Source organism: Cryptomeria japonica, chromosome 6 (assembly GCF_030272615.1).
Source record: "Cryptomeria japonica chromosome 6, Sugi_1.0, whole genome shotgun sequence".
NCBI classification, from domain to species: Eukaryota; Viridiplantae; Streptophyta; class Pinopsida; order Cupressales; family Cupressaceae; genus Cryptomeria; species Cryptomeria japonica.
In genome coordinates this window covers 374,832,476-374,976,654 of record NC_081410.1, presented here as the reverse complement: position 1 = coordinate 374,976,654, position 144,179 = coordinate 374,832,476, and the positions used below count along the sequence as shown (strand labels likewise).

At 37.7% G+C, this 144,179-nt stretch overlaps 1 protein-coding gene across 2 annotated transcripts; it reads right to left on the bottom strand.

Annotated features, from left to right (window-relative positions):
• Positions 1–45,646: 45,646 nt before the first annotated feature.
• LOC131072214 (zinc finger CCCH domain-containing protein ZFN-like) lies at positions 45,647–114,288 on the bottom strand. 2 transcript variants are annotated; one of them, XM_058008307.2, is made up of 7 exons: positions 113,585–114,288; positions 112,894–113,048; positions 112,239–112,292; positions 108,326–108,442; positions 107,814–108,125; positions 46,527–46,868; positions 45,647–46,310 (listed from the first exon to the last, which is right to left on the bottom strand). In XM_058008307.2, the coding sequence occupies exons 1-7, from the start codon at positions 113,700–113,702 to the stop codon at positions 45,969–45,971; spliced, it is 1,440 nt and encodes a 479-aa protein (XP_057864290.1). In that variant the 5' UTR covers positions 113,703–114,288; the 3' UTR covers positions 45,647–45,968. The 2 variants fall into 2 exon arrangements, with proteins under 2 accessions (XP_057864290.1, XP_057864291.1); XM_058008308.1 differs by having other exon boundaries at positions 112,894–113,034; positions 113,585–113,722.
• Positions 114,289–144,179: the final 29,891 nt, after the last annotated feature.

Here is a 144,179-nt window from a genome sequence, read left to right as displayed (position 1 = left end):
CACAGTGGTTTTTCCCTATTTGGGTTTCCACATTAAATCTGGTGTTATGAGTGTTGTTATGATTATGTGCTCTTAAGGTTGCATGTTTTACTATTTTGATTACATATATCTATTTAAGCTATCGAGGTTGAATCTATTGAATATATTGAAGATTAAGTTTGTATGACTCACACCCCCCCTCTCATCTTGTTAGCTTGGCATCTGTACTTAACAATTAGTATCAGAACTATCAGCCAAAGCCACAAACATATCTTGAGGTTATATGAACCATTGAAGGAAAACCAAACTTTCTAGGGGATCTTTTGAACCGTTTTCACTCAAGCCCTAAAAAACCAGTTTTAGGAGGCCTAATTAGGCTAATTCCTTGTAGCCCTTTTCTAGGCAAAATGTTGAAATTGGTAGGAAAGCTAAAGTTGAAAACCTCAAATGAACCCTAAATGCATTCAAAACATAAAATAAGACACCTCCACACCTCTTCTTCATCTCACAATGGTAGGAGGTCAATTTGACAACTTGAAGCCAAGAAGCCATAATTGAGCACATGGGAAGCATTGTGAATTGGTAGGGTTCCTAGCCAAAACACTTGAAGCAAACACCTTGGAAAGGTAAAGAGTCAAGCCCTAGAAGAGACTGAGAAGGACTTGGAGGTCTAGAGAGCAACTAGGCCTGGTGAGTTGGTGGAATTGAGAAACACCAACTAGGTGAAGTGTTAAGAAAACTAGGTGAACCCCATCATTCACCGATGTCTCGAAGAATTTGTTGAAGGTTTTCACTGAGAGCTAAAAAAAGATATTTATATTTAAACATGGAAGTGGGATCATCATCTATTCCTATTTTGGTTGCAAACCCGACTGTAGTAGAGGTCAAGGACCACCCCAGGCCAATTTCCAAGTGGTATCCACATGTGGCTACCTTGGAAGATTCAGTTGCAGCAATTTCTTCTATTCCGGAAGGAGTTGTCTATGTAGAAGATGTTAGGGAATATATTCACTATCACATTGAGGGCATGGGAACTTCTGAGATTAAGGGCATGTATATGAGTGAGATGATGTGAGAATCTGGAAAGATCAAACCGGCATACAAGCATATTGAAGACTTAGGGTTTACCGATATTCTAGATATTTTAGAATTTGAAGATGAGATAATGATAAGTTTTGAGCAGAGTACATGGGGAATTTATATGGTTAGACAGACCTTACAAGATCACCAAGGAAGTCATCCAGTCAATCAACAGTTTACCATCGATTGGGCAACATCCAAACAAGAAAGTTTCAAATGATTTTGTGAACAAGATCACCAGGGCGACATCTGACAGAAGATCTATGAGAGTGAGCACTATTACCGGCATGAACATCAAATTTGGTAGCATGATCATCGAGTATAAGGTAACTCAGTCAAACCGACTGAATTCTATTTCTAGTTCTTTCATTTTAGCTGCATACAAAATGATGAGAGAGAATGTGAAACTGGATCTATGTGGTTGGATGTTAGATGAGTTGTTAATAAACCTAGGGAAGATTAAGGGAGAAAAGAAGGGTAACTTCTCGTATGGCAACTTGATAGTTTGCTTGATGTTATTTTTCATGAATGATACACTCAATTTTGGTAAAAGGCAATGGGAATTTAACATCACGGTAGGGAGACAATTGAAACAGTCAATTGATGCTTTAGGAAGTCAAAGAGATGCTAAAGTTTGGAGATATTTCAAGGCATTTCAGAAATCTATGAGGTCTAGGGTAAGGGTACCTGAGAAAAATATTCAACCGACATATGCTTCACGGTGAAGAAGGATGAAACATTTATGGAAGCAGTTAAGCCACGAAACATTTGGATTGAGGAAATGGACTATGAGGTGGATGCACCGATTCTTGATGCCTATGTAAAAATGTTGATTGATGCACCTATTGATGAGGCAGAGAAGCCCTGTGGTACTGCACAATAGAAAACACATGAGGTTGAAACACAGTTCAATTGGAAGAAGAGAGAGAAGTAGGAAGGAAAGGCTCACAAATTTTTTGAGGTCTCACGGGACATCAAAGCATTAATTGATGTTGTCCCAGAGAAAGGCAGAAAGAGGAATAATCTTGAAGTACACATTGATCCTGTTACTATAGTTTCTGAATCTGAGGATGACACACCATTGGCATTTAAGAGGGTTGTAAGGAAGAAAATAGAGGAAACAAAGGTTGAAGCTACAAAGCAACCGGTTAGGAAGGTTACACTCAAAATATCAGCAAAGAAGCAAGCACCAAAGGTAACCACTTCAGTTGCATCTAGTACTGCAAAGAGGAAGAAGAAGAATGACACTTATACTACTATTCAATCTGATGAAATTGAAAAGACACTTGAGGTGGCAAATAGAAAAGTCTTTAATAGAAAACATAGAATAACTAGTCTGATGCTAGGAAGGGTAAATGAAATAATAAAGGAGACTCAAAAAGAATGGGTTAAATTCCTTGGAGAGTGTTGAGCATTGAATTTAAATTAATGGAATTTCATGGTTTCAGTTGAAGCTACAGAATTTTTCTTAAAATATATATATATATATATATATATATATATATATCAAGCATGCCCTTGAGAATTTTGATAGAACCCTTGGCATTTCCATCGACATCAGAATCCAAAAAATTATCATGTAAACCAAGGCCATCAGATATACATACTAATCCCTCATCAAAAAGTCCAGTCTGACCGAAATGGTACACCTGTCGTATTGAAGAAAACCTATTTGTATTTCATCGACAAAAGGATTTATCGAACAAGTTGGGGCCTCGATGAATTCTAAAAGGGACTCATAGAAAACACTATTTTCATCAATAGGTGACATGTCGAGGAAACCATAGGAAGTTTTCATCGATAAGACTTTTTCGAGAAAATGAAGATGTCGAAGAGGTATGAAAGTTATTGGCCGACGGTCACAGTTTCATCGAAAGACAAAAGGTCGATAAAACATGGGAAACTTTCATCGATAACATGCCATCGGTGAAAGTGAAGAGTCGAGGGAGGATATTATTCTTTTGCCGACATAAAATATTTCATTGACAACCCATGCAGGTAATAAGGAACCATTATCGACATACGATAAAACAGTTGTAAAACAAGGCGATGAAAACAAGGTTTTCAATGAGTCGATGGAGGATTACATCGACATAAATACATGAGGTAGAGCCTTTTGATGAAAATGAAGAGATCGATGAAGCCACAAAGCTCCTTAACGATAATGTTTGTTTCATCGAAACAAAAGAGACTTCGATGAAATATCACATTTCGAGGGAAGATAAAGTGAAGCCAACAAAGTACATAACTCCATCGAAAAATGGTGCGGCCATAAAATTTATGAGCATCGATGGATAATATGAAGTACTTCTATACAAATGATTACTTTCTACCGCGAGAATCAATACAAACCTGGATAAAGTCACCTCATCATAAATTCAAATAAATGCCTTTGGGATCATTATGCAACTGGTAATGGTAACTGATAAATTCACCATGAATGTTCGATAAATTGACAAGAAGGGAAACACTTCTGAGCAGCACTTGAAGAATTCACAGTGAGTCTCGGAGAGCCAAGACTCTTCAAAATTGAATTCACAAGTAGAGTTCAAGTAAGTTTTTCCATTCTTTGAGCTCTGTAGTTATAATGGAGGGATCATCTTCTAAAAAGAATAGGGCTAGGAAAGCTAAAGAGACTCATCCCGTAGAGGACAAACCTAAGAGGCAGAAAAAGGAAGGGCACTCTCTTGCCCAAGGTTTAATTAACCAATGTCTGGCGTCAAGCCTTAGGTCTAAGAAAATTTTAACAGATGAGGAAGGTTTGGAGGATAGATTTGAAGGCCTAGGAGATACATGGATAGAGATAAGGGGTCGTGATCTGTTTATATTTGGGTATATACGAAGGAGTGCACCTGAGCCTGTGAACAACTTGTGGAAGTTGAATTTGGGGAAATTGGCAGTGGCTAATGTCTTTCTGAATGTTGAACTCATGAAATCCTTAGCCATTAACTATGACCCCAAAACCAAAACCATATATGACTATATGGGGAAACCAATACTATCAATTACCGAGGAGATTATTGACACAGTGTTTGATTTGGATTGGGGATTCGAGGAACAGATTGATACTAAGAAAATGGCACAGGAATACTTCAACATAGAGGAACTCTATAAGAGATCGAGACTTCCCATCCGCAAGCCTAAAGTTGCAGGGTCGCTAGTGCCATTGGGCAAAGAAGACAAAGTTCCTTATGATGTTAACTCTTGCCATCCATACTTCAAATATACATACTATTGTGTTGCTTAGGTTCTAGGAATAGAGGCTCATCCTTTGATGGATATAGAATCCATGGTTATTTGTGCGGACCTGCAGTCTAGGGATCTTGGGTTATTTGATTTTGCTTCTTTTCTTTCTAGAGTCATTAATCACGGTTTGGAGAAACTAAAAGGAGATGTAATAAATGTACATTTCAATTATTATTCTATTCTTATGCATGTGTTGCTTTATGTTGGACAAGACAAAGGGTTGTGGCTAGATGAGTTATGTATCAAAGCATATGATAAGGTTGGGATGAGAAAACTCGTGCAACTGTGGATATCCTCATGGGACCAGAGATACAGCAATAACCAGTACTGGGATTTTGAGGAGTATTTTGTTAAAACTTTGTACAAGTTGTAGGATATCCATGCGACCATGCCCTATCTCCTGAGATTCAAAGGTTTTTGAGGCCAAAGGAATATGGTGAAGACACCTTGATTGAGCACAAATGGGGGGACTGGAATTGTTTTCTAAATTACACTCAAATAAGAGTGTATGGGTTTGAAGGGAAACCCTACCTTTTACCCATCATGGTGCCTAACAGAGTGGCATGTCTAAAGATCATCAGACAAATGTTGATAGCAAGTTCCCAACGGTTAACTGACTAGGGAAAACAATCAATTGTGCCTCTGTTATTGGTGTTCTCGAATTTCATTGTTAAAAGCTCTATGAGTTATGGGTTGCTACAGAAAAAATTGAATTATTATAAAATGGTTGAAGGTGGCCCTAGGCCAAATTTTGGCCCTGAGGGTTACATGAGAGAAGCAAGGACATAACAAAAAATTGTGAGCAGGTGATCATAGGCCGCTCACGCCAGATGACTTCGTAAGAAATTTGGACAAAGAAACGGCCATTGCTAAAATGGCATAGTATGATAAAGTCTCCAAAGCCTACACATGGAAACTACGCAGAGGGAAAATTAGTGATGATGCCCTATAGGGGATAGATGACCCCTTGGTTAGAGAATATAAACTCATGGAACATGAACATGAGATCTTAGAAGGTGTCCTTGCATTTGTCTTTAGGGATAGAGTGCAGCAAATTAGGGATACTGAGCCCTTGATTCAAATGTCTCCCCAATCCACTTCTGATTTCATCCCAATTGATTCGCCCAGAGAGGACTATTTTCCTGGCTTTGAAAGTGATGTGCAATTGGACTTAATGGCAGGACAATACAATGTCCAGGAAATTGGAGACATAAGGCTATTAGAGCATGAAGATTTTATAGCTGATAATGATTTTATTTCTTCCAAGGAATTTAATACATTTTTATGCCAACATAAAGGAATACAAATTAGGGACATCATGAAAGAGAAGACAGAAGAAAAAAAGGTACAGATATTGCAAGAAGAAGTGGACCAGTCCATGAGGGAAATGACACCTAAAAAAGGGAGACAACTACTTAATAATGCAGGAGTGTTGATCTACTCTGGATGGGATATGAGATCTGCATTTTTATTTGATAATTTTCTCAGGAAATAGGATCCGACTAAGCAAATCATGCCTGATGAGGTTGAAAAAATCTTTATGGGTTCAGGATATGATCTAGACCAAAAGGCTCTCATGTTGTGGGCCTTGTATCTGAAGGACAAGAGACCCATACTTGTCAATACAGATCAAGATTTTGGTCATTTGATGATTCAACAAGCTGGAAAGATTGATCCCAGGATCACTGCCAAAATGAATTTGGATGTAGCAAAACTGAATCAGGATCAGACAGATTTCTTGGTCAGGGAGAATAACACTTACAAAGGTTTGTATGAGAAGGCCACTGAAGAAATCTAGAAACTACAAGAACAATTGCTACAATGAGCTCCTAGTGTTGGGAATGATGAATTGGACACAATGCTTCAGACTGACCGAAAAGTCATAGATGCTTTAATAGATGCTATTTATTGGAAAACAAGAAGTGAAAAGCTTACAAAACAAGTAGAAAATGCCAAAATGAAAATCAACAAACTTGCTAATGACATTATAGAACACAGATTCAAAGCCATGATGGTACACATAAGCCATTATTGGAGGGCATATACAGGTACTGTAAAATCCTTAGAGGAGCATGAAAGGTTGAAAGGAAGGTTGCAGGATGTAATGAACAACCACAAATCCATGTCTCTAGAAGAGAAAACTCAAGGAGATCAATATCTAGAAGAACATGATAGATATGTCGATGCACTTAATAAGGATCTCCAGGCATTGGATGAAGATGGCATTGCAAAAATACCAGCAATCTATAAAGAAGGAGAAGCGATGGCATTACAGTAGTGGCAAAATGAGTTTGCCTGTGTTAAAGGAAAAGTTGTTGCTCAAATCAGCCAGGATGAAGACATGGCACCATGTATAAATCGAGCAGTATTCGATTTATTTTCACTGGAGATCGAATTGAAGGTGAGGAGAACCACTACTAGATGTTACAAGAGTGATAACTACATAAATCGCCTTGGAATGCTCAATTTGTTTATCTTTCACTTTGTTAAGAAAACACAATCTAATGTTAGTGTCAAGGAGACATGACCCTTTGTAGGATGGACTTTACTCTCCTATATGTATGAGGAGTTTTTTATAAGAAGAGGGATGATAAAAAAAGATATTATAGATTCTGGCATGATACTGTACCTTTTTGAAAACTATAAATACAATCGGTTGTTTTCTTTTGCATATGTGTTGTGAGTTATTTCATTTTCTATAGGCAGTTGTTTATGATATTATCTCTGAGAAGATAAGGTTACTTGTATTCTTGCAGTGAAGTTTATGATCTTATTTGATAAATCTGAATCAAAAGATCTACTAGTGAATTGTAATTGTTCCTCGTAGCTCTTTCTTGAATGGTCCCTTAAGGTTAGGGTTAAACGCATTTAGGCTATCTATAACATAAACATCTGACGGATCTCTTTTAAGAAACAATAATTGATAGATTTACCAAAGGGGTAAGTTTAAGAATTGTCTCATAAACCATACATTAAGTCCTAGAAGAATATAAGACTTTGTAGCCCAAATAATAGGGAAGACACTAGTCATTTACAAATCACAATCTTTTAATTACCTTTACATTAAAGCAATAAGACTACTTGAATAGGATACATAAAACCAATTAGCAATAGTATACATACTTATAAATTTCAAGTACAAATATCGAATAGCTTTCACAACAACAATCTTGAACTCATCTAAAAACCACCCATCCTAGGAACCTATGTCATTCTGAGGTAGGGAAGAATTTAGACCAAGATATTCAATCTACTATAAAAAGCATTAGTCATAAAAAGACACTAATGATTAGGTATACCCGCCTAGGTCTTGCAGAACCTAAAGTGAGGGAGTTAGTAACCAAATAGGTTCACTCTATAAGTTGGCCAAGTCAAATTGGAGGGTTTGATAATAGAAGTTGGCATTTCCTTAGAACATATCCAATCTATTGATTTGAGATCCAACAGAGAGAACAGAGGATTGTTTACTTCACCAGAAACCAAGACAGACATTGTAGACACCTCGGTTGAAGGAAAAGGAAAGGGGATTATGTGTACTCCACCCTCAATTCTGAAAAATATTAAGATAGTGGAAATTAAGCCCCCGATAAACACAGATGTACAGACAAATATTGAGATATCGGTTAATACAGAGAGTGAACAAGTTAATGTTGTACAAGATACTAATATTGAGGATAAAAATCCTCTGGATCAAATGTACAGGTTGAGGTTAAAGTTCCTACAGAGAAATCGGCAATTACATAGACTGCACCAAGTGACGAAGCCACCGGTGCAATTGAGGAAGCTATAAAGGATAAATCTTTAGAAGAGAAGAAAGGGGAATCCGAAAGGGAACCGGTAGTTGGTCCATCATTGTTGTCAATTGACACCTCATAGGTCAAAAAGAAAAACATATTAGAGATGAGTCCTACTAAACTCATGATGATGGCAGCACAAAAAATAATGGAGGGATTTACAGACAAAGGGATTATTGATCAGTCAATAATTGTTTTACATAGACTAGTCTCAGAGTGCAAGATTTAAAATGAAGTGAGCCCATCCGACAAGCTTAATATTATTACTAAGCATATTTCAAAGGATTTTCAATGCTTACAGCAAATTTCAAATCGGCAAGCATTGGAGAGGTTTACTCAGGCTAAGAGAGTTACATTTGATCAGATAATTGAATCTAAGAAGAAGAAGAAGATTGCTAATAGAAAACTCCTTAAATAAATGTACAAATATTTATAGGGTATGTTATAACACTAATATGCTTACATCTAATGTGAATAAGAGGATAAAAGAACTTCAGGAGAAAATTATAAATATAGCTAATTCTTTTGACGGACTAATTTCATTGACTACATCAATTGATGGTCAAATTTTGATTTTGGAAAACCAAATTTCTATTCTTGAGAAGGAAAGAGACAAAATTATAAGAAGAGCCATAAGTCTGAGAGGCTTGGTGAGTCCCCAGTTGGATTCACTCAGTGTACATAAGAAAGAGTGTATGGATATGGTGGGAAAGCCCACACCGGCAGAGGTAAATGAGAAAGAGTTATTTGCACATATACTAAATGGACTTGTATCCATTTCTGGCATTTTCAAAACATGTTGGGATACTTATCTTGAGCTATTGGAGAAGGCTTATCCGGAAATTTTGAAATTTTCTAAGCTCTGATAAGATATTTTGGGATATTCATTGTACAGTTTTTTGAATCTTTGACACTCTTTTCAGAATTTTTGGCATTGATGTCAAAGGGGGAGTGATATAGATGTGAAAAAGAATAGAAAGAGTTGTATACAGTAGGGGGAGTTATGGAGTTATGGAGATATAAAGATATGCAGATGTGGAGTATTTTGCATTAATGATATTCAGCTCAGGAGGAGTAGGCAGGATGAAACCGACAAATGAAACCTTGACCATTTTTCACATGAGTGTTGCCATCAATGCCAAAGGGGGAGATTGTTGGCAATTGACACTCAATTGGTTGGTTTCACTATGTTTTCATTGAAGGCAACATGGTATTGTGTTCCAGCTTCATGTTTTGGTTCATTTGTGTACCAGCAAGCACTTCACAGACACTACACCGACACCAGTAGGACAGAAGGATTTCTTTGGTTACCAATGCAGGCCGACATGGTTTAGTAAAAGGTTATCGGTATTGGAGGTTGACATCTCTTGGATCTGGCATTGGCAATTGGTTTTAATATTTATGCATTTATGTTATCTGGCCGACATGTAATTTGATATTGTATATATCTTTGTAAGCCAACATAAGGCATGATAATTTGTATAGGGTATATAGGTCAGTTGGATTAGATCATTTTTATATACATGGACATGAAATAGGAGATTATGGATATGTGAATGTAATGTGATGTGAAATATATCAAAGAGATTATGTATGTGAGGAAATTCATATAAGGGTTATTCCGGTAAAGGGTTTAGGGTTTCAGACTGAAACAGACAGAGCTTAAACCAGAACTGTATTATGGTATAGAAGATGTTATCTTAGCAATTCAATACTTCTCTGGATTGTAGTCTAGATTTATATGTAGTGAGTGAGGCTCCTTTTGTGATTGAGCAATGTGCTCTCGGCTGTAAGCCTTCCTACAACTGCAGGCCCTTCATATTTTGTAATATCTCTTCATATGGCCAGTGGATTGATATTGTGGGTCACAAATCCCACCATGGTTTTTCCTCTTTGAGGTTTTCCACATATAATTATGTGTGTTATGGTTCTCATTTATGTGATTGGCTTAATGGTTGATGCACTTCTTTCAATTATGTATGTACTGGTATAGCGGTTGGTGTATGCATGTTTTGATAAGGCTAAAATTAATCATTCTGGTATAACACTAATTCACCCCCCCTCTCAGTGTTATTGGATTCCAACAAAGAAAGGACTTTGTACTTTCTTATAGTGGCAATTATATAATACGAATTTTTCATTTCTTCTCTCAATTAAGTCGTATTATCAAGGATACTTCAGTTAAATTCAATTTATTGATCTTTTCATTTCATTAGTAGTAAAGGTAGAAGAAGCAATTTTTAATTTGTCTATTTCAAATGTTCATGTCATTTTTCCTAAGTGTATATATATGGGATAAGAAATGTAATGATAATAACTACAAATTTTTTTATGATGCATTTGTGATTGTGGGGGATGATGTAGAGGAAGGACTTTCACAAAGACATCAACATACAATGACAATGGAGATTGTACTACATCCCTTAAGTGCTCTTAGATTCACTCATTAGACCCCTCAACATGAACATCTCTTAAGGGCTTGAACCAGCATTATTAGATCATTATGGCCATCATGATAGTGATCTTTGGACTTCTAGGATCTTGGCCAAATCCTAAGTGATGGATCTCAACAACACCCAACCTACTAAAGTTGATGGTTTCTAGTTCTTTGTTTTTACCAACTAGGGATAACAACATTGATGTCCAAAGGCCAAATGAAAACATAAATGGCTTAACTTGATTGTTCCTGAATTGAGGGATCTTTCACAACATCTAGGATTCATTCTCTTAATCCTTTGATACCTAAACTTCTCACCAAGACCTTCTTTTGTGGACAAAGTCACTGGTTGACAAAACTATCATAATTGGTCCTTTTAGTACAGGCATGCATAACTTTCAACAAAGATCTTGTTAGGGTCTAAAGCAACTTGTTATTGGTCTGTAGGACCTTCCCACATCCTCTTTTATCACTAACTTGTGATGAGTAGAACCAACACCATATGTTTTCACATTAAAATTTCTTCCTTGTTGTCCCTCGATCTAATACATCTAAATATCAGACCTACTGGTGAACCACAACCTGTGCAAAAAAATAATAATGACTTTCAACTTTGTACTATGACACATGGAAATATGATAGGTCTCTCCACCAATTTTTTAGCATTTCCCACCAGTGGAGGACTTAGTTATTCATTTTTTAAGCCCACCGGTTACTGTAGGTAGGGTTCCGACTAGTCAAAAGAAAATTTGCAATAACTTCTCTGATACTTAATGGATTTGGGTGAAACAAAAACCCAAATAAAGTAGATTCACATTAATTTTATTTTTCAATTGGTCTCAAGTCACAATGTTACAAATGCAGTCCGTACCAGATTGTTTTGCAGATTGAAACGTGAGAAAATGTATAAAAGTTGTTTGTATATTGAACACAAAAATAAAATATCAAATCTTCAAGCCTTAGGTCCTGTTTACAAGGTATATTTATGCCATACCAATTAGTTTTTCACCCCCAACTGACCTACAACTACCCTTTAACAGCATTTTAAAAATTTGTCATTACAAATGAAAAGTTCTCATGACAACATTGACAACAATGACAACTTTTTAGCAACTTTTACATCTTGCACTCAAATTGCACCAAAACATCAACAATGGTCCTAGATGACCTCCAAAGGTCCCCAATGACCTTATTTACATCAAATAAACCAAAACAAGGAAAAAAATCAACAATTGAATATAAGGTGTATGAGAGGGTGCCCCTACACCATGGGATTATACCTTGTTCATAGTGTACGGATGCCCTCAGGTTCCCCATTTGTTACCAGTATTTGTATCAGACAAAATTGCATTCCTAGAATTTATATGGAAAATGATGTGGTTAGAAAAGGAGATCATGGAGAAAAGAAAGAAGGGAAAATCCTTGCCCCATTCCATCAAATGTGCAAGGTTTTCCATTGGATCTAATGTCTTTGAACAGTTCCAAAATGATATATTTATGACTGTTACTTTTAATTAATGGGTACGTCTTCTCATTTATGGGTGGGTAATTTGGATAGTTACCTTGTAATGGTGTGAAACTTGTTTGCTTCTCCACATTTTGTATATAGAAGTTAAGGATGGATCCTATTTGTGTTGTGAGGGTTGTTTCATACTAACCTCCCAAATTAATTTGCACCCAAAAATTTTGTGTGAGTTCTATTACAAGTGCGGTTGTCATTGCACCAAAAGATTGACCTGTTAATGTCTAATATAGCCACTAGACTTATAGAATCCATAGGATGTGGTTAAGCCATGTCACAAACCTGAGCACTACGTTGCACAACACAAGGAGACCAAGGGCACGCACCTTGCAATAATACCCCCCAGCACAAGCAAGGGGTTTGAACATGTGACCAAGCTCTGATACCACTTGTTCCAAGTGTGGTTGTCGTTGCACCAAAAGATCAACCTGTTAATGTCCGATACAACCACTAGAATTATAGAATCCACAAGAGGTGGTTAAGCCATGTCACAAACCTAAGCGTTGTGTTGCACAAGACAAGGAGACCAAGGGCGCACACCTTGCAACAAGTTCCATGTCACACCATTATTGATCACATTGGATTTGTCAAGACATGTGAATGAATTTATCATAAATTTTCTAGGAAGATATAAAAATTAACATCAAATAGGTTATTGTAGAATGTGAAATTAATTAGTATAACAAATATGAAATGCTTTCCACCTCAAGATATCTTCAACCATTACCCATTACCATATGAGAGTGAATGGAAATTTTAATTTAATTCATTAAGTGGCTTCCAAAGTATGATGAGAAATTTTTTGAGGTGTTAGATCACCTCTCCAAATATATTCATTTTTGTGCCTAAGACCACCCCTATACTTCATCCATTATTTCCCAAACCTTCATAAACTAGATGTTTCACCTCAATATAATTTGTACTTTCATTTTCAATGATTGTGATTCAATTTTCATTTGTCACATACAAAAAAAAATTATAGCACCATGGCACCCAACTTAAATGAGCTTTTTATATCATCCTAAAACTATGGACAAACAAAGTGATTATAGACTTGTTTGCACTACCTAGTTTTTTATCACCTTCAGTATTGGACTAAATGGTAACTACTGATAAAATGGCAGTATAATACCACTTATTGCATAACAACCATGATACCACAACATAAATAAGTGTATGGTCAATCTTGACCATATTTCCACATATACATACTTGGTAGTTGAAAGGTATAGACAATGGATTTCACCATTCACATTGTTGATGCCATTCTTTACACCCTCAAGGAGATCCAAACATAGAAAATAACTATGTGAAATAATAGTTGGATCGACGCTACTCAAGATGAACTTTCATCATGTTTGATATGGTCCATCTTTGCCTATATCTCTCAAAAATAATTATATTTGAAGGTGAAGGTCAATAATAAATAAACATCCAAGTTTTATGAGCTCATAGAAGAACTATTCAATTAGGTCTTCAAGTTGGAGTTTTGTCCCTTCTCCAAGCTTACCTAGTTTCATGTTTCTTCTTTGAAGAAGGCTCTTAGCAAAGAAATGCACACCCATTATACAATAGTTGAACTCAATAGAGAAGAGGCAAGCAATCATTGTTTTAGACTCCATTGTTATGTGAGGAAGGCTCCAGTCATACCTAAAATTCAATTCTTCTTACAACTTAAATCCTTGAAATTCATTTTATTTTTAATAATGTTCTAGTAGAAGTTAGATTACATTTTAGTATGAACTAGTGCATTTAGGATACATCATGTAAGTGTCAAAAGTAAAGGTTTTGTTACATCGGGTGTGTAAAATTATGGCCATGGATGAAGATCATAGAAGTACTACTGAGAGAGAGGGGGTGAATCAGTAGTCCAAAAAAAATCTTAATCCATTTTAATAACTCAAAACTTTTATCAAGTTTTACTTTGAAAATTGAAAGACTTGAAAGATGCAACAATAGAAACTGAAAAGAAGCTACAGCAAGAGCAAGTACCAATTCAATTTTTTTGTGGTATCAACCACACAATACAATATAGAAGATCTACTTTAGTATAGTTTCATATTACAAATAATAACATTTCAAAAGATCTACTTCAAAATAGATGCTATATGAAAATAGTAAATTTCTAACTTGCAAGTTTCTGTATTTTTAGAAAGCATTCAACAGATAATGACTCTTTGTAATAAAAATTCCATGTATATATTTGTTTGGCATTGTTCCCAATCAAAACATAGCCTTTGTGTTTCTTCTCCCTGTGATTGAACTTGGACCCTTTGCATCATTCTTACATTGATGGAGAAGTTTGGCTATTCATTGCTCTCGTGATATTCCACAAAAATAAATGGTTGAAATGTTCACTCAAAATATCAATAAGGATATTGGATATGAACTAAGGAAAGCTTGTCTATCTACTTTCAAAGATCTTATTAAGAAAGGCCTAGCAGTTGAGAAAGTTCTTAGTGAGAAAGGTACCATTTAAAGAAAACAAAGATGATTCCAATTAGAGAAACTTCATTTCATTTATGAAAATAAAATATGTGATATGATTTTGATATGATTCCAAGATATTATATTGGTATGATTTTACTGTTGATTTAATCTTGTTTCCAGATGCACCAATATTGAATAATGCCACATAACATCAATGCCACGAGTATTGAAAGTGGAAAGTATGATGTATTGAAAATCTTCATATCTATTGAAAGAGACATAAAAGAAGAAAGATAACGAAGCATATAATGGATATGCACATTTTGATCAATATTGAAGCAAAAATTACATCACCTTCAACAAACGTATACATCATCAAACCAAACAACTTGCATGCAACTGAGTTACAACTGACATTATTCCCAAGCTAGAGGCGAGATGTATTTATTTATTCTCTAGTTACCCCAAATAAAGAATAGCAGTCCTCGTATGCAACGAGTTATACATGGACTAAAAATTGATGTTCATACATCATAATGCGAAGAAGCATCTCTACAAAGAAGCAATAAACAGCCTCGTCTTATACTTGTCATGTTAGCCATCGATGGTCTTGATATGTGTTATCATAAACTTCAAAACAAGAAATCCCCATGAAAAGAATTGTACTAAACAACACGTGTACTTATTTTTTTACAAAAGAGGCATCAAGCACCCTCTAGGTACTAACGATATACACGGAGATTGGGAAATATCAGTTGGATGTTCCATCTTTACAATCGAGTGCAGTGAAGATTTATAACTCACAATGTTGGGAGTCATCCTATCTGCGTTGTTTTGATTGCACCACACCCACTTGCAAATATGATATCCTCTTTCATGTTGTGATCATACTAAGAATGGAAGAAAAAACCCAACACCAACATCTCCTACACCTCTTGCACCTATTCTGTCAGTTGCCTTCACTGAAATGCTAGCCACCATTCCACTAAACGACTGGTAAACAACCCCAACAAAAATAAAAACAAAAAGGATTCAATACTTGAAAAATGAAGCTAATATAATTACATCAATGACAGGTATAGATTACACTGAATTTTCATCAAAAGTAACATGGGCCAATTTGGGAGGTTTTGTACCGACCTTAGTATAATGTTTGCAGCCATTTTTTGTGGAAAAAGTTAGAACCAATAATGTTTGTTTGGGGTGCCAAACTGAGATGAGAACTTCTTTCATTTTTAAGGTCCCCACCTGTATGAAATGTTACCTTCTCATCAAGCACCTGAAAGAATTGCATAAACAACATACAAACAATGCACGGTGTATTTCTCACACATTCCATACGAAAAGCACAATGTGCATCTCACACAAGAATGCAAGAGTATAAAGATATTCAACAATGCAAGAACATGGTGATATTTGAACAATAAAACAAGAGTACAATAATACTTAAACAGATAATACACTGATATCCAACAATATGTGAAATAAATGTTCACATTTGTAACCAAAGTAATCTGACATACTAACTAAAACAAATTGTTCAACTGAAGTAAGAAAATGGTGTCTAGAAATGTCCAAGCAAGCAATAAAATAGTGTACAAAAATGTTAAATCAAGCATTAAAACAACGCTACACAATAAAATGCCATATTCATCATCTCCTTTGTTGTCTAGTTTGTGCAACAGAGGATTTGCCTTCCTAGAATCTACTTATTTTCCTAGGTTTATTATGTAACTCAGCAGGTGTGATCCCAAGGGATAGAAGCCTCACACGTGACTGCCTTGCAACAGGAGGCTACTTCACGGGCACTTTCTTCATCTTCACATAGTGCAAGTCATCATCTTGCAAGAATCCATAGACAATATAGATGAGTAGCGCCAATACAATTGGAACTTGTGCAATAAATATGTTGGTGCAATGGATATAAAGGAAAGTATGAGACATACCACAGGCGATTTCGTGTGTTATTGACCAGGAGGCGTTGATCCTACAACAATCCACAAAAAAAATAGATGAGAGGCGTTGATACAATAAGAACTTGGGCAATAAATATGTTGGTATGGTATATATAAAGAAAATTTTGAGACATACCACGGGCTACTTCACAGGCGATTTCCTCGTGTTGGTTATTGAGAGGCGTTGATCCTGCAACAATCCACAGACAAAATAGATGAGAGGCACTGATACAATAAGAAATTGGGCAATAAATATGCTGGTATAGTGGATATAAAGGAAAGTATGAGACATACAATAGGCTACTTCACAGGCAATTTTGTGATGTTGGTTATCAGGAGGTGTTCATCCTACACGAAACCATAGACAAAACAAACGAGTTGTGTCATTACAATAACATCTTCCACAATAAATATATTGGTACATTGGATATAAAGGAAAGTATGAGACATACCACAGGTTGCTTCATAGGAAATTTCATGGTGTTGGTAATCAAGAGGTGTTCATCTTGCAAGAAACCATAAACAAAACAAATGAGTTGTGCCATTGCAATAACATATTGTGCTATAAATATGTTGGTATAGTGGATATAAAGGAAATTATGAGACATACCACACGCAGCTTCACAGGCGATTTCTTTGTGGTGGCGATCAGAAGGGGTTCATCCATTGCATCGACGATGGGGAGGTGTAAATTCTGCAAGAAATCACAGACAATACAGATGAGTTACGTCATTATAATAGGAACTTTCCCAATGCATATGTTGATACATGAGATGTAAAGGAAATTGTGACACCAACCTCTTGAAAGTAACATTGGTCATCATTAATTTGTGTCAGAGAAGCAGGTCGGGCCAAGTCTGAGATGTTCCATATCTCAAATTAATCCAACAAATCAATCAAGACATCTAAGAATGGATGTTGATAAGGCAACTTGACATCTGTGTCAAGCACCTCGACAATATGGACTTTCACAATACCTGGTGGGAGTAGAATATTGTGGCAAACTGCACCACTTCCCATAGCAGCCACTTTTCCTTTTCCAACCAGCACTCCCTTCAATCGAAGGTCAACATGATCCTCGACGGCATAAGTATTGTCTTCATCATGTTCACTATTCTCATCCAGAGCACAAGGCTCAGACGCACTATGTACTTCTTCGGAAGCGCTCTATTACAAAGTTAGGAATGTTCTTAGCTACGGTGGATAACCTAATCTTGGGGATATTGTGATTGATGACAATCAGGATTTTGTTGTTGCCAATGATGACACAAAACAATGGTTGTATATGTACAAAAGGAGATTGAAGAGGTTAGCCTTGCGTATGAAAGGCTCAAAGCAATTAATCATCAAAGGATCAAAGACATAGATCCATAATCATCAAAGACAATAACAAAAAGTTGGGAAAAGACAGAGGCCAGTAGTGCATATGTAAAAACATTGCCCATACAAAAGTAAAACTTAAGGCATACAAGTTGGCCAACGACATAGGATAGTAATTACATATAAAGATTGCCCATACATACACAAAACTAAATTCACACATGCATTTCAAATGACACCTAAACATTCGAGTTTCATTGGACTCATAGTTAACAGAATTACTTGAGAGTTGAGAATATGGGCTTTCAAAGGTGACATGGACATTAGTTACAAACTAACTCGTTCAACCAAAACTCATAAACAATAATAACTAAAAAGATCCATCTTACAATATGAATGTTAAAAATGAAATGCAAGAAAATAGCTTGTCCTTTTTCTTCTCCCTTTTTTCTACCTTATGCTACTTATCACCTCCCAGTTGATTAGCACCATGCTCATGTGAGCAAGCAACTGCTTCAGATGCATCCTGTCAAATGGGAGCATGAATGAAAGCTATCAATTTATTGTCCATATGAGATATGAATGTAATGCAAGAATATACCTTTTACTTTTTCTTCTTCCTTCGTTCCTCCTTTTGTTTCTTATGACCTCCCGATTGAACAACATCATGCTCATTTGAGCAAGGTGCTTCAAATGCAGCCTATCAAATGGGAGCATGAATGTAAGATATAAATTGATTAGGCATATTGGATATGGATGTAATGCAAGAATATACCTTCTCCTTTTTCTTCTTCCTTTTTTCCTCCTTATGTTACTTATCACCTCCCCATTAAACAGCACCATGCACATGCAAGCAAGGTACTGCTTCAGATGCAGCCTATCAAATGGGAGCATGAGTGTAAGCTATGAATTGATTAGCCATGTGAGATATGAATGAAATTCAAAAATATACCTTGTCCTTTTTCATCTTCCTTTTTTCCTCATGTTGGTTATCACCTTCTGATTGAACCACATCATGCTCATGTGAGCAAGGTACTGCTTCAAATGTAGCCTATCAAAAGGAAGCATAAATGTAAGCTATCAATTGATTATCCATGCAAGATATGAATGATATGAAATAATGTACCTTTAGTTTTTTTTCTTCCTTTTTTCCTCCTGATGTCAATTGTCACCTCTCGATTGAACAACACCATGCTCACGGGAACAAGGTACTTCTTTAGGAGCAGATTGTCAAAATACGAGCATGAATGTAAGCTATCAATTGATTAACCATATGAGATATGAATGTAATGCAAAAATTTACCATCTCTTTTTTCTTCTTCCTACCCTCCTCTCTACGCTACTCATCACCACCGAATTCAACGGTGCCATTCTCATGCTAACTAGGGACTGCTTCAGAAGCAACCTATCACAATATGAGCATGAGAAGTTAGTTATGAATTTCATATAAATTTAGCTACCAATGTTATAAAATAAAATAAATTCACCTTCACTGTTTTCATCTTCCTTCACTCCAAAATAGGCTCCACATTTTCCTCATGTAGTTTTCTAGGGTCACAACGGGCTTTGCCTCCAAATTCCCTAGGTTCAAGTTGAATTAGAGTACAAATTCATTCAGCAGTATGTATGCAGATCGAAATACTAAATATAACCCAAAAAGAAAAAAGAACAAAAAACAAAAACAAAAGCAGTCAACGGTGTGTATGCAACTTACCAAAGGTTTCAATTTTTTCAATCGCAACAACCTCAATATCCTCTGTCTTCTCACCTCCTAATTTTTTTCGAAGTTGTACTCGTGCATGGTTTCTCTTATTTCTTTCCTTCCTACCTTTGGCAAGTCCTTGTGGTCACACCATGGGCCAAGAAAACCCACTCAAATACATGTTGTCGTTGTGCTTTTACCTGCACTCTCATCTAGTATTCGGTATTGGTGGCCCTCCTTTCAACATACAGTTTAAGTTTCTCAGGCAGATGAGATCGCCTAGGATGAACTTGCTAGTCTTAGAATGTTTGCACTTATGAGGTTGAATCTGATTATGCTTGAACATTCTATGCACGTTATAAGCCTGGAGATCCCAAAATCTCAACTCTCCCACCTCGCCGCAACTACCATGCTCATAATAATACAATAGCCTTCTACCTAGGCGTTCATTTTTATATTTTATCAAGCCATGCTCCCACATTTGCACATTAAAAAGTCACATTTCATGAGCTAATAAAAGCTCACATTCCATGGAATAGCTATTATGTTGAAATCAATGGACAACATGATTACAATACAACCAATACCTATCCTCAAGCATCCTCTTCCATTTTATCAGCATTGCAACTAACAAATGGACCCTTAGAAGACACATATTCATCTTCAGTACAAGCCTCACTAACCTTGTATTCGTTGGAAGAAGAAGACAGATATTGAGCCTCCAAGACCCATCATACGAGTGGTAGCTTCTCTTTTACCATAGAAGTCTGTGTGAGAAAAAAGGACAAGTGTGAATGTTAGTGGTAACCAAATAAGTTGAGACAACATGTATAAGCGTAACATAAAAATATATATATTCTACCTCTCAATTCCACAAATCGCTCAAACAATAAATTAAAGGCACTCCCCAATTAACAGCAAAGCGTTCTACAATTGAATCAGCAACCTAGGAAAAAAACAAGTGTTAGTGATAGATTAAATTTGAAATTAAACACAAATGCCACAACAAACATTTATTTTCATCTATATTCAAAAATATTGAAAACAATGTTATGGTGCAGAAGACATGCCCAAGTAGACAAAGAATTAACATATTCAACAATACTAAGGCAATTTAACTTCAAACTCAAACTACCACTAACAACAATAGTATATATCAACCAACATTATCTATCAATTTGTCATTCTACTAGAATTGTGTAGAAGAGGATTTCACAAACAGTTACACCCCAAAAATAAACCCAACACTCTCAAAAATGAACAATTTAAAACAAAACAAAAGCCATCCCTTTCACGACCCAAAATTCCAAAAAAATACCATGCATTTTGTTTTGTGTGGAGAATAACCCCTCGTTGCACGAGCTATTCTCCACATAAAATAGCACACCTCCTCAAACTTGCAGCGCATCAAACGCTCTGCATTTTGCTCAAAATTAGATATGGAGACTTTGAAGTTAACAGATGTTGCTTTCACAAAAGTTTTGTAAACTCTACTATCGAAAATGAGCCAAAAATGCCCCTTTCACAACCCCAAAACCTAAAAAAATTCCATCTGCAACTAAAATTACAAAATAAATAAGTTGGGGTTTCTTACTCACTCTTTTTAACAGTTGAAATCTTAGCTATCCATCATCTAATCCAAGCTCCCTCTTTCACGCAATCACAAAAACCCTTGTTTTGTCGCTCCTCAAACTTGCAGCTCATCAAATCCTCTGTGTTTTCCTAAAAATGCACCCTGCATAGTATACGAAACGTTATGTTTTTCACATAGTTGTTGGAAAAAAATAGCTTCCCACTGTCAGTGCCTTTTATGGAAGTGAGGACACTTTCCCCTCCCAGGAATTTTCCCACACACTATGGTTGGAATCGATGGTTGTCATCATAATTTTTCTGACATTGGTGGATGCCATCACAACTTTCTCGGTGGATGCGTCTTCACTTTCCTCCTTTGTATTGGCAAGAGTATTGTGCCACACAAGAGCCTACATATGTGTGTAGATGCACGTGTTTGGAACGGGCATGTTATTTTTTGTGGAAAACAAAAACGGGACACAAAAAAGCATGCACGTATAATTTTCATACATCACCATACATACGTGGTTGTATATGTTAGCGGGCTTCATGAGGTGATGGTATACATTGGCGAGTTCCATGAGCTGACTTGGACGAACGCTTGCCACTGTGAAATGTTAGGAACACCACCAACATTTTTCTAATGCCAACACCATCAAACCTTATCGACTCTACCTAATATATCAATTCTTGACAATTGTACATTTACATCACAACAATGACTTTCCTTACATTTCACCGCAACAAGCACATGTCCAAGTCAGCTAGCGGAGCCCACCAACGTATATCATTGCCTAGAAAATCTTGCTAACATCTACAACCACGTATCTATCTTTGGTTATTCTCAAGACAAAAAATCACTTTTTGTCCATTGTGTGTATATATACACGTAATGGACAAGATTGAGTTTTTGTTTGGAGAATAGATGCTTCCATTTTGAACGCATTTTGACATTAACAATGGACATCATTTGATTGGTAGTTTGAGTGTGACTATTTTGACCATATTTTGACATCAAGGAAGCGACATGCATTCAAAACAGTCACACTCAAACTACCAATCAATTCCTCTCCATTCTCAATGTGAAAATACGTTCAAAATGGTCGCATCCAGCAAATATGGTAAAAATATTTTATGGCCATTACACCTTGATTCCCCACTTACCACCCATCTCTACAGAATCTGCAAAAGATTGTGAAGACTATCTAAAGAATTTACAAAAATATTGCACTTCCTATCCAAAAACGTAAGCCTCCCTCGACAAATCACCGACAGTAGGATATAGCTTCGGAATCCACGAGCAAGTGGAAATGTTGCAAAATGACAACGCATCATTTTTTTCTCCCTCCGCTTTCGGTTGCGCCTTTTGTTCACCACCTTCATGGATTCCAAAATTATTATTTGTAATTTCAAAATTACATATCGCCCAAGGACCCTGCTCGAGAGTCTATTTTAAACGATATCATCGACCGCAATCAATGTCAAAATGCATTCAAAACAATCACATTTACACTACCAATCAATTCATGTGCATTGTTAATGTCAAAATGCGTTCAAAATAGTCACATTAAAATTCAGAAGCAGTTATCCTCCACTAAAAATAGCATATCATACAAAACATGTGCATCACCATTCATACATGGCTTAAAACATGGCTTCTGCAATGTAGGTAACATTGATAGTTAATGGAAGCGACTATTCTACAAAGAAAAATTCAATTTGTGTCCATTTTGTGTGTGTGTATACATGCATACTACTAACATTATTTAGAAGTCATTCGTAGGAGGCATTTTGATTGAGTGGCATCCTTTCCTTTTTGATTATCCAGCTATGCTCCCCATACAAAATATGCGAGCCAAGTGTCGTCTCGATGTTTCTTCTAAACACTCGCTTTTCTCATTCGGAGTTCGGGGAAGCATGGAGTTGCCGCGTTGCTCAGGTTTTTATGACATGGCACTCTTATCGGCCCACCGTCCATTGCATAAATGTAAAGACACTCGGTATCTCCGCATTGCGCAATTAGATGATCTTTTTGTGCCCATTTTTGGGTTCTCCCCCAAGCTATCACGTGTCCTCCATGATAGTGCATAAATCAGGGCGCGATTTGGATAGATATTTTCTTGTTGGGCAGGTGCAGGGGTCGCCATGACATAGTGGAAATAAAAACTTCAGGGGTGATTTTGTTGGGTATGATCTCGTGGCATGCCACGATAGGTTTTTTGGTCAGAGGCGGTTGTTGGAAGGTTGTTGATGTTGCAAGTTGTTAGTTAAGTTGGAGGCTCTATTTATGCTTATGTTTTCCTCGTTTAGAGGGTTCATACTTTTAGAGAGTTTTTCTAAAACTTTGGCTCATTAAGAAGCCTTTATGTTAATGAAGTTTGGTGAATGGTAATTGTATCAGATTGTGCCTATGGCCTTTGTGATAATTTTATTTGAACCTTTATATATTAACTTTTGTGTTGTTTTCTAGTCTATTAACTTCTGTGATATTCACTGTGAGACTTTGTGCATTAAACTATGTCATGAAACTTGTTTTCTGTTAGATGAATGGTTAAATGTCATTTTATGTTAAATGAGATCTTGTTGAATTACTCTCTCAAATGGTTTTGGGCATGTAGATTGTTGAATGAGCTTTAAAATTGCATATCTCTGAGTTTTATATGCTATTAATATTGTTCTCTGGCGTATCGCCTAGGTAACGTAGACCATTTAGTTTAAAAGTTTCCTCTTTCCCCTTTTCTGCCTCAAATATATGAAGAGTCAGCTTCTCAAACCCGGAGGTCATTCGGTGAGTTTCATGCAATCGGTCCCCCATCACTGAATTTCCCATAAGACTGTTCAAGTTTAAGGTAAAATTAAGAGTCAATAGTTATTTTTCTGACACGCTCAGTGGGACCCGAATTTTGAATAAGTTCAAGCTAGTGTATGAGCCATAGACTTGTTACTAGGAGCCAGACAGCTTTGAATCCCAATTTTCTTATTCCACCCCTGGTAAACGTCCATCAACCTGTCGCCTCCTCTTCCGAGAACCCGCCTATTTTCACTGCAATTGCTCCTATCATAATAATGGCTCAAATTCCACCTAGAAATTTTGTGACATGAAATAATGGAAGTCCTCTCATTCTGCCAGTCTTACGTATAGTATGGGGCCCAATCCCCTTTGCCACTTTGAAATTTGTTCCTAAATTCACTAGAGAATGTCCCAAAACTCCTGGGGAGCACATGCAAGATATAGCCAATGTCTACATGGTCCATAGTATAACTAAACAAAATGTAGCTTTCAGACTACTTGTAGCATCTTTCAAAGGGAGAGCTCTAGACTGGTATAGGTCCCTTTCTCCAAACTCTATAGGCGATTGGGATCAACTGGGAGACCACTTTTTTCAGAGGTTCTCTGACAAAGCTGACAGGTCATCCTTGATGCATCAATTGATTACAATAAAGAGAGCCCCTCAGGAAGCAGTAACAAAGTTCAATTTAAGGTTTCAGAGGACTTGGCATAGGATATCGTTATCCACTCATCCCCCTGCTGACATGGCGTTTGTTTTCTATGTAAAGGCCTTCAACTCCGACATATCAGTGATGATTCAATCTCTAGGAGGCAATACTCTCCCTCAAGAATTTGCCTTAACAGTCTCCGTAGAAAATAATTTGATTGATGTTGGGAAGCTATTGCCACGACCACTCATGCCTGTCTTTCCAGAGATATCGAATCAGCCAAATGGTTAGATAGTCTCGGAGCCAGCAGCTCCTAGCTTGTCCACTTCCCAATCCATGTACGCATATCCCAGCTCCCAACAAGAAAGTCTGCTTCCCCCCTCATCCTTGGCTATAGAGGTCAGCACTATGAAAAATTTATTGAGATCTTTCTCGAATGAAATAGTCAATCTGAAAAGGGCCCAAATCCTACCAGCTAGACCCCCTTTCCAAAAGAATTATTAAGGGAATATGCCTGCTTATTAGCAAAACCAATATGCAAATAGTTGGACTTCCCCAAATCAGCCAAATGGCCAGATAGTTCCCGTACCCGACCCTTTACAGACTGTCTACCCTAACACTGGTAAAGAGTTGACAGTGGGACAAAATAATCTAGCGGATGATACCAATTCTTGGTGTTTTCTAAGTAACAATGCACATGCCCCAAGGAATTGTCCAAGAGGCAATTTACAACAAAAGGTTGAGGATCAACATAACCAAGGCATGGCGTCAGATGATTTGGCATACACGACCCCTGGCATGGACAACGCATCTTTCATTGCACAAATGCAAGGCATGTCAATGGAATAGGAAACTGAGATAGCCCCAGACCATGCGCTATTCTCTTGGATGGAAGAAGAATATATCGCGTTGACCAATGGTGTAGCCTCATCGAGCTTAGGGGTTCCTCAAGTGCAATCAGATTACAACCTCTGGTCTAAGAGGCGCTTCACGGGAGAGAATGTAGGTACGCAAGGGAGGTTCTCTGCGGATAAAGTTCCTGAACAACCTGCAGACGCTATTACATATCCAAGGAATTTATTCCCTATAAGGCGAGAGAGAGATAAAGGCGTCGGTCCCATCAATATTAGACATGGTAGAGAAGTTGAGGAAAGCCTCAGCTAACATCTCTTTATGGGATCTCCTCAGTATCCCAGAGCAAAGGAATCGTTTGAAAGAATTTTTTTCGAAGGTGAATAAACCTCCTGGTGGGAGTGCTACTACTTCTCCGTAGGTCAGTGAAAAAAGATTTCAACCTCCCATAGATAAATCACACTCTCCGACAGTGTTGACGAATGAGGTCGTACCTCCGAAATCTCAAGAAGAGGGTAAGCCTAAGCCCAATCCTTTCTATTTGACCCTCATAGTAGGGGATAAACTTTTACATAACTCTATGATAGACTCTAGTGCCAGTACCACCGTCATGCCTAAGCAAATTGTTGAGGTGTTGAATATCAAGTAGGAACCTTTGAATCGAGGTGTTATGCAACTCGATGGGAATAAGGTTCAAATTGTTGGTCTTATCAAGAATCTTTTGCTAGCATTGTTCGCGTGTTCTAGTGTCATGGTGTCTCAAGAGGTGGTAATTATCGACATTCTAGGGACTTCACTGCCAAGATAGGAGGTTACTTGTCTTTAGACTAGTCTCATCTTATCCTTCGTACTCAGCGGGGTACCAAACTCAAAATCCTTTCAGAGCCCCTTCATACCGAACATGTAGCGAATTAGGCCATGCTCAATTTCGAGCCCACTCATACCTCTATCTCCAATAAAGAGAGAAGGATCATAGAATTCATTGAAGATGAAGAGATAACGGGAGATATCCCACTAGAACAAGAGGTCTTTCTTGAGGAATTCATTGATTATGATCCATATTCTAATTATCATGCCACAAGTCTTGGTACCTACTGCATTTTTTATGAAGGTTAGGTTATTTCAAAACTAGTTAAAGACCCCTTAACCCAAGAAGATTTGTCCTATATGCTCTGGACCTTGCACTTTGATGGCGTAAGATGCAAAGTAGGCTCAGGCACTGGGATTTGCCTTACTTCACCTTCAGGCGAACAGTTTCTGAAGTCTTTTCGCTTGCAGTTTGCTTGTCCCAATAATGAAGCAGAATATGAAAGGTTGATTCAAGGTTTGATCTTGGCAAAAAGGTTGGGTATAAAGTAGTTGAAAGTTTTGGGTGACTCCAAACTGATAGTACATCAGGTTTGAGGGATCTCCAGTGCCAAACACGTCTGTATGAGATCCTACCGCCATAGAACGTGGGATCTAATCGAAAGCTTTGATGCTTTCAACATCCAAAAGATTCCTCGAAAGACAAATGCATTTGTTGACCGAATGGCCACTATTGGATCACATTTCGACCCTGTTGTGGACTTTCTTGTCAATCCCCAGGCGATCAGTGTGATCATTCGACCAGCTATTCCTGATAATGATACCCACTGGCAAGTTTTTAAAAGCGATGAGAAAACCACTTTGTTCATCCAAAACTCCAGAGAGTTCGCTGACCAATTGCAACCTAAAGTGAAGGAAGCTTACGAGGATCAAATCATTCAACTAAAATCCAATAAGCTCCCGAATGGATTGATCACTCTAGAAAATTTGTTTGATTGTGATGATGCTAGGAATGACAAATGAAATCTAATGGCTGATAAGGGTGATTATATTGAGATGTCATTAGGAAATGGGAGAATACTCAACGTCAGGAAGGAGGTTCCCCCAGAAGATAGAGAGAGATTAGCCCGATACTGTGATGAGTATATGGGCTTGCTAGCATGGTCTTATGAATATTTGAAAGGCTACAATTCTAGCATCATTTAGCACATTGTTGAGCTTGATGATTGTGCCAAGCTGGTCCGACAAAAGAAGAGACCTAACAATCCCAAGATCGAGTCCCTCATGGCATAGGAATTGAGAAAGTTGATAGAATCCAAAATCATCTATCCCATCAAGCACAGTACGTGGGTGTCTAATTTGGTGCCAGTCGAGAAGAAAAATGGAGATATCCCACTTTGTGTAGACTTCCGAGATCTAAACCAAGCATCTCTAAAGGACCATTATCCATTTCCACCAATGGAACAGTTGTTGAGAACAGTGGTGGGGTCAGAGATGTTCTCAATGTTGGATGGTTTCTCAGGCTATAACCAAGTGTTGGTGAAGCCGGAAGATTGGCATAAGACAACCTTTACAACCAAATGGGGAACATTTGCTTACCAGAAGATGCCCTTTGGGTTCTCAAATGTCGGTGCCACTTTTCAGAGAGCAATGGATCTGGATTTCAAAGAGCTCATTAACCAAATTATCCTCATATACTTGGATGACTTGACCATATTTTCAAAACACAAAGAAGACCACTTTGATCATCTTGAACTAGTTTTCCAGAAGTGCTTAGAATTTGGCATCTCATTAAACCCAAAGAAATTCATCTTTGGGGTTCTGCAAGGGAAATTTCTAGGGGCACATGGTGTCAAAGGAATGAGTCTCCATCGACCATGATCAAGTGAAAGAGATAAAGGAGCTTCCTCTTCCCGTCAACAAAAAGGGAATTTAGTCTTTCCTAGGTAAGGTTAACTTTGTTAGCCGCTTTATCTCAGACTTTGTTGGGATGGTAAGGCCCATCACGCTAATGCTTAAAAAATAAATGCATTTTAAGTGGACTCTCGAAGCTAAAGAGGCTTTTGAGAAGATCAAAGATGTCTTTTCTTCAGCTCCCGTGCTCTCCAACCCAGATATGTCGAAAGGCTTTATAATGTATGTTTTCTCGAGTGATTTTAGTATTGTTGTGATTCTCAACCAAAATGATGTAGATAAAAGAAGTTAACACCCCATAGCTTTCCATTCAAAAACTCTAAAGGAATATGAGGCCAAGTACAATTTTGTAGAAAAGCAAGCCTTAGCCATTGTCAAAGGGCTTAAAAAGTTTAAGCATTTTATTGCCTATAATAAAACTACCATATATGTTTCTCACCCCTCAGTCAGGGAGTATATAATGAAAGGTGACACTAAAGAAAAGAGGGCGAACTGGATTACTAAAATCCTGGAATATGACATTGATGTCAGGCCCACTAAGGTGATCCGCGGCAAAATATTGTGTGAGTATATAGCCCAGGAGTCTGAGCCTCGAGAAGTTGAGGTTGACAAAGAGGAAGTTGTAATGTTTACCTACAATTCATCTGAGGCATGTTGGCTGGAAGATCGAAAACATTTTATGAGAACTGGTGTTTTTCTGGAAGGTCTCCCTCTTGAAAAGAGGAGATTCTACATGATGCAAAATAGTGGTTTTTGTTTAGTCAAGGGGGTGTTATTTAAAATAAATTTTGATGGAGTTTTACTCTGTTGTGTGGACCAAGCCTAAGCCAGTAGAATTCTAAATGAATTCCATCATGGTCTATCTGGAGGCCACTATACAGCGCAGACCACCATCATTAAGATCACTTGCACTGGGTATTTTTGGCCTTCCATGTTTAAAAATGTGCACACTCTGGTAAGAGAGTGCAAAGAATGTGAGTACTACAATGGTAGGACTAGAAAAGCGGCCATGCCACTCAGGCCTATAATGGTAGAAGAGCCCTTCGCTCAGTGGGGCCTTGATTTCATCAGGATGATCAACCCCCCAAGTTCAACCGGACACAAGTGGATCTTGACTACGACTGACTACTTCACCAGATGGTCTGAGGTTGTCCCCCTGAAAAATTCATTGGAAGCTGAGATATTAATGCTTCTAGAAGACTTGGTCTGCCTAAGACCATAATCTTGGATAATGCACGAGCATTTGTAGGCTCCCAATTCGCTCTTGATAGAGGAATCTACCTGAAGACCTCCTCAAACTATTACCCTCAGGGGAATGGTCTGGTTGATTCTACTAACAAGAACCTCATTAAGGTCATCAAGAGGATGGGCTCTGAGCATAAAAGGGAGTGGCATCGCCACTTAAAGAGTGTATTGTGAGCAAATTGTATAACACCCAAGTAGGTCCTTAAAAATTCCCTATATAAGCTGGTCTACGGTAAGGACGCATTGTTCCTCATGTCTTTGGAGATCCCCGCCTTACAATTGCTCAAATCTATCGAGGTGGCAGAAAATGTTCCCATGGAAGTAAGATTGGTGGAAATTATGGAGCTAGAAGAAGCAAAGGAAGCCGCATTTTCGTCCCTTCGAAACCATCAGCAAACCATCAAAAGGTGGTTTGATAAGAAGAAAAATTTTGACCCAAGTTTCAAACAAGGTGACCTCGTTTTGAAGTACAATGAGAGGGTAGCCAAGCCAGGTCAGCATGCCAAATTTGATGGTTTTTGGGAGGGACCCTTTCGCATTATAAATTGAAAAAGTTTCAATGCCTTCGATCTCAAAGATATGCAGGGAGTTTCCCTTGGAATTTCGGTTAACGGGTTCCACCTCAAGCCTTTCCATTAGTGGATTTTTCTTCCTTTTGTGTACATAATGTAAATATGTTTCCCCGTGTGCTTTAGTTATTTATTTATTTTTCCTCATGCATTCCCAAAGCGAAGTGAAAATCTCAAGATACACCATAATTAAGTAAAAAAGAAAATCATTATATTATAAGTATTTTTTACAATTCGTCGGTAGGCCTCTGGCCCATTTTTCACAAAAAGAAGCAAGACGAATTTTTCAAGGAACATGCTGCCATTTCCTCAAGGATCCTCTTCGTCTTCATCATCCTCCATCTGAAAAATCAGAGTCGTCGATGTCGTCTACAACATCTTCCCCCTCTGACCACTCATGTTCAGAAACGTCAGTCGACTCCTGAGTAATGGACACGAGAACCAAATTGGGCTGGATGTGCGGCAACAGGACCCATGGGAATATATAATCCCTGAAGTCGGTGTACCATTCAGTGCCCTCCTGAGCAGGAACTATCAGGTGAATCCGGAGGACAAACTCTATAGCGAGCTCAGCTCAAAAGCGATGAGAGGACAGGGACATTGTTCTCAGACCATCGACAAGCGGGTGCCAGGTCACCTCCTCACCAGAGGTGACGAAACATCTCAAATCCAATGCTACACGTAGGCCTCTGAAAGGGATGTGGTATGCCACGACATCTTCTAAACCACCCAGATAATCTCGGGAGAAGAGCGCTTTAGTGAACTCCGAGGTCAGAAGCCCAATCATCCCATAATCTAGCAGTGAGGCCACGAAACGCGAATAGATGTTTGTGTTTAAATGGTATCGATCCACGTCATCTATGAAGTCCTCACCGAGCACCCATTTGATGGCAGCGATGATCAAGGGATTCTTCCGTCTTGTCATCCTTTGTAGCCTTCGGTCTGAGATATTTTTTAGGAAAGCGACTTGAGCCTTACTACTGACGAGCCTAACGGGGGTATCCATTTCCTCAAGAAGCTCTGTCATTGAAGATGATAGTGTGTAAAGGAATGTCTGAAAAAGACATATTTATAACGAATTCTCACTCCAAGTGACAATTGATGAAAAGGACCAATGCTCCTGATTTCCAACGCATCTGTCATTCCTCATCAATTCGCACAAGTAAGCGAAGTCGAATTCAGAGTTGGCAAATGTTTTGCCTAGTTCCTCAAAGAAAGAGGCGATGTCCTCATGCCACTCATATGTAGTGGTACATCATGTTTAAACCATAATCTTTGCAGGACTGTCTTAGCTTGTGCGAGCATTGTTGGTTGTTGATATTCTTCATTAAGGGGGATATCCATCCGGACAAGCAAATCGCCTCAAATGGCTCTGATTAATGGCGGACTGAATAAGTTTTCTCTTGGAAAACGTAGGTGGCGGCGCTCATTCTCCTCAATATTAATTTCGACTGGCAAATGAATTGGCATACGTGCAAATGGGCGTTCGTCATTAAACACCTTCTTTCACAGAGATCTAGGCATGTAGTGCATTAAAGGAGAAAGATCACCAAACATCCATTTTATTGCTCATTCGCAACCCAAAGCACCCAAAAAAGTTTTGAAGAGTTGAGAGAGAAAGGGTATCTTGCAGAAAATGGAAGCAACAGTAACTCCCTCTAGTTTTGATCAAGAAAGGTTGTGGGTGGGGACGTCTTTGGTAAACTCTCCTATTCTTCTCACGCCATTCTGCCCAAGCCAGAATATCGGAGGACTAAGGCCAAATCTAAGTCATCTACCCGTAACACCTCTGCAGTGATAGACTCTCTTGAGAGTGTGGTTGAGCCTAAGCTGCATAAGCAGCCCAAGAGCCTCAGAGAGGTTGCATGCACCAGGATGATTCATCACAGAGCGAAGCCGCAATCTACGGCAGTGACTTTTTGAAATAGTGGTGCCCCTCAATTTGTGGTTCCCATGGTTTCGCATTGTCCAAAGTTTATGGCTGCATGCGCCAACCAATTTGACCCCATATCTTGTTCAGTTAGCGGCTCCTTCCTGAGAATGATAATATCCCTAGAGGCCATAAGGGACATGATGTGTTGTCCCATTTTCGAAGGGACGGAGGTGTTCTCCGAAGCTGTCATGGAGGAATGTTGGAACACCAGGAGAGATGTTGTCTCATTCTATCACGATGCCCTCAATCAAAGTTCGTCAGCTAGACTCCCCTTGTCTTATAGTGACTTGAGACAAGATAACCTCAAGGATATTTCGTCCACTCTTGCATGGTTATACGATCATGACAATGATTGAGAAATCACTACTGCAATGATGGGCTTCCTATTCAAATGTTGTAAGCAGAAGGGGTCTTTCCATTTTGACTTCTCTGTCCTCATGGCCAGAGAAATGGTCAAGCAGCAAACAGAGTTTCAGCAATTTCAGCATTTCAGATTCGCCTCAGTCCTTGTTCACCTGTTTCTGCATCAAAATGAGGGTTTCTTTAGCCAATACATGTGATTGGCTATCTCTGATGAGTCAGACAACAAGATGTCAGTGTCGGCCTGGACACCCATTATGTTGGCTTCTTATGATGCCTATCAATTTTCTCAACTTTTTCTGACTCCTGTCCTTAGAGACCTCAGTTCAATCCCCGATGAACCACTTGCCCATTTCTCTCAAGTTCAAATGAATTGGATGTGCAATGAGTGCCCTCCTTCTGACTGGTTCTTAAGGAGTGATTTTTCTTTTATCCGAGTGCATGGTTTCTCGGAGGAGCCCTTCCACCTACCTACCTATGTCACCAAAAGGACCCTCACCCTCGAAATTGCACGACAGTTGGTGAGAATCAAAAGGGAAATAGGAGCAGGGAAGCATGACATTTCCATTTCGAAGGATCACAAAGCTATCGGCCCCATCACTCTTGTATGGAGAAACATTGCAGAAAACATTTTGACATCTAAGCTGGTGAAACTCGGCTTAGTAGTGATTGATGACACATGGAGTTATGACCTAGATGGGCTTCTTTCTAGAAGAAAGAATGCAGTAAAACACGAACCACGGAGCTCATGGGAAGGGCGCACTAACCCACAAGTGGATGACTCAAATATCTATGTGTCTCAATGATTTTCTTGTGCTAAAACGACCTCTGTGGTTGAGCTTCTACTCTGTCATGCAAAAATACAATCCTGCAAAACCCATCCCCCAGATCATGCTAGAAGCCATGACGTTAGATTCTTGGCCAAGGAAAAAGAGGGAGGATTTCTGGGTATACCGGAAAGAAGTGAGTCAACCAAGGGCTAACATCGGGAACGCTCATTTGGATGAGTGTTTTGAGCTTGAATGGCACTGATACAACAAATCTGATGAAGAGACAGGCGATAGCTCCCCACATGGAGACTCATCCCCCGAGGTGGCCCAACGGCAGGACATTGAGGTTATAAGTACTGAAGAGCAAGACAAGAAGCCTCGTCTTCTTCTTCCTCTCCCTGGTTCTGCTCAAAGACCCCTTTCCCAAGCGGGTAAGAGACAAGCTGAGAAGCAGGCACCCAACTCCCCTTCTGGAAAGAAGTAATATCTGGGTTCTGCAAAGAAGGGTTCGTCTTCTCCAGCTCCAAAGGTTCCCCCCGTTCCTCAGTGGTTGGTGACTTCCACGGTTCACGTACGCCCTTCTTTGCCTTTTCCCTCTACTCAAGTTGTTTCTTCTTCTACTACCCATTTGTATCTATGCATACCCAGATTCCCACCACCCTCACGTTAGCGCCCATCGGGACACTGATTGACCCTCAAGAAGCATTTTCGCAGGTCTCCATTTCGTTCTTAGCCCCATATTTTATTCCTGTAGCATATTCCTCACAGATGCCTGAAGCAGCCATCGTCTCGCGTAGGCTTCATTTTGGAGAGTCCACTCCTCCCCCAAATGTTGGAGCAACGTCCGCTGATCCATTTTCTTTAGGAGCCTCTCCCTTCGTCCCATTGTTTTCCCCAACCACGCTTGCATGCCCTATTCAGACCTCTTTTGGTGGCCCTATTTCACAATTCCCCTTTGCAATCCCTCCTGGTGCAACGTTTGCAGGCCAAGCTATTGCCAACCCGGATGATTATCAACAACAAGTTACCTATTCCAGGACTACCCGTATCGGCAAGACCAATAAAAGAAAGGAAAAAGATGGTGCCAGGCCAGCCCATCTGCACTTGCAGACACGCTTCAGCGAGGAGAAGGATAGTCTTTTCTTTGCAACCATGTTCCCCAAGGTTGACAAGCCAGAAGCCCAAATGAGACCCAACGATTACACTCTACATGCTATCAGGGTCAACCTCCTGAATGCTATGGCATCCGACAAGGTCGAAATGATGGAAGAAACTTTGAAGGCCGTATCTTCAGACTTCATCAAGAAGAGTCAGCGTCTAGAGAAAATGCAAGTGGAGAATGCAAACCTCCGAGAGTCTTTGGCCCAACAGAGAAAAGAAGATAAAGCCCAGAATGTTGAAATCAATCGCTTGCAAGGATTGTTGACATAGGCTAACTCTGAAAAAGGGAAGTTGTAGTCTGCCCTTAACAACGTGAGTTCTCGGTTGAAGGGCCAAGAGGCAACAAGAAATGTGGCCTTGAAAGAATTGGAGGAAAAAGACCAAGAAATTCAGCAACTAAAGGCAACTTCCAGAGATGCCACTCAAATGCATGCACAGCTGCGTGAGGAGATCCGCCTAAAAGAAGAGTACGCTTGGCAACTGAGTGATCCACAAGTTATGCTTTCGGAAGAGAAAGCAAAGTTTGAAACAGAGTTGCGTGGAAAAGAGACTAGCCTGGAGCAAGCCGAAAGGAAATTCTTGGATATGGAAAATTTGTTGCGTCAAGAGTGAGATCATATGTCGCAACTCCAACAAACTGTGCAAGATGGAAGTGCCAGAATCCTCGCTTTGGAGAGCCACGTGGTCATTGAACAAGACGAGTGCAGGGAGCTGCAACATGAAATAATGACAAAGGATGATGAAGTCTCACAGTTGTTAAGTGTTCCTCCCCCCGTGGAGGTTTCTCAAGATTTTTCTCCGATTTTGGTGGAGTTGTATGTTTCCCATTGGGAAATAATTAAGCAGTACAGCCCTTCACTGCAACCTATGCTAAGATTTCTCAGAGAAGTGAAATCCCTTTGTGTCGAAATCGGTGCCCTCATTAACAACTCTATGCTTGTTATTGGTCCTAAGCTCCCCGTGGCCCAAGACTTAATCCAGATATTGTATGCAGCTCAAGATGAAGAGTTGAGGGAAAAAGGGATTGCAGACCACAGGCAATTGATTAGGAAGACTAATGTCTTCATCAACCAGCAGAGAGTGATTATGCATGTATCAACAGCGCTTGAGCCCTTACGGATTTCAGTTCCGGACATCAAGCAGCCCATAGAAAGGTTTGTTTCATTGGGCCTGCCTTCTCCTTTTCCTGAGGATGGTTCTGTGTTAAGAAATGAGAAAGTGTTAAACTAGGTTGAGCAGTTGTAGCAAGATAGGACCTTCCTACAACACCTGAACAATCATATTTCAGTGGAGGAGGTTGAGCATCTTTTGCATCCCCTGGCCCAACTCTATGCTCTCTTGAAGCTAATTCATGATGAATTGGCAAGCTTGACATTTGACGAAATAATTTGTTTAGATCAACACTACCAGAATCCGGAATCATAAGTGTTTCCCTTCGAGGATGATTGGTTTCCATTGCAGCAGGTCTTCGATCTACTTCGCCCTATTCTGACATGAAGTTTGGTCTCCGAACCAGCAATTTTGGGTTCTAGCATTCCACAGGCAGGAATTCCCCATTTAATCGGCAAGAAATGTTAACATTATTTTGAAGTTGTCTGTAGCCGGCATTTTGATCGAGTGGCGCCCTTTCCTTTTTTATTTTCCAGCTATGCTCCCCGTACAAAACACGCGAGCTAGGTGTTGTCTTGGTGTTGCTTCTAATCACTCGCTTTTCTCATTTGGAGTTCGGGGAAGCGCAGAGTTGCCGCGTGGCTCGGGTTTTTATGACATGGCACTCCTCTCGGCCCCACTATCCATCGCGTAAAGGTAAAGACACTTGGTGTCTCTACGTTGCACAATCAGATGATTTTTCTGCACCCATTTTAGGGTTCTCCCCCGAGTTGTCGTGTGTCCTCTGTGATGGTGCATGAATCAGGCCGTGATTTGGATCGCGATTCTCTTGTTGGGCAGGTGCAGGGGTCGCCACGACATAGTGGAATTAACAACTTCAGGGGTGATTTTGTTGGGTATGATCTCGCAGCATGCCATGATAGGTTTTCTGGTCAGAGGCGGTTGTTGGAAGGTTGTTGATGCTGTGAGTTGTTAGTTGAGTCAAAGGCTCTATTTATGCTTATGTTTTCCTCATTTAGAGGGTTCAGAATTTTAGAGAGTTTTTCTAAAACTTTGGCTCATTAAGAAGCCTTTATGTTAATGAAATTTGGTGAATGGTAATTGTGTCAGATTGTGCATATGGCCTTTGTGATGATTTTATTTGAAGCTTAATATATTAACTTCTGTGTTGTTTTCTAGTCTATTAACTTCTATGATATTCACTATGAGACTCTACGGATTAAACTATGTCATGAGACTTGTTATCTATTAGATGAATGGTTAAATGTCATTTTATGTTAAATGAGTTCTTGTTGAATTACTCTCTCAAATGGTTTTGGGCATGTAGATTGTTGAATAAGCTTTAAAACTGCATATCTCTGAGTTTTATATGCTATTAATACTGTTTTGAAATGCTCTAGCGTATCGCCTAGGTAACGTAGATCATTTTCTTTAAAAGTTTCCTCTTTCCCCTTTTCTCCCCCAGCTATATGTAGAGTCGGCTTCTCAAACCCGAAGGTCATTCAGTGAGTTTCGCGCAATCGGTCCCCCATCACTGAATTTCCCATAAGACTGTTCAAGTTCAAGGTAAAATTAAGAGTCAACACATACATAGTGACATATATATATACATACATATGTACATACATACATTTTATATATATATTGACAAACACGTACGAATACATATATGCCCAATAGTGCTATTTTCTATAGAGAATATTTGGAATCCGCAAATGGGCTAAAGAAAAGCCACGACCAAAAGAAAAGGGAGAAATATGCAGTGCCATATATATACATATGCATATATGCCCAATAGTGCTATTTTATTTACAGAATAGCCCCCACTATTTGGGATTCATACAACTCCATTGTATGCAGTTCGAAGAAAAATTAATATCATTGTCAAAATGCATTTTAAACAATCACATTCAAGCTACCAAACAATCGCTCCATTGTAATTTTTTCCAAATTTGTAAATGTCAATGGCATAATGTCTGTCAAACATTCAGATTCAAAACACAACCACTTACCATTCTTACGTGACCAACTAATGATAAGGAATTTAGGAATGCTGACACTGATTGAGAATTACAAATACTGAATTTAGAGGACCATTGTTCAAAAATCAAGACAATGTCAATGGTGTGAATGGGAAATTCAATTCCAATCTGATAATAAGAGTATTTTTATTTCCAAATGGGTTGCAAATAACCTACTTTTCTGCCATGGGTCCGAATATATTAGCCCAATGAGATAATCCACTTTGTGAAATGGAGGTAGAGACATCTCCTACTTCAAATAGTTATAATATCATAGTAGCGCAATGGAACAGTTGTGGCATGTGGAATACACTGGGGATTTCAACACAAGCGGGTGTCATTCGGGAGAAGAACACAAAGGGTTTGGAGCAGTAGCAATAGTGAAAAGGAAATAGGACTTTTTGTAGGTGCGATTTTGGAATAACCATGAGGGGTTTGGAGCAGTTGCAACAATAAAAATGTACTAGGGGTGTGCCATTTTGGAAAAAAACACTTAGTTTGGAGCACTCCTATAGTGAAGCAAAGAAGAGTCGTTTTTGTAACCGCATGAAGGAGGAAAAACAGATGTTTTTGCAACCACGTGAAGTAGCATTGTGAATAACCTACTTTTCTATCATGGGTGCAAATAGAAAAGCCCACTGAGATAGTCCACTTTGTGAAATGGAGGTAGAGACATCTCCTACTTCAAATAGTGATAATATCAGGGTAGCGCAATGGAACAACTATGGCATGTGAAATACACTAGGGATTTCAAAGCAAACGAGTGTCATTTTGGAGAAAAACACAGACGGTTTCGAGCGGTTGCAACAATGAAAACGAAATAGAGCTTTTTGCAAGTGTGATTTTGGAATAACCGCGGGGGGTTTGGAGCGGTTGCAATAGTGAAAAATATAATAGTGGGTGCCATTTTGGAAAAAAACACTGAATTTGGAGCACTCCTACAGTGAAGCAAAGAGTTCTTGTAACCGCATGATGGAGAAAAGCAATCTTTTTTGCAACCACGTGAAGTAGCATTGCAAATAACCTACTTTTCTACCATGGGTGCAAATAGATTAGCCCACTGAGATAATCCACTTTGTGAAATGGATGTAGAGACATCTCCTACTTCAAATAGTGATAATATCATAGTAGTGCAATGGAACAATTGTGGCATGTGGAATATGTTGTGGATTTCAACGCAGGTTGATGCCATTTAAGAAAAAAAACTAGGGTTTGGAGAAGTAACAGTGAAATAAGAAATAGGCATTTTTTGCAAGTACCATTTTGGATTTAACACAGAAAATCAAATGGTGAAATGGTTCTTAAAAAAAAAACCTTCAAGAAAGAAGTCGCGGAGACATAGCAATTAGTAAAGTTGGGTATGATTTAGAAACTTTACACGGAAATATGGATTGTCAACTAGAGTTGTTTGAAGACAAACAAGATAAGGTTGTTGACAAACCACATCAGCAAGACTTACCAACACATAAGCAGTTAATGAAATACACTGCATCATTAGAGAAATTTAAATTACTTCTAAGATTGATGTGGCATCCAAGTCTATTCAAAAAGACCTATTTCACACTTTTCTAATCTTTTGCGTTATTTACATCGTCATTCTGCAGTAATACACAGTTAAAAACCATTGTGTTTTTCACATGGCCAGACCGAATGTGTACAAAACACTCAGGATTCCTACCAAGCCAGTCTGGATGTGTACAAAACTGTCATGGGTTTTCCCAACACAAAAATTTTGTGTCTTTTAACATTCCCAGTCTTGACAGGTGATCAAAAAATGCATATACACAAAACAGACATACAGACTAAGAAGAATTCAAAATTTCTAAAAAAATTCAGTCCTCTCAAAAACCCTAATCTACTCCCCAAATTTATTACAATCCTTAGAAACAATCCAAAACATTACAGAAACTGTCATGATTTTTAACAACCCACACTAGATACTGCACTCTGAAAAAACTTTTGTGTCCTTTGGCATTCCCAATCCCGACAAATGGTCCAAATCCACTCCAAACAGACATGCAGACTGAGCATAATTCTAAAAATTAAAATTTTTACAACGGATAGCAAACCCTAGTCTGCTCCCCAAATTTATTACAGACCCTATAAATATTAAACAACTGAGCATTTCTCTTCCACAGTACGTACCTACCAACATGACAAAATGGCAAAAAGTATTAGAAAATATACATATCTCTCAGGGCTTGGCCTCACTTCAAAACCTCCACGATTCGGCCTCCAAAACCCCGATGCATTTTGCTTCCCTGCATTGAGAACAACACAAAACAATGACAGAGTTAGATAAAGCAAGTCAAGCAAATGCATTTTTGAAAAATAAATTGATTGAACAATTGTTTTCCACACTTACCGCATGTTTCTGTAGACTCTGTGAAAGATTATGAAATTTGCCTAAAGACTATGGAAAAATTCGAAAAGACTCTCTAAATGCATGGAGAAATTTGTCAAGTCCGACTATCTAAAGACTCTTCAGCCACCACCAACTGTGATATAAAAGCTTTGGTCTAGAAATAATCCCTAACCAGCTGGAATACATGCAAACAGACCACTCACTGCGTATTTCTCCCTCCTCTTTTGGTCGTGGTTTTTCTTTACCCCATTCGCATATTCCAATAATTTTTTCGCTCTTTCCAAAAAAAATTCAAAATCGTTTTACGTCGTCGTTCAATGACCCTGCCAGGAACTTGCATAGTGTCGGTCGCCACTCCGTTCGTTGTCTTCTCACCACCGCCACCTCGTGCCTCTTCTCTATGGGCCCACCATGCCATGTCATGTAATCTCCCACATGCCATGGTCATGCCATTTTGTGTGGAGAATAGTCAAAGCCCTTGAAAGTGTGAGTTGTTGTGTTTTGTGTTTTATGGATACTAACCTGGTGATAGGAATCATGATAAATGATGGTCTTTTAAAAGGATTTGAGTAAATTAGTATGCTTGTTGTAGTTAATGAAAAGTGATGTATCTTGTTGTATATCTTATGTAGTGCATTAATTTTGAATAATTGGAGAATGTAAAGGAAAACTCTTTGTTGTTACTATCTTACTTTGAGTTAAGAAAATGATTGGACTGAGATGTTTTTACCTATGGTTGGGCTGAGATGTTTTTACCTATGGTTGTTTGTATTTATCCTAAAGGAAAGATATAATTTGGTATCATTCAAATAAAGTTCCAGAACTAATGTGTGTGTGTTTTCATCCTAGCCTTGTGACTTCCAGGAGTAAGTCGAGTCTTAGCGGGGAGGATGTAGTGCCCTTCCCTGATTCATCTTTATAATAGGTTATATTAGATACTTATGGACATGTTTGCGCTTCTGATACTCCTTGCTTCTTGTTTGACTCTTTAAATTGATATTCGCCTCGATATTAGAGGATTCATTATTTACTATGATGATGTTGATTTTATACTCAAGACTTATGATGATGTTAGGGTTTATGTTTGGTTATTTATGTTTACTTATTATCATATTATATGGTTTATATTTATTAGTTATGATGTTTTGCCATGTGTTAACCCTAATTTAGTGTCTACATTAGATGTGGATGTTATTTATTATGTGTTGTCTTTGCTAAGATATCTTTTTGTTGTGGATGTCGTGTGCGTGATGGACGCTTCTACTTCTCTACAGTTCTAGTGCTATGGATTCATGGTGTTAATGTGATCTTTGATATATGTAAAAGAAATATCTTTGAATTATGTAATTTGGATATCATTTGCGTAATCAGTGTATCATGACATTCTATTTGTAATGATTGACTTATATATGTAATGTATGTCATGTATGAGATGTAATATGCAATGTAATGATGATTCATGTGATTCTTCTATGTGGTTAGGGGACTTGCTATAATTTAGGGATGTATGGATTTATCATGTATGCTAGGCTTAATAACTTAGGAACATTTAATAATTGTGAATTTAAATGGATTTAATGTTTTAGAAGTGTTTGATATGTTATATTTTGTAAATATAATTCTATGGTTAAATTGAATACTTTATTATGTTATGTTAACAAAAGGCATTAGTTTAAGTAGAGAATGTATCATGTATCAATATAAATGTTACACATATATATTCAATTGTTGTGTTTCCGTAATATCGTTAGGATTACCTAGGGGATGGAATTTAGACATTAAGTTTATTTCCACTTGTGCTTAATGTTATGCGATCATGTTAATAGGTTATATGCATCTTCTTCTAAGTTTTTAATGTGATGATGTATCTCTTCTAAACAAAAAAAAAAAATCTCTAAATTGTTTAGCTAGGATGTTCGTTGGCTAAATTCTCTAGGGTTTATTGGTGTGCAGATAAAGTTAATTTTTCTATAATATCCCCTACTAATAAAGTGGCTATTGTTCGCATCCTAGATCATGGAACTATGGTAGTTAATAAAGTAATTTTTTTCTTACTGATAAGAACCTAAAATTCAGTCCCATAGATAATGTGGCCTCTGAAAATATTTTGAAAATGTCCATTCAGTAATTAATTGATTGATTCCCATAAAAAACATCTAAGTTAGTCAGAAATATCAGACATGAAGATTAGAGGATTAGAGATGAAATATTTTGCCATCCATCTCTTGTACAATCAAATAATCATCAATAATTTTGTCATATTACTCCAAAATCAAATTTTTCTAGAAACTTATCATTTGGAATATCATCCCCAATCACATTTACAATCTACATTGATACTCGTGGACAAGTAAAAGTTCTTCAGAAAGTCCCTCATTGATTTGAAGAAAATCAGAGTATTTCAAAGAATTGTTTGTAGTGGCTATCATCAGCAGAAAAGCCCTTCCTAAAGCTAGCTAGGATCTTATTTGAAAATGAACAAATATCACTCCAACCTAAACACTGTACAAAAGTGATCCAACGCATTGACAAAAATAAACCAAGAAATAAACAAACTGCCCATTTCTTGGGGTAGCTTGTAGGACTAGAGAAGCTTCCCGCAGGCTACACTCAATAAAATAAAATCCATCACAAAAAGAAGTGATCAGAGCCCCACTACTGGCACATTGAAATCAACTATGCCAAAAAGAGATCCACTATTTTGTAACTGAAAAGAAGTGATCAAAGCCCAGAATACTGGCCAGTCGAGGGTCACAGAATACAAACTTCAGCATCAAAGCAAAGAAGATTTTAAAGAAAAATGTAAAGAACCGAACAAACCTGTATGATAACCTGTAACCAAAAATGCATATTCCATCGAGGATAAAGCCGATGCCTCACATTAATCTCGGGAATAAAACTGAGTTAGTGGTCACATCCACATGAAGAAAAAAGATAGAATTAGATCGCAGATGAAGATAGAATATAAATTATTTGAATGCAATATTACCAGGCCGCACAGAAGTACTACTAAGAAGGCGCATGCAGGTACTTCAGGAAAATTTGCAGTGAAAGATATGCTGCTATTTGATATAGATTTATTATGACCATATGTATCACTCACAGACATTTCTACGCTCATCACTTCCACTATCATTGGTTACAGAACGGACAGATACAGAAAGCGACAGGATAACGAACGTCAAATTTTTGAAAATTCAAAATGTTTTAAAGGAATATTCCACTCTGTTGTGGTTGTAGGAATGCCTCTTGGCATAATAAAATTGATCTTGTTTAAATAAAATGTACAACGATGAACAAACAACCAAACAACTCCACCCTCACTAATACCTTTAAAGACAGATTCTAAACCACAAAATCTTAGTACGTGGAACCAAAAGCAAAGAGTACAGGGGATTTAAACATTTTTGTAATAAGCAGAGTCAATGAGAGACAGGAAAAGATATCCTTCATCAAGATTTTGCATAGCAGCTAATTCTAATACCACGAAGCTCCTAGTGGCGTTACATAAACAAGTTCAATGTAGACCAATAGTATGCAACTAACAAAACAACCCACAAAAAAGTACACTTCAGGCCGAATATAGTCCTCGTCATACTCAAACAAATGCAAATTAATATCAAGAATATTTTCAAAGTGTGAAGACATGCATGATGAAATAACTTGAAAACAAACTTCCTCGCTCATTTGGATGCAAAGACTATTAGCTTATCTCCACCTAAATCAATAGATGCAAATTGGACAAAGATCAAATACTAAAAAGACCAAAACACCCTACAGGATTATGCCCACTAATGTAACAAATGTGGGTAAATGCAGGCCAAACTAAATGGGGTATGCTACAAATGTCAAGACTTGTGTGACAAGGTACAAACCCACAAATCAAGGCATGCAAGCTATGATTACCAGAAAAGTACTACCAGTCACATGGAACTCCCTCATCTTCTTCCATTATAAAATTTGACATGAATATAAGTTATGATTTGTACTTGTAATTAAATTTATAGAGAAGAAAAAAATCTGAAGACTAATTTTAATTACCACAGGGATTTCTCAACATAAACATTAGGATTTAATCCTGATTCCTCATTGCTACCATTGTTGAAACTTTAAGTCACAAAAATATGCCTCCAATGGTAACCATCAAGCTTTATTTTTAGTTCAAAACTTGGGTATTTACAATCAAGCATGCAAACTATAGTTACCAAAAATTTACTACCAGTTATAATAGAGTTCCATCATGGCAAGCTTTTTGATCAAGATCCACAATAGATCCAACATCAAAAAGGGTTCACAAATTTCATAGAACCTTTGGGCAGCACTTATTTTGATGCTGCTCTCAATCCCATACTGTGGGGTCTCATGGGTACCATCAAACATTCTTATAGAGGGGTATTCATAATTGTGATAAGTTTTATTGAGAAATAATATCTCAATAATTTCCATTGCCATTGGGATTTCTTTTGTACAAATATCTTAGTGTAAATCCTATTTTTAACCCTTGCCTCCTCATGACAACCATTGTTGGAACTTGCAGTCAAAAAAAATAAAAAAATTGCACACTACTTCAAGATTTGAATCTAGCTTAATCAATTGTGATAAAAAGTTCAACGTGGCAATCAGGAACAAATTGTCTCGACTCTTGTGTGCCATGAATCTGACCTGTGCTTGAGAATCCAAATTCTCAGCACATTTGTAATTATAAAATAAAATTGGTTAAATTCCCATTCATTGTATTTAATAAGAAAATTCCATCTTCTCTACAGATATAAAAAATCTAAAAAATGCCATTTTACATAAGTACAGATAACTACAGTGTAACAGGGCCATGAAAAGTCAGAAAGATTTACCTCTGACGGTGGAAGTGTTAAAAAGTGGTGTGGACCAAGAAACCTTGAAATGGTTGACAATTTGTTCAATTATTTATTGCTGTTAGATAACTTCCATTTTAATCACACTACACAGTTCAACAGAGCAGAACACTACTGAAATGTTTTGACTACCTGACTACAGAAAATTACTACTGATCAGTGGCCCTTCAACAAAGCTGAAAATTTTTGGGACATGCAAAATTATCTAGCTTTTCAAAGGGGACACAATGAGCATCATTCTTCTGATGTCTTGCATAATGATCTCAATTTTCAGAGAGGCCCAAGGTCCACATGAACCAGGCAGAAATATTCACAGTAGAGACTGTTAGATCAAATGATGATGTCTCTGCTATTGACCCACCGTTGAATGATTGAGACTCATTCTGTGGCAGCAGAAATTTCTAATATGTTGCTAGGATGTTTTTAAATACTCTAATAAGCTAGAACTGGTTAATCTTTTTGCATATATTATAATCAGCAAAATCTTTGTTTTGTATTATTAGTCAGTACAGTGTATTGTTATAGTCTTGACCCTGCATGGTCATATACTAGTGTTAGAAATAAATAAATAAAAAAATTTTAAAATTAATAATAAGAGAAAACATTGAAAATTTTAACATGCAGAAGGAACAGTGTTTTCTATATCAGATTTTGAATAAACAATAACCTTAGAACATCTATTCTTTAGCTAAATACAACTGACTTCCATTTTTTTACCAATACCTTCACCTAAGAGATTTTAGAACTGGATTTTTAGCATCTAACTAAACATGGAAAGACATCCTTATCATAAAAAACATCGACCATACATATTTTTTTAACTAGTAAAGGACTTCCCAAGAAGGTCTCACCACCTGCTGTACACAGAAAATGCCGAGTCACGGAACAGTTAAATTTAAGGCAACTCTTGATTAAAACTCCAGTATCCAAACAAGACAACAAAAGAGAACTTACACCAATCTTTGACAAAATACATAAACCAAATTATTAAGGCACCCGCTACTTACAAAACCCCATTCCTGAACTACTGCATTATGACAAATCCTGAATTTCCCACAAATTCACAAAAAGGAAGCAGAAAATCAGTTCACTTAAATTCTTTGAACATGTTGATCTAAGGGAAATAACTATAAATAATGCTTGCATAAGATTAGATGATTATAAGTTCAAAAGCCTTCTAATATAGCCCTTAGTATCTTAAATTCTTAATAACAAAACTTCATTCACTGGAGCATCAGAATTTTCAAAATATAGCAATTTACAAGTAAAGTCATTAACTTAGACATTGGAAGGGTTTCATGGCTTATGTTTCTGCCTTATTCGACTACATATGTTCAGTGTCAGAAGTAAAAGAATAAACTAGATGACTCATCAAGGTCTACAACTTCTAGACACTTGACTGCTGAAAGGACATCATCCTTGGAAGCTATGCACTGCGTCAGGCTTCCATTTCAAGCTTCAATTGTATTACCAATAAATTAAACCATTAACAAGACGCTGTTCGACTGAATAATTTCATACAGTCTTAGACAGAATAGAAACATGAGATGATGGAGAAGCTTCAGATGCTATTATATCCACTGAATGCACAGTACCACAATCCTGGTCGGAGCGTGTCAAATCCCTTAATGGTTCACCTTCTCCATTGTTTCTGATTTCTTGTGAAGTTTCTGAAGAAGTGCACTGAACAAGTGTAGTTGTTGGTGAACTAACTCTTGGATATGGCACAACTGGTAGGTCAGAGAGTGAAGAAGATGATGGACTATATGAAATGGCTGGCATTGGATGATTATACCTGCATGTTGGTCCAAATTTACAGATGCCACGGCGCTTGTAATATGTGCATGTTGGTTGAGTCTTTTCATCACAACAATACAAGAACATCGTGAGTTGTAAGATCTGTAATAAAGGTCTCAAGACAGATTTACAATAGATAATTGAAATATCATTTTTCTTTCCATATTTTGTTTTCAAGATGATGTAAAAGTATATGCTGAATTTTTTTTGCTGCAATTACATAGAAGATAATTTAACTTTAACTGAAAATTGAGAGGATATAGACCATTTACTCACAGGTCGTATAGGTAGCCCAAGTGGACTAAGAACACAGGCGATTGACTCAGACACTCTCCCTTGAGGGTGTTGATATCTACAAGCAGAACCAAATTTGCAATCCCCGGTTGTAATGTAATGCTGACAATCTGTCTGGCCTGATCTTTCAGGATATGTGCCCACCAGGTTAGGAGTAGCCAGATATTGTCCTGTTTGAGGTACAATTGCTGTAGAATATCCCTGCACAAATTGAGTAAAAATGCCTTGTGCTCCACCCACATATGGATGATTTGGTTGTGCCACCCCATGCATACCTATACCTTGCAGTTGTTGCCTTTCAGATGTCATATGACCTGCAAGACCCTGAAGAAAGATGACAAGATATCAAAAAAGAAGCCCTAAACAACAAACAAATATAAAACTTTGTTTAAAAAAAATCAAGTACTGGATATATTTGCCACTCGTTCAAACAAAGTTGAATCATTTAAATTAGATGTAAGAAATAAAAAATGACACCAGCAAGTTTACCTGGAAAGATTATGCCAAACTAGGGTCATATTTAAACTTAAACCTTCATATAGTTACTTCTAAATAAAACACCCCTAAGGAAATAAAACAAGCCAAAACTGCTCTTCAGGACACACAAGCCTCCCACTAATTTTCAAAAAGCACAATTTCTTAGAGACTTCTCACACTAACTTGTATACTTAAATAAGTATGTGTGTGTAATGTCCCCTTCTCAGCAGTAATCAGCTCAGTTGACCGGTAGCCTATTCCGGAGACCCGTAGGCTAGTCGGAAGCAAAAATTAGGGTTTCCTACCTCTGGGAGGATGTTTTGGCATTTTTGATGGCTTGCATATGTTGGAGTTTTTCAGTTTGGGTTCTGGATTCCTTCTGGGTTTTCCGAAAGCTTCACAATGATGGTACATGCATAGCAAGCATTGGAGTTTGGCAAACTTACTATTTTTAGTAAGTGAAGGCAAGGGCATTTTATTTCTCTGGGTTTTTTTGGGTTCTCAGAGAGCTTCGCGATGGTGTAACATGCAAATGAATCTGAAGACCTTTTCCGAACTTACTATTTTTAGTAAGTTGCGAAGGTTGCTCAAAATGTGGTGAAAAAGACTTTTGACACACTTGCTATTTTTAGCAGTATGCTATTTTTAGTAAGTGCTATTTATAGCATTTCTATTATTGGAAGGGGTTCTACAGCTCAGTCAGTGGCTATTTTTGGCAATGCAGTTCAGTACTTTGGCCCTCGGTTCAAGATGGCAGTTGTTCAATATTTGAGGAAAAAAGTATTTTTTAATATTTTTTAATGCCTTGGCGTGAGAGTTATATATGTATCTTTATTATTGTTGGACGACTTAAGGGAATGAAATATTATTTCTATCCTAAGTCTTTTTGACGAAATATGTCACCTTCCAATTGGGACGCCAAGTGCAATTTCATGAATATTATTTTATAAGTATTGTATTTATCAAAAGTGGGTGTTTAAGGGTGGATATGAGTTGGGCATATTATGCTAAGGAGATGAAATGAAATGTTAGTGGAATTCGGGCTCCATTTGATTGGAATTTGAATTTTAATTTGGTCTGCTAAGAGGTTATAAATAAAGGCCTTGGGCTCTCATTTTTGGTATCCATGAATATTATAACGAAGTTCTGCCGAAATGTTGTTGGAATGCTTCGAGGAAAGCTTACCTCCTAGACTATATGCTTAGCTTCTCCCTTGAAAGATAGCGACTAGTTGAGATTTGGGATTATTCTTCACTCAAAAGAATGGATGGATTCATTGCAAAGTGTGTGTTCGAGTTTTCTGATTTTGGAGTGTTGGGTGTGTGTTCCAGGTTGCTAGTTTTGGTGTGGCTGTAGCTTATTTTCATTCATATCTCTCTGCCCGTGCGTTCGTTCATTCTGGGTATCGACTCATTATTTCTCTATGCTAGAGGCAATCATTTCTTTAAGTTTTTAGTGCCTATCTTTGAGTCTTGAATTTTTAAATGCAAATCGAATTTCCTGCCTGGTCGTACCCTGTTGTAATTGCCTTGGGATGCGTGCAAAATAGTTTGGGGTCTGTTTGATGCATTTTATCAATCCTAGCTTCATCGCCTATCTTCTAGCTTTCATTTGCATCTGATTTGGGGTCATTCCGTTGAGTGCGGGCAAAGTTGTGAACATTTTGGTGAGTTTTAGGTTGCTGGTCTGCGTTTTTTCAGCGTGTGGTTTGCATATCAGAATCTGAAAATTGATAGTGTGGAGTGTGTTCTTGGTGTGGTTGGTCTATGTTAGTTTTGGGAATGCTTATATTATCATTTGCAGCGATGGACAGTGATGTTCTTAATCTAAAATCTCATTCTCTTTATTGTAAAGCTGATTAGTAGTACTAACAGCTACTTCTTTCTGGATTGTAACATCAGACCCACTGAATAAGTGGAAGAGGCTGGCTTGCCACCTTTCTTTATTATTGTAATACTGTCCTCCTGCTGAATAAGCAGTCGAGTAGATTGTAATTTCATTTTCAGTCCTCCCACTGGATATGTGGTCGAGTGATTGTTGCTCATTTCAATTTCTTAGATTTTGTAATTGGTTGGTTGCACCGCCAAATTGTTATGGAAATCTCTATCACTCGCTGGATAAGCGGAAGGGGCTGGCTTGCCGCCCAGCATTGTACTTTGCATTGAAATTTCCAATTGATTATTAAGTTAACGATCCCCTTATCACCGTATGCTCTCACCTTCCCACACTGGGCTCTTGCTGACCAGAAAGTGGAAGGGTTACCTTTCAGCAGTGTTTGATTATCATTTCCTAACCCTAACGGGTGTTTGTGTTGATTGTAATTGGGAAAAATCAAAAAAAAAATCAATGGGGTTATTTCAATGTGCTTATATGCAAAAGAAAATTGGGGGAGCGTCATTAACATTAAAAAAAATTGTGGGGTGGTATTTCCTTGGTTACAATTGGATCCTCTGGAGACCATGAAAACCCAACAAGGGTCACTATATCAGATATTGCCTAGACCAAGAAGTTCTAGGAGCTCACCCTAGGCACAACAGCTCCCAAGAACCCCACTAGATTGTCAGCAAAGAAAGATGTTAAGATACTAGGAAGGTAAGGAGTTAGCATGTTAAGACTTATTCATGCCAAGATTCTCACAAGAATTTACTGACACAAGTAACACACATTGAAAAATGTCCATAACACAGCACAAGCATTGAAAAAAATAACTAAATAAGCATTTCTATTCCTTCCATCAAGTAATGATTTACAACAGCCTTCTGATTACAATCACCTTCAAGGTGTAAACTACTACTATCTTCTATCTTTACTATAAATCTAGATTCCTATTTACATTCCAGCTGGTAACTCCACCATTACACTAATCTACTGATCTATACTTGGCCTACTCAGTCTTTGCATAATATTCTCATTGAGAATTCTTCAATTCGTTGGTTGTGGTTCATCCTCATGTCATCACTGTAGTTTGTTAAGCTTACATCACCCTTGTGCAGATGGTCCTAAGTTACTTGGTAGGCAGATTCCTTTGTGAAAGGTTCATCTAACTCCCTCAAAATCTTACTAGCACTAACAAGTTCAGTATTGATTCCATATTTGTCTAATATAACCATTTTCCTTTCTTTTATTTTGATACTGGAATTTATCTTACATGGCAATTTACTTGAGTTCTTGGGCTCTTATTTCTTCATGGCCCTGTCTACACTTCTCCCTCTGGAGATTTCCACTTTTAATAGCAATATATTGGTATCGTTTTTGACAGCTTCCTTTACCTTGCATATCTCTGGGCACAATTCAAAACAACTTTATAGTTCTCATCTATTGCACCTGGAATCAGTTGAACATCATATTGTCATTGATGTCAAAGGAGTCAATGAGAATCAAATGAAATTGTACTTGATTTAATGCATCTGGTAGCTACAAATTTTAGTTACTTCTGACATAACATGTCTGAACATTTGAGTTCCAGGAGGTCAGTTGCAAGCTATGTAGATAACTCTCTTGCAGGATGTTAATAATATCATCATGCATCTACTCCAGTTGTTTAAGGTGATCCGAAAGTATCTATGGTGTGTCTCTGAGGTCTATTACTTAGATACTGTATTCACTAGCAACTTGTTTAGTACCCCATTCTACCACAGTATTGTTTTATGGCTTGTCATTTGGAAGTAAAATTGAGCTATGCATGATGTGTCAGATTCCAGAGTTGTACAAGCTAAGCTTCAGTCTACAAGAAGATAGATGTAACAGAATGATCATTGTGACAGTTCACAGGCTATAATGATGTTCTGGATGCATGCATCATTGCATAGCAGGCCAGCTGTATGAAGCGTATGACTGTTCTTTGGGGCCAGTTGAGTATGTGTTGGATAATGCATAGCATGTCCTTACTCCTGGAGTAATGTGTGGACTTTAGTACCTAGCCGAATACACGTTTGGTTGATGGCTTTGTACGTGGCCAATTTGTGGATAGTTTGAAATATGTTGTAATGGTAATCACTATTGGGATGCATACATATATTGTTGATCAGATTCATTCCAAAGTAGTAGTTGTGCAACTGTGGTTGATGTGTGATTATGTGGATGATGATGCTGAATGAGTAGCATGATAACAGTGACTAAACTTGTACAAACTATCTACTCAATTATTTTTTGCGGTTTTCATTTGAAGATCACATGCACAATGTGAGAATGTTCTAAAGTTGATCAAATCAGGAAGAAGCTGAGTATTCAGCTTGAAGGTTTGCATTACATATCTCTTGTATATTCTGATTGAGATTGGTGTCTCACAAGCTGAGTTGGCACTCAGATCTTGGATTAGGGGATTGGTGCCTCTTGTAGGTTGGTGCCTACAAATGCAATTGGGGATTGGTGTCTCCAGTAGGTCGGTGCCTACTTCATATTGTAAGTTCATTATTATATCTTTTGTGAGGTTAGATTTGGGCACTAGATCCAAGCAGCTATTCTAACCGTGGTTTTTCCCTTCCAGGTTTTCATGTAAATTTGGTGTTCATTTTGTGATGTGTGTATGTGCTTCATTTGATAAATTTCTTAATTGTTAAGAAAAGATTAGTAAATGCTACTAATGAGGATCTGGGCTTCAGGTTAATTGTGAAGTTTGAAGAAGTTATTAATGATAATTAATGTTGAATTAATTTTGAAATTGACATATATTGATTCAACCACCGCCACCACCCCCCACAACCTGTAATACCCCTACATGCTTTTCTTAGATACTTATTACTTTGACTTGTTAGACTATGTTTGACTCACTATATGTGGTTTATTTCGTTGGTGTCTGTGTGTGTGTGGATACATTCATGTGATCCATGTCATTGGACTGTTTTATGATGCTTATATGTTTCAGGACATGATTACTGTTATACTTATGACTTGGATTATATTGGTGATTTTTTAAGATGCTTTATGAGATGTCAATCTATGATCATGTGTTATTATTTGGTTTTGATGATTGATTATTGATGATATTGATGCTTATGGATTTTGTGTAGAATAGATCTTTATTGTATTATTTGTTTGGGGATTAGGACGAAAGGAATGAATTTGTATTACTCATTTGTGAGCTCCATACGACGTCATGATTTCCTTTCACTGGATGGGAGTATATATATATACATGCAAAACGTTTTGTGCAGGTGGCAGATACCAGGCATCGACTCCACCTAGTCCTACAAGTCTGAGCGTGCCTTTAAATCCCAATGGTGGTACAAGAGATAGTACAAGGCCCAAAATGTATCTAGCCCTTGCCATTGTCCTAACCTAGGGACAATTACTAGTATTTAGTTTTATCCCATCAAACTTGTCATATAGACAATATCTAATCACCTTGTTGTCAGTGGTAAGTCTTGTTTTGATATTGGTATTATTTTATGATTTACTTGAGTCTGTAGGATTTTATGTTATCTTAATTATTGATATTAATTATAGCCTACGTGTTATAAATTAAATTAATAATTAATTATTGTTTATTATTGATTTAATTGTGTTTTTGTTTTAATGAATATATTCCTATTATTGGATATTATTTATAAGTGATTTATTATTGTGCATGTTAATATTTTTATTGTGGGAATTATTTTATAGTGGAAATTATATTTTATTGTGGAATTAATTGTTCTGTTTTAATTTTATTTTGGTGGATAATTATGTTTTTAGTTGGAAATAATTATTTATTCTTTGCATCCTTTTTGAGTGAGAGTTAATTATTTTAGGGGAATTTTAATTGGTATTTTAATATTTAAATATTATTGTTTAATTGTTTTATGAGGATTTTTATTTAAAAATTAATTTAATATTATTGATTTAGTGTTTATAAGTGATATTTTTATGATTTTCTAATTACAGTTTTGCCTTTTCTTTTGTGCATGATTTTGTGAAGCTTTATTTAGGTTTTTTTAAGGGCGAGCGCTTTTGGCTGGAGCTATGAACCAGTGAGATCACGTAGGAAGACCTCATCTCCATGTCGTGAGCCAAGGCATCCTCGATGAAGCACCTGTACGGCTTGAGAGCACCAGCCGTCATTTCCATTGGCCAATGAACAAAGACAAACCATCGATGGAGCCACTAACAGTGAGAGCCAACATCAAACTTTACCCTACATCTGTGCTAGGCCTTCCTCGCGGTACGCACTACTAGATTGATCTGTCGACACTAGCGAGGCGGAGCACATGTTTTTCCGGGATGAGGCACCTACGGACAATCACAATCAGCAAGGGGCGTGATAAACCTCCACCTCACCATACCGCCCAGCTTGGACAGCACGGCATGAGCCTCGGCGGTTTCGACCCCAAGACCTCCACCAAGAGGTGCGCAGCCTACAACCGCTGCAATACAGGGACAACCCGAAGCTTTATTTAGGTTTTAATTGAGTTTTATTTATAATTCTTTATGAGAGTTTTACTTTATACAATTCTTTTCACGAAGTTTTGAGAGAAGAATTATTATTGCAAACGGTTTGCAATTTTTCTATACTGATTGAAGGATTGTTTTTTTGAGTTTGCTTGGAGCTTGGATTGGATTTCTTGGGGCTTCTTTGTTGGAATTTTGTTGCTGATTTGAAGAGGATTCACGTTCAGAGATACATCTGCCGATTCTCTCTTTTTCTCCTATCTTTCTTCATAGGTTTCCAGGTAGGTTTCTATCTCCCGGTTTTGATTTCAATTATATTAACAGTTTTGATTATAATTGTGTAGTGTCATGAAATTGCGACCCTTGCAATTTGCGACTACATTAGGGTCTTCACGTTGACGATTCAAATCCCTAAGCCTAATCGAAGACCCTAGACTTGCTCAACTCTCGGAAACTACATCTTTCTTGCCCTCTGCACTGCCTAAACTACATCCTGTACTGGAAAAAAGGGCAGGGCGGGGGCGCGGCACCCCTGTTTTGGGGCAAGACCCTTTTCAATTGTGCTTTGGTGGTTGTGCATTGAGCGGGAAAACTCCCCTAGTGTCGGCCTGTGACGGAATATCAGTCAATTAACGCTAATTGACAAGTATATAAGTTGCATTTGCCCTCTCATTTGCATAAGTTCAACAATCGGAAAAGTTGGATAAGCAATAACGCGGGCATAAGTTCAAGCATTCAAGCATTCATTTCCAGCATTGAGCATTCTCAAGTCTCCCTTCAAGCCTAGGTGTTGCATTCAAATCAAGGATTCAACTATTGAAGAGGAGATTCATTCCAACATTTCTATCACAGCTTCCCTTGAGGTGATTTACAGTTCAATCTTTCATTTACATTTACTTGCAAGTATTTTCATTCATCATTTGGTTAATTCCAAAACTGGGGTTTGACCAGAAGGCAAACCCCCAATCCCAACACTTTTCCCTCTCTTTTTTGTGTGTAGGTTGCAGGTGCGCAGCTATACTTTCAGATTTGGACTCCATTTGCAAAGGCGGAAAAACCCTTTTCGTTTCGCGGATTTTTCAGAGGATCATGTACACTCCCGCCACGATCCGAACAACTTTTTCTCAAATTCGCCAAGGCGGCTTCATCTCGACATATTATTGCCAAATGCAGGTGCACAGCTTCATCCTATGCTTCTATCTCAAGTTATAATCAGATCTTTGTCACTTCTCCACTTGGTCATAAGTACACAATTCAATCAATTCAAATCTCATTCCAGAAGAGGGGATTAACTTACCATCACTCAGAATTCAATCTCTTTCTCTGGAGATTGAATCTAGTGCATTTTCCCCCCTCTTCTAATGTAATGCGAAAAGTGCTTGAAGGGAAATCCGAAGTGAAACTTTCAACTCTCCTCAGAGGGAAGAAAAGCTTTCCTCTAGATCTCCATCATTCACCCTTTTTTCATCATAACAAATTGATTATAAGGGGGATTTGGGAATGTTTTGATTATATCTATTGTTTGAATTCAGTTCTTTATTCGTGTTTTGAAAAGATTGCAATATGCTTAAATCGATGTGGGGATTGATTAGTTTTGCTTTATGATTGATTGAAAACCCTGTATGAATCCCTATGTCTGGTTATTCTAAGTTTTTGGGATGTAATCGGGCCCTATTCAAATGGGATTTGTCAAATTTCAGTTTGGAGCCTTTATGTTATGTTTATCTTTATTTTTCTACATTTCTGAGCAACTGCGCAGCTACATAGCTCAATTACGCAGCTTCTAGGCTCAATTGCACAGGTCTAGAGACCAACTGTGTAGGTCTTTTGAGTTTGTTCTGGTTTGCAATTTTGGCTCAATTTGGACTCTCGGTCAATTCCAAAAGCTTAGGTGACTGTAGTTTATCTTTATTTTTCTACAATTTTGAGCAACTGCGCAGCTACAAAGCTCAATTACACAGCTTCTGGGCTCAATTGCACAGGTCCAGAGACCAACTGTGTAGGTCTTTTGAGTTTGTTCCGGTTTGCAATTTTGGCTCAATTTGGACTCTCAGTCAATTCCAAAGGCTTTAGGTGACTGTATACTCTATCAATTTTGGATTTTTGTGTCTGATTGGACTTAATTTGGTGGGATTGGTGTTCATATGCCTTTATTGAATTGGTTTGTGAAAAGGAACAGTGATTTTGAGGTTATGATTCAGTTTTACGACTTGACCTTATGATTGGTCTTCATTTGGAAGTCCTATTTGTAGATTGTACAATCTATTCATGTATATGGATTCTTGATGTTCCTATTTGTATGTCCTATGTTTCATGATGCTTATTTTGAGCCATAGAGGATAGATTATCGAGGTGCATTAATGGGGAGTGGCTCTCTATGGGGGTTGGGGCCCTAAGTGGCCGCCAAGATAACCCATAAGAGAGTAGATTAATAAGTGATAACATTAATAAAACTTTGGGCTGGGTTTACACACTAATAAGATAATGTTTTGTGCCCCACTAATGACTTTGTGTGCTTGTATAGACAAAGGATGAGATTGGCAAGGCCTGTCCGTCTAGAGAGACGTTTGATCTAGCATGATCATGCAATACCATGTCTTCATGAAAGGATCATATGGTTCTACATTAGTCCTCAAATGGGGGTCAGGGTCTAGAGAGGCTGCCAGGGTAACCCATGTTGAGGCTATGTGATGACACTCTCTCCTTCATGTATCCTAGTAATCTATTGTGTCAGCTTTATGTGAAAGCCTTTGGTTGTTATCCTTACTTATCTTGTGCAGTGGTGTCTTGTGTATCTTGGTTGTGGTGTATATTCAGTTCTTTTATCCCTAGCCTTCTTGCTTGTTGCTTGGGGCATTGTGTCTATCTCCAACACGAGGGGTGGAGCTCCGAGTTCCACATGGTCGGGTGGTAGTGTTTACCATCCACTGGGGTTTTGGAGTTCTTGTTCATGTGCAGTTGGATGGATCTTACCTTGTATACCAATGTTTTCACATTCAGATGCAAATTGTATTACCATTGTAATGTATTTGTTATGTATCTTCCAAAAGTGATATAAAAGAATATGTAATTGTATATTTGTACTTGTAATTGAAAGGATATTTGTAATTGGATACTCCAACTGGGAAGGATTGTAATAGGACTATTATGATAGGTGCAGTTGTATTAATGGATAACTTGTAAGTGAATGTACTCATGTGGATTATATGTATGTTCTTATTCTTGATGAAGGTTATCATTAATACAGATGCAAAAGCATATGGATTTCAAAGAATCGATGTTGTTCAATTAATCAAGGAGACAAAGCTCCTTTAAATAGAGTTACAAAGACGATGTTTCTAAAAGAAACAATCGTTAACTAGAGGCGAAATTAGAAACAACTTAAATGACCATTAATAACACAAAGAGAAAGATATTATTCTAATACCCTCCCTTAATGGTCATCGTTCTAAATACCAAGAGAAATAACAGAGAAGGTTGCCCCCTTCTTCTCAGAACACGCTGCAACAGAAGACAAGAGCCTGCCACTAACTCTGCCACTTGAGATGAGTCTGCCACCAACCCTCTCAGAAACTGCAGAACTTCTGGAGATACCAAAAACAACACCAACCGTCCAACCTGTTGTTGGACAACTGTCCCTCCCTGTAACCAGAGACACATCAAGAACAGCCGTCACGATTTTGAGGAAAAAATCGGCAAACCCTCCAAACTATTGCAGATGAGCAAGAGGCCCAAAAATAGACTGCAAACAAGAGACTAGTGTAGATGTTCGCACAACAACTCCAGGTGCGACTAAAAACAGACTGCAGCAAAGTACAATTTTTGAGGAAAAAATCATAAACCCTCCCATGATATTTTTTCAAGGACAAAAAATATTTAAAAACCCAGAGACTTTTTTTTAACGGAAAAAAATATTAAAACCCATCAGAATTTTTTTTCAGGTAAAAAAATATTAAAAACCAAAACAAACATCGATGCCAATAAGCCATCTTCATGCTTTTCGAGGCACGAAAAACGAGGTACTGAGAAGATGCTAAGTGCACAAAACTTGACTGCCTCCCAACATCAAGTTGGTCAATGACGCCATCTTGCACGTTTCCCAATGCACGGAAAATGAAAAAACTGAGAAGAGGCGTTGGCACGGAATTCAAAAAATTCGAATCCCAATGCAGAAACAGAGGCAAATGCAAGTACAGACTTCAAAAAAATGAAGTACGACTGGCACGAATTTCAAGAAAAAAATTTCAGCTGGCCCAGAAAAATCTGAAGACATCCCAAAAATCCTTGCGAAAACCCAGAAGGAATCTGTTGTCGAAATCTGGATCCGCTGGCACGAAAATTGAGGCACCCCAGAAAATTATGACGATGACCTAGTTGAGATCTCGAAAAACCCACCACGAATCTATACTCAGAAAAAAATTTCGACTGAATCTGGAGGGTCAAAACCCTAGCCGAAAGTCAAAAAACGCGGATTTGACCAAGTTGCAAGTTGCAAAAAAAATGGCGAGTCTGTACCGCACCGAAAAATGCTGAAAACCCTTGCCAGACAAACGCAAACAGGAAGAATCCCGTTACACGACATAAACACAGTCCAAAACGTACTTTTGAACAAAAAAAAATTTCGAAAATCTGCAGCAAAACTAAGAGGCCCGAAAAATCTCGGAAAAGAATTCACAAATTCTTTATTCAGGCTTTGATACCATAATACAGATGCAAAAGCATATGGATTTCAAAGAATCGATGTTGTTCAATTAATCAAGGAGACAAAGCTCCTTTAAATAGAGTTACAAAGACGATGTTTCCAAAAGAAACAATTGTTAACTAGAGGCGAAATTAGAAACAACTTAAATGACCATTAATAACACAGAGAAAGATATTATTCTAATAATCATAGGAATCTTTCATTTGGTGTTTTAAAATGAACTTAACATAGGCCTTTATATATTGAGTTAAATGATTAATGATTAGGAGTTTATTTGATTAAATTAAGTTGATGTATCCTATTAAAGATGTTTATGTGATTTGGAATAATGTAATGGAATTAAGTTATATTCATGTGATTTGGAACATTGTTATGATTCATCTATGCTATGTAATAAATTTACTTAGTGTTGTACTGAGTTAAAAGATGGTTGATGTATTATGTTTCCTTTTTAAAAAAAAAAATTTGCTATGTGTTTTGGTTTATCAATTGTTATTCCTCTAGGGTTCCCTAGCGAGGCATTACACCCCCTCTCAGTATATTTGTGTGCTTAACAAAATCTTCTACACAGTTATCTTCTCACATGAGTGTGCTAACCCGCAAGGTACATAAGCCTACCAAGATCTGATTTTAATAAACCCCTTCCAATTACTTCATGTCTCATATACCCATCAGTCACATGTGTTGCTTATGGTCTTGGACATTAGCTAAGTACTTACCCAACTTAGAATGCCATCATCTTCAGGATAGATGTTTTCTCTATGCTTTGTCGCGACTGCATTGATCTCATTGACATCTTCCTCCACCTCCATTTCTCAATATATGTCAGTCCTTGATCAGCATCAAAGGGAATTACTTCACATTGCTGCTCAAAACTCATGCAATGCTTCTTGAAATGCATATTTTGCATTTTTTCACCATGGCCAATCCAACAAGGTTGGATGTTTGTTTTCCTCTACTAGTTTAGTTACCTCAAAACCTACAATGAACATTTGCATCCATGGTGTTAACTTCCAAATCATGCAAGCCTCCAAATGGCTATGTTCTAGTCTTGTTTGGCATAACAAGATATTATTGTGATGGTCATAATGCTAGACAACCAGTCTTTACCCAAGTATCCTTGGTTACAACATTCATTTTAGCTACAATATCAATTAGGATGTCACACATGGATCATCCATTAATTCTTGCATCAATCCTTATCACATGATCCTATGCATAGATCTCAACTCCTTAGGTTCTTCCATTGCATATAATTGTTCTCTCACACTGGTTTGTCTTCGCCAATTCTTCAACAAAGGCATGAATTCTACCTCTAAGAGATTCAAGATCTAGGAGAGTTCTTCTAACTCTGTTGTATTCGTCTCCTTTGCTTGTTCATCTTTCCTTATTGCTTCAACATCTTTTGCATGTTGAATCTCACCTCATAGTTTCTTCAATCACCTTAGTAGCCTATGCTAAAATGCTTGTGTTCGACCATATGTTTAGTCCACCATGGCAATCTATAGAGCTTTTTTTACTTTCTCCTTTAATGGTTCAGCTACTTTGTACAGCTAGGTAGTTATCCCACTTGTGATACTAAAATGCAGCTCAACTTTAGCTCTCTGTTTCATCTAGGCATTTCCTTCAACAATTTGTCATTGGAGCTTATCTATCATCATGAATAATTCAACCATATTGCATCTTGTCTTGTTGTAGAGTTTTCTAACATAGCTTTGGTCAAAATTTTATCCTACATTCATTGCTGCAATATCCACAGTAAGGAAATTTAGGACAATTTCTCTAAATATGTTATAGTATTCCACTCTAAAACAACTTCTTGGTTATCAGCTGCAAATCAACCTCCACCACCTTGTCCATATGATATTCTTGCATAGCCTAAGCCATGTCCAACATGGTTTTAAATATGCCACTATAAGAAGATGATCCATAACTTCGCATATTAATGAATGAACCTTGAACATCAATTTTGTATTTTTCTGCATCTAGACATATCCCTGTGGTTGAAAATTCTGCATGAGTTGTTGCCCTAAAATAGTTTGTCTCGAAACCATTTTATGCAGAAACATTCTTGATTTCTTCCTCCTTTCTGGGTGGCAGGTTCTTTTGATTGAATGGTCCATTTCTGAGAAGGTTTCTTTGATGCAGGGGGCTTTGACCAGAATTTGAACTCGGGAACAAAAGTCTCTAATGTCAAAGTCCTCTTAATTGCCTCTTGCAAAGGAGATGGGTCAGAAGCCTTCACTAAACCCTTGAGAGGTTCGGATAGACCCTCCATAAAAATCACAAAAAGCCTCCTTTTGAAGACATAAAGAACCATCACCAACAGTTGTTGAAATTCTAATACATAATTTTCCACAAAATTGTACTGCCTGAGCTGGGCCCACTCCCTCAAATGGAGATAAAGGTCTATTTATCAAATCATTCAAATCAATCTTTTGCTAAACTCGTGATAGATGTTGAGGAGGCTATGAGTTATACCTTCAACATGAAGGATGGCAAACTAATGGCTTCATCTTCTAACACGGGTTTGAATGATAAGTATTTGTCTAGCTTCAAAATCTAAGCTCAATTTCTACACTTATTTGATCCATCAAAAGTAGGAAGAGTTAGATTTCCAATGTATGTTGTAAATCCCTATTAGGTTGATTTGTCAAAGGCCTTTATTCATATCTTGGCCCATTTCTCATCTTCAAATTGCAAAAGTTTGTGAGGGACATTTCTGCCTGAATCTCTAGTACAAGAGATTCGTATTCATTATAACAAGATGTAATATCATCCATGACCAGATTCTGCTCCTCCAACACAGGTGCTCCTTCTTCCCTTTGTAGGAAAATGGGTTGAAAGGATCACGCTACAAAACCAATCACAGTCCCATTGTTGTTGCTATTATTTTTAGCGTAAGTGCTCCATTCACCAGTACAATTCTGGGCTGCTCTAAAGATAACCAAATTCTACATTGTCTAAAGTTGACTCTAAACCAACTAAGTCATCATATTTGTCAACTATTGTTGACCTTGGACATGGGCATTAAAATGTGCATTCTCTTTCTTTGCATCTAACATGACTCTTATCTCTTCCCTTCATTTCACACTTCTAATTTTGGTCCTATTGGTTTAGTTCTACATTTTGAGGTTCCAATGATTGAACCTTTCTTCTCTCTCAAATAATAATTGTTGTACATGTCGTATACTCTGCATCAAATTGTTAGCTTTCTGGATAGTGTAGCTTTCTTCTCTATCATATTTGTCAACTATTGTTGGCCTTGGACATGGGCATTCAAAAGTGCATCCTCTTTATTTGCATCTAACATGACTCTTACTCTTCCCTTCATTTTACACACTTCTAATTTTGGGTCCTATTGGTTTAATTCTAAATTTTGAGGTTCCAATGATTGAACCTTTCTTCTCTCTCGAATAATAATTGTTGTACATGTGGTATACTCTGCATCAAATTGTTAGCTTTCTCAATAATGTCCCCAACTGTATTTTTTTTAATTTTTTACTAGTTTCACAATAAAAATGCATCAAATTTATAATCTTTTGATCACCTAGATCCTAATGCGGGTTGTGTGAGAGTATACAGTAGAAGGATATAAATAATATTAAATTTTTATGCTAGTTGGAGGCAATCCACACAACTTATGATGCAAGTAAATCAAAAATTCAATGCTAGTTCTAGCAACAAGCCTTCCAAAATGAAAACAAAATCTATAACAGCTCTGGCAGAGAACCACACAAAGTTACATCCACCAAATTAGAGATTACGGATACCATAAATATGCACAAACTAAAGCTATAAAATTCACCCAGCAGCTATAATAAATATAATATTAGCCAAAAAAAAATCTGAAAGTTTAATAGAATACCACTTACAAGATCTTGATATACCCTAGTCTTGAGTTTAGCCATATGGCCACTCAAAGAACAGAAAATTTGGTGATAAAAATGAGCCCAAAATATGGTGCAATCCCCTTTCCAATTGGTACTGACTGCATCAGAAACATTTTATGGCAGCTACAAAATGAAGAATCAAAACTTGGAAAGGCTGCAATTCCCTTTCTACATGGTATGGCATCTAATAAAACACAAAGTGAAGCCTTTTTGAGTGGTAGGGTTCCCTTCTTAGCTAATAATGTTCCCTTTGAATAATCTTTCAACTTAGACTACAAAGTGAAGTCTTTTGGAGTGTATGGCTCCCTTCTTAGAAAGTATGTCAGCTAATAATGTTCCCTTTCATTAATCTTGCAACTTACGCTTGGGCAATGCCTCCTAAAATCAATAAATATAAATAATTCAAATTTGTACGACATTCTTCTAACAAACATAAACAGAAATATTAAGCATGGCTGCTACCAATATGGTAAGCGTGGAAGTAATAGATGGTACAGCCAATATTAACAGGGAAAATAAACAACATAGAGGTATGGCCAAAATAAAATTAAGATTTGCCACTGAGCACCAATATATATATGATGTTCTGAAATCACCTAAAATTGATATCAAACATAAAATTTCTCAAACAAACTGAAAGATTCAATCACCAACTAAAACTAGAAAGACACTACAAACATTTTGCACAACTGTGACCTCTGAATGAAACCACCACAAAGGATTGGAGGTTTTTCATCCTCAAATAAGAATACCTTTATGGTTTTGTCCTCAGACAAGAACAGAGTTCGATCTTAGAGAAAAGGAATTTGATTTCATAAAATAGATGTTTTCTTTAATGCCCAACGTATAACCTTCTTTTAATTTTTAAATCATTTTCCTGCCTTATTCTGGAAATATTTAGAAAAAAACTTAAAAAATAGAATTACATTGACCCTCTTTTATAGACACATTTTCTAACAATAAAACATGAGTTATTTTTTATGAAACTAAAATAAATTTACTTAGGATGACTTAACTTATTAAATTACTTCCCTTGCTTCAGCCCATTAGCCTATGGAAAATAAAATAATAGGCTAGGGAACTTCCAATGACTTAGCTTGGAAAGGGACCATGACAGATTTGTTTTGAAGGCTTTTATGGTTGTGCATTTGGCTTTGAAATTTGCATCTACTACCTGTTAGTTTTAACACTTTCAGATTAATATAAACTCAGAAAACCAGAATTTAGTTTCTAACTAACTTGATTAGATGAAAGATTTATAGTTTTCCAGATTTAGGCATAACAAAGAAATGAACAAATAAGAACAAGACTAGGTTACCCTGGGAAAACCTCCTAGGAGGAAAAACCCAGCCAGAAAGGATCCTCAGATCTGATTATGGATTATATTCATATGAAGATTACAACACTTATCTCAAGTACTTGAAGGTGATTGCACTTAGGGCTGATAATGTCTTCCACAAGACTGCACCTTCACAAGCATACCTTTACCACTTCCAACAGCAATCAGATCCAAACCCTAGGTCTGCATAAGAAATCTGCACTTTGTTGGACTGCAACCTTAGCCCTCAGTTCACTCTCCTCATGGATGAATTTTGCACCCTTTAATGGCAGATGTAATTCGCTGGTATAGCAGATGTGATTCGCTGTGATATTGCTCCTTCAAACTCGCATTAGGCAGATGTAGATATTTCGCATGATGATGTATTGAATGTATTTGATTGAGGTGAAAGTATCTTTATTTATATGATGCCATAACCTTTTATGTCAGCTTATACTAAAATCCATTTGTCGGCTTGACCTTTAATTTATTGTTTTTCCTTTAACCGAAATGCATTAGATAGGGTTGGCCCTATTATGTTAAGCACGCTATCTTGAATGTGGCATGGGGTTTCATTTATGTAGCGTGGAGTGAAGTGAGGTATAGGGCCCAGCCCTATACGTTGGAGAAGGGGGCTGGCCCCCTTGGGCGGATTCCAATGTTGCCCAAGGCAATTGGAATCCACCATTCCCTAATTATAATCAACACTACCATATATTTATAAGGACCTTTGGATGGCGATGCATTAATGTTCTGGAATAACATCTAATTGAGTGCCTTTGCACTGTCTCTAGAGACTTGTGCAGCAACATTTCATCTTTATCTCAAGCTTCAGTTTTCAAATTCTAGACTTGTACCTTTATCAAATTTGTTGAGGACCTGTGTAGTGTCCCCCAGAGATTCTACCTATCAATGATCCACCTCGAGTGGATAGTGAAATTATCTTGCTGTACTCAATGATGGGTTCGGGTTGTGTATATGTACACATTTCTTCATCTCTGTAAAGAGGGATCTCTCACTCCTAAAATTGTAATGTCACTAGTGAAATTATAAGAGCATTGCGATCTTTTATTTCATGAAATTTGAGATTGTGCTAAATAGCACCTTGTGTGGCAAGTTGTAAACATTCATATTTGATATTTGAGAAGATTTGTTTTGTTCCAATTGTTTGTTTTGCTCCAATTATCTCCTATATTTAGAATCATGTGTGTTAGTTTGCTATCAAATTGTTTGGTTGGACAATCCTAAATTGGACCTCTTAGACCTTGCCCTACATCAAGTGGTATTGAAGTGAGGTTGCACTCAAGAGTGGCAAGTTGATCTCCTAAGGTCCAAGTGAGCACAATCTATACACAATGTGGCTTGTAGTCGCACTCAAAGATTACTGACTTGTAGTAGACAAAGATGCAAAGAGGAGTTGCCAGTGTGAATCATACCAAGATCACCAATGTGCCATGGGCACTGTATGACATCATTGAACTCTTGGGGATGCAATGGAGGATGGATGTGATAGAAGCAAATCACTAAAGAGGGTTTTGTCCAATAGGATGACCACAATAGTCTGGAAAAGAAAGGAGAGGAAGAAGAAATGTGGGGGCATGTGGAAGCAAAAAAAACTAAGGCTATTAAGCACCATTTCAAGGACTAGAAGAGTTGTGCAGGTGTAAGTACGATGCTTTGTTGGACCATTGATCCAAATGATGATAAATTGGATCACCTAGATGGAGGTGTTCTTCAAGTTTGAGGACATCTCAGACCCCCATAGGCTAGACTACCTAATTAAAGATAAAGGGGCATGTCATGATGTGGTAGGTGTCATAGTTGCAACAAGAAAAGAGTGGTAAGGAAAAGACCACCTATTAGGACTAGAAGATTTTAGAGATTAAGGTTAAGTTCCCACAGGGACTACCAAGTGGATCTTCTAAAGAAACTAAAAAAGTGGCAACAACACAAAGGAAGTGTGAAGCATTGTACAAAGGAGCTCTACCAAATGACTATTACATATGCATATCAAGATCCAAACCAAGAAAAGGTAGAGTGGTATGTGAATGGTTGTGCCTTGGCATAGAAGAGGAAATGAGTATGCTATCACTTTGTATCATCAAGGAGGCATACCAATATGCATTGAAGGTGAAAGAGAAGCTATATAGAAGGCAATCAAAGAATGCCAAAGGAAAGGCAAAACCAGCAAAAGAAAGAATGGATTAAGTACATGGGAGCTATTGATGTGTTTTTTATGCACTTCGAACGCAAAATAAAATACTAAGTATTCTATCCTCTCTTAAACAAGGAAACCTTATATGCTAAACAATGTGATCAAATAAGATTACCCCAAGGTTTCTTTAGCGAGGTCTTGACAATGCAAATGGATAGACTCATTGGAAATGATGTGATATGATGGTATCACAAAGGGACTTACGCTTATGAATTGTGGCTGGAACTTCCTCCTACACTTAATCAAATTCAAACAGAGATCAAAAGGGAAAGGGTTTAGAGAAACTAATTTAACACCTAAGGACAATGATGATAATGGATGATGCTAGGATAGACGAATTCCTTAAACCAAGCTTTGCTTTACCATGATAACAACGACTACACAAAGTTGATGTGATCTCCAAAAGAAATGAAAGATTTTCATACCGTGAACCATTCATTCAAATACCCAATGCTGGCGCAATCCAAATGAAACATTCACAATTGAAATATTGTAATAATGAGGTTCAAGCTAACTTTGCACTATAGCTTACAATCAGCAAACCACAAAAAGTATGAACCAAGGAATTTATCATATATCATCGTGTTTCTCCATTAAGATAAATGAACTTTATTCATAAATTGAATTGAAACTTCAGAAGTAGAAACCATGCAACATGTTGAAATAACACATGAAAATTCACACATACCAAATGCAAAAAATAAAGGGCCGAAATAGTAAGACTCCATGCATTGATTGCAAGAGTGGAATTAGACAATGCTCATGTATAAAACATCAAGGGCGGGATTCCTTCATACGTGTGCATTGATCAAGAACAAGGTGAATGAAACCCAAAGACAAGAGTGGAAATCCTTCATAGCCATTCAGTGAAACCTAGGTCAGAATATTGAGGAGGTTGTGCATAGATTGCAAGGTTGGAAGCCAAGAGTGATTAGTGTGAAGGCTAAATGTAGGATTGGGCGAAATTGCAAGGGAACCTTGTAATTCCACCCCCAAAATGATCAAAACACCTCTTACTCCTTCAATTCATATTCACAACAATTATTACAACATCTTGCATTTTTTATAATCTTGGCAACTTGTGATAGAAATTAAAATTTTGCAATCTTTACAAAAATTTTCAACACTTGTCATTATTGACAACTTTTGACAATATTTGCAATTCCATCATTGATCCTCAGCCTTGACACTTGATCATGGATCCCAAGCTTGAAACATGACTACCTGACTTGATCATACCCTAAGGATGAGCTTTCCACTCTTAAGACTCACCCTATCTCAAACTAACAAGAAAAAACCCTCTCACAGGCAAAGGCTAAAGACTACGACTATTGCCAAGCTAGACCAACTAAACTAAGACACTAAGCCAGAAAGCAAAAAGTGGAGGGTCCCCATTTGCAATGGGGCGATGTGTGAAAACGTCACAACAAGAACCATCAAGGGAAAAGAGAATAAAGCTCTCCCAAGTCATCCATTAAAAGGAATCTACTTCTAGTCTAGTACAAGATGACAAGAAGCTATAGATTGTCGATCTCCCAAAACTACTATTGATAAAAGGCAAGTTTATAAACCCTGAGAATGGCAAGCCTAACCTAAACTAGAATAAAGCAATAATGAAAGCAAACACATCATGTAAAATGGAAAAACATCATGACATAATGAGTACATAAAATGTCTAGTTACTAAAGGAAGGAAAATAGGACCAGCATGACAAAACCATTTACTTGCTCGAAAAAGTAGCAACCCCTTCTTTTGAGACAATGGTCCAATGTCCAGTCATATTAATGCACATCCTTGTAAGAAAATGTGTGTGGTGATCCAAGCTCCAAGACAATATGGAAGATCATGCAAAGAAAACTCAAAATAGCGATTTGTCAATGCTTTGTGATTTAGGATAGTCTTCAATCTCATTGAAATTCTTCACACCTATCAAAGATACTTTGCTTCCTTATGCATGCATCTTTCAAAATACTCTTGTTTCACACTTCTTCCTTCTGGTGTGCTTGCCTCTAACCATCTACCCCACTCTAATCGACCACCATTAATTGTAAAGCCTCCTAGACCTCAAGCATCTTGTCTAACAAAATGAAGTAGTTGGCAAATCTCGTATCCACAGGCTCGAGGAATTCCTTCCTCGAAAAAGTCCTAAACAAAGCAAGTGAAGTATGATGGTTGCGAATGAAGATTTGCATATCTCTAGCGTCAAACACCATTGCCTTGCCCAATCTATCTTCCTAGTGTCCTTCAAGTTTTGTTCAATGCATGAACACATGGGGTCCAAAAAAAGTGCTTATAACCACCCTCCACCATTAAGCCAAATAACATTCACACATGGGTTGAACTGATCACTACTTGTACAACATTAGAGACTCCAACCTCTTCTATGGCATATTTCAAAATTTGAAATTGAAAGTTTCCATCCATCCTTTTCCCTGAACAATCAATAGCTTTATAAAAAATAAGAGCCACCAGAACTTGTGACAATAATATTGATGAGTGCTTGATGTTTATATCGGTTTAATCATCCATGAGGATGGAGCATCCATCCCTTATCCAAGTTTGTCCCATCTCTTCCATCAACACGCTCACCTTAGAATATTCTCTATCAAGGAGGGTGGTGTGTAGTTTATGTTCTCCAAGTGAAACAAATGAGGGACCGACGGATATCATGTCTTTGAACACGGCTAACACATCTTTGAACATTTGTTTAAAATATGGTGAATGTGCCACATTAAATGGTGTATGGTATGAGCATAAAAAACTTAGCAATAGAAGCTCAGCCACATATTGTGATTGTATGTTAAACATATCAGCAACACTAATAGTTCTCTTGTTTCCCCTGATACAAGTATAACCCTCTACCCCTTGAATTTCAACATTTATAGATCCTATCGGGAATGACACACTAGGCTGCAAATTCTCCAATGTAATTCCCTTCTTTTTTCCCCCTCCACATGCAATTTAGTTGCCTCAATTTTCTCAGTTGGAGTTATTGTTTTCACAACCTTTCACCCCTTGACCATCTATCGACAAAAGATTACAATATAGTCTCGTATAGCTGTCCCCATATATTTTTTACACAAATGGCATAGCTATACTCTTTTCCCCCCTGAATTTTTTTCTTATCCTATCAACTTGTGATGCAAATCGTAAGAGAAGTTTCTTGCTATGTTACCTTGAGATTTTGGGACAAGGGGGCACATTTCTGAGTCCCCGATTTTTTGAGCCATTTTTGGGGGATGAATAGGGTACAAAAAGGGGAAGACTATATAAAAAATAGGGAAAATTTTAATATATAGGGATATATTCATATGAATACATGGATAAAGCATGCATATATACATTATATATATAATATTTGTGTTAACTAAAAGATGACATGAGAGTCAAAGTCAACCAAATTAGCAAAACTCAAACCTTAACTCAAATTGCTTTCCGAATTCATAATCCTAAAGGAAGTGTGTTGAATTTGTATGAGATTGGTGAGGAACCTGCATTGTTGTTGCTGTTATGAAAAAAGAGGTCAGATTGCATATTTTCCGAAATAGTTGGTTCTTTCTCTACACTATTTTTGTTCATTTATGTCTTTAAATATCACTCTTCTATCTATTGAATTAAACAAGTAAAAACTGCCATATATGCAAACCTAAAACACCTAGTCAGTTTGGCTTCTAGTTAGCCTATTCCCAAAGTTCCCGTAGGCTAAGTGGATTTGGTTAGGGGACTCAATGTTCTATGGAGAGCTCAAGCCCATGATTTTACTGTGTTTTGGCAGTGTTTCTATTTTTAGCATATGCTATTTTGGGCACTTGGTCTCAGTTTCAGTTCCCTCTTAGCTTCAAAGTGAAATGTTCTCAATTTCAGTGCCTTAGTGAGTTTCCTAAGGTGAAGTGAAGGGAATAATATTTTATGATTTTCAGTTACGTGATCACAATGGTAACTTCAATTTATAACTTAAATGATTATAGTGTTTATAAAGTGGCCCCACAAATTTTTGAAGGTTAAGTTTAGATTTTTTGAGAAAAAATATTTTATTCAAATATATGTTGCCCTAACTTTTCCCTCCAACTATATAAATATTAGTTGTAGCTCTCATTCTTTCATTCTGCTTGTGCACACATAAAGAAATGCTACTGGAATGAACTTAGAGAGCTCTTATGAAGATTGTTGAGGGCGAAAACCCTCTACAGTTGCTTTGGTTTCGGTGTTGCAAGACCCACCCTAGCTGGTTATCACTTATAGTTTGAGTTTCTGTGATTTTGGCTTGAAGTTTGGAGACAAGGGTTTGAGAATGATAAAGATTCATCAAGTTTTTTTATGTGAGTATTCCGTTTTGGTGTGTTTAGCTCTTTTTGGGAGTGTTGTTTGTGTTTGGTGTGTTTTTAGCAATTTCTCAGTGCTGGTTGTATCTTTTTCAGAGCTTCAGGGAACCACAATTTGGCTTACATCTCAATAGATACATTTAATATCATTTTGGGCATTGTTCCATTGGTTTCCTTGCAGCTGAGTGCCCCATTTCTATGTATCATATGCCAAGTTTGGTGAAGGAGTGATTTTACAGAAGAAATCGCCCCCCTAAGGAGGAGCGCCCAACTTTCTCCTTGGCACATGGGAGCTGGTAATGGAACTTTCTGCCCTTATTGGGTCTGCAAATCAACATTGTTTGAGGTGTCTAAGCCTTCTAAGCATATATTGGAGAGTTCATTCCATTTGGTGATCAAGGGAGGTGTTTATCTTCATTTTGGTGAACCACCCGTGGTTTCCTTGCACTCAGTTTGCTGTAGCAAACTTCTGAGTCTCATTTTCTGAGTATTTAAGGTTTGGTTTATGAATCTTGGTTGGTGATGTCTGAAAATCTCATGGCAGACCTGTAGTATCTTTGAACAAGCATGTTGGTAGTAATTTTGAACGCTTATGAGACCTAAGACAGCAAGTAGACTTACTTTCTTGAAGGTACTCATGCTTAGACTATTTTGTCAAGTGTATACTTGTTTGTAATGATAAGTTGAATGACAAAGAATTCAGGTTTTGTGAACGGCAGTTTGTACAGTTCATGTATTTCAGTTTAGATGGCATTAAAGTTACTTTCCATAAATATGTATTTTCTATGTGTTATGTTGCAAACATACATGCCCCATTGCAAATGGGTACCCCCACTTTTTTGCTTTCTAGCTTAGTGCTTTTGCTTAGTTTCTTAGCTTCATAATAATTTCATGGTCTTTAGCCTTTGTTTGTGAGAAGGTTTCATGCTGTCTTGTCAGTCCGGAAATAAAGCTTTGATCAGTCCTTCAAGTGACTTAGGGCCCAAAGTTTGTCCTTGAAGGTGTGGTCCAGTCAGGAATTCATGTTTCGGGTCCAAAATCCATGATTGAGTGTCAAGACTGAGAATTGAGGGCAAGGTTGCCAAAGTTGCAAAATATTGTCAATGTTGTCAAAGTTGCAAAATATTGTCAATGTTGTCAAAGTTGCAAAATGTTGTCATAGTTGTCAAAGTGCAAAAAAATGTTGCAAAACTTGTCAAGAAAGTTGTCGGAAGGATTGAGGTTTGAGAATTGACTAGTGTTGAAAAATGAGGGAAATTTCAAGAATATGATGTCAGGATGTCTCCTTGTCAAGGTCGAATTTTCCAACCTTGACAGGAAAGGAAAATAAGGAAATGTTGTGAAAATCTTTGGGACAAAGTACCTTTTTACTAGGTTGCAGGGAAACATCTCCCTGAGCACCTGGTACGGGTATCCGGTGTTGGTTCGCGTATCCAGTACCGGAAGCCCCTAAGGATGCTTTGGTGCGTCTGGGAGATGGGAGGAAGTATCCCGACGAATCCTGCTCAGAAAAAGGGCAAAATAGGTGGCACACAACTTTTTCGCGACTTTTTCGCCCGTCAAAACACTGCCACAACCCTAAAAAGCGTCTATTTTTCGCATCAAAACACATCTGAGCCACGCGATTTGTTTTTTCAAGCTTTTTTTACCGCGCAAAAGGATTTTTGGGGGTTTACGAGCATTTGTAACCACGTGAAGGGATTTCGAGCTCAAATATTATCTGTGCGAACTGCGAAACAAGTAATCCACGCAATAATATTTCTTGTTTTTCATTTTGTTTACAAGTTTACTATCGTTTTTCCACAGATTTGCGATTTTTCTGGGTATGACTGCAATTTTTCTGGGTATATGATTTTTCCGAGGCTTAATATTCACTGTAAAATTGATACCATCGAACATTCATAGTGATTATTCAATGGTATTTTAAATACAATTTCACAGTGATTGTTCGATGGTGAAATGCCATTGAATAATCACTGTGAATGTTCGATGGTATCGATTTCACAGTGAATATTAAACCTCAGAAAAATATTATTTTATGTTTTTAGTTTTTACTAATTTATAATTGTTTTTTAGTTTTATAATTTTTATGATTGCAATTGTATTAATAATTGTTTTTAGTTTTATAATTTTATTAATTTTATAAATTTATATTTTATAATGTATTAGTATTACAGTATTTCAACTATTTCATAGTATATAAACTGTAGAATTATATATTGTGAAATACATGAAAAATCAAAAAAATAATTCACATGCATTAAAAAACAACTAAAATTAATACAAAATACTTAGAAATTTTATAATAGTTAATACAGTATACTTAGAAATTTTAAGACATTTCATATTATTAAGCACTAAGCAGTAAGCACAAAATCTAATATTCTTTTGTTTTTAACTTTTTATTTTTTATTCGAATTCATCATTCAAAATGTCAGGTGGAGGAAAACAAGGGTTGTACCCACTATGGAAGTATGTTGACCATGTTCCGGGGACGAAAGGATCAAGTGGAACAGCCACTATCAAATGCAAACTTTGTGATTTGGGATGGAAAGGTACCCACACGAGGGTGAAGGCTCATTTCCTCCACCTGCCATTTAATGGTGTTGGAGGTTGTAAAAATGAGTGTGAAAGATATGATCATGTGAGAGAACAAGAAAGGGCCGATGGGAAAGTTGCTATGCGAAGCTCTCATGCTTCAACAACAGGGGCAACTACTACATCTTGCAGTCATAATATAGAGTCAGAGGTGGATGTGACTTCTAGAGGTGTAGCAATTGAACTAGCTCTCAAATGACCACACATTGGCAGCTCAAACCCCATTGGATGTGACTTCTAGAGGTGTAGCAACTGAACTGGCTCTCAAATGACCACACATTGGCAGCTCAAACCCCATTGGAAGATTGTTTGATGTGCAAGGTCGAGAAGCAGTTGATGTAGCCATCGGACGATTCTTTTATGCAGATGGAATATCATTCAATGTGGCTCGCTCTCCATTCTATGAAGAGATGGTTCATGCTATCAATAATGCACCAGCAGGCTATAAACCACCTGGGTATGAGAAGATTCGCACTACTCTTGTTGATAAAGAAAAAAGTCGATTAGAGGAACAAACTGCACCATTGAAAAGAGTGTGGGCTCAAGAAGGATGTAGTATTGTGATGGATGGGAGGACAGATGCTAGGAATCGTCCACTACTTAATATCATGGTAACATATAGCAAAGGACCTTATTTTTTAAAGGCAATAGATTGTTCTGGGCAAGAAAAAAATGCAGAATTTCTTCATAACCAGCTATGTGACAGCATTGAGGAGGTGGGGGCATCACATGTAGTCCAAGTTGTTACCAATGTTGCCCCTATTTGTAAAGCAGTAGGCATGTTAATGCAAAAGAGATACAGGCAGATATTTTGGACACCATGTTGTGTGCATTCATTGAATAATGCTCTCAAAGATATTGGTAAGTTCCAATGGATTTCAGATCTCATAGAGAAGGGCAGAAAGATACAAAAGTTCATATGTAACCATCACCACACACAAGCCATTTATCATAAATTTGCTAAGGTGGAACTTCTCAAACCTACTAATGCACGTTTTGCTTCTTACTTCATTCTTCTTGACCGCCTTTGTGAGGTCAAAGGAGCTTTGTGTTCCACGGTTGTTAGTGATGCATGGGCAGCTTGGAAGCAATCTACATCAAATATTGCAGTTGAGGTGAGAGCTATGGTCCTTGATGAACATTTTTGGGCTGATGTTAAATTTGTTGTGGACTTTATTAAGCCCATATGTGAGGTGATCAGATTTGCAGATTTAGACAAGGCATGTTTGGGAAAGGTTTATAAAGCAATAGATTCCATGTGTGAAAGAGTAAAAAAGATAACTGATGCAAAAGATATTTCTCTATATCCTTTGATAGAGGAAAAGTTGCATGGAAGGTGGAACAAACTTAACACGCATCTTCATTGTGCTGCCTATGCCCTTAATCCTAAATGGTATGATATAGAAGTGACCAAAAAAAGAGCTCCACATCAAGATAGAGAGGTAATGAAGGGATTTTGGGCAGCGGTTAAAAAGATTTATGGCCATGGTGAGGATGCTTCAGTTTTGAGGACTCAATGGAATAAGTTTTCCCGTGGGCGAGATGATTTTGGTTCCGTTGAAGCTATATATGATATGAAAGTAAAAAAAGACCCTATAGAGTGGTCGTGGAACCATGGAAGTGAAGCCCCCTAAATTGCAATCATTTGCAATACGATTGCTCTCACAAGTAGCCAGCTCTTCAAAGTGGTCGTGGAACCATGGAAGTGAAGCCCCCTGAATTGCAATCATTTGCAATACGATTGCTCTCACAAGTAGCCAGCTCTTCATCTTGTGAGATAAATTGGAGAACTTATGGGTTCATTCATTCACTATCGAGGAACCGATTAGGATCGAAGAAAGTAGAGAACCTAGTGTACATTCATAGCTCACTTCGTCTTCTCTCTTGTGTAGATCCTGGATACAATGAGGGTCCTTCGGCAAAATGGGATCAAATTTCACCTGATGGAGAAGTTGCAGCCATTGAAAATGAAGTGGTTGAAGCAGATGGACTAGCGCATTTACCCCTTGTTATTCTACCATCAGAGGAACCTATATTCGAGAGTGATGACTATTTGGAGAGCCTCATAGGTGAGGACCTTGATATGGATGATCATGGCAAAGAAGAGTAGATTATAGATATAAAATTTCTGATTTTTGCTTTAAGTTTTTGGTTTGCATATCAGCTTGCTGTTTATCAAGCTATTTTCAATATGTAATCAGTTTGAAACTATGACACAATGATTGTATGGCATTTTGATCCTAAACTTCATAGATAATGTTAATTCTTGTTTTGAAAGTTCAATGTCATCAGATTTTCAGATTTTCTATAATTTATTAAATTATATTTAAAAAAAATTGGTGTCTCCAAGTACCCCCGTCTCCTATTTTGAAAAAATAGCCATACCAGTACCAGTACCAGTCTCCAAGTACCCCCGTACCCATGCAACCTAGCCTTTTTATGAAAACCCCTTGTTTGAAATGAAAAATTCCAAGATGAAAGGTTAAGGACTTAAGTCAAGATAAGAAATTCCTAAAATCAAAGATTAACTCCTTGTTTGAAGCATGGAATGCCTAAGTTGAAAGCTGGAATCCGTGTTGAGAGATGGAGTTTTCATTCCTTAATTAACTTTGGATTTTCACCAATTTGGTCCTTAGTCCTTATTCACCTTGCGATTCTGCCTTTCATTTGTCCTTGACTACCATGGAATTCCACCTTATTTGTGTCACATCCCTTTAAATTAGCCCAGCTTAATCACTAGATTATTCTGCTCGTTCATCAAATGAAAACAATTAGGTAGATAACTTGATTAAGTATTTTTGAAGAATGATTATTCTGAAAACTAATTATACAAGTGTAACAAGAATCATTAACATTCTTTAAGGTTGAAGAGAAAGTATCATCAAGAAAAGTTCTAGCTGGAGTGGTAACTTGTTATGATGGAAACGACACACACACTCACATAGTCTCATGTAGTTAGGTTGCATGTGTGTGAATAAGATTATATAGTTTGGGTCTCAATACTTGACTAATTATATTATTTGATTAATGACAGAAAAACATATTTGTATGAGGATAAAATATTTCTATATAACTATTTATTAATTAAATAATCAGAGAGCTCGTATTAACACGAGTCATGAATCTAAGCTACTTGATTGATATATAATTGCATTACGATATTTAGTTAAATGGATCTCAAGATAAATGGGAAATTGGCACAAGAATGTAAATAACATTCTCCTTTATTTATTATTATTATTATTATCAGGAAAAATATTAATATTAAATAGATAACATTAAATTACAATATTAATACTAGTCTAGTAAAGAATATAATAATAATTAAATTTTAATTATTATGTTAAAAAAAAAGATATGTTAATATTCTCATTTATTTGTAAAGGAAGACAAAAGGATTTTAAAAGAAAAGATAATATCAAATAGCCTCCACTTGTGCCTTGTTGATGCTGACAAAGATTTGCATGAAGGCATAAACATGGAGGATGTTGGTAATAGTCGAGAAACAGAGGCATACGTCGAGAAACAGAAGCATACAATTGGCAATTGCATCTGCTTAAAGGTTTAAAAAGGACTTTTATTTAGAAAGGGGGATAGAGAAGAGGTGTGCGGGGGGGCAACATTTATCTCTTTTTACATTAGTAGAGCCTGTAGCTCAAAAAAACATTACAATGAAGAATAGAATTCACACAGATGTAAATTCTTCACCATTCTTCTTTTCTGTGGTACACAACATTTACCCTTCCAATTGTTGACCACTGTGAGGTCGGGTGTTGGGTGCATACCTACAGCAGGGAGGCGTGAATGCCACATCATTAAAGGATAAAAAATCGGGTTAACCCTATATGTGAAGAATTTCTGTTTGCAACCTTCTTTTTGACTGCTAGAAAATGGGGTTATCTGCCCATATTACTGTGGAACATGGACAACAAATTCAGTGGTGAAACTAAAAACATGATGTAATTTCTACCTTGATTCAATTCAAGCCTCAGCCTGTAGGGATGTCATACACATTATCGGAAGGTCAGCAAAAAAAATTCTTTGCCCTTGTATTTGTTTGTTGTTGTGTGTGAATGTTGCTTATGGTATTACTCAATACATTTTCTGAATAGAGTTAAAGACTATTATAATTCAAATCTGAAAGAAACAAGTAATACCTGCACCTTCTGAAACTAAAACCTCCATGCAAACGAAATCCTGATATTCCCAGGAATATGTAAGTGCTTTTGACAAAAACATGGAACTAAAAAGTGAGAAGAATGCAGTAGGTATTTTAAATTAGGTATCAAAAGAGAGAGCAAAGAAAATCTAAGTAGATCCTTGATCAAGCACAATATCCAGTCCAAGTGGAAGCACTTTGTGCAATAGATTAGGAGAGAAGAGAATTCATGGAAACCATGAGATCTATTAATCATGGGCAACATGAGCTCCTTAGCCTCTTTAAAAGAATATTCTTGAACCCTAACAAAAATCTAGTGTACACCTCCTTGGGTAAGGGAATCATGGAGAATCTCCCGCCCCAAGAATGAAAAGAATATTTGGGGAGTAGCCCGTGGTTCTAGGTTACTGAAAGTTTCCTTTTTGTAGAAATAGATAAAGTAGCTAGAAGTTCCCTTTCAACAGGACAATGATGTGGTTGCCCTACATACCAAATATAGAGTGCAGAGTGACGAATTTTGAGTTGACAATTCTTTTAATAAATTCTGCACTATCCATTTAAATTATTTATACATAACTTTGATCATGCGAGGATAGGGGTGTTGACTTGGTATTGGTGTTGATTTTCTATTAAAGAAGACCACCTTCACTATGATTTGAATGAATTAATTTTGCATGTTGATCTCCCTTCTATTCCAGTTTGATCTCTAATCGAGTCTACAGTCTTAAAAAAATCAATGTTGAAGCTTCAATGAGCAGAAAAACTGATGTCAATCACATTGAAATCAAATCCCACAATTGCAATCAAGAAGCGGATAAGGGAACATAAAATATTTACAGACTATTCTGAAACTCATAAGAAGAAAAACTTGCCAAATACACCAAGAATGTTGTGCAGAAAAAAGAATTTTCTGTAGAGGTACTAATCAGCATTCCTTTTGATTTTTGGCTTGTACAAACAACACTTGAAATAGAGCCCAGTCCCTAAGGGTGAACTTTTATAAGAAGATACTTTTTCTATGTGTTGGCGGCAATATTGTACACAGAAATAAAACTAGTTAATTAAGTTGTAATTGTGTTGGTTAGTTGGCAACCGAGGGGTGGCAGTTGCGGTGCGACAGTTGGCGCTCGCACCCCCTCGGTATCTTTATATACTTCCGAATGTAACTTGTGAGGGGACAACAACAATTATGAAGGGAATAACATCTCTTATACTTGTCTGATATCTATGGCGTTATCATTCGGCATTACGTGCTTTATCTGTGTACTTTAAGTTATTCACCCAAGAGGGCAAACATTTGGCGCCGTTGCCTAGACGTACTCGGGAACGGAAAACGCGGATGGCGCACGGACACGATGGGCCTACCCGTTGGTGAGATTAACCCAGAGGCCGACGACGCGCAAACGGAACAATCGTCGTGGGACGCAGAGCGTGATGGCAAGAGGCGAAGGGGAAATTGAACCCTGTAATAATCCCAGCACAATGTTGAGATAAGTTGTGGCCGAAAGGAAAAATAATAAAAGTTTTTTTTGTGTACATGGTGTGTGCTTGCTATGTACGGAAGTGATTTATGCCCAATGTATTAAATAAAGATAGAAATAAAAAAGCAAAAACGGACGAGTGGGAGGCCGCACAGAGGGCCTTGATTCTGGAGCAGCAAGTAGAACGTAGACGGAGGCTGAGGCAACTTGCCGAAGGACGACCTGCCGAAGGATGGCCCGAGGGGAACCAAGGAGGTGTCACGGAGGGTGCAGAAGCCGACGGAAATTTCTACGCGTCGCCAAAACACCGTAGGGTGCGGAGCCACGAAGAGTTTCTGGAGGAAACAAGGTTAAGGAGAGATCTAGTCGAAGAGACCCGGGATCGGTTCAGAAACTTATCCCTTACACCACAAAGTGAGGATCACCAAAGGGAGCCAGGAGTGGGCACGAGGGGAACCAAGGAGGTGTCACGGAGGGTGCAGAAGGATGGCCCGAGGGGAACCAAGGAGGTGTCACGGAGGGTGCAGAAGCCGACGGAAATTTCTACGCGTCGCCAGAACACCGTAGGGCGCGGAGCCACGAAGAGTTTCTGGAGGAAACAAGGTTAAGGAGAGATCTAGTCGAAGAGACCCGGGATCGGTTCAGAAACTTATCCCTTACACCACAAAGTGAGGATCACCAAAGGGAGCCAGGAGTGGGCACGAGTGACAACGAAGGGGAGGATAACCGTACGGTAGGTGCCACACTCGACAGGCAAAACACCGTACCTCCAGTCACCCACGCAGGACACACCACCAGCACCAGAGGGAGCGGTGCAAGGGCACAGACACAGCTACAGCCACCTCCAGGAAGACGACCCCCATCGATGGGGAGTAAACAGAAACTACCGAAGTTCAATGGTGACGGGAAGGAAGATCCCGTCCGCCATTGTCGAACATGCGAAACCATATGGTCAGCGAACGGTGTTACCGACCAAGACGAATGGGTAACACAATTCCCAGCAACCTTGAGAGGAGTGGCCATAGACTGGTACTCTAATATGGACAAGGCCAAAGTCGGCACATGGCCCGACCTAAAGGAGTTTCGGATAGAGTTCCGCCTCTTAAGAGATGACAATGAAATAGTCGCCGAGATCTATGGAACGAAGCAGAACAAGAACGAGACTGTTCGAACCTATAGTCGGCAGTTGAAGGAACTATTGGGAAAAATGGAGAGTCAACCAGCAGATGGGTTGAAAAAGCGATGGTTCGTGGAGGGACTAAAGCATTCCCTCCGAAAGAAGATGAAAATCGTTCCACCTACATCGTACGAAGACGCATACAATAGAGCGATGGATCTCGAGAGCGAGACCAAGACATCAAAGAAAAAGGAGGATAGCTCGTCCGAGGAGGATGACTCATCACAGGAAAGCAACAGCTACAGCGAGGCTGGCAAACGGGTGCAAGCGCTCCAGAAAGACATGGAGCGAATGAGGAGGGAGTTCAAAACAATGAGAAGCACCGGTCGGACTGAAGGGGACATATGGTGCACTGAGTGCAAAGAGGAGGGGCATACAAAGGGTACTTACCAGAAGAAGGCATTCTGCGAGATTTGCCAAGTGATGGGACACTCCACCAAGGAGTGCCCATACAACATGAAAACACGAAGCCAACAAGTATTGCTTATGCAGGACCAACCAACTACATCGGGCGGTACCGACAGCTCCCAGGCGAACAACAATGCAACCTCGGGAGGCTACCAAGATAACCGGTGGGGAGGACGAAACAACAATAACAACACAAGGAGCCGGATCCAATACGACTCGAAAGGTCGACCGATGGTACAATGCAGAGCATACAGCCAGTGGGGGCACTTCGCCCGAGATTGCCCGAAGGGAGAGGCCACACAATATTTGTGCAAATGGTGCGGGCCGGGAGACCACGAAGACGCCACCTGCCGAAGTCCGACATCAACTTGCTCAATGTCGAGGAAACCAAAGAAGAGGAAGTGTTGGCCGTAACCCGCGCCCAAGCCAAACACGCAATGTGCCCAGACCCGGAGATGGAGAAGCGAAGGGCATGGGAAGCACAGGAAAAAATTGAGAAAGAGATACGAGAAAGGGCGAAGGCGAAGGGTACGGCGAGTACTTCCAGCCGACCGGAGGCGGAGGATGCTATACTAAATCAAATTTTAAAATTAAAACTGGAGGTGCCTGTGAAGGTACACAACCTCCTCCAGACGATGCCTCAATTACAAACGGCGTTGCTGAATAATCTCTCCCAACCACGCACCAATACCAACCACCGCACAGATGTTCCTAGTGGGTCTGCAATAGACCCCATGCTGCTGGCAGTTAACACTGGAAGGAACCCGGCCATTGTGGAGATGGGTATCCTTGGCACCATTCTAACCGATACCATCATCGATGGTGGATCAGGAGTGAATATTCTTCCAGAAGAAACCTGGAGGAAGCTGGGGAAGCCGACACTGTGGCCATCTACATTCAATCTTCTCGGAGCAGATCAACATGGAATCAAACCCATCGGGACACTGATGGGCCAACAAGTTACCATCGAGGCGCAACCCTTCATACTGGACTTCGTGGTAATCCCACTAAAGAAAAAAGGGTATGATGCGATCTTAGGGAGAGGGTGGCTGGTGGCAACCAAGGCCACCCACAACTGGAAGAAGAACACTCTGTCTACGGAGAATGGAGGAAGGAAGTTTATCATAGACCTCGGGACATAGTTAGTTAGTGAGGAACTGGCATCATCTTCGAAATCGAAGGGTGAAGGAGAAGGCAACCTAAGGAACGAAGGACGAGGCTGCAGGGAGCCCAACAACGAAGGGATTCTCAAACTAGGAGAGTGCTCCGAGGATGAGACGGGGTCATTGAACGGGCTCTTCCATTGGTAGATGGAGGATTATGAAATGTTCCAGAGCTACAGGCTCGAAGTAGAGGAACCAGAGCAAGTAACAGAGGAGGTGTACCTGCCAGAATACATAGAATATTGGAAGGGAGACGCCCCAAACCTCGGTGACGTAGATAATCTGAAGATCAATTATGTCGACAACGATTGGAACCTTGTGTGGAAGGCCGCAGGTTTCAAAATCTTTATTATTCTTCTTCTTCTTATGTACAGGAAGGAGATCGTGGTCCCTATAGAATTTGTGGTTCCAGGTCTTCGGATGGCCATTAAAAATAGACTTGCCACCAACGGATCCAAATTGAAACCCTACCATGCGAAGCGCGCAGGGGACCCCAGAGGCTGGAGGGGGACCCGAGAGGATGGAAGGGGACTCGAGAGGCTGGGCAGGCGACTTGAGAGGCACGGGACCAACGCGGGAGACTCTTGGACGAGGAAAACCGAGAAGGATGGAGGGCGATCCCAGAGACAAGGGACCCGAGCCGACAACTCTCTAGACAACTAAATTAGGAAATTGGAAAGAAAAAAAAAAAAAAACCGTACGAGAAAAAAAAAGGTGCACGATGGTGGGGGCCACCGACGGCGGGACCACCGTGCGGTGGGCCACTGACGGTGGAACCACCGAACAGTGGGACCACCATGCGGTGGATACCACCGTGGGTGGACACCCGCACATAAAAGCCCTGCATAAGTCCGCACACGCAAAGGAGAAGAAATAAAAACCCCGCATGAAGAAAGACACGCAGCCCACGCCAAACAAAAAACGGACAAAGAGAAAAAAAGGAGAGACGCGCACAGCAACGCAGCCATAAACGCAGCACCGCACAAACAAACACAGTCGTACGGTGGAGGGGTGTTGACCGCACGGGAAGGTGGTCATACGATTGGAGGTGTCAGTGCTGTTGTTGACCGTACGGAGAGAGGTTGTATGGATGGGGTGCCATCAGGGACATTACAATGGAAAAAAAAAAAGACCAGATTTCAAATCATTCGATGGAGTCTGGAGCCAGGACACTGGAAATTTAGAGTGGAGAAGGAGGATTTTTGCATCATAAAATATCACAGAAATGATGCGCACCATGGACTTTTGTGTGGTTCTGAAGGTAGTAAATTGGTGTTGGCGGCGGGGGCAGCCGCGCTGCCCCCGGACCCCGCAAGGGGCGCTGCCCCTCAACCCCGCTGGGGGCATTGCCCCCAGACCCCCAGTTTATTTTTTAGCTACAATACACTTGTTGGAGTTGGGCGAAGGGCATTAGAGATGTCACGGTAAGTGTTGTGGTTGTCCGTACTGTGAGAAGGAAGCCTGAAGCTAAGCATTGGTGAGGGAAGGCATTTGTAGGTCCGCGCAGTTGTATGACACTAGGGAGTTATTCAGTTCAGATTTTAGCCTTTGGGGAGTGTGATGGAGGATTTGAGGTGTCTCCTAGCCTTTGTGCCAGAGGGTTGTGGCCACCTCCAGGCATGAATGGTACGCTTTGAGGAACTCGGAGTATGTCTCAGCTGGACGTGAGGTTGCCTTGGTGGATGCATAGAGGGCTCGGGAGGAGCTGACCACCAGGTTGGACGCAGTAGTAGCGTGAGACTTAGCTCAGCGTACCCAGGAGTTGGATGCCGAGAGGGCAACGTGGTGGCTATCGAGGACAAATTGGCTAGGGAGACAGTATCATTTGAGTAGCAGTTGGTGGAGGCTGAGACTGAAAAGCATGTTTTGCAGACAAGTTTGGTTTAGGCACAGAAGGATTGTGATGTCAAAGGAAGCACTAATGGTGAAATTCGCACTTGAGCATCGGATGGTAGCAGAAAAAGGGTTTTCAGGCGAGGACGCAACAGGTGTATAAGTTCCGGGCTCGACTGGCATCAACAGTTCTGTTTAATGTCATCTCTATTTTGTATTAAGTCGTCCGGAGACAACTTCTTTTCTTTTGGGGGGGATGATGTTGGCGGCAATATTGTACACAGAAATAAAACTAGTTAATTAAGTTGTAATTGTGTTGGTTAGTTGGCAACCGAGGGGTGGCAGTTGCGGTGCGACGGTTGGCGCTCGCACCCCCTCGGTATCTTTATATACTTCCGAATGTAACTTGTGAGGGGACAACGACAATTATGAAGGGAATAACATCTCTTATACTTGCCTGATATCTATGGCGTTATTATTCGGCATTACGTGCTTTATCTGTGTACTTTAAGTTATTCACTCGAGAGGGCAAACACTATGTACTTTCTTACAAATGTTGCAGCTTATAGTTGCAAACAAGTTTTTCTAGGTTAGAGTGAGTGCTATTATTCTCAAGATAATACCCTTGTCTGATGATGAACACTGTTCCTTTTTTAAGACCTTACCTTTGTTCTTGGTATAGGATTGCATTATAGCAATCATAATGGTTCAAATAATTTCACTCCAAGAACAACAAGCAATTATGATTGGGCACAATGCCTTGGAAGGGCCAATTATACTTCTCACTCGGGAATCTCATGATCTTGACATATGAAATATGATGCACAATTTTATGTCTTTAGATGAAAACTTCTTGGTAATATACGTGATTGTAAGATAGTTGCTAATTAAATAGCTAACTGCTTAGAACCATTATTAAATTATATATACATACAAATATAATATAAAATTGGTCCATCTTAACAAATGGCTGTTTGATAAGATTCTGGTGGGCTGAGATGCTGAGCGATCTGCTCACATATTATTGGGTTTCTCACAAAACTTTTTTTTGAGTCTTATTCTTCATTCTCTCCCCTTTCCAGAACATATTAAATTTTAAAATTTGGCTTAGAAATGTAAAAGTTATGGCTGTATTACTGCTGCCCTGTTTTGCTGTAATCAGCAGATTTAAAATATGGTAAGTGATTATATGATGACATAATATGATTCTGATAGATATTATAATTAAGTATAAATGCTATGACTTGGATATATATTACTGAAACTATTTACCATATGGGTTTGTCATCTGGATATAGCTTTATCCACCATGATCATAGAGAAGTTACTGAGACATTATATGTTATAAACATAATTTTCAGTTTTTTTTCACTCATAAGTGCATAATTGGAGTCCTTTGCATTATCTCCCATTGTAAGTTATCGAATGGCTTATGCATTAGATACATGTTGCATGAGCATATAAGTTTTCTATATTCCATATATTCACACAATGAATTATATTTCATCATGCATGTGGCCTCATATGGCTAGATCCTTGTGATGGGTCGGGCTTCTCCAATGGAGAATCATCGGGGAAGCTTAATGCTTCGTGGTAGGGTGGATATCACCTCGATGATGTTCTCTCTCATTCTATTCTGATCAGGGTTACAGAGAAAAGAAATGGAAGAAGGTTATAATGCAAGAATTAATATATTCACCTATCATATACATTGATTGAAAGAGTAGGTAAAGTTTATATACAATTTACTCTTCTCATGCAGATTTTGAGTGTGAATTTTTAACATTAATTGTTTGCATTTAATAGCTATGCTAGCATTGTAAATGCACTTAAACAATTTGTAATGATTGTAGAAGCAATTTGAATTTATGTTTTCAAAAAAAAATTATATGTTTTCTTCTGGTTTAGCTCCACTTCAGTAGCATGTTACTCAATGATATCCATACTTTATTAGTGCTTATTTGGAAGGGTGTTACAATTTGTCCTTGGAATACCTTGAACCCCACTCACCTTTGTCCCTCTCCAACATGGACTTGTGCCCATACTTGTCGCCGACTAACCTTCGATGGTGCCCTTCCTTGTCCTTGTGCACCCTTCAAGAGTGCCCTCCTTGTCCTTGATTCAGGTGAAAGTGTGCCTATACAAGTTCTTCTTCATTTTAAACTTGCCCTTTAAGTATTTTCACAAGTCTAAATGCATCATCAAATTGTCCTTGTCTGATGAGGAATTGTGCTCATGTTGGTCCTTGTTTAATAGGGAATTGCGATCATGTTAGTCCTTGTCCTTCACTCCCCTCAATCTATGCCTTACATTGCCCCTTTACATCATTAAATCCTGCCCTTCATTTGTCCCTCTTCACCTAGGAGTCCCACCTTCCCTTACAGTCCCTACATTAGGAGAAAGTGCGATCAGCATCTAGTCCCTCACTTCACTTCACAATCACTTTGCATAGTTCCTCTACACCCCTAAAATCCACCTTACCAAGTCCTTCTACCACATGGAAATGCGCCTAGCATTTTCATTGTCCTTGTCCCCATCTTAAACCCACCTTACATAGTCCTTAAGTGCACCTAAAAGGCACCCTTCTTAGTCCCTACACCCCTTGAAAACCCACTTAGGTTGTCCTTACAAACATACAAATCCTGCCTAGGATGTGTTGAGTTAATTGGATAGGTCGGCTCACAAGGGGAAGTTCGAATTTGAAAGTGCAAATCCTTGTTTGAGGTTGGCCTTATGGGGAGGTTGTATTCCTAAGTTTTGGAGTGTTCTATAAGAAACTTAAAATTCATCATTTAAATACAAATTGAAGAAGAGCAGGTGTGAATTGGTAAAGGGGAAGAGCAGAATAAATACTATTGCAAGTGTGAATTATGCTTTGAGGAAGTCCACTCAAACTCTTATTTATATCAATCAAGCAAGGCAAAAGAAATGCATGATGAAGAAGGCTGACATGAGGCTTTGAGGTCAGCTTTTATAAAGGAATATTTAAATTTTGAAAACAAAGGTAAATGACATCAAGTTCAGCTGACTTCATGAGGTTATCCAGAACAAATTCAATCATTCTCCTAGCTAGTCGGCCTTGCTAAGGAATGATGAGCCCTATAAAAGGAGAGATCAAAACTTCATCCAAACATCAAATGCAATCCAACTCAAGTGAACTAGAGGAGCAGAAAAGTGTGAATTCAAGAGCAGAAGTTAACAACCAAAGGGCAGAGATCAACAAATGGAGGTGATTTTGAATCAGATTAAACACCCAACAAGACAGATTCAAATCAGACCTAAGTGAATTCCAGCAGGGGTGCAAATCAATGAGTTAAATCAGACTGAAGAAGGATAAATCAGACCAGGAATCATACATTTCCAGATTTGGGTTATCATTTCCAGAATTCTAAGTGTCATTTCCAGATTTTAAAGAGTTCCATGAAGTGAATATTGTGGATTATCTTGCATTTCCTTAACCTAGGGTTTTAATTCACAATTTTGATCAAGATGTTTTCTTTGTCTTTTCAGGTTTAATGCAAGCAGTGAAATGCATGGAGCATGGAATGAGGGAATTCTGACCACATGGAGGAACTCAAACAATGCTATGAGAAGGAATTCAAGGATTGCTCTACAATGTGGCATCATGATGAGGAAGAACTTCACAACTTGAGGGAGATCAAGTCATACAAGGGATGAGCTCAAGGTGTTCATGTTCAAAGATGCGGATGAAAGATTCAACAATAACATGAAGCCTCAACATCACGAGGAAATCAAGATTCAAACTTCATCAAGACGTGCAAGAGGATCAAGGCATGTAAGGACATATTCCAAGACATCATTTTATCATTAAGGATTTTACATGAGCTTGGATTTCCAAGATCAAGATGAGGGACTTGTTGACATGTCTGAAATCGCATTGCTGCAAACTCCATACGGGCAACGCAGAATAGAATAACCAGCTGAGTATCCTATCCTCTCTTGAGATAAGGAAGTCCCTCATGCTGTTTTTTTTTTATATTTGATCAAAGGGGACAACCTCAAGGTTTCTTTTGTCAGGTCTTGACTGCTGGACTACTCAGCGGTTTGATGTGTTTTTGCTAGAAACACAAGGGGGACTTACGTTGAATGGGTAATTTATAGATAAGTTCCCTGGAACTTTTATAATCTTTCTATCAAATGATTTCGGTTAAGTTGATACGGTTTTAGGTGGGACTGCAGATTTTCTATGTAAAAAAGGGAAAAAGGAGGGAAGGATAGGGAGAGAGAGAGAGAGAGAGAGACATGAAATGTAAATTCTAAGTAAGATAGCAAATTCAGTCAAGCAGACAGACACCTCCAAGAAACTAGATTAAACATTACTAGCTACTTAAGCACAATGTTTGCATAAATCCAGTGCAATCTTCAAAGGAAAAACAAGATTTTCATGTTATCAAGTACAACATTAGAACTTTTACATTCATAATATGCGTTCGATAACCGAACTAAGCATGAAAGGTCCAGATTAACCATGCAGAAAGAAAGGCAATCAGCCGTTCCCTGATGGTGTGGACTGCAAGGATTCTATCAGATGCTTGCTTGAAAATGCTATGTAAAGGAAATATACATAACTGAGAGATTTCTAAAATTAAGTGAAGAAGGAGACCATGCACTCACAAGGAAATTTGAAAACAGTCTTAATCTTTGCATTAATTCTTGTAAAATTTCGCCAAAGCTTTTGCAACAATCCAAGAACTTCCTCCAAAATAAGGGAAAACCAGTCCCTTAAATAGACTTCAAAAAGGATGAATGGCCTAGATTTAATCTAAACAAGTGGCCCAGATTCACCCATAAAGCATGGCTGCCCATACCCATAAATGGGATACAAATATCAACAACCACCCCAAAATGGGCAATAACTACCCAAAAAAGGGATAATTACAGCAATTTGAAATAATCCAAAAAGGTGCATCAATAAAGTTTTACATTTGTTGACCAAAAGTCAAATGTCACTTTTTGGTGCAAAAGTGCACTTTTAAGATTTAGAGGGAAAAAAGCACTTTTGAGAAATCACTTTCTCTATTTCAGCCTCACACTCCTTTTCTAGAAATTGATCTTCGCCATGCAAATATTCTCGCCATAAATCACGGCCTGCTGCCCGTTCCTCACGAACGTATTCCTAGAACCTGATGCATAACTGGAAGAGCAAACTGAATGGAGGCATGGGAGGATGGCGAATTTTGTATTGCATGCCTTCGAGATATTGGTCCACGTGCTTTAAAGCGTCCTTCCAGCTGGAGCGATTACGCTCAAAGCATAATATGTCTAAATGGAATTGACCAGCAAAACTCAAGTCCTTAGTGGAATAGGTAATCCTATCCGTTCCCAATCTTTCCTCCCAGTCCGGCTGGATTGCATTATCGGACAAGTCGTTTATCCCTCCCGAAACCATTGATCGGAGGATGGTCTTACCTACTTCTTGCATGTTTCCCAGAATCACTTCACATGCGTCACTCTCTTTGTCAATAATTTCTTTGGTCTCGTTCTTCATGGTGATAGTCCAGTACCATTCCTTAAGAACACTGATGCTATGAGGATCTAGGATGGCAGACAATGTAGGAATCTGCGCGTGTGTCCAGAAAAGAGCTCTCATGAGGGGAAGGGTAGTGGCAGCCACTTCGTGCATGTGAAGGGATTCCCTCTTTACCTCTAATAACTTGACTAGAGTCAGCTCTCGATGGAGGGCCATTTCTTTTACTTCATTAAGGATTCGCTCTCCCCTTTTCTTGATGTCTTGTATCCATTCCCTGACGGCCTTTGCAGTGTCCCGTACTCCTTCAAATTCTGTTGTGCTCCTTTGCGCCAATGTCGTCGAGGGAACATGGGATTCGGAGGCATTGCGTAGTGGCCTTAGGAGCTGATCAATGTATCCCTCGGCTTGCTCAGCACGAGCCCGATACATGTCCTTTTCAGTTGTTATCTCTTCGAGCTGCCTGAGTATATTCTGCACCGAATCCTTGAATTCTTCTTTTTCTTGCTCTTTAGTGGCTCGTCCGATGAGGACAGTTGTGATGCTATAATCTACCAGTGTAATCCGATCTGCTGGCTTGTCTACAGGCGGGGTAGCAATGTGGAGAGTGCGGTTCCTTTGCTCGTCTTTGGTCACTCTGGAATATGCCTTGGGCTTTTTCTTCCCCTTAGCTTTTGCTTGGTCCATGCGCGAGAAGATATCCTCTAGATCAATAGGTGGTTTGGTGGCAGCCTTACGCTGGGCTCTGGCAATCAACCATTCTTGAGGCACTATTTGGGTTGATAATAAGGTTAAGTCTACATTCTGTTCTCTGACGTTCTTAGCCGACTCACCACAGATTCGCAACTGCTCTGCTACCGGAGGAGTGAAAGAGGTGTGAAGCTCTTTGCTTGCAGCTGAATTCTCCCCTATTTCGCTGAACAACTGCCTGACACCTTCATGTGATGGTTGTTCTTCAGTTCTTTCGAGCTCATGAGTCTCATCTATCCTTTGCTCTCCTTTGACGGTGGAGTCATCTTTCGCTGTATTGTGGAGCAGCAACTCGTGGCAGCTCTGTTGAGTAGGTTCATGCACTTTGACCCCCTGGGTGGATGGAATCTCTCCTTCCTCTATTTGGTTGCCCAGTTCGGTCGATTCGAGGGCTCTTAGTTCAGTTTCTAGCACATCGGGCGCAGGAGGATCATTGGCTTTAAATGCATCGATGTCGCTCTGGGAAGGCGGAGCAGGTATACAATCCAATTCTACTACATCGTCGAACGAACTGGGGTCCTTTGAAGATGAAGTGACCTCTGGTCTCTTTATAGGAATCTTTTCCCTTCTTGTTCTTTTGGACGTCCGAGTCCCTCTACAAGCCTTAGCCTTCTTCCTTTTCTCTGGTTTCTCAGTTTCTTCCCGAGGTGCACTAGACGTTCCTTCATCTTCTGAAGCCTGAGAATCGAGGCTGCCCATTAAGTGGTAAGTGAACTGGACTCCCTCATGGATTAGCCTTTCAATCTGCTGATGTAACCATTGATCTGTGTACCTTGCTGGGGCTGCCATGACTGCCTCAAAATCAGTGATTGGGTCCTGGGACCAATCGACGCCTGGCAAGAGATGCCTTACTGCTTCAAATTCCCGGACCTGGAGGCAATTCCCTGAATCTATGAGCTGATCTGGGACCCGACGGTATTCAAAGAGTCGCATTTGCTGCACACTTAGTCTAGAATATTCCCGCCTCCTGACCTCGTAGTCATAAGAGCAATTCTTCCAATAGTCTTCAACTGATTCCTTTGCTCTGTAATGCCTACCATAGGCTCTCTTTGCTAGATTATCATGATCGAAATATTTTCTTGGAAAATGGTCCTGTAGGCCATAAGAGGCCAGCTCTGCAAGGGACTCCTCTGCCAGGGTAGGGGTTTTCAAGTGGACATCATGGTTGCCTATGATCATGGGGAATGTGAATCCAGCCTGTTTGCTTTCTCAGAGTAAAATGTCGGTCGGGCGTGACTGCCTTGCGACCTCCATAAGAACTACTTTGTCGGTTGGGTACCGTGGAAGTCAGAGAGGGGCACCATCAAAGCCTGCTATTCGGATATAGGAGAACCTTGGGAACTGAATGAACCAGGCCCCATACCTCTGTACTAGAGTAATAGCTTGCTCTGAGAGCCTTATGTGTAATCCTCCCTGCATTAGCCTGACCAAGCGCATTGTGAAGGCGTCATTGACGCGCTCATACTGGCCAACTGCATAAGCTGGGCTGCTCTTTTCCCTCTGAGCTATATCTTGGTAGTGCAGTTGCGGGTAACAATCATAGACCTTCACCTGACCAGGCCCATTTCCGATTTCTCCTTTCATTATCAAACCTAGCAGCGCCTGTTTCTTGGTGAACATGTAGACCAAATAAGAGGTCATAGTGAAGTATTTCTTCGTTTCCAGCTCAATCAGTTGAGTGTGGATGTTGTCACTTATGATCTAGGCCCAGTCAAACTTAGACTTCCCAGCGAAGACTTGCTCTGTAAAATAGAACATCCACTCTTCAAAGTAGTTGGACTTAGGAAGTCCCATGATTCGGCTGAGTAATGTGATCATATCCCCATGCTCATTATGAAAATCACTTCGTGGGGTCTTCTTCCCAATTCTGGTGCTCGACAGCCTCTTCTCTTTGTACCATTCTTCATTGATCAGTGCTTTGCATCGGGCCAGATTCATATCATATGCGCCTTGTGCTTCATCTATGGTCGTAGCTGTGAGATTGCTCGGAAAGGGAATGTCGAATGCATCACCAATGGCCTCAGGAGAGAAGTTGGCGATAGTCATATTCTCGAGGAGCACTAATCTAAAATTTGGCTCATAATGTCGAGCAGCGTCTACCACTAATTCATAGTTCTGTACTGCTGGAGGAAATCCTGCTGCTTGGGCAATGCCACTTTCCACCATCTGCCTAGGCTTGCCATATGCGTTAGGTGAGAAGACCCGATTCCTGAAGTCTTGAATGTCAATATGGCCAAGGTCGGTATCACCGACATTGTCCCAGGCGCTCTGCACTTTTGACTCCCTCAATCCTCCCCTCTGATATTGATACTTCATCCTTTCTACCTTGCGCGGGATATCTGATTTGGATGCTTGCAATGTCTCAGCTGCAGCGGCCGTTTTTGATGATTCTACCGCCGATTTAGGCATTTATCCTGCACAGCCGGATGCAGATTACGAGGTGATACAAAAGAAGTAAGGCGGGTTAGATAGAAAATATTCCAGCATGCCAAGATTAATTTAAAATTTAGATTGGACATGGAGCGACATTTCTAGCTAAAAAGGCTTGATCAATTTTAACCACAGCATTCATGAAGATTTTTGATTGCGAATTTATACTTAACGCTTTCTGGATTTTGGATTAATTTTCAACAGAGACAAACATGAAAAAAATTTCTCCTAAGTTTGGAAATGCAATTTCTGGTTAAACCTTAGGAGTGAATTCTAGATTTTGACTGCTTTGAACAACGTTTTACAAGCGAAAGAGATGCAGATTTCAAAAATTCAAGCATTTTGATTAAATTTCACGCATTTATCTATTTGATTTACGAGCATTTCAGAGGATCATACGAGACAAAGCGTACCTACCTGATGAGAGTGGATGGCGAGAGATTGCCTGACTTTGCCGCGTGAAGACGAATGGACGATTCTGCAAAGTTTCAAATTCCAACGGTTATCTCCTTGATTTAAATTTTTCGCGGTTGTTGGACGAAAGAGAATTTATCATTTTAAATGGTTTTTTACCCTGTGTAATTGGCAATCTGAATTTGAATGATCTGGAAAAGTTAATGCAGCATTTTACCTTGAATGCAATTTACGCGAAATTGGCTATCTCCCTTTCAAATCCAATGTGATCTTTCTTTACATGAAATGCAGCAGCATGGAGGGGGTTTTACAAATTCTGAATTTCCAAATTTGGGCCTGTGCGCAGCGATTTCGGAGAAGGGGAGGACTTTTAAAATTTCAAATGATTTCACCTTTCAACTTCGGACCTTTGGCGAATGCGGAGGCCCTTCGAAATTTAATTTTGGCTTTTATTCAATCTCAAGGGGAAACTTCGGACCCAATAACGTCTCTTGCAAATTTCGCGTTTCTGCATTTTGGCGAACTGGAGGGATCTTCGGACCATGCATCGCCTTTAGCATTTTGCAATTTTCAGGCTTCTGGCAAATTTCAGAGCACTTGGGTTTTTGGTGAACTGAAGATTTTCGGAGCACTCACACTATTTGCAAGTAAAAACTTCGGACCCTTAACGCTATTTTGCAACCTTTCCAAACATCTTCGAAGCTTAAGCACGCTTTGCAAATTTCGGAGTTTTTCGGATGTTTTGCTACCTTGGAGATATTTTAGGACTTTTAACGATTTCGTAAAAACTTCGGACCCTAAACGCGCTTTGGCAAATTCGCACGAACTTCAGACCTCATAACCTCTTTTGCAAATTTGATATGTTTTGAAATTTCGGAGCTAGTGTCCGAATTTGAGGACTTAAGGCAAATTTCGGAGCTAGAGGAGCTTTTCGCAACTTTGGAGACTTTTCACATTTTCGCCCCAGGGTCTGAAAATGGACGCTTTAGGTGTTTCGGTGCTTATAACATATTTTGCAAAATTTCGCGTTTTTTTAATTTCGCCCCCAGGGTCCGAAAATGGACATTTAAGTGATTTTCGGACCTAAAGGGTCTCTTTGCAACTTTTCATGTTTTTTAATTTTGCCCCCAGGGTCCGAAAATGGGCATTTAAGTGATTTTCGGACCTAAAGGGTCTCTTTGCAACTTTTCACGTTTTTTAATTTCGCCCCCAGGGTCCGAAAATGGACATTTAAGTGATTTTCAGACCTGGAGCTGCCTTTTGCAACACTTAAAAGCATTTTACATTATTTTAGGACCAAATGGGAAACATCGAATTTTTAAATTTTCGCCCCAAGGTCCGAAATTCGGCCCCTTGGGCGATTTTAGCAACTTTTAAACCTTGCGAAATTTTAACCTCTTGGCCTCTGGGTCCAAAATTCGGCCCATAAGGCAATTTTGAAAATTTACGTAAAAATTCGGACTTCAGACCAATTTTCGCCAGATTCTACAAATTTGGATCTTGGAGGCTTCGGAATTCTAAGGCATTTGGGCAAGTTTCGCAACTCCGATACTTTGGCCAAAAAATTAGCTCCTTCACCAGTAGGCGAAAATCATCCTTCATTCAAATCCTACAAACATTTGCGAGGATAAACCTTATGCAACCTGCTTCGTAGCTCTTGTGCGGAAAACAGAGACTTTGGTCCTCGTGCGACCTTTAGACACACTGCTCTTGCTTGGCGGGCCTCGCCAATTTCTACCACCTTACGCCTATCCAAGGCGATTTTCAAAACTTCGAACAAACTCTTGGCATTCACGCCTGAGGGCTAGACTAGCCGGGTGGATTCATCAGCTCTTTTCCTTGACATCATCACTTTACGAACCAGTCGCAGACTCACTCGAAAAGACGCGAGACACTCTGCGCGAAACTCAGCAGGGCAAAGACGAAAGGCTCAAAAACAAGAAGGGGGACCCTGTCGGCGATAGGGAGCGTGTGCAGCGCACAACAGGACTCTTCAGGATGATCAATGCAGGACAACAATGCAGAGATGAGGACGACACTCACCATTCAACAAGGAATCCAAGATGATGATAAAAGGAGCTTTACAACATGAAGGATTAAATGATGATGAAGAGCTCTATAACTACTACAAGGAGACCAATCACATCAAGGACATGTTCCACAATTCAAGAACTACAAAGGAGATCAAAGTCAAGTTCAAATGTATCCAGGATATCACAAGATGGATTCCCAAACATGAAAGTGAAATACACGAGTCATCAAGGAATAGACAAGATAGTTTCAGAAGAGTTAATCAAAGTAAGAAACCTAATCAAAGATGATGCAATTTGGGAATATGAACCATCACATCAAGCAATTGGATGATGTTGAGTATCAAGAGATATTGGTAGGGATACGTGCAAGTTGAGGTGGCACCCGATCCTCATCGACCAATTCAGTGATGCCAAGTCAGCATGTCTAGGTGCATTAAACCTAGCTCATCAAAGGAGGAGCAAGTGACATGTGGCACTACATCAAATATTATTCAATGTACCTAACCTCATTTCTCGTTGGCTCGAATTCAAGGGAAGGACATGTGTCCAAAATGTTGTAATTTTTTCATTGGTCAATGTGGTGTTAGTTTTCTTTGAACTATCTCGGTCGTTGATTCCAAATCAATCCCAGACCTTCATTTGTAATTCAACCTCTATTTAAGGCTTTGCCTCCTCATTTGTAAAGGTTAATAGTCGATAATTAACAAGTAGAAGTAGCAGTAGGAGGAGGAGGTCAAAGATTGTTACCAAGGCTATGTTGGAATACACATATGATTTCATTGAAGATATGGTGGATTCTTGTGTGTTGTTTCAACATATTGCATGGTTTCTACTTCTCAAGTTTTAGATTTGTTTATATCAAGTTGAATTAGTTGAATAAAAGAACTTATTGTTGATTAATGGTGAAGCCTAAATTTTCATACCATTTGTGATTTGTTGATTGCAAGTTACAATGCATGGTTAGATTGAACTCAATTGAAAGCTTAACTTCAATTGCTCTATGATCATTGTTCATGGTGTTGATGTGCATAAGTGATATGAAAATCATTTGGGTATCCTTAGGAGATTGCACCATCTTTGTGTAGTTGTTTCCTCGTGGAGAAGCAAAGCTTGGTTTGGTTTCATCAAGTCAGCAATCATTTCTTGCATTGTTAGGTGTTAGATTAGATTGCCTATCTCTAGTACCTTTTGTCTTTTATTTTCCAAGCGTAAGTCCCTTTGTGTTACCAACAATATCACATCAATACGCAGAATCTATCCATCATAAAAGTCAATTGTTCGCATTGTAAGCCTTGGGATGGCCTTACTTGATCACGAAATTTAGCACTTGAGGTTTCCTTGTTCAAGAGAGGATAGAATACTTAGTAATTTATTTTGTTTTTGAGGTGTCATAAAAAACACATCAACACTATGGATGTTTGAAACCAAACAGATCAGATTATTGCTTTTATTTCCTTTGTATTGGCAAACATTGTATGTCAAACTCTACATCAAAAAAAAAAATCAGTGGTATATGTTACAAAAAATTAATAAGAAATTTTCGAATTGGGAATGATTTTGAATGAATTTGGATGGGAGAAAAGAAGACTCCTAATCTTTTGAATATATGTCCAAAAAAATGATGGCATACTCAATAGTGATTGGCATGATGAATTTAGAATGATTTTGAATGAATTTTGAAGGGAGAAAACAAGTCTCCTTATTATTTTTCCAATTGGGAATCTTTTGTAACTGTATCCAAGTTCTCATCCCAGTTCCTTCTACATTGGTTTTTGTAACCACACTCAAATGGAGATTAATTGTGAGAAACTTATGGTTTGAGGTATAGAGGGTTGAGTAGTGGCTCTAAACGTTGTCTTGAATCTACAACTGATTCTAAGGCTCTAGTGTATGATATTTATTAATGAGGTTATAACTGAAATTACATTGAGTAAATAAAATGAGCCAAGACAATAATTTGGTTATTAACTCAAAGCACTTGTCAAGGCTCAATATGGACATTGTTGTGACGTGTTCACACATCGCCCCATTGCAAATGGGGACCCCTCGCCTTAGCTTAGCAATAATTTCATGGTTTTAACCTTTGCTTGAGAGGGTGTCGTATCAAGATTAAGGTTGTCAATCAGCTAATGTTGTCAAAGTTGTCATGAAGCGAGAAATGTCATCAAAGAATGCAAAAAGTTGTCGAATTGCAAGGAAGTCATCTAGATTGCTAAGTTGTCCAAGTGGTTGCAAGCTAATGTGAATAATGTGATGACAGACCAATTTGTCCCTATGGAGGTCGAATCTCCACCAAGGAAATTACTTGAAGGAGCAAATATACTAAGGAAAGATGAAAATGCATAAGGAATAATCAGTCCTTACTCGGGTCGAATTTCCACTTAGATAAGAATATGCGAAGGTAATGAGAATTTTATAAGGACTAAAAAGTCCCTATGAGGGTAGATTTCCACCCTCACAAAGATCAAAACTTACCTAAGGGGTGTTACACCAAAAGTTGGGAACAAAAGTCCCTATGAGGTTCGATTTTCCACTCAAAGCACAAAATTCAACTTTCCTAAGAGAGATTGCAACAAAAATAGGAATCAATTTGTCCCTATGGAGGTTGAATTTCCAATCTTCAAGGCATTATAGAAACTAAGTAAAAAATTCAGAGGAACAAATCAAGGAAAGTCATGGATCAAAAAGTCCCTATACATAAGGATTTTCCACTCAACCCATAAAAATCAGATTACCTATGGCAAGTCACGTCAAAAGTAGGGACAAAAATGAGGATCAATTAGTCCCTATACATATCAATTTTCCACTCAGCACATGAAGATCAACTTACCTAAAAGGGATTATGTCAAAAATAAGGGCAAAAATAGGGACTAAATTTGTCCCTATAGAGGTCAGATTTCCACTAAACAAAGTACCTAGCAAGCATTGAGCAATTCATAGGGACTAAATTGTCCCTATCCATATCGAATTTCCACTTGAAGGCAAAAGTTGCTAAGGTAAGATAAATTTTCATTGGGACTAAATTGTCCCTATCCCTAACTTGCTAAGGTACTGTGAAATTTCATAAGGACTGATTTTGTCCCTATCCCTATTGGATTTCCACCAATAAGCAATCAGAATTTGAAATGAAATTTATCCTTGTGTGTTGCAACTTTTTGTCATGGTACACGAACTAAGTGAAATGCAATAAAAGTAGGGGCAAATTAATCCCTATGAGATGTGATTTTCCACCCTATGAATGAGACTTGAGCACAAAACAAGCTGAAACATGTGGGCTCAATGTGAAACGTGTGGAATCATAAGGCAAGCGTATGAATCAAGCATGTGGACCTAAAGAAGAAACGCGAGGATCTAAACATGAAGCATGTGGAGGAGATCAAAGTAACATAAGACCGACCTAAGCCTTAAGGGAGTTGAAATGTGTGCAAGAGCAAGGAACAAGCTGACCTAAGTATCAAGGAAATGAAAAGTGTGTAAACACAAGCGAAATTAATACAAACTGCCCTGAAACGTGTGCAAGAGCAAGGAACAAGCCGACCTAAGTATCAAGGAAATGAAAAGTGTGTAAACACAAGTGAAATTAATACAAACTGCCCTTTAGCCGACTTAAAGCAAGTATGATGGGTGCTTTGTAAGAAATATAGAAAGGAGACACCAAAAAAATAATTTTATAATGCACAGCAAATTCATTCACAAGTAAAGAAGAGAAGAGCAGCAAAATTCATCAAGGCAGACTATATTTATATCAGTCCAATAACAAGGGTGAAAATTCCACACCACCAACAACAGAACAAAGCTCTTTTGCAATATGTAGCGAGCTATGAAGGGGAGTAAGTTGTTTTGCAATGCAAACAACATCAAGAGTAATCATAGCAGAAATGAAACAAATGATACAATGCAATCTGAATCAATATTGAGTTCAGAGACAAATGGAGCAAAGTCCAAGAGCAGACGCAAGCAGAAACAGGGCAGGGCTACAACCTAAATGATTACCAGCAGATTTGCAGAAGTGAAAATAAGAAATTCACATTTAGATCTTACCATTTTTGTTATCACTTCCCGATCAATTTTATGAAATGATGATAATGTTCTTCATGTTGTTTCACAATTGCTGAACAATGACATGAATTGATAATGCAAAAGGTCGGAACCTCGTTTTATCATGATTTTCTTGCATTGCAATTTTGATTTAAGGTGTTTTCTTTTCAGGTGTTCTTGCAAGGAATGAGGCATGAAAGGATGGAAAGACATCACAACTTCAATATTGCAATTGCAACATGAAGGATTCATCAATCCAAGGCAAGGACAAGGAATTCGATTCCAAAGCAAATTAAGAGGAGCAGAGGTCAGATCTGAGTGTGTTTGAGGAGCAGAATCAGACTTGAAGGGGCGAAATCAGACTTAATCTTTGTTTGATGAATTGAAAAGACTACACATGGATGCACAAGGAGGCAAATCAGGTCATGCAAGGGAAACTCAACATAAGGGCACTCCAAAGACATGAAAAGGAGATTCATCAACAGCATGTAGAATTTTGCAAGATGAAGAAAATGCAACTACAGAAAAGACAATATCAGAATTTAGCACATTTCAAGGAGCTGATAGAGAACTCAACAAATACAAGGAAGAGATCAAGATGTCATAGCATGAACGATACTCCAACAACATGACGAAGTTCAGTCATAGCAAGGAGGATCAACATGTCAAGTCTTGGAGGAAGATAGTAACAAAGACAAAAGGATATTTTACAATCTTGAATTTCCTCTTCCTCCGGAAATCCAAGAATTATTGCTAGTACCCCAAGGTGAAGGACTTCATCAAGCAAGCACAACATACTTATGCAGGGTTAACATTAAGGTCTTCATCATGTTGGAAGGGATGCGCTCCAACATTAACAACATGAAGAAGATTCGATGAGGAGAGAGTCTTCATATTATGGATAAACTTCGCAATGACAGCATCATGACGAGAAGGAATTCAAGATAAAGGCTCAACAGCATGTGTAAGGCAAAGAATTGAGTGAAAGAACTCAGCAATGCGAGTGCAAAGATCAACATGTTCAAGGTGATGACAAAGGAAGATAGTGCAAATGAAAACTACAACTACAACAACCTTGGATTTCCTTTGGAAATCCAAAGGTCAAGGTCAAGTACATCCGAGGTATAAGAAGGATGATGATGAAATATGAAAGAAAGAAAGATCAAGGCAAGGAAGATAATCAAGATGAAACAATTTTCATTCCTAAGGAGGTAGAAGAGCTAAGCAAAGTTAGAAAGTTTGCTTGACCATCCTTAGATGATACAATTTGGGAATATGTCCCATCGTCATCGCATTGAGCAAATTGGAAAGGCGGAGTATCAAGAGATATGTCTCAAACTCAAACACCTTGTGATGATCTACATGTTGTGCACGTTGAGGTGGCATCCTACTTATCATCAATCATTCAAGTTTTGCCACATCGGGACGTCCAAGTTCGTTGAACATGACTCATTAAAGGAAAGGGCAAGTGACACATGGCACTACAATAAATATTGTTTCATGTACCTAACCTCAATTCCTATTGGTTGGGATTCAAAGATGGACATGTGTCCACATCATTGTAATTATTTCATTGGCTAGAGGGAGTTTGTTGCAACAAACCCTAATTAGTGTTTTATCTTGTAATCTGGCCGTTGATTGTGAATCAATCTGAGCCATTGAAATGTAATGAGACCTCTATATAAGGCTCAGTGCTCTCATTTGTAGAGGTTAATAGTGAGTAGCAAATAATAGAAAATAGTAGATTAATAGACAACAATTAGGAATTAGAAGTTAGAGTAGAAGTTAGAATAGGAGGCGAGGGCAAAGATTGTTGCCAGGATCTTGTTGTAAGAGACATATTGTTTTCATTGATGTTATGGTGAATTCTATATGTTAATTCAACATGTTGCATGGTCTCTACTTCTCATTTGCTTTAAAGTTGGTTGGATGAATGGAAGATATCATTGTTGATGAATGGTGTACCACATGTTCATACTACTTGTAATTTGTTGATTGCAAATTGCAATGCGTATTTGACTGAACTTGTGTGAAAGATTAACTTCTATTGCTTCATGCTTATTGTTCGTGTGGTTGATGTGTATTGGTGATATGAAAATCAATCGTTTATCCTTAGGAGATTGCACCAGTTTTGTATAGTTGTTCCTTGATGGCGAAACAAAGCTTGGTTTGGTCACACCTAATCAACAATTAGTTCCTACATTCTTGTAATTCGATTAGCTTTCTTAACCCTTAATTCCTTTTGCTATTTGTTTTCCAAGTTGAGTAAGTCTTCATGTTCCAGCAACATTTATGTTCAACGTAAGTCCCCCTTGTGATTCCAGCAAATCACATCACACACTGAGTTTATCCATGTATAAAGTCAAGACCTAACTATCGGAACCTTGGAGTCGTCTCGTTTGATAGTTTAGCGTTCGAGAGGTCTTTGTTCAAGTGAGGGTAAAATACTTGGTATTTTATTTTGTGTTGCATAGTGTCACAAAAACACATCAACAGAAACCATGATAATCAGTGACATACCCTGAGCACATGTCAAGGCTTAGTATGGATGCCAAGGGCATGCCACACTCCAAAGTGTTGCCCTCTTCTCATGACAAGAGTCCATCTTGCAGAGTTGTAGAGCTATTGTGATGACACTCCTTGCCTTCTCTAGGATTCCCATCCTTGATGTTATTGGATTTTGTATCCGGAATAATACCTATCTCTAGCCATTTATGTTGTGTTTGGCTGAGACGTTGATTTTGTACATGCCCATGCCTGTGTTGTATGTTATTGGTTGGCTTGTGGTTGTTATGTGACATGGTGCATATCTTATGCCTAGATGTTGGTGATGTCTTCCCTCTAAGAGTGTTTATGCTATGATTAGTGGATCGTGATTGTTTACATGTTATGCTATGATTGTTTATCATTACCTATTTATCATGTTGTAATGGATGAAAATGGAACCCGGTAGGACTAAGACCAAGATCCACTTTCATACAAACATTGGAATACGAAATCACCTAAAGGAGTGATCAAATTCGACTAACTCTTGTAGAAGAAAGTCAAATGACACTTCTAGGGTTTCTATTCCTTTTGTTGCTTTGGAAAGTGAATGAACTATGGAGATTGTTGGTGTAAATAATTATTCGTCATGGATATTATTACACTATACTTAAGTTTACTTAGGGTACATGCATTTAATAGTAGTTTGGGTATGAGACACTTGGGTGTTTGTGCCACATTGGGATAGTGTGTGTAGGAGAATTTCCACCTTTTGTGGACTTATTTTGTTGTTACATTCCACATTCAGTGGGTGATCCACCTCATTTGGAATATTATATTGTTTCTCCTACCTACCCACACCTATTTCCTACCTACCCTTGTTTCTTATTGAGCCATATGTCATGTTTGTGCGCTCACATATCCCTAGCCTTGCCTATATAAGCAGGCTCATCTACATTGTTTGCACGGACAATCATTGAACATCTTGTAATGATCCAGTTGATCATATTTTGCATCTTGATACAATACAGTTTATTCCTATCATCTATTTTGTTCTCTCTTATTTGTGCTTTCCATTGCCTCTAGATCTTGGCAAAATCTCACAGAGATATGTTGAAGCAATGTGAAACTATGACTAAAGTATGAAGTAAATGAGAACTTAGAATGTTGTGACTGATGAACAAACAGAGATTCTACAACAGACACAGAAATGGATAGGAAATCTGACTGTGCCCCTATATCTGCAATCCAGAGGTAAATATGCAAGACCGGGACACTCATAACGCCCTAGTCTTCTGCCCTATAGCTAGTTTTTGGAAATCTGCTTTCTAAGATTGAGACTAAGTTGCCTACCAAATTTGGAGGGAAATCTTGTGACACGCCCCATGCACCCTGGTCCCGAAAAACCAGGTCCAATTTCTAAGAATGGGTCTATATCAATCTATTGAAGGTCTCCTTAATTCCATGTCTTTATCGGTGACTTGTACCTACACACAAGAGGAGAGAAAGGGTGTTGTAGATAGCGATTTCCCTAGGTCAAACCTCGAGTTTGGAATTAACCCTAATTGAAATAGAAATTGAACTTGAATTGAATTGGAAAACTTGTCTTTTGAGGGCAAGGCTAGATCTAAAATTGATATGCTTGAATATAGATGATTATACCTTCAATAAGTGATGCAATGCTCTTAGGATAAGTCCTCATGTGTAGATGCAATAATATGATAAATCACATAAAATCCATCATGAAATCATAATTGAAACATAATATGAAGATGTCTTGATGTAGTTTGTTGCTCCTTGAATCAAATCTTCTCTTGAGAAAGAAGAATTGCTCTTAAATTGGATGATAATGTTAGCGTGAGATGATATGTTCTAAACATTGAAATGAATTGAGGATGCCTTATATAGGGATTTCACAATTAAAATCACCTTTAGGTCGACTTAGACTTGGTGTATTTTCACACGGAGCTAGATTTGAATAGGGTAGGACTGAAAATTATCCTCCCGAAATTCAGGGAAAAAAGTGTGGGACCAAGGGGGTGTGATCGTCCTGGTCCCAACTTCTTTATCCCAAATTTTTAGAAATGCAAGATAATGGGGTTCTAAAGCTAATTCCAGCTCAATGGTTCAAAACATGATGTATAGATATGCGAAATATGTTTTGAAAGTTGAAATTGGGAGAGGATTAGGGATAAATCGGGATAATAAGGATAAAGGGCACACCTAGGATCAAGGGCCCAAATAGTAGTGTGATGATGTAATAAAGTGGAATAAGACCCATAATATTGAATTAAATAATAATTAGTTGCAATAAAGGTCTCATTATGCATAGAGGAATGGGAAATACAAAAATGAGTGCTAGGAGTGTGAAATTGGACATACTAATAAAGGTGTACAATTTACGACACTACACATGTATACTATGATAGATTATTCGTGTTGTTTGGCATGTGTGTGAGCCATACTCCCTTGTTTGGTGTGACTATGTTTATTGGCCTATGTGACTATCCCATAGCACAATGAGGTGGGCATGTAGGTACCACATGGTTAGGTGGCACTCAACCACCATTGGGTACTAGCCAATCTGTTTGAGTGCATCAAGATAACATGTGAAATGGAGAAAGGTTTCATAACTCTCTTGGTTATTAATTTGTAACAAACTGTAAAATGTATAATTTTGAACATTTGGGTACTCGAATATTAATGTAACATTATATTGAGACCTCCTAATAGGATGTTTTATTAATTGCCCACATAAGTGGTGGCGATGTGATTCATTTTTTTACCACATTTCGACATTGGAGTTGAACATGCACATTGTTGTATATGTTTTCCATCATTTGGCTATGTTGGTAAAGTGAACTTACAACACACTTGGATTTGGGCTTAAATGAGCATGATGTAGAAAACATTCGAGTATGATATCTATGTAATATGTGTTCATTTTGTCTTCCTAGACTTGATTTGTATGTTAGGGCTCACTTCAAGATGATGTCATTTTGGATCCCCTTTTGGTAGGAAGACAAGTGGGGTTGCGGAAAACATTTCCCATTGTCCCTCACATTCTTGGACTTGTCTTGGGGTCCTTTGTTGACCATCCAATTCTTGGAAAACATCTTGTTGGAGTTTTGAGGTAAAAGAATAGGATAATCTCCGATTCCTTGTTAGGGTATTGTGGTTGTGAGAAGTCCAATAACTTCTAGGGGTGTTGGAGTTATGAAAGTTCAATAGCTTGTCTAGGTATCCAAGTTGTGAGAACAATCTAATACAATATCGAGGTATCAAGGATCAAAGAAAAAGGGGGACCACCAAATAAAGAATAAATGGCCAAGGGATGTTTAAAAAGGTTAATTAATAATTGTCCTTATTTAATTAATGCTAGGATAGGAATGAATTGAAGTGTGATTAGGGTGAGTATTTGAGATAGATGATTCCTTCATCCTAGCCTTGTATTGTGTATGCAGTTGAACAGAATCGTGGATTAAAACCTAGTCATTGTTGTTGTCTTGGGGTTCCAGTCAACAAAGATCTTCAATGTGATTTGTGCACCCATAATTCATGAGAAAGGGCGGACTCAATTGGATAGTTGTAGTTTCCAAAAGTTTTAAACTCTTGAAGAAAAAGGTGACTAAGGATCAAGAAGTGCAATTAAGGTTAAGTGTCTCCATGGGATTGGCAAGCTTCTACAAGAATATCATCAAGATCTTCAATGTGATTTGTGCACCCATAATGCATGAGAAAGGGCAAGCTCAATTGGATGGTTGTAGTTGCCATGAGTTTTGAACTCTTGAAAAAGTTTACCAAGGAGCCCATGTGAGCACTCTCTAATTTTGAGAAAGTCTTCCAAGTAGATTGTGGTGTCAATAGAACTATAAGCTATGTTGTGTTGAGTGAGGGTGTAAACTAATCACTTATTTTAGCAATAAGTTGTTGATCATGTCATGAAGCAAAGGGAGTGTCACAAAACACTAGATTGAAAAAGTCATTGTACATTACAAAAGAATCTTAGGTGGAAATAAAAATGGTTTGTCACACACGTAGAGAAGTAATGAGTTAATTTTTGTGATTGTTGAAAAATTCTCTAAGGTGGCACATTTCATCCCTTGCCAAAAGACAAATGATGCAATAAGAACTACAAATTCATTCTTTGATAGATAGAGTGAATGCATAGGTTGTTGCAAAGCATTACTTTGGATCAAGATACCAAGTTTCATCACTCTTTTTGGTTCTCTATGGAAGAAGTTGGGCACATAGCACAATTATATTTCTTGATCCCATTCACAAATGAAAAGACAAAAAGGTTTTCGATCAAAGCCTTAGCAACTTGCTTAGATGTTTAGTACAATAGAAGCCTACACAATGGGAATCTATGTTCACGGAAGTAGAGTTTGCATGCAATAATTTAATGAATAAGTCCACAAGAATGACATTATTTTAAGTCGTGTATGGAATGTCACCATGGTGTCCTTGATCTATTGAATGTAAACAATAGTATACACATAAGAATAAACTGAGGACTTCATGCAACACATTAAGGAATTCCATCCACAAGTCAAGTAGTAGCTAGAAGAGAGTGGCATAAAGTAGAACTTGTGTTCAAATGACCACAAAAAGGAAAAAGCTTTATCAAAAGGAGCGAGTTGGACATTGCACATTTTAGGAAAGAGAAATTCACTGAGGGAACTTCTAACAAATTGAAGCCCAAGAATATAGGTGTATGCCAATTCTTGTGCAAATTTTCATAAAATGCATATGAGATTGACCTTAAAAAAAATTCAATATTTCTCTAATGTTCGAAGTCTGATTTGTAAGCCTAGCATGCACCAAGTGGATCAAATCCTGTACAACCAAATGGGGTACTATTATTGATAATGTAGATGCTTGGAAAGTCATGAAAAGAAAATGTGCATATATTGAATTTGTAAACAAGCAAGAAAACTCAGCAAAGCAAGTGTAAAGAATATCGTGTTCACTAGAAGGGGAAAGTACCCAAGTACTCGTAGATTTTGGAAGTAGAAGTAGATTTACTTGGGTGGTTGAATTAGTCTTCTACATGGTTCAAATTGTGCGTGCTATGCTCACAATCTTTTCACATAGGGTGTCTAATGTAGTAGCATCCCACAAATACTTATTGTTTGATTTGTTTATCCATGCATGATATTAGCTTGCACTTGCTTGTGTATTTTGATGGTTAGTGTTTGTTTGAAGTAACTTGTATGTGAGTAGAATTATGCAATTTTGGCTCTTTTTAGCACATTGTTGAATTGGTTTCGCACCTTGCACAAGCTTTGGTTGAGTGTAATTCAACCTACACAACCATGCAAGCCTCTACAAGACCTTTGCATCATCAATGTTACCACACAAATTGCTGACTGATTTCTAATCATTGCACAAGTCTCTACACAAATCTTTGTCTATCACACAACCTTTCCGCCATTATTTTTGTTTGCACACAACCCTTGCACAAAATTCCCCATGTCATGCAATGAGTGAATATAAATTCCAATGGCACACATCCCAAAACAAAGATTAATGATAGATATCCCTAATTGATTAGCTAGTAATTTGAGATCTTTGAATGCATGTGAAGAAGAGACATGACCAAATTATGAATTGAGACTTTAATTTGACAAAAATGTAAGCAACTTTCAACAAGATCTAGCTCCATGCAAGCAATTTTTCACTAATTAGAATGTTTGAATGATGATGAACCATGATAATTTAGTGCCTGGACAAAGTCAACCACCACCCTAAGGGGCTCAAAGATCCATGATTGTGCATTCAAGAAAAGAAAACCAACATTTAATTGGCTTTCCAACAGATTCAAATTCAAGAGGTATTGCCGAGATCAGATTAATTGATCCCAATTAAATGCAATATGTTCTTTTGCTTCTAAAGTTGGATTCTTCTTCTAAGCATTCGATTAATGGCAATATGAAATGACTAGAATTTCTATCTTGGGATCCTAACAAAATCAGATTTCTCCAACGTAATCCCATCATCCTCTTGGGTAAGGCTGGTATAAAGTCTGCTTGTTCAGCTTTCTAATGGAGGTTTAGTTTGAGGATTGAAATTTGGAAGAAAACTTGAAGGAAACAAACCTTGAAATGGCATGCTTGAATTTGGTAATGTAGGTAGATTGTAATGCAAAGAGTCTTTGTTTAGGCTAAGTGTTTCTCATCAGGTTGGGCAGCTAAGCCTGAAAGGAACCTTAAGTTTTCAATCTCCCTTATATGTATCTACATTTCTTCAAATTGAATACAGTAGCTTTCAAGAGATGCTTCCACCGAGTCCCATTTTGTGGGAACAAGGAAACAGAAAGGCAAAAGTGGATGCCAAAGAGAACCTTTTAATATTCTAGGAAAATGGGATGGGCACAAGGGGTACTGCAGTGCATACAGATGCACTTTACTAATGTTGTCCAAGTGTCACTGTTCTTCACTAATTTGCCATTTTAAAATATCCATGTACTCAACAATAGACCCATAGCACATTTATTATAATCTCAAGACATAAATTACGTGTTGATAATTCATACAATGAGCTGTAATGAATTAAATATTTAGGAAAACCTTTAACAAGGATCTGCTGCATAATTTTTGTCCCTTTTGGAAAAAAAGAAAGGACAAGGCCTGCTCATAGAATGCGAGAAATGAATATGAAAAACATAGCAATGTAATTTGAAGAACACAAATATGCTTAAACCAGGTGCAACCAACATTTTTATCCAATTCAAATGGATCACCAGCCAAAACCATCCACAGAATAGTTAAGAAAAACCATCCCTAGACTTTGATATTAACAAGTGATATCAGCAACAACCACAGCCTCGAGAATAATAGCATACAAAAGAAAGATGGCAAATGGACCTCCTCCACACATCCCATTTATCTATCTATGTGGAAGAAAAATGAAGAATCTAAACATTAAGGTAGGAATCTATATGACATGAGCCTCTCCGGCCCACAAAAAGTGTGTTTCAATAAGACAAACAAAATGGAATTAGAAATAATAGAAACAAACCAATACTGCCTGAATTTTTGGAGTCAACTTTGCTAAAACCACAAAAGAAAAAAGAATGACAATTTCCTACACCTCACTGAAAATTTTCTTTTAGATCTTGAAAGACAGAGATTGCTTAAGAATGCTAAATCTAATCCAGGTTTAATTTCTTCTTAATCTGGATTTGTAAAATTGGTTCAAACATCCATCTCGGCTAGCTCAATTGAACTTAATACATATATTTCAGTAGTGGTGTAGCCTTTCTCCATAAATAGGGATTCCAACCCTACACAATCAATTCCCTAGTCCATACACCCTTATTCTACTCATCCCAGCTTCAGTAATTCAAGACTTAGTTCCAATTAATGAAAGAACTCAAACCGAGGAGAATCCAAATGAAGTACAAATAAAGTAATAGTAGTAAATTAATGAGTGAATTTCAAATAAAATGATAATACCTTAATCACTTGCTGTGGGCAAGCCAGTACAAGAGAGTTACTAAAGAGAATATAACTTACTTGGTACATGCCCCATACTGGTGCTGAGAGTATGCCCTGTTGCGGTGAATATATAACAGGCATATAAGGTGGCTGCCCTTGGATATGTGATTCCTGAACATGACCAGTTTGCGATGAAGGCCATGTTGAAATGCTATGAGAATGTTGTGCTCTAGATGATGGAACTAAAGGAGATCCAACAGTTGAATATACCGAAGAACCCGATAGAGGCACATATGATCCCAAAGCAGCAAACTGTGGATGATCAAATTTGCAACTAGCTCCATATTTGCAAGATCCGGTGTGCATGTAATATGTACATTCCCTTTCTCCCTATACAATAAAAAATCATTGACAATAAAACCTTCTAGTTTTAGATGTAAGATTCATAAATAATTTGTATAATTTATTTCATCAGATCCAATGAACAAAAAGAATTCATCTCTTACCAGTGTCATTTGTATCAAAAGCAAAAACTGATTATGCTCTAACTAATACAAAATTATTAATCACATAATAGAAGGTTGACCAACCATGCGCATAGGAAATCCTAACATGTTCAATTGAGTGTGCCTTATTCCAGCCTTGTCATGTGGATGAAGGTATTTGCAGTTTGCCCCAAATTTGCAAGTTCCAGTCCTCAAAAAATACTGTAAAGCACATCCATCAAACATAGCATTTCACTTGGGAATTAGAAAGCATGCCCCTGAACCTACATAACTAAACACACATTCAAAATAGAATCCACCATATCTGCTTGAATATTCACTATTGCTGCTTGAAACACTATAATTAAATCTTTAATAAATGGGAACAAATATTTGATCTGATAATAAATACCCACAGTAATTGAGTGGTGCCACTTATAAGGTGAGAAATAGAACAGCTAAGTTCTTCAAACTTGCATTATGTCTTATAAACTTCTCAAATAAATTTTGATCCTTGCGATAGTCTAAAATAACAGATACCTAACCAAAGAAAGCACCATTATCACTACCACTAATCTGCAAACATGTCACCTTATGCCCAAATTCCACAAGACATTAAATACAGCAAGACAAAAATATTGACAGGGTTACAACTAATGGCTAAACTCATGACAGAGAATCAATTGAATCGTATCAGACCCAACACTTGTTTGGTAGTCATACAAGTTACCATATGAAATTTTAGCATTCACAAAGCTGGCATGTTAACACCTCTAGAACTACCTTGTTTTAATTACAGACTTGTATTTACTATTATTCAGCACAAATGGATACATGCTCAACTTTTTCCTCCAAACCCATACTATCTGAGCTTGTACTTCACAATCAATTTGTACTTAATCGAATTCATCTTGGAATTCTCGACTTCTTAAATTGTTTGAAAGATATCTTCCAGTTTCTCCCTGTGAGTATACAACCCATAACTTCCTTTGGCATGTCCCAATGATTTTATGAACTTCTCTTAAACTGCTACCCTGTTTTTGCACTTGAAATTCTGGATTACCCAAGTTCAAATCGTCTAGGTTATACACTCCTCACGTGATAAAATTACAGTTTATCATTGCTTTAAGGGCAATAAAAGCCAATAAATTTGAAGCACAATAGCAATATGCATTCTACAACACAGTAAGATATACATGGAAAAACAAGTATGGACATTTCAAACTTTTAGAAGTGTGGCCAGGTACTGTGATAACTCAAGTTAACCTTCATTGCATTGTTTATTTATCAATTTGTTCATAATTAAACTCTGCACGACCCATTGTTCTCCTTGACACATAAAGTGAAGGTTATGCTCATTAAAAACTATCTTCCACATAAATGTTGTACATTTTGCAAGACTTGTGTCTCCTTAATTATACTTGCTCCATAACTGATTTAAATAATTATAAAATTGCTACCAAAGACAGAAAGACTGTCACCATTTTGGCTTATTTTTCAAATTTAAGAATCATGAGAAATGTGATGTGTTAAAAGCCATTCAAAAAATTTCAAATGATGAATCTTTCTCTTCAAGAAAAACAATTTAAAGGTTTTTGAAAAAAAATTCACAAATTTTTGGGAACCAAGATTATCACAGCACATCCCTTAGGTTTCTTCTCTTTCTCAGTTTGTTGACGCAACAATACGTGTCTCCCCCGATCAGAATGTAACTTGCATTATAGAAATGTTCTGTTTACTTTAAGGAATCGGAATGCCAGATAGTCCATTTTTAGTATTTATCCTTTGAACTTGAAGAGTTAAGCTGATTTAAAAATGAATGTATTTATTAAATTTCTATACAATATAATCACTCCATTTTTTTTTCTAAACATCATTGTTTCAAAATTTGAGCTCAACCTTACCAACCATTTCGCCTATATAACACCACTTAGACATTGTTACATATCTGCCTTTTCGAAAGCGAGAATTTGTTTTGCTCTTTTACCCTGCTGCATGCCTCTAGCATATTATAAATGCACCCTACTTGAATATGTCCCATGTTTTGCTCTCTTGCCATAGATAATTAAGTAATAACTTTGATGTTTGATCTACTAAAATTAAAAAGTGGCAAAGACCTTTGCAGGATTTGGTTGCTATGATGACTTAGCAGTTCTATAGAAAGCTATCATAAGACTAAAATCAAAAGTTCCTAAATTAATAGCACAGTTCTCAAACTATAATGCAAAAGCCTCAAAAGGAATATTTGTACTTATTTTCATGAATTGTGTATTTCTTCATTTAAGATTTGGCATTGTTGGTGCCTCATATCTTCTTCTCCTAACATTTGATGCCCTTGCCTATGCATTCTAACACCGCATATACCATTTGAAACTTGCAATTCTAATATGAGTTGTACAAGTTTTAGCAGATTCTTAGTCTTGGTAGTTAGATGTCAATTGCTTTGTTTCAACAGGGATTATCCTATGCTAAGAAATTTCATATTTATAGAGGAATAAATTGGCCAAATCATAATCATAAGTTTATGGCAAGCACTAAGTTAATAGCCATAGTGGAGACTAGGAGATATTTAAGCATGTCGATTCACAGAGATCTGACTGAATGCCTTGCGAATATTTCAAACATTCAAGTTTTCTAAAGTTGTTAAATCCTTCATGCATCAATAATATTTTGAGGAAATAACCACACTCTAGAACATTTTGATGTAGCATCTATCACAAGTCTCAAGAACATTCTTTGATCTATCTAAATCATCTTGTCTGAATGCATCAAAGAAATGATCATTTTACCACTTGAGATGGTGGAAAGAATTCATAGCACAATTTTAAGGTTGGACATTTTGCAGGCAAATTGTTGTTCCTTTCTTTTTACATGGTTATAATCAAAGTCACACAAGAATGCGAGTAAAATCAGTTAAGAAATAAGTAGATATTTCACAGTATATATATTTCAATATATAGATATAAGTTTATGACTATATACAAGCACATAATTACAATTTCAGGTGCAAAGTTGTAAACCACAGTCACAAATCCGATCGAGGTGAAAATTGGATGTGTGTGATGGGGCAAAGATGAGGAGTTTCCATGAACTTTAGATTTCAGGCATCCTACGTCCTACTCACAGTATAATATTCTCCTACAATAGTCAGGGGCCAGGGCTAATATTCTCCTACAATAGTCAGGGGTAATATTCTCCTACAATAGTCAGGGGTAATATTCTCCTACAATAGTCAGGGCTAATATTCTTCAGTGAGTGCTAATTTATGGGTTTGATCTCACTTCTACCCAATGCATCAGACTATCATTTTTTCTTATTAACAAAACAGACTTGGTAAAGATTTCTGTTGGGGTGGGAAAGTATGGTTGCACATACATCCTACGAAAGTAGCCAAATGTCCATCATAGAAGCTCTAGTTTACTAATTCTTTCAAAAGAGGATGCAGGAGAGGATTATCTTGACCAGAAGGGTGTGAGACACCAGAAAAACTCACCAAATCATTTGCTTGAATGAGATATTTGAGAATCAATAAAGAAAATTACATTGTTATTTACATTACTCCTCCAAAAACAGAGATACACTCTCACAGTTTTCACATTTTAGTTTGTCTCTCCCATGAAATGCAGATCTAGCTCAGAAAGAGCGCCTGAACAAAGAACTGGAGCATATTTGACAGTGGATACTCTTCTTCAAGGTCACGACACTGCCAATCAGTTAATAAAAACTTAGAAAATGCTCACTGCTTTGTTTCTCATATCATAAGACCTAAGAACCTTTACTATTAAATAATTATTCCTAATCGTAGAATCTAGTAGGATTAGCAGATCATACAACACACATTTTGTTATATCAAGATCTTAGAAGTATGGTATTTTATGGTCATATATCAACTTATCCTGAAATTTATACAAGTCAATCATGCAATGCAGCAAAGCAAGATAATACGAAAGCAAAATCCTAGAATAGATGGAACTGTCGCAAATAGGAAATAAAAATTGCTTGGTATTGAATGCCATACCTGACACTCGCTTTGTCCTACTCTCTCAGGATGTTCACCTTTCTTTCGATCCACCTATACAGGCAAACAAATTAATCCACTAAGCAACAACATGGCAAGTTCCTGAACTACTTAGTTCAACTAAATGGTGAACAAGAAACTTCCATTTGCCCTAAAGTAACATTGACCCGCATTTTACAGTGTCTACTGTTTTCCAATTACAAGAGGCGATTCCAACTATTTCATCTCATTTTATTGAAATAAATCCCTAATAGATCGGCGGCTTCAGCCGGCTTATAATTAGTTTATAAGAGATGTAAGCAGTCTACTCCTCTTCGGTTCCTACATCTTGACCATATTCAATAAGCCATTCAGTTTTGAATCATTCTTCGTTTTCCAAGACCATTGCAATGCAATATTTAGTTTTGAATCATTCATTTATTATTCAAAACCACTGAAAGCACACATTTCAAGGACAGAAATCTGGCAGTTGGCTAGTGGATGCCGATTCAGATAGGATAAGATAATAATAGCAATATACAAGAAAGCCCAAAATTTGTCCTTCGGATTCTAAAAGAGCGACGAAAAATAAGGAATAGCGAATGGAAGAACAACAAAATTTGATAAGAAGTGCATTCAAAAGAAAGTATGTATGAACAAATCCCGGAAAATGTACCTGTTTAATAGCAGTGGTGGGGTGATTAAAACGGCAATTAATGCCATAGCCACAGAATCCTGTACGCATGTAGTGCCCACAATCAGGCTGGCCGGGCCTCTCTGGGTAGCCACTGACTTTGCCCTCTGCTTGCAGTGTCATCTGCGACATAGATTCTGCATTCTCAAATACATAAACACCGCCTCAGAATTGCTTAAAACATCATGAGAAAATCAAAGCCATAAATTCGTTTGACTGGAATTCAGATCAGGTGAGACATGCTGGAGTAGGAATAAGAGATCAAGATATGGGAATCCGCTGGAAATGAAATGACACGATAACTTTAATTGTGTCCACGAAACCCAACAGAGGTTAAATGTTGCGTCTTCTTCTATTAACTTGGATGTGAAAATTCTCATGCCTACTTTATTATTGCTTCCTACTTCACAAAATTCTAGCACTGAGTCTACGTCAGGGTCTTCATAAGGCATCAAAACTATAAATGCATTATGCTCAAAACCAAACACTACTTATATGGACGTCACTCCTGCTTCAGTGAAGCTCAAATCAGGAAAAGATAGTTGAGATACTGGGGGAAGTAAATCGGCGAGAGTTCGAATCTCGGAAAGCAATTGACAGCAGCTAACGATTGAAAGCACAATTTTCCACATACAAACTCAGGACTCAGTTAACCTTTAACACTTCAACTTACCCCTCAAAGTTCCTTCGCCGTAAGACGACACCCTAATGCCTTTGTCATTGTCATCCGTCACTTGACGGCCTCTCCAGACAGCAGAGCCTTGTCTCCCTCGTTGCGCTTTACGTTCCATCGGTCATCTTACTTCCACCTCTTCCTGCCCTGAAGCCAAATCACAGTTCCACCAATATCTTCCCCAAATGTCGTACTCTGATCTCAATTCCACACTCAAATGCACGTCAATTCCAGCAAAATCAACCCCCAAAACGCAAAAAGTTCCACAAATTCACCATCACATTTCCCAAATCGTACATTTACAGCCTGAAGATCACCAATATTCCATCAATTGGCATCATATAACTCTTCCTCTTGCCATTTTCGCACAACAATACTCTAAAATTAGCACCCAGCTCACCCGACTTTGGCCGTCGATTGACTGACTGCCTCCGATGGGTCAGATCTTTTCACCGATTTCTTCCCTCAGGGAGAAAATGTAAATCTCTGACGCGTTCTTTCGAATATAATACTATATTTGTGTGTTTGTGCGGCGAATGAATTGAGTGGCATTTAATTGAGGGGTCCATCATGGGCGATGGCCCATTCCGCGCCGTCAATACGTGCTGGAAAAAATATATATTTGTCTTCTGACGGCGATATACTTCTCTTGTCTTAAATGGTCTGACAAGATTTTCCTGTATTTTCATGGTTTCCTTGTGCAGTATACACATACACAGGCTATGGCAAATACAAGACGGACCTTCGCTGGGACCGGAAATATCACTACGCCGTACAGTTTCGCCTGCCCTTAACCTTCTTACATCGGATGGGTCCTACGGAAGCGCTTCGACTAATAGTTTTTTATTGCCATCACTGCGTCATACAAGTGAAATAAAATGAACTGTTTTCAAGTTACTTGTGAGATACTTCCTTACTTCAGTGCAATGGTAAAATGAAAATTGCATGTCTTTGTACTTTTCCTTTCCCTTTTTGGTTTGACTAAGTTTTCTTTATTGTAGTGACAGGACGGTGTGATTTTTTCTCAAAAAGTTAGGTGTATGATTTATATTCTATTCATTTTTCTTTATTTTTTTAACAACCTTGTATCATTGACAACATTTTCTTGTTATTTTTATAAATATTATTTGATTTTGGAATAGGGTTTAAATGAAAGAATGTTTTTAAGAATTTTTATTAGGCTAAATTTTATGCAAAATAAATAAATATGAAAAACTTATATCAAAAAAGTCCAATGGCACTCCGTCTACTTAATTTTTTTTTTCTTTTGCATGTTGGATCTTCTAATGTGTATCTTGATCAAGAAATCTCTAATTTATGTTTTAGATTGAAACTTTTTTGAGTGCGAGTTAAAGCTTGAGACTTATCTTTTTTATAAAAGTTATCCAAGGCATGATCCTAACATCATCCTTTATATCATCGAGACCTTGTAGTCAATATAACTTGGTCTTTGGTGGGTTCAAGAGAACCATTCAACTTCAACAAAGCAAAGGCACTTTGAAATTTCTACTCAATTTTGTTTACATCTAGTTTCAAAATTTCAGTTTTTTTTTTTTTATATGGAGAATTTTTCGTCCACAAAGTCTTTTAGCTATCTTATATGAGAGCATGAGTGTTAGGCTTAAACCTCTTCAACAAAGAGCCAAGGGCTAAGAGGTATCCATTTCGTCAAATTCACATAAAGCATGATCTCGATCTCACCCCTTATGATGTTGGAGCCTTACACTCAACGAGACTTGATCCATAATGAGGTCATTAACTTATTTTTATCTAGATTTAGATTTGTAATATGTATAAATTAAGTTTGTTATATGATTTGTAAAACTCATAACTTTTTAATTTAAAATTTCAATTTACAATTATTCAAACTATTTTTACTATTTGTTGACTCTAGATAAAAAATATATATTTCATGTGATACCTTTTAGAATTATATTTTAATTTTAACCTTAATTCATTTTGACATTATCTAGCACCTTTAAAGAGGATTCAAATAACATAAAACATTAAATAAATCAAAGCACTCATTCATGTGATATATGCTTGCATCAATATTTAGAGCTTTCTTTGCATGACTATCTATTGTCTTTAATATTTATCCCCACTTATTATTAATTTATTTTATCTAAGGGTTTGACCAAAGAAGAACCAATTATTCTCTTAGAACTTTCAAAAAGGTGTCTGTAATTATGTTGATTATCTAAAGCAAAACATGGGGATTTAAGTGACAAAATTTAATAGTAGTGTAGTAAAGATCATATATATGCATTAAAATTTAGATATGTTTATCTAGGTCAAATTCACAATTGCACAAATCACTTTCATAATCACGAAAGTGACTCATAGTGACAAATAGTGAGTTTTCAAATCTCACTTCATTTGACTTATTATCCGTCATTATTTTTCACATTAACAAAATACCTTTAGCCATTTGTCATGTTATATTTAATTTGAATTTATAGCTAAGTATCATTTATTTATTTATTTTATTTTAATCTATTACTCTAAATAGTTATATATTCAAGCTCTTAAACCTAGAGTAATTATTTGATAATTATTGTTTAATTATATTACCCCAAGGTTTTTATAAAAAATATATATATTATTTGCCCCTTTTCATTTAGATGTATGTTTATTAGTGTCGATTAATTAGAATAAAAAATAAAAAAATTGAACTAAAAACTTTAATGTTTAAATTTGATATTTTTTCATAAACTCTAAATAATCATTTAAATCTCTTATGTTGTTGGGATTAGACATGTTACTCGTCTTATAAGTCTTACTTGTCATGTGGTAACTTAATTGTTCATAAATGATAAATAGTATGTATGTATCCAAAGTTTATGAAATGAGGAAAATGAGATGCACATGTGAAAGTAGAGGCATGTGTAATTCTTTATTTGTCTTATGGTGATATAGAAATATTGTTATAATAGGACATGGGATATGAAATTATATTAAGAATGTCAAACTTAGAAATTAATAGAGCAATTTTTATTATCAATGGGTGTGAGGTGTAATTAATGCTTGATAGAGTGCTTGTAGGTTATATTTGCCACTTATAATGATGGTGGTCAAAGATGCTTATGCAAGGAGTTACATTATATAATTTTGAATGTCATTCTTATATAGTGGTTGTGAGAATTTTCAACATGGTATTGTCTCATGGTGGTTTTCAAGCCTCCTTAAGTCACCATATTGAGGACATTGAGATGAAAGTTTTATAATTCAAGTTGGAAGAAGATTACTTAATCAAAATGTTGTTGAATTAAAGATAGGAGTTATATGTATTGGTGTACTCTATATTCACTTGAGATCAATATAAATTTATGCACTTTGGTGGGGGATTTCGTCTAAAAGGGTTTCCCCACATATATTGATGTTTATCATGTTTTGTGGGTAATTTTATAGTTCCTATATCATTATATTGTTGCTCATATTACCCTTGCCTCGTAATTTATTATAGAGATTTAATCAATTCTTATTACTAATTTGAATATTTATCATACCCTAATTTCTCAACATTTGGTATTGAAGAAAGACGTGTTTCTTTGTATTGAGTGCTTTTTTGTTGTGATGGAAGGTGGTATTGATTTAGTGAAAATCAAATCCATTTTAGAAGAATTGCAGTAAACACGTCCAACAATGAAATAGAGAAGCTCAATGGCATAAATTTTGAATTTTGGAAGCTTAAAACTGAGGATTTCCTCAAGGAGAGAGTAATAGATTAATGGGATTGTTGTCCATTTTTGCGCATTCAACTCAAAATGGATACATTTCAGTCATCTTTTTGTCAACTTTGAGGTTATGAGGTCATGTATTAAAGTTTTTTTTTCTTTGCCTAGGTTGTGAATAGAAGTCTCTTCACGTTGCATGCCTCTTCATGTGGTTATTGAGTTTAGACTTAGTGTTTTATAAGGAGTCCACATTCATCCCTAAGCTTCACAAAAGGTCACATTAACTCTTTGGAGGAAAAAATTTGTTTTCAGGAGTCGTTCTTTTTTACCAAATTTGATTGTTTAGAGTTTTGTTTGGTTGTCATCCTCTCACAAGCTCCTTCAGCCTACCATGGTGCATTGGATTCCTTTAGGAACCATTGTAAAGAAAATAAAATGGAGTCTTCAACTCTTTCCATGCCTATTTTTAGGTTTTTCAATCCCAAATGGCTACATGGTGGCCAAAGCATTGATAAGATGGTATGTATAGAGTTGGAGGCATGGTGACAGTTGGAGAAAGCTATGAAAATGACTATTTTCTTCTCATACAATAGTATCGATGTGGAAGACAAAAAGAAATCCAAGTTTGTAAGTTTTCATTCTTGGAAACCCTTGTGTTTCTATAAACCTTAATCCACATTCATACCCTTACTTGTAAAATATAGATGCATTGTCCATATGCATTTAATGAGAATCAATCAATGTATGGTGGCTCTATGTATGAACATGGTTTATTATTTAAGTCTAAGCTCTCTCATTTCATCTGAGTCTTATGGTCTAAAAGAGAATCTTCATTGGCCACTATTGCAAGAATGAAGTCTTGTTTTTCATTATTGTGGCATGGCAAGTATGATATGTGAAGCTTATTCTTGAATTTACAACCCTTACAAGAAAATAACCACATGAGATGGAAGGATTATTTTGTAAAAGAAATAGATCTCTTCAAATAAAGCATGCAATAGAGACAATCATGAAGCATTGATGCAGCCATAACCGATAAAAACCCACAAAGAAGTCAACCGACTTATGCAGCAAGAGCCATGCCACGAAATCAATAAGAAAACACAACAAATTCACATAAACAGATCATAATAAAGCCTTATAACTTCTGGCAATCATCCGGCCATCATCATATTATTATCAAAGAGCATCTGGTAATTAACCGGTTACAAGCAGGCTTCAAGCCAGATACAATCCAACCGGGACTCTAAGAATCAATCGGATCATAATATGCAAATCTCAATCCTTATTCTCAGTTCTACTTACTTTGCCCCTACAAATGATTACATAACATCATATTTATACCCACCGAAACATATCTGGGTCAGCCTCATAAGATTACATTCACCAATGCAGGAAAATGAAACGTGTAATTAGGTCGACCCTAAAAATTAGACAAATCTTTCTGAAAAATAACAACCAAGTGATGTGGTTCAGCAGGAAGCTCAGCCACATGCCAAAGAACATCAGAAAAGACCCAAGATGGATCCACACGTCAAGAATCGCACCGTTATTGAAGGAAAACTAATTGGTGAGCACAAGAACTATCCCGAGAACCCGGAAACAGCCAACCGAAAGCAATAACTAACCGAAAAGAACCCAAATGAACTAGAAATATAGAATCAAACACATGAAACCGCCAGGAAACCAAAAATAGGATCTGCCACGAAGAACATGCAACTACCGGTGCCAACCAACAAGAACACAAAAAACTACACAAAGAACAAAACAAGAACAAAATTGAAAGGAAATATTTTTGGTTGATGCAAGATTGCTCATAGACCGGGGATGCTCGTGCATCAGACAACCTAGGTAGAAAAAAATATGTTCCATGAGAGGTAATTCATGAACATCTAAAAGGATTCAAAATGAAGATCCCATGCTCATTTTTCATCCAAACATCTTCTTTATCTGCCAATCTCTGCTTTATCTCTTCCGGTGCCTCAACCGACTTCTCTAACCTCTGACTCTCTTTGTTTCTCTTTCTTTGCTTTAGATTTGCACGTTGTCTCTGTTTCTGCAACTCTAATTTGGTTCTACCACAAGACTTTATCCGGTTTGTTACCATCAACTCTTTGTCATCTAGTTCCATCTGTCCATCAAACTCATCTGTCATATCCTTCTGCCAACTCATGTCACCCTCTAATATAATCTCTGCAACTGGTTCTATCAGATCTTTCTTCAAAACCTTCGGTATGACCTCTGCAACCGGTTCTATCAAACCTTTTGGTATAACCTCTGTCACCGGTTCTTTCAAACCTTCTGGTATAACCTCTACCATCGATTTCTCAGTACTGCAACTTTTCTTAGGACTCAGATTCTTCACCTCCCTCTCTTTCTCCTTCAAAGAAATCAATGTGAACTTTTGCCCATCCTTTTCAATAGTAACTAGGTTTCTTCTAAAGTCATAAACAACTCCTCTATCATACTGCCACGGCTTTTTCAACAAGACATGACAAACACTCATAGATACAATATCACATAAAACATCATCTTTGAAAGGCCCAATATTGAAATTCACCAAACACTGCTCCTTTATCTCTATCTTCTGATCATCTTGTAACCAAATCGCCTCATAAGGACAAGGATGCTTAGGCCTTTTCAATCCAAGCTTCACAACCATCTCCTCAGATACTAAATTATCAGTACTTCCACTATCTACAATGACCTTGCAACACTTACCACTTGATTTGCACACAGTCCAGAAAAGACTCTTCCTCTTAGTAGATCTGGTATCCTTTCTTCTGAACATAAGGGATTCTCCCTACTCCAGTGCATAGTCAGATCTGGTACCATCTGGTTTCTCACTTGCCACACAACTTCTTGACATTCCTTGCTTACATTCATAGAATCTATGTACGATTTCTCCACACTTGAAGCATTTGCCAGGAAATTCTCTATTGGTACTGTTGCTACCTTTTCTCAGTGTCTTCTGCTCCAGTTCTTTACTTCACTTAGGTTTTGACTCCTCTTCTTCAACCAATTTTTCATACCTTCACTCATCTTAAATTTCTCATTTCCCTTATTCAGTTGTCTTCTTCCCACCTTCTCCTCAGGCTTCAAAGCATACTGGTAAGATTCTTCAACTGTGGAAATCTTCAACAAACTCATCTCGTCTTGAATGTTAAAATCAAGCCCATTGATGCACCTCACCATATTTTCTCTATCCATCTCTCTGTGTCTAGATCTAATTATCACCTTGTAGAATTCCTTAGTATATTCCTTCACAGTCATGTTTCTCGGTTTTAGGTTCTTCAACTTCTTGAAAACTCCAGTTCATAGTCTCCCGGTATGAACTTGGCCTTCAATATTGCAACCATATGTCTCCATCAGGTGATCTTCGATTCACCATTCTCCACTCTCTCTTTCTGTAACTCTTTCCACCACAAGGCAGCATGCCCTTTCAACTTGGTTTGTGCGAACTGGACTCTCTGCGGGTCCTTGACATCCTCAAACTCAAAGTAGTCCTCCAACTCTCTGATCTAATCGATCAGATCTTCCAGGTTTAGAGTTCTGGAAAAGTTAGAAACCTCAACTTTATGCACTTTACTTGCTTGTGCCACTGCTTTCAGGAATCTTTCATCTCTCTCATCTTCTAGTCCTTCAGCTTTCTCAAGCTCTTCAACGACTTCCTCATATTCATCCTCAAAATTAGGGTTTCTTCGCAAACTAGCCAAAGCATTCTGGATTTCATTCCTCACTTCATTCTTGAAGTCTTCCATCATCTTCTCTACCCTCTGGGGGTTTTTTCTCCTCGAAAGCATTTCTTCTTCCACTCTAGTAAACTACCTCAACTCGGCGATCTGACTACTAGTTTCAATTGCCCCCCCTCGGCGACCTATCAAACACACGCACAACCTGCCTCCAATTGACGATCTGTCCACCTCAAGGAATGCCTTAATGTTCACAAATGATTCTTCCACCAACCAGTCCATAACCAGCTTTGATACCACTTGATGCAGCCATAACCGGTAAAAACCCACAAAGGAGTCAACTGACTTATGCAGCAAGAGTCACGCCACGAAATCAACAAGAAAACACAACAAATTCACATAAACAGATCATAATAAAGCCTTAGAACTTTTGATAATCATCCATCCATCATCATATTATTATCAAAGAGAATTTGATAATTAACCGGTTACAAGTAGGCTTCAAGCCAGATACAATCCAACTGGGACTCTAAGAATCAACCGGATCACAATATGTGAATCTCAATTCTTATTCTTAGTTCTACTTACTTTGCCCCTACAAATGATTACATAACCTCATATTTATACCTACCAGAACATATCTGAGTCAGCCTCATAAGATTACATTCACCAATGCAGGAAAATAAAATGTGTAATTAGGTCGGCCCTAAAAATTAGATAAATCTTTCTGAAAAATAACAACCAAGTGATGTGGTTCAACAGGAAGGTCGACCACATGCAAAAGAACATCAAACACAACCCAAGATGGATCCACATGCCAAGAATCACACTGGTAATGAAATAAAACCAACTGATAAGCATAAGAATTGTCTTGGGAACCCAGAAACAACCAACTGGAAGTGATAACTAACCAAAAAAGAACCCAAATGAACTAAAAATCTGGAATCAAACACATGAAACCACCAGGAAACTGAAAATAGGATCTGCCACAAAGAACAAGCAACTACTGGTGCCAAATGGTAAGAACACAAAAAACTGCACAAAGAACAAAACAAGAACAGAACTGAAAGGAAATAATTTTGGTTGATGCAAGATTGCTCATCGACCGAGGATGCTCCTGCATCAAGCATAAAATGTATGACAATGATGATAATGATTTTTGGGTTGCAAACCTATGTACAGAAGACATTTTAGCCTAGACAATCATGCAAAAGAATGGAGGGTATTCATGAAATACTATGTTGTGTCCCATGTTGAAACCTTGCAAAGTGTTGTATGAATGCTATTATCAAATGTGAAACATGAAGGAGGCAATCATAAAAGAGATGACAATCTTAAGATCCCCTTTGACCATGGATATAGAAAATAAGAGGTTGACAGTGGCCTCATCTATAATCAAAGAGAGCTCACAATCAACTCACAGACACAAAAGATTGTCAAAAAGCTAACTAGAAGAAAAGTCGCAATCATGAGCAATAGATGGACATAGCTAGTTAAAGGACGACCATTAAGAATCAAGAAGCATCAAAGATAACTATTCAAAGCAAGAGGTTGTCAAAGGTAGGATTAAAGAGGGATATCAATAGCCATCATGAGACCTCCAGACAATAAAGAAGGCTTCAGGAATGACCTAAAGGATTAAGGCATTGTATGATAGTCATCATGAAGTATATAACAAGGCAAGATTGTGCTAATCATACCAAAGTTGTCAACCATGAATAAATTAATCATGACATAGTGAGGATGGTGATAGTTTTCAATCCAATGATAGAAACCTAGAGTGATGTGAACTACATGAATCTATGTCATATCATACACAACAGTGATCTTGCACAATAGTTGTAAGTATTGCTAAGTAAAAAATGATAGACCTAAAGGGACGGAGAGTATTGACAAGTCAGGAAGTATGTATAAGAATGTGATTCTATCATACTACAATCTATGAACAAAAATGATGAATGGCAATCTAGTTTTGTAAAAAGAGATAATCTATGAAGACCTTGATAATCTTAGAGGATCTGGTTAATACTGAGAGGGGGGGTGAATCAGTATTAATAATAATTTCAATCTTAACACTTGAACTTGTAAAACTTCTTCAAATCAAACATAAACCAATAATAAACTCTTTACCATTACCGGTAATCACTGATAACCAACTGTTAAACTGGTTTATTGGAACAACTCATTAAGTGTTCATCAATATGCATAAACTGAAAGTAAAACATAACATCACATAAAAACATTCACCATATGAACACCATGTTTTTCACGTGGAAACCTAAATAGGGAAAAACCATGGTGGGAATTGGTACCCACAAAAAATTGTGCACTCTTTCGAAATGTGCCATGTTAGGATCCTAGCCCTGTTAGAAGCTTACAATGATGCCCTGTTAGGAGTAACCCGGTTAAGGGATTTAGATGATGAGCCCTGTTAGGAGCTTTGACATGTTAGGATCAACCTTGCAAGAGGAGTTAACACTTTGATATAGAGCTACCCGGATAAGGGATTTACAATGTAAGGCCTTTTAGGACCTACTTGGTTAAGGGATTTTGACTGCTGCAATTGTTAGAGAACAACATTGAATGATCTGGGTACAACACTTAACTGCTTGCTTGATCAGATCCAATTAAGCTCCAAATCTGCTACTCTTTGGGAGATCTCATACTCTAGTTCAGCTTCACACTTTTCTCAAAACCACTGACACACCAAACATTAATTGTACCAACATAAATAACCTTTACAACTTAGTCGGTTACAAAACCATAAGACTTCCAACATAGATCGTCACAAATCTTTTACAACTCATTACAGATCATCATTGATCATCATATGGATCATTACAATCAATTACAAATGTTGAATGATCATCGCATCTCGATCTGATACAAAGTCAAACCCTTAGAATACTCCACTAAGCACTTTGTATATCCCGAAGAAATTCGCTCTCCAAACGCGCCAAGACATATTTCAAACACTTCACGTGGTTTGTGCCACATCATCACCAACATTTGAACTTGATGTAGATCACCGTCAAACCAAAAATCATTACCGGTTAAGAGAATTCTTTACCAGTCCTTAAACCCTACCAAAAATACAACAAAAATCATAAACATGATGCGATTTCAATCAGATACATATTACAATGATACTAGCTCACTTTCCAAACCGCAACACTTCAATCATCACCAATCGCCAAATCAAATCAAAACATTCCTTGTTTACCAGTTAAGGTCCTAATTCCCTATTCATTGTCTATAATACCTGTAAGGCATTTCCGGTAGACCAAAAAGACTTAGATGAAAAAATACAACATAGTAAACATCAGTTGCCATCAATGACAACACAAATAATTGATCAAAGTCATCTGATCATGCAATCTAAATCTCTTCATCACAATGTCATCACAAACAGTCCTTTACTGGTTCAGCCACCATTCTTGATCTGCATCAGTTATGCCAATCATGCCAACATTCTCCCCTTTGGCATTGATGACAAAACCAACATAAACTCCAACATATTCAACTAAAATCATGCTGCTCAGTTTCAATCTTCTCTATTGTACTTCACTCTTCTGTCAGTTCACTCAGTTCGTCTTTACCTAGAACTAAATCTTCATTTCTTCTCCCCCTTTCTGTTACACATATTCTCCTCCTTATGCTAATATATTTCTTCTCCCCCTTTGACAACAATGCCAAAGGTGCATATGCATCGTCAGTCATCAAATCTCATCTAAGTTGCTCCCCCTGTAGAGTAGCCACCATTTCATCAATCCTCGATGAAAAATATTCGGTAAGCCCATTGGATCGATGCATCTCCTGCATCTTAGTTCTTCTTATGTAGGGGTCTGACCCATAATTTACCTTTGAGGTACTCAAAGGTATTCTTCGGTAATGGTTTTGTGAAAATGTTTGCAAGCTGCTCTTTGCTTGTCACATGCTCCATTCTAACTTGCTTCTCCTAGACTCTCTCCCTCAGAAAGTGATATTTCAATTCTATGTGCTTTGTCCTTGCATGTAATACAAGATTTTTTGAAATATAAATAGCACTTGTATTGTCACAACGAATAGTTACCGGTTCAGACATATCAAGTTTAAAACCTTCTAATACATGTCTCATCCAGATTTCCTGCGTGCAATTTATTGATGCTGCAACATACTCTACCTCTGTTGTTGAATGTGATACACATGTTTGCTTCTTACTTGTCCAAGAAACCAATCTACCTCCAAGAAGAAAATATCCACCCATAGTGCTTTTTCGGTCATCAACATTGCCTTCCCAATCTATATCAGTAAACAATTCCAAAGAAAAATCATTTTTATAAGGATACCATAAACCATAGTCTATTGTGCCTTTCAAGTACCGGAATATCCTTTTCACTGCTACCAAGTGAGTCTTCTTGGGATCCTTCTGAAATCTAGCAACCAAACCAATAGCATGTGCAATATCAGGCCTATTGTGAACAACATAATGCAACTTACTGATCATGGACCTGTATTCCTTTTCATCAACAGAGGGTGAATCATCTTGCTTAGATAGTTTACAACCTGTTACCATCGGAGTACCAACCGGTTTACAATCCTCCATGCCAAATGTTTTCAACACTTCCTTTACATACTTACTCTGACAGATAAATATTCCACCATCCAATTTTTGGACCTGTAACCCAATGAAAAACTTAATTTCACCAATAAGAGACATTTCAAATTCTTTCTTCATCTCGTCAACAAATGCCATACATAAATCATCATCACCTCCAAAAATTATATCATCTAAAAATACTTCAACTATCAATACTTTGTCTCCATTAGTCTTAAGATATATGTTACTGTCATGTGTGTGAAGTAGGGTACCTGTAGCTACAACACAAACACTCAATAGATCATTACAAGCATGGTTAGAAAATTAAAAGCAAATGAAAGATAAACCATGACAAAGTGACCTATCGCCTCCTAAGAGGTGCGAGTATGGATTTGCTCTCAGATCTGGATAAGCAATCCCAGTGACTTGACTACACCTAGACAAAGGATTTGAAATAATGATGATATGCAAGCTAGATGAGATTGATTATGCTAGATTGATTCAAGAGTATAATTAAGCTAATGATATGCATGATTAAGCTATGATGATGATGCAATTAAGCTAGAAAAGAGATTGAATAAGCTACGTGATTCAACAGTTATGCTAGAAAATGATCAAATCAAACTAGATCTAAGATGCAATTGCCTATAATAGCAATTCTCAAATGATATGATAGAATGGATATGCCTATAGTAACAATGTCTAAAATGATATGAGATGGGATACATTGTACTCCAAAATGGGGGATATTTATAGGATTTCCAAGGCTAGGGGTGAGGTGGCAGGAATCAACGGTCAAGATTGAGTCTGAAGATATCAAGGGTGAAATTGGAGGAGGTTGGAGAAGAGGTTGAGGAAGGGACACTTGTCATCTCTGTGGTGACAAGTGTCAAGGAGCCTTTCTCCTAAGAGGACAAGTTTCCAAGGGGAGACATGTGGCATAAGTGCCATGTGTCTCAAGGGGAGGATATCCAACTCGTAGGAGGTTAGGATGTGCAAGATAGGATAGGGTTAGTTAAACCCACAGTTAGGTGGAATGGGTTAGGTTAGGGGGATGGTTAGGTTAGGTGGTTAGAAGTTAGGAGGCATGTGGGTAATTTGAATTTAAAAATTCAAATTATAGGAAAAAGGCTAATTAACTTACAACAACTCATAAATTGATTTGTTTTAATTGATTAGGGGATTAGAAGAAATGAATTAAATGGGGGGAGGATTAATTAATTCAGATTAATTAATCAAAGGAGACTATTGAAATGAACCTATTAAATAAATCCTTAGATTTATTAATAAGCAAATGAAAGGGATTTAATCAAATTGCTAATGAATTTAATTAAATTAGGAAGGGGGAACAATTAAGTAATTGCTTATTTAATTAATTATCTTCAGATGATTTTTTAGGTGTATACATTTTTCCCCTCTTTGAAGCAAGGTGTGATGACGCATTGATTCAAAGAATAATCTCATTTTGATGACGATATTAGTTCGATAGGATGCCCCAGACATTGATTGATAAATTGCGATATGATGATGCCCCCTCGGGAAATCAATTGAGATAATTGACCTATGGAGTGTTTGGATCGTTGCGAAATTGATTTCCCAATGAGAATTGATTTGATTTCCACAACATTGATTGATGAAAGCGTGAGTTCTTTGGTCACGATGATGTGATAATTGATAAAGCTTGATTGACGTCAACAAGATTGATTAGATTGATGAGATCGAGATTTAGTCTGGTTTCAAGAATGACACCTTCTGTATAAGACAAAGATGATCAAAGCGTCTGGTTTCAGGAATGATATATTCTGTATAAGACTTGATTAGAACATTTGGTTCCAGGAAAGATACAACCTGTATGAGACATGATAGAATAGATCGGATGAGATCGATTGATATATTTTATACGATTGATTGGATAAAGAACTAACAACTTGTTGATATCATGTTGTAGGAAGATTCAGATGTGCTGATGTTGGCATATTTGAGGGAGTAGCATAACATTTGCGTTGGGTTGACAATATTTGGAGAGAGATGAGTCATCGTTCTAATTGTGTATACACTTATGATGATACATTGATGATTCCTACGATAGATTTGGCCTTGGATAAGATGAGCTTTTTTGATCCTATGCAAGAATGAAATGCAAGCTAAATGCAAAGCTACGATCGAACCAGTCACTGGGTTATTGTGTTTTATCATCATTGAGTGTTTTAAAAAGTGGGAAGTGAGTGCAAACATCGATGGTATAATTAAACCATGATGACCTAAGAACTACTTTCCTGGATTTTGATATTGCAAGTTAGCACATGCATCAAGGTATAATTGAACCAAGATGACCTGAGTGTTGTTTGCGTAAAACATGCAGTATTAACCATTTCTATATGCAAATCTGAAATGTCTTCAATGATACCCCAATGATCATGTCCTTAGACAACTTTGCACATAATAACGATTAATTACAGACAACAAATAAGAAAAATATCATGTTCCTTCCTTGTTCCTCTAGTCAAGACATCATGGAGTCACTCAGAAATCATGATAGTGAAAATCAAGATAGAAAAGTTGAACAATCATTGATTAAAGTTGCAAACATCATTAGGCAAAATATATCATTCAGTGATATGTGTGTGTCGTGCTTGGACTGACATGTGATAGTTTTGATGATTGATAATTTGATCTCGTGTTCAACATTGGATGTGTCTCAGTTTTGCTTGACAAGAGTTGCCTAACTATTGTTCTACCTGTTTGATTAAGCTCAAAATGATAAAAAAAATTGCCCCCATCTAGGTGCAAGATTTTGCCCCGAGCCTAGAAACAAAGTCATTATGATAATACGCAATGATCCAAACCATGTTGAGAAATTAGTTGCGATGTCTGCGTCCTACGTATGTACAAAGGTTTATTATGGATATGAACATCGCTGACAGAAAATGAATAGATGGCACCTAATAGATGCATGAACTAATAGATGGAAGAGCTAGCTGACATATGGCACCTATTTGTCAGGTTTTCACCATCTGTTTTTATTGCACTTTTTCTCATATTTGATTTTTTTTGTTTATTTTTCACTGTTTTTGTTGTTTTTGTATTTTTTGATTTTCCACTGTTTTTTATTTTTCTGCTTTTTCACTGTTTTTGGATTTTTCTTCTTTTTCAGACATAAAACTTCTTCAGATGTATGCTATTGATGGGTTCCTCGAGCTGATCCTTGTCCTGTGTTGATAGCTGATATGCTCCTGACCCAAATATTGTTGTGACCATAAACAAACCTAACCAGTTTGGTTCAAACTTCCCTTTCTTTTCCCTATCTGACTTGTTTCATGGATTTTCCTTTAGTACTAGTTCTCCAACTTGAAATGCTCTTGGTTTGATCTTGTGATTGTAATTGTGGCACATTCTTTGCTGGTATACCTTTAAATGATCAAAGGAATTTTGTCTTCGTTCATGGATCAATTCTAACTCTTGCAATCTAAATACTCGTTGTTCTTCATCGGGGACAAGACCTTTTAATGATACTTATAGAGAAGGTATCTCGACTTCTATTGATAGTATTGCTTCTGATCCATAGATGAGAGAAAGGCGTGGCACTTGTTGGTGTGCGGATACTGGTACGGTAGGCCAATAAAGCAGGGTTCAATTGAATGTGCCAATCTCTGCCAACATCATTCATTGTCTTTTTGAGGATTTTCAGAATAATTTTGTTTGATTCTTCTGCTTGCCCATTCCCTTGGGAATAGTAGGGTGTGGAAAATCTGTGTTGGATTTTGAATTTCTCACATAGGTCTTGTACATCATGATTCTTGAATGGTCGTCCATTATCAATGATAATGGTCATGGGTATGTCATAGCGACATATGATGTAGTTCAAGATAAATGCAACAATTTGTTTTCCTGTGATATTGATGAGAGGTACCACCTCAATCCATTTTGTGAAATATTTTGTAGCTACAAGGATGAATGTGTGACCATTGGATGAAGAAGGATTTATCTTTCCTACTAGATCAAGACCCTACTGGTAGAAAGGCCAAGATATTGCCAAAGCATGAAGTTCTTTTGTTGGTGCCTGAATCAAATTCCCATGGATCTGACATTGTTTGCATGTTTTAGCTTTCTGAAAATAATCTTGTTCCATAGTTGGCCAATAATATCCCAAGCGTATGAGTTTTTTCGAAAGGGTAAGACCACTTGAATGAGTGCCACAAATGTCATTATGGACTCCATTTAAGGCCTCCGCATATTATTCTTGCTCGAGACATATTAAAAAAGTATCGTCCAGACCTCGTTTAAAAAGGGTATCCACAACGAGAGTATAATGGGAGGATTGGCGAATAAAGTTTACCTTTTGGTTCTTTGATAAGTTAGGAGGGAAGATATTATCTTTTAGGTATGTGTAGGTTTGGCCATAGCGAGAGGAATCATGCCCAATAAGGTGATAGATAGTTTGGGAATCAAGACAATTATGTGCAGGGTAAAACAACTCTTCCACGAGGAATTCATAACGCTCTTGATTTTCCTATGTCTATAATAGAGAAGAAAGTGTTACCATGGCGTCTGCTGCTTTGTTGTCATTCCTCATAATCTGATGAAAAGATATTTCTACACAATATTTCTTGACATCATCAACCATCTTCTTATAAGGCATTAGTTTTTTATCCTTTGTTTGATAATCGTCATTAATTTGATTGATGACAAGCTGAGAGTCTCCAAAGACCTAAAGTTGTGTAATGTCCCATTCTATAGTCATTTTGATACCTATAACCAAAGCTTAATATTCTGTTGTATTTTTGGTGCATGGAAAACTTAATTTTTACGATTTTGGAATTGTATGACCTTGTGGCGTGATGAATAGAATGCCTGCTCCTGATCCATGTTGTGTATATGAACCATCAAATTATAATTGCCATGTTTTTGTGGTGACCATTAGGATATCAACATCGGGGAATTCAATGCGTAAGGGACGATCATCTTGCAGCGGTGCCTCTGCTATTTGGTCTGCAATGACTTGCCTCTTGATAGCTTTTTTGTCCACATACTCAATATCAAACTCACTCAGGATCATGATCCATTTTGCTAGTATTCTTGTTAATGTTGCCTTGCTGAGCAAATACTTCAATGGATCGATTTTAGTTATCAACTTGATGGAGTGAGAAAGTAGATAGTGTCTTAATTTTTGAGAAGCAAAAAATGCCACCAAGCATGCTTTTTCTGTTGGTGAATAATTGATCTCGTAGCCTACTAATGTTCTGCTGATGTGGTAGATGGCTCGTTCTTTTCCTTCATTATCTTGTTGTGCAAGCAGAACTCCTAATGATACTCCGATGGTTGATAAATAAAGTAACAACGACTTTCCTAGAATTGGTGACATTAGGATGGGTGGTTGCATGAGATAGGCCTTGATCTTATTGAATGTATCCTCACATTGATGGTCCCACTTGAAATTAACATTTGTATGCAATAGATGAGTAAATGGTTGGCACTTATCTGCTAGCTGAGCAACAAATCTTTTTATTGACTATAGTCTGCCTTGGAGTGATCTTAGTTGACTGATATTCCGAGGAGACGCCATTTCCATGATTTCCTTGACCTTAGCTAGAAGTACTTTGATACCTCTAGCTGAGACAATGTAGCCCAATAGCTTGCCTGAAGTGACACCAAAGGCACATTTCTTGGGATTGAGTCGTAGCTTATACTGTTCTAACCTGTCAAAGATCTTTTCTAGTATTCCTATATGGTCTTCTTTATTGTATGATTTGGCCAATATGTCATCCACATAATCTTCCATGAATGTATGCATCATGTCATGGAATATCGTTGTCATAGCTCTCTGATATGTAGCACCTATGTTCTTTAGTCCAAAATGCACGACGTTCTAGCAGAAAGTACCCCACAGACATGTGAAAGTTATCTTTTCTTGATCTTTAGGTGCTATTTTAATCTGATTGTATCCGGAGAAACCATCCATTAGAGAAAACATGGAGTGTCCAACAGTTAAATCCACGATAATGTCAATGTTAGGTAAAGGAAAGTCATCCTTTGGACATGCATTATTAAGATCTTTGAAGTATGTGCATATTCTGATACTTTTATCTGGTTTGGACACAGGAACGATGTTTGATACCCATTGAGGATATGCGACATGTCTGATGAATCCGAAATCCAATAATTTCTTTAGTTCTGCTTTGACCAGAAGAGCAATATGAGGATGCATCTTCCTTAATTTTTGTTTAACTGGCTTGGCTCCTGGATTAACATTTAAGTGATGTATAATAAGCTCTAGATCCAATCCTGGCATGTCTACATATGACCAGGCAAAATTAACTTGCCGTCATTTGAAGAATTCCATGTATTCTTGCATTTCTTGTTTGGACAGTGAAGTTGTTGGATGTAGAAACTTTGGTTGCTTTGTTGTGCCAATGTTAACTGCCTTTGTTGGTTCGTCAAAATGGATAACCTTTCTTGATAGTGCACAAGCAAAGTGTCAAATTTCCCATCTTCCGGCGCCTCGAGGAGGTTTTCACTGTTAGATGCGTCCTTTCTTGTTGCAGTTTCAATTGCATTAAGATATACAGATATGGCATGGTCATTAGGAAAGGTATCAATGGCAGTATGTCTTTCATTTTCCCAATCAATAAGTTCAGGGTGGATTAGAGGTAAGGGGTCATTAGGTTGAGATGTTTCAAGGGTATCAAGGGTCATGATAGATATGTCAAAGTTTTTGATATGTATGTCAATGTCTAGAATGGTACTCTCATCAGAATGACCTCGTGCAAGGAGTTCTTGATCGTCCTCGATTAAGTCCAAGTCAGCCGAAGGTGATTCTAATTCAAGTGCGCTAGTTCCTAATGTTTGCCCTACTTACGTGTGAACTACATCATCTCCTACATCTTCTTTGAAGCAATTTTCTTCAACTGATTCTTCAGAGTGATAGGAATCCCATTCCTATTCATTAGAATTTCTCTCACTTGTAGCTTGTAATATACAGATTTGTTCATATAACGTTTGATTTGTTTCTTCTGCTTTTCTTGCTATATATTTTCTTCTTTCATATTAAGCTTCTTCTGGACTGACATTGAGTTTTTTCAACCTTGCTATGAGCTCTCCTTTATTAGTACTAGGTTCGTGCTTGTTTTGATTGAGAGTTAATGTTGCTTGGGAGGTTCTTTTAGTTTGTTTTTCCTATTGATTTGAGGCTTGCTTCTTTTTCCATTTCATGTTTGCTTGTGCTTGTTGCTTAGCAGATGCTTCTTCCCTTTCAATTGCAAGTTGTTCTTGCCTGTTTTCATATTCCTCTTGTTGTTGGCTAGAATATGTATCGTCTGGTAGAGTAACTTGTCCATACCCTAAGCTTGCTTTGTCTCTAGCTGTTGAGTATGAGGTTGGATAGGTTCTGAGATACCTTCTTTTCTTTTTCCTATAGGACCTGTTCTAGTGTATCCCATTTTTTGAAGGATGTTAAATCCTTTTCCATACTTTTCAGTGGGTATTCTGACATTGTTGATCTTTTGTTGGACTTCTTCATCCTTGTATAGCCACTGTAGCACATCTTTGTCTTTTGTTTCCTCTAATAAGGTCCCAACACTAACAAATGCTCCATCAAATATTGGAAGATGTTTCACAATTGGTTGTTGTTTAGAGTTTGATGGTTTTCCAAAGGACTTTGGAGAAAGTGGTAGTTGTGATATTGAATATTGTCCATTCCCTTGATCTCTTAGCTGCATTTGTTTTTTCATACTTGACAAAATTGAGGCAAATGATTTTTCTTTGGATTGTGTGTTTGAAGATGATGCCTCCCAATTATGAGGAACAATGACCTCTTGAGCTGGTTTTAGATTACTACAGTATTGAAATGGATTCGAATCTGCTGAGATCGTGATTTCCTGCTACCATTTTAGGGAAATTTTAGGCACTGATGATATGTTGATGGAACAACTTGTATGTCATTTATCCAGGGTCTTCCCAAGAGTATATTGTATGATAAGTCCAAGTCGAGAACTTGGCATGTTGTGTCTTTCTGCAAAGGTCCCACTCTGATGGGTAATATCACAATTCCTTTAGAGGAACACTCTTCTTCATCATATGCTTTGATGGTGATCTTTTTCCGGGGATCAACTGCATCTTCTGAATAATCTAGAGCACAGACAAGATTTAATGAGCAAATGTTTAAAGCCATCTCCTCCATCTATTTGGATATGTTTAACTTGCGTCTTATGAATGAGGACTTCAATATGCAAGGGATCATTATGGGGATGTTGCAAGGACATGTCGTCTTCTTCAGTGAATGATAAGAAGTGAGGGATTGTGAGATGTCCCACCATGGTTTGGAATTGATCTATATCAAGATCCTTAGACACCGTTGTATCTACCAATTCTCGTTCAATAATTTCTTTGTGTGTAGGTAAAAGCTTTAAAAGTTCTAAGATGGATATTTGCGCGGGTGTTTTCTGTAATTGATCCACTAGACTGTATTGTTTTGCAGTGGATGACATGTTAGTGGTAGGACCCAACAAAAAAACTTTATCTTTTCTTCTTGAGATATCATGAGTAGGTTCTTGATGTTGTTTTTCTTTTACTACAATCACATTTACCACATTATCATATGTATGAGCATAATTCACCCTTGCTTTACCCTTACCATTATGTGTGGTTGATGATTCACCCTTCTCATAGTTTGGAAGTAGAGTTTTAAAAGTTGTATGAGATTCATTTGTCGTATGTCCATCCACAATTATCACTCCATTATCAATCAAATCTTGGATGACATGTTTCAACCGCTGACAATTATCTGTGTGATGTCCTTTGTTTCGATGAAAATCACAATAATGGTTGTCATTCCACCAAGAGGGTTTCACTTGAGGTTCGTAGTTTCTTCCTTCTGGAAAAGTAATCAATTTGTTTGCGAGAAGCATCTTTAGTGCTGACCCAAGTAGTTCTCTAATGTTTGTAAATTTCCTTCGAAAGAAATTGTTGGAAGTTGATTTTTGGTGATTGTTGTTTTGTTGAGCTGCTACTGAGTGAGTGGATAAATTGAAAACTAGTTGTTTTGGTTTTACATTGTTGTTATCCACTATCCCATTATTGACAATATTTCAATTTCTATTCCAAAATTTAGGCTTATCATTGTTATTGTTGCTAACATTGTTGTTAGGAGGATTAACTCCTTCTTTGTATAGCTTCAACTCACCCTTCTTTACCATAGCTTCTTCCATTCTGATACCATTATCAATCATCTTTTCAAAATTTTGATGGCATTGCATTTTTAGATGATATCTCATTTGTCCATTTAGGTTGTCAATGAATATGTCTATTTTCTCATATTCTGACACCGTTCAAGGATATCATGAAGCTAATTGTCTCCATCTTTGTAGAAATGTCATGAAAGGTTCTCCACTCTTTTGTTTAGTATTACATAAGTCTAGCATTGTGACCTTATGTTGAATGTTGTAAGAGTTGTGAAACAAACTTATCCACCAATTTTGCGAATGATCTAATTCTAATTGGAAGTTTGGAGAACCATTCCATAGCTAGTCCACTTAAGCTCTTTGGAAATAATCTCATTAGGTATGTATCCTCATGTGCAAACTCCATACTCATCGTGCAAAATTATCGTATATGATCTTGGGGATCACTGCTTCCATTATATTTATCGTATCGAGGAGTTTCACAACCTGTATGAAATGGTATCATGTTTAGATTTCTATTAAATGGGTAAGGACATATTTCTTGAAGCGAGTATCTTCTAACAGTTCCTCTTTGCATATCTTGAATCTGTGTTTGTATCCTTTGTATTTGTTGTGTCAGAGCTGTGATAGGATTATCAACATGATTTGTTCTTGTATAACCATGAGTGTGTGTTCTAGTATGATCTTGATCTCTTCTTGTATCATCTCAACTCTTTCTTGTGTCCTCATTAGATTTGACATGGTTGAGAATTTCTATGTCATCCTTTTTGGGAATGGAAGTTTCCTCGTTAGTTCTTGTGTTATCGGGAATTTATGCATCGTCATTTTTGTGACCAAAAATATCCTCGTGTCGTTCGTTATCATGGAAAAGGTCACTTCTCTTTTTTCCTAATTTTCTGACATCAAAATCTTGGGGGACTGTAGCACCAGATTTTGCTAACATTAGGAAGTATTTTTCTTTTTATTTCTCCAATATTTTCGCTATAAATTTATCGAATTTAGGGTCTTGTTTGATTTCTCCGAGATGTTGTTCTGTTATTTCCCCTTCTTCTTGTATTTCATTTTCGTGTTCCATGTTCCTATAGTCTTCAATTATTTTAAATGTTTCAATTTTTCGTTTGTGCGATCCTCCTTCTCTGCGCTCTAGTTAAAATGGGCATACACGTGTGTTGGATATTGTGCAAGGATTTGATTGTCTAAAAGTTGTTTCAATAAGGGATCAACTACCTATGTTATGATAGAGTGATATGACATGAAAAGATAATTCAAGTGTTTGAATGTTTTCAAGTTTTTCAATCTTCGGTTTTGGAATGCAATGATGATGACTTTGATAAAACCAAGTCCAATAGGAATGATATATCCTACGATGTGGGACAAGGTTATCCTGACCAAACATTGTAGTTTCATGATAGAGGATGATAGATCCTGATGAGAAACAATGTTTGAGTGATCAGTTTATCAAAGAGGGTGATAATGCACCTTGAGATGTTTAGATCTTGAACTTGTTGAAGGTGAATACTTGAAAATCTTGGGGGTGTCTACCTTTAGAATCCGATTTGATAGGAGATAACTTGATCAAGCAAACCAACAAGACAATCTAAGTATAAAATGACAGATATCAGGTTGTTATTCTCACTATAAATTGACCAAGAAAACATGATAGGTCTAAAAAAGACATGCAAGAAGACAGTTCTGGACAGACAGAGACATAAATTCGTACGATAGTTTAGGCAATCCCAGACGACAATTTAGACAGAATCATACGATAAACTAGGAATATCGCACGACAAAGGCCTAAATTCGTACGACACTTACCACAAAACCAGATAACAAAAGATAACAAAAAACCTTATGTAAAACTGACTCGTATAAGCATTCCCACTGAACCAAATGATAAACTAGATTTCCCGTACGACAAACTAGAAAACTCGTACGAGTGAGGACAAAACAAAGAGAAAAAAAATTATTTGGACATATTTTTTATCAATGAAGTTTGATGTTTTGATTCTGTTTTTCAGTTTTTAGATGTCTGATTTTCTGTTTCAGGGATGAAGACACAACAAACACGTGATATGATAAGTGACCTCAAGCACAACATGCTAAATCCTAAGGAAGTTGGCTAAGAGAAAAAACCTTTGTTTGCAAACTTAGGTACACACCCAATAGCTAATCAGAATACGGTCGTTGAGTCTCGCGCAATGGATTCTCAATGCCGTATTATCCGACTCCAAATGCTAATGGGGGAACAATATTGCAAGTGTATTGGGAGAGTTACTATCTCTCTTGCACAAAGATAATCCCCCTTTCAAAGGTGAATTAGGTAGCTTCTATCTTAGGGTTCGTAGTAAGGTTTCTGTTTGAAATTACCCCTTGCAATCGCGCAAGCGCGATTGAGGCCTATATCCCAACAAGGTAACAAAACAAGAAGTAGTCATGCAAGCGTGATTGAGACCACGAGGCCCTATTAAATGTATGATATGAGAGATCTCAAAAAAGAAAACTCAAATAATCCCATCCTTCGAGACTTTAATCCCGAGAGGCCTATTTTTTAGAGTGAGTCGGAAAGCTTAGGTCTAGTTGTACTCACTTGGGTCGTTCTCACAAGGTGATTACTTTTTCCCACTATGACAGGCCAGCTAAAGGTAATCAAATCTCAAACATAGAAGCACTTCAAGGGTCAAGATTTCTAATTGTCCAAATGGACAAGAGCATACTCTCCTACCTCTTAGACAACTTCTCAAGCATAGAAAACAAGATGTTCATTTACCATTAGCAAAATAAGTGTGCCTAGAAATCTTAAAGAAGACACAAAGTTTTGTTGATTTTCCTTAGGCAACTTGCAAAATAGATACGTTAGTAGTCATGTTGTTTTGATGAAATGAAGCTTTGACAAGCGTAATCTTCGACAATCATCCTACAAAAACCAGTTATATTGCTAGAAAACTCACAAACAGGCTAGGGTTAGCATTAGTAATAGCCAAATTGAAGCATAAAAATTCTAAAATGCAATCCGTTTTGAAAACATAGAAGCAGAAACTTGTACGAGTATTCTCACATGCTCGTACGAGTATTCTCACATACTCGTATGAGTTCACAAAGAAACTTGTACGGTATTGCAAAGGTATTCATACGAGATTCTAGAGCAAGCCCAACCAGAAACCCGTGAGATTGAAAATGTGATGATGCAAGAGGCCAAGAAATTAGATTTCCTGCCCCACGGTGGGCACCAAAAATGTCGTGTGTGTGAAGTAGGGTACCTGCAACTGTAACACAAACAATAAATAGATCATTAAAAGCATGATTAGAAAATTAAAAGCAAATGAAAGATAAACCATGACAAAGCGACCTATCACCTCCTAAGAGATGCGAGTATGGATTTTCTCTCAAATATGGATAAGCAATCCCAGTGACTTGACTACACCTAGACGGAGGATTTGAAATAATGATGATATGCAAGCTAGATGAGATTGATTATGCTAGATTGATCCAATAGTCTAATTAAACTAATGATATGCATGATTGAGCTATGATGATTATGCAATTAAGCTAGAAAAGAGATTGATTAAACTACATGATTCAACAATTATGCTAGAAAATGATCAAATTAAACTAGATCTAAGATGCAATTGCCTATAATAACAATGCTCAAATGATATGCTAGAATGGATATGCCTATAGCAACAATGCCTAAAATGACATGAGATGGGATGCTTTGTGCTCCAAAATGGGGGATATTAATAGGATTTGCAAGGCCAAGGGTGAGGTGGCAAGATTCAACGGTCAAGATTGAGTCTGAAGATATCAAGGGTGAAATTGGAGGAGGTTGGAGAAGAGGTTGGAGGAAGGGACACTTGTCATATCTATGGTGACAAGTGTCAAGGATCCTTTCTCCTAAGAGGGCAAGTGTTAAAGGGAGGAGACATGTGGCATAAGTGCCATGTGTCTCAAGGGGAGGATATCCAACCCATAGGAGGTTAAGATGTTCAAGATAGGATAGGGTTAGTTAAACCCAAGGTTAGGTGGAATGGGTTAGGTTAGGGGGATGGTTAGGCTAGGTGGTTAGAAGTTATGAGGCATGTGGGTAATTTTAATTTAAAAATTCAAATTATAGGAAAAGGCTAATTAACTTTCAACAACTCATAAATTGATTTGTTTTAATTAATTAGGGGATTAGAAGAAATGAATTAAATGGGGGGATTAATTAATTCAGATTAATTAATCAAAGGGGAGGGACTATTGAAATGAACCTATTAAATAAATCCTAGATTTATTAATAAGCAGATGAAAGGGATTTAATCAAATTTCTAATGAAATCAATTAAATTAGGAAGGGGGATTAATTAAATAATTGTTTATTTAATTAATCATCTTCAGACCTTTTTTAGGTGTATACAGTTACTGTCCTCACTGGTATGCTGGAATCCTATCTTGATCAGATGTGCATGCAATCTTTCAAACCATGCTCTCGGTGCCTGCTTGAATCCATGCAGTGCCTTATGCAACTTGCAAACCATATCTTTATTCTCGGTTAAAGCAAATCCATCTGGTTGTTCTATGTACACTTCTTCCTCAAGGATGCCATTAAGAAAAGCAGATTTAACATCCATCTGGTAGACCTTAAATCCTTTAAATGCAGCATAAGCAAGTAACATTCTGACTCCTTCCAATCTCACCACCGGTGCAAAGGTTTCTCCATAGTCTTCTCCTTCTTCCTGTGCATAGCCTTTGCATACCAACCTTGCTTTATTCCTCACAACCTTGCCTTCTTCATTCAACTTGTTTCTAAAGACCCATTTAGTGTCGATCAGATTCTTGTCTTCTGGTCTGGGAACAAGTGTCCATGTCTTGTTCTTCTCAATCTGATCCAATTCATCATTCATGGCATTAATCCTATCATCATCCTTCAATGCCTCTCTTACTATTTTAGGATCTATAGTTGAAATCAGGCAGGAGTTTTCTCCGATTTTCTTTCTTGTTTGTACACCAGCATTTTTATCTCCTATAATTTGTTCTTCTAAATGATTCAGTCTGACATATCTTGGTATTACCGGTTTTGGTGTTGTGCCTTCTGCTTCACGTTCTTCATCTTCTTCATTACTATCTTCATTTACCAGTTGAGCACCTATTTCTGCATTGTTCTGCTCATCATTCTTTTGTGCCTCTGATTCAATAAACACAAGTTTATCTTCATCTTTCTCAAGTTTAGATCTGTTGGTCTCATCAAATTTCTTAGAGAGTTCATCTACCTTCACATTAGCACTCTCAATGATCTTTTTTGTTCTCTTGTTATAACATTTGAAAGCCTTACTCTTTGTAGAGTAACCAAGAAAAATACCTTCATCACACTTTGCATAAAACTTTCTAGTGTAATCATCATGTTTAATGAAACATCTACTCCCAAAAATTTAAAGTAACTTACAGTAGGAGTCTTGCCATGCCATAATTCATAAGGTATTTTATTGTTACCTCTCTTGACAAGTACCCGATTCAAAGTGTAAACAACAGTGCTAACTGCTTCTCTCCAAAACATTTTCGGTACTTCACCTTGAATCAACATGGTTGTAACATCTTCAACAATTGTTCTATTCATCCTCTCTACTATCCCATTCTGTTGTGGAGTTCTAGGAGCTGACATATGCCTCTTGATTCCCTATTCATCACAAAACTTCACAAATTCATCAGAAGTAAATTCTCCACCCTGGTCAAATCTTAAACATTTCAAATTCTTCCCGGTTTCTTTCTCAACTAAAGCTTTGAATGCTCTGAATTTATTGAATGCCTCTAAACTTTTCTCTCTGGGAAAAGCTACCCACATCATCTTGGAAAAATCATCAGTGAAAATTATGAAATATCTATCACCAAAATAACTCTTAGTCCTCATAGGACCACAAAGATCAGTATGAACCACATCAAGGATATTTTCTGAAGAGAAAGACTTACTCTTGAAAGATACACAAGTCATCTTACCCATCTGACAGTCTTTACATAACACATTATCTGGTTTAACAAGATGGGTCAAACCTCTCACAATACTTGATTTACTAACCTTTATCAAATTGTCAAAATAAACATGACAAAATCTCTTGTACCATAACCAATTGTCTTCAATCTTTGCCACCAAACAACCATTCACATTAGTATTTAGATGAAAAATATTACCTCTTATTTTCTTTCCAGTAGCAATTAATTCTCCATTATTTCCAAGAATCCTGTACACTCCACTTTTAAATTCTAGAAGATAACCCTTATCATTTAATTGACCAACACTCAAAAGGTTATGCTTTAATCTATCAACCCAAAAGACATTGTCTGCATTTCTTTTTCCATTTAATGAAATAGTTCCTTTACCTTTAACCATGCAGGGTGAGTTGTTACCAAATCTTACTATACCTCCATCAAATTCTTCAAGGGATAAGAACCTATTTCTACCATTGGTCATGTGGTATGAGCAACCACTATCTATTATCCATTCATCACTGCTATCCATGTGAGACACCAATGCCTTTTCATTAGTCGGATCTTCCTTCACAACAACAAACACTATCTCCTCATTGTCATCTTCTTTTGATTCTTCATCAGTTACTCCTTCATCAACTGCAACATAACAATGTTTCTATCCTTTTCCTTTGAACTTTCTAAACTTCTCTTTCTTATTAGTGTTAGGACAATTAGCAACTATGTGTCCAATTTTATTGCAAGAGAAACACTTCAAGGGTAATTTACCTTTATACTTACCGATTCCTCTAGGAAATCTTTTAGCCAGTGGTGCCTCAAGTTCCATCAGATGATCTTCATTATCATCCTCACCTCTGCTACCGCCATGACTAGACCCGCAGTGATGATTATGACAAATATCATTTCCTTTCCTAATAGATGTACCGGTAATAGAAGCTTTAAAAGAAAATTCAGATGGTTTTGAAATACTATTATCAAAGTTGTTTAACTCAAACACAATCAACTTTCCAATAAGAGAATCAACAGTGACTTTATCTTTAGAGATAGATCTTAGTTCTTGAATTGCAGAAACTCTAATAGCATACTGTGGTAGGAGAGTTCTAAGCATTTTACTAACAACAATATCATTATCAATCTTACCTCCAACACTCTTAATACCACCTACAACTTCTTTAATCCTTTGACCATATTGTGCAATGTTCTCACCATCAACCATTTTCATGTCATTAAATTTACCTCTTAAACTTTCTTCTTTTGCTCTTTGAACATGTTCATCTCCTCCATAAATCAATTCTAATTTCTCCCATACCTAAAGTGTAGTTTGTAACCCATGAACATCTATATACTCAAAATCAGATAAAGTACTTACAATTTCTTCCAAGGCTTGAATGTTTTCTTGTTGCTCTTTAAGCTCATTTGATGTCAAGAGGCTGGTAGTAGGAGCAACATACTTGTTCATCACATGATTCCAATATTGAGCACCTAATCCTTTAATGTATATCTTCATCTAGTCTTTCCATATCCGGTAGTTGTCCTTGGTAAACTTGGGACCCTCCTTCTTCATCATCTTTCTTTAGGATCTTTCCCTCAAGTTGTTAAGCTTTCTGCACACAGAGGACCAATGCTCTGATACCAATTGATAATCTTAGAGGATCCGGTTAATACTAAGAGGGGGGGTGAATCAATATTAACAATAATTTCAATCTTAAAACTTGAACTTATAAAACTTCTTCAAATCAAACATAAACCAATAATAAACTCTTTACCATTATTGGTAATCATTGATAACCAATTGTTAAACCGGTTTATCAAAACAACTCATTAAGTGCTCATCAATATGCATAAACTAAAAGTAAAACATAAAAACACATAAAAACATTCACCATATGAACACCATGTTTTTCACATGGAAACCCAAATAGGGAAAAACCATGGTGGGAATTGGTAACCACAAAAAATTGTCCATTATTTCAGAATGCGCCCTGTTAGGAGCCTAGCCCGGTTAGAAGCTTACGTTAGGAGCATACCCTATTAGGAGTCACCCGATTAAGGGATTTAGATGATGAGCCCTATTAGGAGCTTTGACCTATTAGGATCAACCTCACAAGAGGATTTAACACTCTGATATAGAGCTACTCGGTTAAGGGATTTACAATGTAAGGCCTGTTAGGACCTACTCAGTTAAGGTATTTTGACTGCTGGAATTGTTAGACACAATAGTGAATGATTTGGGTACAACACTTAAACTCACATTACAATGATACAAGCTCACATTCCAAACCACAACACTTCAATCATCACCAATCGCCAGATCAAATCAAAACATTCCTTGTTTACCGGTTAAGGTCCTAATAACTAGTTCACTGTCTATAATACCGGTAAGGCATTTCCGGTAGACCAAAAACACTTAGATGACAAAATACAACATAGTAAACATCAATTTCCATCAATGAAAACACAAATAATTGATCAAAATCATCTAATCATGCAATCTCAATCCCTTCATCACAATGTCATCACAAATAGTCCTTTACCAGTTTAGTCACCATTCTTGATCTGCATCAGTTATGCCAATCATGCCAACAGACCTAAAGACCTAAACCATTAAAAGATACATTGTTGAAGGATAAAAGGCCATTAAACCTTCAACAGATAGCTTGAGGTTAGGATTGATTTTATGCAAGAACAATTAGCAGAGAACAAGTCCAAGAATCCCTCATGGCAACATAAAGGAAAGCAAAACCATAGTGACAAAAAACATGCTTTTGGTTCAAGGGATAATAATTTCATGATAATGGTGTATTAAGCTAAGAGATATGCTCAGATTTCATACAAGAATTAAGGCACCTTTTTCATCAGTCAACTGTGATTGCTTCTAAAGAGAGTTACATACCATGAATGAGGCTATCCAAGTCATGAAAGGGCGAGGAGCTCAAAGAAAGTCATGAGAATGACTTATGCAAGGTAGAGAGGAGACACTAATATAAAGCTAAAAAAACAATGTTATAACAAGGGAATCATAGGAGAGGTCTCTAGATACACAACATAAAGAACTATAAAAAGATCATGTTTATAGGAATCATGATTATAGGATTAGTTATTTGGTTGCAACCATTTTTAATTGTCTAAGTTAGAGTAGTTCTTGTACCCGCAACCACTATTGTGTTAATTTTTTACTTTGTTTTGATTATGCTTTTATATCTGAGTATATTCATTTTCTGCAACGATAGAGCTTAGGACTCCTCTGCTGCACATACAGTGTCAATCCCATCTTTGAAGATTCACCCTTGGTCAATAACTAAATGAGGCTCTACTTAAATCATTCGATTACCCCATTGAACACCACAATCGAGTTGTGTGTATGATAATTTGCACCAATTAATTGAATGTAGTAGAGACCAATCAACATATATAACAATAAAAACAACAAGCAAGATCCCAATGTCCTTCTCATTTTCCTTCCTTCCCCCCTCAACCTAATATTGTTAAGCATCTTCGTGCAAACTTAGTTGAGATC

Excerpts from the sequence above, each read along its gene's own strand:
- LOC131072214 (XM_058008307.2), bottom strand. The coding sequence starts at position 113,702 with ATGGAACGTAAAGCGCAACGAGGGAGACAAGGCTCTGCTGTCTGGAGA. Across the intron at positions 108,126-108,325 it reads TAGGATTTCCTATGCGCATG|GGAGAAAGGGAATGTACATA; the intron begins GTTGGTCAACCT and ends TTTATTGTATAG. Across the intron at positions 46,311-46,526 it reads TTGGGCTACCTATACGACCT|ACTCAACCAACATGCACATA; the intron begins GTGAGTAAATGG and ends TGTGATGAAAAG.